This window comes from Rutilus rutilus, assembly GCF_951802725.1.
Source record: "Rutilus rutilus genome assembly, chromosome: 11".
NCBI classification, from domain to species: Eukaryota; Metazoa; Chordata; class Actinopteri; order Cypriniformes; family Leuciscidae; genus Rutilus; species Rutilus rutilus.
Genome location: NC_140216.1, coordinates 39,491,272 through 39,609,487, shown reverse-complemented (window position 1 = coordinate 39,609,487; position 118,216 = coordinate 39,491,272). Strand labels below are relative to the sequence as shown.

Genomic DNA, 118,216 nt, shown 5'->3' with positions numbered 1-118,216 from the left:
TTTTCTACACCCCCCCCCCCCAAATCCATCCGTTTCTCTTGAGCAATTAAAATATCGTGATAATACCGTATACCGTGATAAAAGCTCAATCAATTAATCGCAGCATGAAAATTTGATACCAGCACATGCCTAATACACACTCACTCTCTCATCGATAAACACAAGCTGTGTTTTAAGTGTAAGAAGTGTTCCCGCTTCTCAGCGCCCACGCTTGCTAGTAAACACTGCACGCCCTGTGTCACATACACATATATGGCTCCCTTCTATAATACACTCCCCGGTCCCCGTGGTAAGAGTGTTATGTGTGAGTCGACCAGCCGCTACTCTCAGTGCGCCGCCACATATAAGTGCTGTAAGCACAGTACAGATGTATCAACCCGATCGCGTTTCTGGATCCCTGACACACAGCGACCAGAGCCCAGATACCATTCTACCCCTAGCCATACATGCAGAAGCATGGGAAATTATCCCAGGCGTGTCAGAATGGGTGTTGAACATTATAAAGCGAGGCTATTCGCTGCAGTTCGCTCGCAGACCGCCGTGCTTTCGAGCCAGGGTCGTAATCTACTTTACGCCGAGATAGCAAAACTGTTGAAAAAAGGGGCCATAGAAACTGTCCCTCTGACACAGAGCGAGTCGGGTTTCTACAGCCGGTACTTCCTAGTACCCAAAAAGGATGGCGGTCTCAGACCCATCCTAGATCTTAGGCGTTTGAACAAAGCTCTTATGAAGAGATCGTTCAAAATGCTCACGACCAGACAAATCCTCATGCAAATTCGCCCGAGGGACTGGTTTATTTCAGTGGATCTGAAGGACCCTTATTTTCAAATACAAATAGCGCCATCACAGACCTTTCTTGAGATTCGCCTTCGAGGGCCAGGCCTATCAGTACATCGTCTTTGTGTTCGGCCTGTCTTTGGCACCCCGTACATTTACGAAGTGCTCGCTCCCCTAAAACAACGGGGTATGCGAGTTCTGAACTACTTGGACGACTGGCTAATTCTAGCGCAGTCAGAGGTGGAACTGATAACGCACAGGATGTTATTTCTCAGCCATCCAGAAGGCTTGGGTCTCAAAGTCAATTGGACCAAGAGTTCGCTGTCTCCCAGCCAGAAAATATCCTTTCTGGGAACAGATTTAGACTCAGTGTCAATGACAGCGCGGCTTACGTCACAGCGCTCTCTGCGAATACAACGCCTGGCAGCGTCATTCAAAGTTTGCAATGTCGCCTCGCTCAAAAGTTTTCAGAGGATGCTAGGCCTTATGGCCTCAGCCTCTGCCTCAGCAGTGCTTCGGCTGGGCTTGCTTTTCATGCGCCCTCTTCAGTACTGGCTGAAGACGCGCGTCCCGCGTCGGGGGATGGGCCTCAGGTCATGCACGCCTCAAGATAACCTAGAACTGCGTTGCAGCTCTGAAGCCCTGGAAGGCAACCGACTGGTATCAGTCAGGCGTAGATCTGGGCGCGGTCTTGAAACTGAAAGTAGTCTCGACAGATGCCTCCAACTCAGGTTGGGGCGCCCTCTATGAGGGTAGGCCGATTTTTGGCCGGTGGTCAAGCCAAGAGAAGTGCTTACACATAATTTGTCTGGAGATGAAAGCGGTCGAGAACGCTGTGGGATATTTTCTTCCCCTCTTAAAGGGCCACCCTGTCTTAGTCCGCACGGACAACATGTCAGTGGTATCCTACATAAACCGCCAGGGCGGTCTCAGATCACAAACCCTTCACACGCTGGCAGAACGCCTCCTCGTGTGGTCTCAGCACAACCTGCGCTCGCTGAGTGCGGCGCATGTGGCGGGCTGTCTGAACGTGGGTCGTGCTGTCCAGGGACAATGTTCCCCCAGGGGTATGGTCCCTTCACCCTCAGGTTGTCCAGTTACTGTGGGACACCTTTGGCAGAGCCGAATTCGACGTATTTGCGTCGCCAGGCAACACTCATTGCCCAATATTTTTTATGAAGAACAGAGATGCGCTGGCCCAGCTGTCCGCTCTATGCGTTTCCCCCAGTTGCGTTGTTTCCACAGGTAATCAAACGAATCAGGGAGAACAAATGCTCTGTGCTCCTCGTAGCGCCGCTTTGGAGGAACCAAGTTTGGTTCCCGGAGCTGATGCAGCAAGGAGGTTGCACCCTCCTCGACCCCCTTTGGTTCCTGCGTGGGACCTTTCCACGGTCCTGGAGGCCATGAAAGGTAACCCCTTCGAACCACTACAGTCTGTGGACCTTCGGTACCTCTCTCTTAACACCGGTTTTTAATACCTGCTATTTGACAGTACAGGCTGACTTAGGTCTATCCTGTTTTATGCTAAGCGTTTATTTATTCTACAGCTCAGGCTGACTGAGGTCGACTCTGGCTGTTACACTGTGTTAACACCTGTTTATTCTACAGTTCAGGCTGACTGATGTCTATCCTGACTGTTATGCTGTGTTATGCACCTGCTTTATTCTACAGTTCAGACTTACTGTTGTCTATCCTGACTGTTATACTGTTTTAAGCACCTATTTATTCTACAGTTCAGGTTGACTGAGGTCTGTCCTGACTGTTAAAAGGTGTTATACACACTTTTTTCTACAGATCAGGCTGTATGGAATCCATCCTGACTGTTATACTGTGTCAAGTACACCATCACTTTGTTATTCTCATTAGGCCCACTCTTCGTCGGCCTTTGATTTTACCCACTTATCAGGGCACATGCCCTTGTGACAATGATGTGGACGATTCTTAGCACGCACAGCATTTTACATTGGGTTCCCGAAGCGTAAGCTAGCTTACGCAATACGAGAGTACTCTCGTAAGAGAACGTCTTGGTTACTAACGTAACCTCGGTTCTCTCCAGATGAGGGAACGAGTGTTGCGTAACCCTGCCGTGCTTGTGACATGATCTGGTTTTGCTTCATCAATGAAAAACCATCCTATCGGGCCTGGCTTATAAAGGCATAGGCCACGCCCATTCTGGCGGGCCGTGACGATTGGTGCTTACGTCATGAGCGGCCTCTCGATAGGTTGCAGCAGTTGCCGCAGAGCGACTAATAGGCGTGCAAGCTGCCTCACCTAGGTCTGCTCTGTGCAGCAAATGTGTTTTAAATTAATGCAAAATTAAGGATAATTTTTGGCTTCAGTATTCCCATAACGTAAGCTAGCTTACGCAACACTCGTTCCCTCATCTAGAGAGAACCGAGGTTACGTTAATAACCGAGACATTTTGTACCATTGGCAATAAAGCATCTGTCAATTGAACCAGAACCGAAATTGCAATATGGCTTAGTGCACTTAGCTTATCAATAGACTGTAATTTAATTAAATTAGTATATTCAATATATTTATGGCACCCTATTGATAATTATTTTTTTTGCCCCAGTAAAAAGTGTTTTTATTGTTGTTTGTGTTTTATATGTTCCTCAGAGAGACACCATCTCCACTACATGATTACATCCCTGACCAAAGGACACTCGTTTAATTTCAGTTATCTGGGTCTGTGTGATAATGGAAAGATCTCTCATTACTGTAAGGAAGTTGAAGCCTGGACAAGAAAGATTCTGACTGTAGATGACATGCCTGAAACTTCTCCAGAATCAAATGATAATAGAGACTGGTACAAAAATCAGCTGTACAAACTGTCAAACTGCACAGACTCACAGCAGTGTTCTGGTGAGATTCATGCTTTACTCTTATTAATTATCAGACATTATATTTACTATAAGTTTCTCATGAGTGTTGTTCTGTGATTGTAGATCATGTTTTTCAGAGAATAATTGGCTGTGAACTGGAGAAACTTCCTGATGGATCACTGACTGTCTTTGATGAATATGGATTTGATGGAGAAGATTTTATATCCTTTAATTATGATACTAAGAAGTGGATTGATAAAAGCCCCAAAGCCAAAGAAACTAAAAAGAAATGGGATCATCAATTTGGATACAACCATTTCCTCAAGCGTTACCTCAAGAACTGCATGGTCTGGATCTCCACGTTTAACAACACAAATAAGAGTTTTTTTAATCAGATCACTTTATTTATATAGTTATTTATTTATAAAGCGCTTTATACAATACAGAATGTTTCAAAGCAGCTTTACAGAGATAACAGAAAAATAATGCAACAAAGTTTGTTTTTAGAAGAAAATAGCATCACAGTCCATCTTAAGTAAGTTCAGTGATTCATTTTTGCTGTAAAAAAGTTATTAATTTAGTTAAATATATATATATGCAGATGTCAGTCACTGAGCACCACAAACACCTTTTACAGTTCCTCCTGAACCAAAACAATGAGCTTATGCTGCGTTCACCACACAACTACTGTCATTGGAAGAGAATTTAATGCATTATTATTTTCTTCTTGAGGTAAACCCGATGTTCATGTCTCTGTGAGTAAATCTCCTGCTGATGAAAGTAAACTGGTTCTGGTCTGTCTGGCCACTGGTTTCTACCTCAGAGATGTTCAGATGAACATTAGATTGAACAGAACTAATCTTGAGGATCAAACATCTTCTGGAATCAGACCAAATACTGATGAAACCTTTCAGAGATGAGAATCAGTGTGAAGATCAACAGAAACCATGAAGGATCTTACGACTGTCTGGTCACTCACAGCAGTCTGACTGAACCAGTTACAGTAAACTGGGGTAAATATCATCATAAATTCAGTCACTCTCACACACTGTAAATTTATGGTAAAAGAAAACGGCAGCTGTGGTTGCCAGAAATTAACTGTAAAAATCATGGTAGCAACATTTTAGGTTTTAAAGACTTAACTTAAATTTACAGTAAAAAAAACATATTTCATTATCTGATATAATAACATCCTATTGAGGTACCAATATCTGTTTGTATCATTGTAATACACTGACAACCACCAATCACAGTGGAGATGAGTCACATGATGAATTAAAGTTCATCATAAGCAGCTCTTCCATGCAATAAACATTATTTTAACAATATTAAATGTAACATAAAACCCTAATGTACACAACTGATTAGAAAAAACTAAGGTTAAAAACTTAACTGTATTTTACTGTAAAATATATCACTGTAAAATCTATCACAGTTATTATTCGTATATAGAATTGAAACTTTCTGTTAACCAATTAACAGTTTTTTATCATTTTTACCGTTAAAATCTTTTACAGTGTTGTAACAGGAGGACATGATAATGCTGATATGAATTAATGTTGCCGGCCACAAACAATTAAAGTGCCTCAACTCAGTTCAATAGTGTGTGATGATTATATAACACATTTATTGAAAAATATATTAGTTTGTTTTTAATCATTGTTATTTTTATTTTCACTCTGCAGACAGAACTTGTATTGACTGTGAAACATGGATTGTTACAGCAGGAATTGCAGTTTTAGTTGTAGTTGTAGTTCTAGTTCTCGCTCTATTTGTCTTCATCTTCAAAAGGAAAAGAAGAAATGGTGAGTTATAAATATTCTGCATGATCATTGTAGCTTTAAATCTTTGGTTTGGTTATATATCATTGTTTAAAGACATTGTGAAATGTATGGACAGTTGGCAGTATATGACGGTAGAAATATGTGAACAGTGATTTTTTTCATGATTCAGATATCATTTGACGACAGACTAAGGTAAAGTTATTTATAATATTATTATTTATGTTATACTGTATCTTTAGGTCGGGTGAGAAATTCTTCCTCTTACGGCGCAGTGAGTGATCAGATACAGATGGCCAGTCCAGCTGATGAGATTCGATCATGAGCTCAATACTGATTGATCCACAGACACTGAGACGTGAACAGGTTTACAGGCATTAATGAAATGTTTTTCATGTTCGTTCATTCTGAATACACACACTGTATTCTCATTATCCAGCTCTGTTCTGCAAAAAAGGCTGTTTGTTTTCTGTGTTTTTCCATCAGCATTTTCTAACCCGAGTCAGCTCTGATTCATTAACAATATGACAGTTCCTGTTTATGCTCTTTATGTTCGGTAGAAATATGACACAATTCACATTTGAGAGTCTCTTGAAACATTTCAATGGGTCGAGATCACATGATAATTGTTACATGAGTGTTATCAGTGTTACATAAATGGACAAATGGTCAGTAGTGAATTGTGAATTGGTGTTTTAGTGAAACATCTGAGAGTTTAAAAAGCTTCTGTTTTCTGTGATCTGATCAAAAGTGAAACAGAAAACACATTTGAAACGCTTGTTCAAACCAGTTAAACACAGATCAGTGTCACAGTGTTACACTCAACAGAAGCCAAACTAACAGTGAATTATTAACAGATTTAACATAAAACTCAAACTCATCACCTTTAAGAACTAAGAGTATTATAAATCGCAAAGCCAAGCCATTTTTTATCTCATTATTTTTTACCTTGTAGTAAATCATAATGTGGGGAAAAACTAATCAACAGAGATGGTCACAAGTCTCTGAGCTAGAGTCCAAGTCAAGTCTCAAGTCTCTTGTGGTTATAATAAGAGTTGCATCACGTACATCGACCCATCCAGGCTGCTTAGAACACTGCATAGCTATATATAAGGAATTCAAAGCATGTAATATGTTATTATGACTCCATTATCTATTAGCATACGGTATCAGCTTTGATTTTGGTATATAATCAGTGTAAACAGGCTATTGCAAAATGACAAAAACACCAAGAATGCTTTACTTTTAAAGTTAAAGGAGTCATAACCTAGTATTACTTTGGATACCTACTGCTGTATTAGTCTTTCAGGCCCTTCTAAAAAAGAAAAGTGGAAAAAAAATAAACACAGAGCTCCTCAGACCCTTATTTCTGAAGGCATTATTGTCTCGCGAGATCTGATGTGATATTTTGGCTGTCGTGGACGGTCATTTTAATAATGCAAATGAGGGGCGCGTTGATTGGTTGCAGGAAGGAGGGGGGTTGACACCGCAGGTAACGCTTTAGCATATCATTCCAAAATGACATCATGGCGCAAGTTGTGAATGAACCCGACCTGGCCGCGACCGGCTTCCCGGCCAGTGTATAAGCGTTAGGCAATCAATATACAATAGCCGAGTTCATGATGATCTCAGTAATTTGTTTTTTGCAAAGTATCAGCCATTCCCCATGTTTACCTCGAAGCTAATACTCCTGCCAGTGTTGTGCCTGAACGCGTTCATTGAACGATAGTTCATGAACTCGTTCATATTTTGGGCGAACGTGAACTGAACGTACCGCATTACTGCCTGATGAACGTTACTGTGAACTCGATCTCGTTCATCAAAATGAACAAATCTTTTTTCGAGTCATTTCGTTCATTTAAGGGGCTTTAAATGTTACTATTAACTGGCAAATTCCCCGAACACATCAACCTACGCAATCTTGATAATATTCTGAATTAAGAAATCATTATAATGCAGTCAAAAATTGTTTACAGGGAACATAAATAATTACTTCACCTCGAGTCTTTCGTTTATTTGTTTAGTGACAGACGCAATAGCATACAATAGCCGCATTAGCAGTTAGATGCTGTTTGTTACACACAGTAGAGCAATAAAAACACAGTCTTACCGTTTCAATTGCAGGCAATTTTGTTGGAATGGCGCTTTTCCCGAGCTTCGATGCCAACTTCGCCTGATATTGCCCCAAATTTGTGAAGGATTCCGGCGTACAATGTTTAGCACAGCACAAACACCTAACAATAAGCCAGTGGGAAGGGTTGAAGGAACCGCGTCATTAAAAATGAATTTAATCCACTGGTCCCTGATAGCTAGGTCCGTTCTTGGTAGAGAAAACACATTTACATGTTGATTCTGGCAGTCAACCACAGAGCAACTCACGTGTGCACTACGTTTCTGCATCTTTCGCAACTGAATATGAGGGGGAGAGGGGAAGGGCGGGCTTCCTGCTGCGGTGTCCATATATGGTATATCCTGCCCCGTCTTGACGTCAAGACGGGGCAGAAATCAAAATCTCGTTTTTTAGTGCGCGTGCACGTGGGCTATTTTACAAACCCTGAGGTAAACAAACGCTTCACTTTTAAATATCGGCTTCCCGGCCAGTGTATAATCATTATGCAATCATAACATACATTGATTCTCGTGGAAAAGTGAAAATTGCAGGTTATGACTCCTTTAATATCTGTATTTTGCCTTGTAGCATGAACACACAGTACAGTACAGACCAAAAATTGAGGTTCTGAAGAAAAAGGACTCCCTTGTCTGTCGCTGAATTATAATGAAAGGCCTTGGCTCCTATTGTGCTGGCTCTGTGGGGCCATAAGACCAAATATAGAAAATGTTATACCTTACAGTACTAAAATTGACATACTCCCATTTAGTGCAAAACTGCAAAACATCACATTGTAGCTAAATGCAAAACACTATTCCAACAAACCAAATTATGTGAAATATACTATCCACAAAAGTGTATATTTCATAAGGAAGACAGTCGGAGTTAACCTCCCGCAACGTTAGGTCGTAGCTAAAGCAAGAAGCAAGCTAACGGTAGATGGTCAGTGCTGAGCTAAACATGTTTACTGACCTATCAGGGTGCGTTTTCAGATGCCTGATAAAATTAGATGTGGTTGAGCCAGAATCTTTTTCTTGATACCGTTTATTTTGCATTGAGCGCTTCTTTTGTTTGGGTTTTTAAACCGGACTAACGGGGAATAACAGCGAGCTAATCAGACGTTTCCTAAAAATTAACATTGTTCACAAGTCCCGCAGCTCGAGTCCGAGTCGAGTCTGAAGTATTTCGAGGACGAGTCTCAAGTCGAGTCTGAAGTCACTGTGTGTGCGACTTAAGTCGCACTCGAGTCCGAGTCTCAACCTCGAGTCCCCATCTCTGCTAATCAATAATTAGAATTACATCTAAAACTTATTGCTATTACTAGATAATATGCTAAATTAAAATGCTATTTGTCACGGATAGTTCTGAGACTAGGTGAGATCCAATCGCAGCTTTATTGGAGAATCCAGAATCATAGTCATGCCAGGCAAAGGGTTAAAAACACTTGCAAACAATCGACAGACAAACAAAAGACAAGGGCTAGTGCTCAGAAATGACAATTTCTGGCCATTACATTCAGCTGTTACCAGGCAATATTATCATACATCATTATGTAACCCCATGTAAAACTCTCTGATAAAATGACACTTTTAATACTATGGCAAAGATGGGCTGAAAGTCATTTTACACAGTTACCAGTGAGTAACTGAATATTTTCAGCACTGGGATCAGACAAAAAACTGGAATCAAGGTCCTTCCTTTCAAATTATGTTTTTAAATACTGTCATGTCACTCGTTTTCTTTTCAGTTTTTGAGTCTGTGTAAAACATGTTGTTATGAGTGTGGACAAGCATATTTGTCTTTGTCTTTTTTTAATAGTATTCTTTGTAACGTTTACTTTATTATGCTGCTGCATCATGATTAGAGATTAAGATGTCCTTATAGTGTTCCTGTAATTTGGTTAATCATGATTATTAGCAAGCACAAGATCACATCTTTGATTCCCAGGGAACATGTGTTGATCAAATGTAAAGCTGTAAAAGTGTCTGTCAGATGCGTACTGTAAATGTGCCTCTTTGGACAACGTGTTAAATGTGCAATATTAAGAAATAAATGAGTCTTGAGTGTGAGTGTTAATGTACTGTACTAGACCTCTTAACAGAGTGATTGCTATCAGGAAATGAGGAGACTTTTAACCAGCATAACAAAAAATGTTTCTGCAGAGAATCACCTACAGCACCTTTAATTGCTTACATTTACAAAATGAGCCAACGATAGCACAAATAAGACTTTTTAATGAAAATAAAGGTCCATGTTTAAAAAAAAATGTTCATGAAATTAAATATGTTTAATGAAATTAGAAAACATTTAAGAGATTGTTGTTTAGGCTAATTTAGCTTGTTCTCATATTCATATATTTTGTTCTATAATGTCACAAGTAATAATCTCAAGGTTTACTGTATTTTACACGATTCTTTGGCTCTTTTGTATTGTGGGTTTGGTGCTACTGACAAAAGACCATAGACAGTGCAAAAGACAAACATCGTCACTTGTGGTCTACGTTTTGCCTTCTGCTTCCTGAAGACGCACATGACATAGCCTAGTTACATAGTCCGTCTCCTAAAAAGATGGTTAACACACCCTTGTTTAAAACAATTTTCTTTATTGAGGCATTCGTTATTTCTGACCTTCATCTAAGCGATGGGCTTCAAGGTAAGAGTTCTTTTTACTTTGATCCTGATGACTAAGGCTATAACTTTTAAGACTAGTCTAAGCTGTTAATGCAACCAGCCATGGGTTATTTAAAAGAGTTTTTCGTTTTACATACAGGGGTCAGAGTCAAGTCAAGTCATCTTCATTTATATAGCGCTTTTAACAATGTAGATGGTTTCAAAGCAGCTTTACAGATATAAGAGTGTTGTCCCTTTGTTGTGAGACTTCAAGGAAAGAGCCGTCGAGTTTTTGCAATGCATTTACCTCAAGTCAACTTCCCCCCACAGGAAGGGCATCGAGCAGCGCTGTCTGTATAAATGTCCTGACAACAGGGGCGCAACTACCCCCCCCCCCCCCCCAAAAAAAAACAAATAAATAAATAACTGTGCCATGTAATGAGTGAGGAACGAGTGATAGTTAACAGATGAAGTACAAAATAAGTACAAAATTGTCATTTATTAATAAAATTGAACTATATTTCACAGTGATGAATCCACTGCTGAGTGGACCTCTGTCCCTCTAGGGGGGTTCGGGGGGCATGCCACTCCCACCCACCCCCCAGTAAGAAAATGTTGTGCTTTTTAATGTCGAATTCATCAATCTGGTGCACTTTGAGAGTTCAAACCCATATTCAGTGTGCAAATTAAACAAAGAAAAATGTAAACCTTTTTTAGTAACAGTGTCTGTCTACATTACACATAATAATAGTTATAATATTAATCCCATGATAGTAATAGCCATATATTTTTAAACTAATGCACTGAAAAATAAAGGAAACCTTCATAATTAGTTTTGTACTAATTTCTATACTTCACATTAAAGATGTGATTGGGCCAGCCCAGTGTCAATCAAGAAAAGAACCAAGCTGATCTACGTGTTTAATGAAAAATGTTTAAAAAAAAAACCTAACGCTGACTTTTTTTCTTTTTTGACCAACGCATTACAACGGCACTAACCCAGCGTCACCAATTAAGCAAAACAAAACAAAAAAACGAATGGGCCGCCGCAAGTTTTATGGGCCGTTAAGACAAAGACAAAAAAAATAGCCTATTAGATGTATCGGCCCAAAAAGCACGTCGGCCCGCCGGGAATCTAGCCTGCATGCGTGGACGTCACACTTTACCTGTTGCCTTTGACCATCCACTTATTTACCTGCTGGCGCATCAATTGACATGCCATCTCCTTTTTGAAGGGGCGTGTCTGCTGTGAGACTTCAGTGTAAACGCCCACTGCTGTGATTGGCTAACAGCTTTGCATATGAAATATGACAGCTCCAGTGCGCACTGTTTGATTGACAGCTCAATTCATTTATTCAAAGTTTTAATTTAAGTGAACTTAAAACAATCCTCAGGCTACATCAAAGAAGACAGCTCCAACAGGCTTGGAGTTGGAGTTCTCTTACGAGAGGTTCTCTCGTATTGCGTAAGTAGCTTACGCTGCGGGAAAGTCTCCTTTCTCGAGATACTGAAGCCAAAAAATGTTCCTTAATTTTTTATAATCTTGTCAACGCAGTGCGGCAGCCTGCAGACCTAGGGCAGGCGACTCGCGTGCCCATTGGCTGCCCTGCGGCAACTGCAGCAGCCTATCGCTGAGCCCTTGGCGTGACGTCACGACCAATGAGCGCGCTTGCTGCGCTTAATGCGTCACAGCCCGTCATTAGGGGTGTGGCTTAGCGTATATAAGCGAGGCTCAGAGGCTGCTTCACTGATTTCTGTCTCTTCAGCGAAGCTCTTCGCATCGCTGTCTCTGAGGAAGCCGCCGTCGAAGCAAGCGACCAGCACGCCGAGGATCTCAGCCTGAGGACGCCGGCCGCTTTCGCCGCCTTCAGCCTTCCCTGCCTGCTGTGCTGTCCGGCACTATATCCTTTTCCGCTCTGTGTTTGTGTGTTTGTGTGTTCGCCCCGCGACACACTTGCATCTAAAAGAGCGCGAGGCGTTGTTTCAAATGCCTCGCTCATCCTGTGGCTCGTGCAGAGCCGCGCTCAGCGACGGAGACCGCCACGTGGTGTGCGCTCTCTGCCTGGGCTTCGACCACGCAGCCCACGCTCTCACCGAGGGCGGCTGCGAACAGTGTGAGGAATTACCGATGTCGACCCTACGGGCTCGACTCGCTAAGTTCGAGGATCCTCCACCTTCTCCGGCCGCCTCTTCCGGGCCGCGTAAGAAGAAACGCCGCTCTCAAAGGCCGCCTGAACCGGACGCTACAGCTGAGTGCTCGCCGGAACCTCTCCCGCGAGCCTCGCTCTCTCCTTCTCCCCCGCCTTTCACCGACGCGCAGTGGCCGGCTTCTGCCCGCACTGCCGTCGCCCTGGGAGATGACGCAGATGACGCCGCTGACAGCTGCTCTCTGCTTGCGTCTGACAGCGAGGAATGGTCGGGCTCTCACCGCTCCGCCTCCTCGACTTTAGAGTCTGGCAGATCCCTGCACCTCTTCCTGCCCCGCCGCTCGAGCCCAGCCACAGGACGCTCTCAAACTCAGCCTCCTGTGCGCAGCTCCACACAGCGCTCGTCTCGGCCACCCAACACTTCGCAGCGACGACAGGGCAGCCGCCCTAGATCGCGCTCGACCAGCCGTCACAGACCGCCGCCCCCCCGGGGTCCGCGGCCCAAGATTACGTTGAAGTCTGAGGCCGCGAAGTCCTCCTAGCATCTACAAGGAGGAAGAGATGGTTGAGTCCCGCTACGGCCGGACCGCCATCAAAGCGCCCAGCTCTGTCAGTCCCCTCTATTCAGGCTACTGCAGCAGCTTACACCGCAGCCAACGAGCCAGTAATACCACTCGCTCGCCTGCACACAAACGCCGTTTTCACGGCGACCCAGATAAATCTCAAAAAGAGTATAAGTTCGGGTTTTCCGGCTCCGGCAGAAGGTGTCTTAAGTGTAGAAAATGTGCCCACTCCCATGTGCTCACTGCTTCACACAAACACGGTCCCCATGGTAACGCGCCCAGAGCGCGCTCTCATAAAGCGAACACACGCCGCTCGAGTTTTAAGTGTAGTAAATGTGCCCACAGCTCTGTGCTCACACCTACCCGCTGCTCGCTCTGCCATTCAGTTACCTCGAATTACTACGGCTCAGGCCGAGGGGATATTAAGTGTAGAAAAAGTGCCCACTCCCGTGTGTTCACTGCTTCACACAAACACGGTTCCCATGGCAACGCGCTCAGAGCGCTCACTCATAAAGCGGAAACACGCCGCTCGAGTACTAAGTGTAGTAAATGTGCCCACAACTCTGTGCTCACACCTACCCGCTGCTCGCTCTGCCATACGGTTACCCCGGGTTACAGACCCTCTAAAGCTCCCAAACACTGGGCGTGTTATAAGTGTAAACCCTGCGCCCGCTCACGAGCACGCGCACTCACTTTCAGACACTATAACCCCCACGCCGCTCTCGCGCCAGGGGTGTTTGACAGCAAAACGCGCTCCATCCTCCGGGACCGAGCTACTGAACGCTGTACAACTGGCCAATACTGTTTATCAGCCCCCGTGTTCGAGCACCGGCGGCGCGTGCGCCGCCCCATCCTCTCTGATACAGGTTCCCCATCCCGCGCAGCGCGGCGATCTGAACCCAGAGACCATTCGACCCCTAGCTATGCATGCAAAAGCATGGGAAGCTATTCAGGGCGCGTCAGAATGGGTGTTGAACACTATAAAACACGGCTATTCGCTTCAATTCGCTCGTCGCCCCCCGCGCTTTCTAGCGCAGACGGAGACGAAAGTGAGTTTGGAAGCAGCGCACCTGCTTCAAGCAGAAATAGCAAAGCTGCTGCGCAAGGGGGCCATAGAACAGGTTCATCCTTCCCTGAGCGAGTCGGGCTTTTACAGCCGTTACTTCCTCGTTCCCAAGAAGGACGGAGCGTTAAGACCTATTTTAGATCTGAGACATCTGAACAAAGCCCTCATGAGACAGCCGTTCAAGATGATTACGACCAGACAGATCCTTGCGCAGATCCGCCCAGGAGACTGGTTTATCTCTCTCGATCTGAAAGACGCGTATTTCCAGATCCAGATAACTCCCCGTCACAGGCCATTCTTGAGATTCGCCTTCGACGGTCGAGTATATCAATACACAGTCCTGCCGTTCGGCCTGTCTTTAGCACCCCGTACATTTACGAAATGCATGGACACGGCTCTCGCTCCCCTGAGAAGACAGGGTATGCGAATACTGAACTATCTGGACGATTGGCTTGTTCTAGCGCAGTCAGAGACAGAACTTGTGTCTCACAGAACAGCGCTTCTCAGCCATCTGGAAGATCTGGGTCTCTCGGTCAATTGGACCAAGAGCTCGCTCTCGCCCCGTCAGTCAATTTCCTTTCTTGGAATAGAACTGGACTCGGTGGCTATGACGGCCAGATTGTCGGAGCAGCGCGCGCGCTGTGTCCGTCTCCTCGCCGCATCCTTCAAAAAAGGCAGCCGGGTTCCGCTGAAAGCATTCCAGCGCATCCTGGGGCATATGGCCTCAGCTGCGGCAGTGCTTCAGCTGGGCTTACTGCGCATGCGCCCGCTTCAACGCTGGCTGAGAGCGCGCGTGCCCCATCGAGCCTGGGTGGCCGGCGGCTCGCTAATCAGAGTGACTCAGGGCTGCGTTTCAGCCCTACAGCCCTGGCTAGCAGCCGAATGGTATCACACAGGAGTGATTATGGGAGTGATCTCACACCAGAAAGTTGTCTCGACAGACGCTTCCAACCTAGGTTGGGGAGCGCTCTTCGAAGGCAGACCGGTCTGTGGCCGCTGGTCAGACCAGGAGAATCTCCTACACATAAACTGTCTAGAGATGCTCGCGGTCGAGAAAGCGCTCAAACACTTCCTCCCATTCCTCCATGGTCACCATGTTCTAGTCCGCACGGACAATACATCGGTGGTGGCCTATGTGAATCGCCAGGGCGGTGTCAGATCAAAGACGCTCTGCGCCCTGGCGGAACGCCTCCTCGTGTGGGCTCAGCACTCTCTGCGCTCACTGAGAGCAGCGCATGTGCCTGGCCACCTGAACGAGGGCCCCGACAGACTGTCCAGGGACAACGTTCCCCCTGGGGAGTGGTCTCTACACCCCCAAACAGTCCAGTCACTGTGGCACCGTTTCGACAAAGCGGAAGTCGACCTTTTTGCGTCAAAAGACAACGCTCACTGCCCAGAGTTCTTCTCCAAGAACGAGGACGCGCTGGCCCAGACCTGGCCCAGCGGCCCGCTATACGCTTTTCCCCCGGTCTCTCTGCTGCCTCAGGTCATCAAGAGAGTCAGGGAAGCGCGCCACACAGTGCTCCTCATAGCCCCGTACTGGGAGAACCAAGCTTGGTTCCCGGAACTGATACAATTGGCAGATTCAGTCCCTTGGCCGATTCCGGTGCGGAGAGACCTTCTCTCTCAAGCCCGCGGCTCGATCTGGCATCCCCATCCAGAGCACTGGTCTCTGCATGCGTGGAGCCTCAACGATTACACACTGATCTGCCAGAAGGGGTCATGAACACTATCATACAATCCAGAGCTCCCTCTACGAGGCGGCTCTACACGTCTAAATGGTCGGTGTTTAACAGATGGTGCACTGCCAAGGGGCTCGATCCACAGACATGTGGGGTATCGCAAGTATTGTGCTTCCTTCAAGAGCTGTTGGACGCGGGCAGGTCCCCCTCCACGCTCAAAGTTTATGTCGCGGCCATTTCAGCGTTCTCTGTCTCAGAGCTGGGCCGCGCATTAGGAAGGAACGAGTTCGTCATCCGCTTCCTTAGAGGAGCTAGGAGGATGAACCCCCCGCGACCCCCCTCGGTTCCTATGTGGGATCTTTCACTGGTCTTGGAAGCCCTGAAAGCGCATCCCTTTGAACCCGTGGAAACTGTGGATATGAAATACCTCACGCTCAAAACCGTTTTTCTGTTAGCGCTGTCTTCAGTCAAACGAGTGGGAGACCTTCACGCGTTATCTGTTAACATTAGCTGTTAGCGGGATGCCAGATCGTGCCTCGAGTTCGGACCCAATGACTCTAAAGTCATTCTCAGACCGAGGCATGGATACGTTCCCAAAATTTTGGGCACTCCCTTCAGAGCGCAGGTCATTTCTCTCTCAGCCCTGCCGAATTCTGGCAGCGAGGCAGATAGTAATCTCCTCTGCCCGGTCAGAGCATTGAGAAACTATATTTTGCGCTCCGCCGCCTTCAGGCGCTCGGAGCAGCTGTTTGTTTCATTTGGTGGGCGCACCAAGGGTCTCGCCGCCTCGAAACACACCCTGTCCAGATGGATAGTGGACGCTATTGCTGCTGCTTATGCGTCTAAAGACCTGCAGTGCCCACTGGGCATTCGAGCGCACTCCACCAGAGGCATGGCCTCATCGTGGGCGTGGTCCAGCGGGATTCCCATTCATGACATTTGTGCAGCGGCAGGCTGGGCCTCCCCCTCCACATTTGTTAGGTTTTACAACCTGGAAGTTCCCGCTTTGCAGGCGAAAGTGTTATCAGTCTAAGTCTCGCGTAGCCAGCCCACTGTCTGTGCGCGGGCTACGTTGCGTGATTTAGCTCTACTGGTTGAGCTGCACTACGTAGGGAGTGTCAGTTTGGACCGGCTGTGCCGCTCCGCGCCCCATAGTATGTGCTTGTGTACTGCGCTAGCCCTCTGTTGGCCGCCCGGCTCCGCTATCACGTTCCCCGGGCTCTCCCTGGGACTCATGGCGCGAGCACGGCGGGTTACGCAATACTCGTTCCCTCTCTAGAGAGAACAGAGGTTACGTTTAGTAACCGAGTACGTTCTCTTACGAGAGGTTCTCTCGTATTGCGTAAGTAGCTTACGCTGCGGGAACTCCCTTGTCAACGCCGTGCGCGTGCCCAGCATCCACTGAGAAATGCATAAAAGTGGATGCTGGGCACGCGCACGGCGTTGACAAGGGAGTTCCCGCAGCGTAAGCTACTTACGCAATACGAGAGAACCTCTCGTAAGAGAACGTACTCGGTTACTAAACGTAACCTCTGTTCTCTCTAGAGAGGGAACGAGTATTGCGTAACCCGCCGTGCTCGCGCCACGAGCTCATTCGCTTCATGCGACAGAAACCAGTGAAGCAGCCTCTGAGCCTCGCTTATATACGCTAAGCCACACCCCTAATGACGGGCTGTGACGCATTAAGCGCGCCAAGCGCGCTCATTGGTCGTAACGTCACGCCAAGGGCTCAGCGATAGGCTGCTGCAGTTGCCGCAGGGCAGCCAATGGGCACGCGAGTCACCTGCCCTAGGTCTGCAGGCTGCCGCACTGCGTTGACAAGATTATTAAAAATTAAGGATAATTTTTTGGCTTCAGTATCTCGAGAAAGGAGACTTTCCCGCAGCGTAAGCTACTTACGCAATACTCGTTCCCTCTCTAGAGAGAACAGAGGTTACGTTTAGTAACCGAGTACGTTTTCTCTCACAATTCTGAGTTTTCCCCCTCAGAATTGGAATTCATAATTCATAATTCACAATTGAGAGTTTATATCTATAATTCAGAGAAACTAATTCAGAATTGAGATATATATAACTCGCAATTGCGAAAGAAAAAAAGTCAGAATTGTGAGATTAAAAAGTCGCAATTATCTTTTAAATTGTTTTGACAGAGCACAGAGTTTATCGTGGATGATTGTGCTACAAATATTTAGTAAAGTTTTGTTCAGGCATCAACAGAAAACAACACTAAACGATTGATCTTGAGAATAAACATATATCGCTTAAAAAAAAAAGAAAAACAGGAGATCGACATGCTTGTGGTTTATCCACGATGTGCACAAATTTGAACAAAGTCAAAACGTTAGGAGAAGCTCAAATTTAACCCTCAGGTTTCGGATCAATGATTTCAGCCCTCAAAACCATTTTGACCGAAAACGGCTGTTTTGGCCGCAGATTTTCAGTAATTTCTGTGCATCAAATGACCTAAGCAAAATTCATGTGTTCACAGTAAAAGAATAATAACTTTGGCTTTTGGCTTCAGGCTACTTTTAGAAGAACTTCAGACACTCCTTATTCCCCTGTGATGGAATGTGAAAGGAGGGGCGATGTCGATGGTCTACATATGGGCCCTGATATGAAATATAATGTATAGGATTTTGCAATGTCAAAGATCAAACTTGGACAATGTTCATATTATTCCCCAGATAAAAGGTTTAACATAAATATTACAAAAATATGCAAATATCATAGGTCAAATTGATCTCCAAAGAATATGATAGGTCAAAGGTAAGGGGTAATACAACGGTCAAGGTCAATGGTGGGGGAGGGGTGACATGGGAGGCCTGGGGTCAAAGGTCACCATCCATAATTTTGGCATTCTACCCCGTGTAATTACTACTAACATTGTGTAACAGCTTGTAGAAATTGTGAAAAAAACAACAACAATAGAGCTAATCTAAGCATTCAGAATAACAGAGATTAAACACTGTGTTTAATCAAACTGACCATAAGATAAAGTAATGCTATAGCACCACACATGATAAACACATTTGGACAGCTTTATTAGTTTATTAATAGGAGTTTTCAACTCTGGACCTTGAGATCTACTTTCCTGCAGAGTTTAGCTCCAACCTTGATCAAACTCACCTGCCTGTATCTTTCTAGTAATCCTGAAGATCTTGATTAGCTTATAGGTGCATGATTAGGGTTGGCGCTAAACTCTGCAATGCATTGGACCTTGAGGGCCAGATTTGAGAACTACTGGAAAGTGTAACAAATTCCCTCATTTAATAATAAATAATAATAACTGACTGAGACGAAAACACAGAAAGAGCTTTTTGTCTGCGAATTTACACTTTCGCTGTGCTTAATGCTATCCTATGACACTATTTTCTTTTAACAAGTTTTTTTACCCATAAAATCTTTAAGATGTTAAACTTATTTGGCTTTCTGTCCATTGATGAAGGGCTCGATGAAGCAGCTTCAACTCGATCTCCTATGCGGAAGGAATGGGAAGAGAAATGTTTGGTTGGGATGCCTAAACTGTTGAGGATGGATTTGAGGTTCTTTTGAAACCAATGTCTGGAGGCAGGGAGGTTTTTATCATCAATAAAAAGAGGGTCGAGAGCAGAGGTCATTTTTTTTAGATTTCCTCTGGTGAAGAAAAAGGGCAATGGACTGGTATGGTTGAATGGGGATTCAAAACTGAATAGCCGTGTTTCAATTGATCGTTTTTTCTTTGTTTGATGTTGAAGCGTATGGTGTCATGGTTTATTATTTAAAGGTCAGAAAATATAGGATGGATAGCTGGGATGAAGTTTGAGTTGGTGGTGAATTCTGAGACTCTGATGAAACAAAGAAAGCCAAATTGAACATGGCATCTAGCGTTTTTGATTGTTGGGGGAAGATAGACCTGAGCAGAGAGTGGTTTGGCAGATGGTAAGAATGTTTGATGGTTAAAGATTGTTTAGAGTCTGGACGAGGGGGTATACCTTTTTTTAAACCTTTGATGAGGAGGGATATCTGATATCGACTTAAATGAATCTCATCAGCTGAACTGGTCATCTCTCATCGGAAATCGGATTTGAAATGTTGGGGAACTGTTGGCCGTGGATGAGCTTGAAAAAGAAATGAATTCAATTGATATGGAAGTATGTGATGAAGGAGGATATTGAGAGGAGGGAAAACTCTGGAAAAAATATGTTGTGAGCTCTGTGGAAGTTTTTGAAGGAGCCCCAAGCTGTCCATGCTGGAACAGCTGATGCTAGAGAGGTAAACGGCTGCTTATTTACTCTGGCTGTTGATTGAAAGATTAGATGGGCTCCTAACTTATGATTAGGAACTTAATTTAGAGCTGCTTTACAGCCAAAAATGAACTCTGTTTGCATCATTGAATAATTTTCCTGTTATCACTGTAAAGCTGCTTTGAAGCCATCTGTATTGTATAAAGCGCTATAGAAATAAAAGTGACTTGATTAAAAAATTGCACCCTGATTTTTCAAGTGGTGCTAACTGCAGAGTCAACATGGGGTGGAGGGAAAGAGTTGAGGTTAGGGTTAGGGTGTGTCCTAAATTGCATCCGCTCCTCCTCGCTGGACCTCTAGCAAGGGGGATCTAGAAGTAAGCTCCACCCATTTGCTCTGCAGTGAGCAACCTTTCTGATAGAGTGTGGCCGTTTAATAATGACTAGAAAATATATTAATATACATACTGTAAAACATCTCTAAAAAGTTATGTTTTGCGCCACTGCTTTGGCAAAGCATCTGTCAATTGAACTAGAACGGAAATAGCAAAATTGCTTAGTGCACTTATCAAATTGCAAAATTAAATAATTCATTTCTGTCACCATACGTGACAAGACTTTTTGTCCCAATAAAAATGTATTTTATTGTTGTTTGTGTTTTATGTTCCTCAGAGAGACATGAATTCTACTACAGGTTTATAGTCCTGACCATAGGAGAACAATTCCCCACATTCAGAGGTGTGGGTGTTGCTGATGACAGACAGATCGCTCAACGCAGTGGGGAATTTGAAGAATGGATAATAGCAAATCTGATTACATTTGATGGGACCAAACCTCCTGAAGAACCATATTATTCTAGAGACTGGTACAAAGATCTGCTGTACACACTGTCAAACTGCACACAGTGTTCTGGTGAGTTTAGTGCTTTTCACTTATGAACTATCAGACGTGTTATGAAATTGGATATTTTTATTTCTCATGAGTGTTGTTCTGTGATTGTAGAGCTTCATGTTCTTCAGAGAATAACTGGCTGTGAACTGGAGAAACTTCCTGATGGATCAGTGAATCTGACTGTGTTTGATGAATATGGATTTGATGGAGAAGATCTTTTATCCTTTAATAATGACACTGTGCAGTGGATTGATAAAACCCCCAAAGCCAAAGAAATCAAAAAGGAATGGGATCGTCAACCTGAACGCAAGGAAGACCTCAAGCATTACTTCAAGACCTGCACTGACTGGATCTCCACATATGACAACACAAATAAGAGTAAGTTTTAATCAGATCCCATTAGTTATCTCCTGTCTGTGTGTGTGTGTGTGTGTGTGTGTGTGTGTGTGTGTGTGTGTGTGTGTGTGTGTGTGTGTGTGTGTGTGTTGTGTTTATGACAAAATAACTCCAAGAGGTTCACTGTAAAAAATGATCGTGATTTTAACAGTTAAAGACTGTAAAAATGCTACAGTAGAAAACTGTTAATTGGTTAACAGAAAGTTTCCGTACTATATACGGTAAATAACTGTGATAGATCTAATGGTACATTTAATGTAATTTTACTGTTAACTTTAAAATACCGTTAAATTTACAGTTTTTGGAAGTAAAAACGAACAAGTCATTGTATAATTTACAGTGAAAAAACGTAAATTGACATTCCCACAATTCCATGCGTGACACTTCACAGTTGATGTATTTTTGTTGAAATAACTATGTTTCATCATAGTTTTCTTAGTTTTTTTTTATAATCAGTTATGTACATTAGGGTTTTATATTACATTTAATGTTGGTAAATTAATGTTTATTGTATTTTTAAAATTTCATGTGTGTTACCATGATGGTGTTTAATGTTTGTGTGAATGACACTGTGCACCTTCTAAATATTTTTAATCTTTACTTTGTTGTGGAAGAACTAGCCTACATGTAATGAGCATTGATTAATCATGTAACTCTCATTGCTGCTGAGATTGTTGGTTTGTCAGTGTAATACTATGGTACAAAATAGAGATTAATACTTCAATAGGTCGGTAAATTAACATTATATCATATTACTTAAATCCAATGTTAAATATACATGTTTAAAATGTTAAATTTACATGTAACTCCGTAAGTATGTTTACGTTTTGATGTGTTTTTTACAGTATTGTTCTGGTAACCACAGCTGCCAGTTTTTTTCCGTAAAACAACGGGATTTTTTTTACAGTGTTGTTTCTAATTCTGTCTCAATAAAGCAGCAATTTATCGTCTTGCGGTGACAAACAAATACTAGAGAGTTTAAAATGTAAAACTGTAGAGGGGGTTCAGAAATGTTAGTGAAAAACTGCCATTTGAATCTTTTATTTAACTTGTTTGTATATAAAAGTGACATCCTTCACAGCAAAAACAGATCTTAGAAATGGTATATGGTTAAGTTTTGCTTCATACATGTAGGGGACTTCTCTACACTTATATATGTAATTGTGTGTTTGCATCATAAAGTCTGATGCTTCATGTTTATTAGTGCAGATCCAGTGTGGCGTGACAGAGTTCAGTTATAGATGTGTCTCTCAAATCAATGGATGTTCATCTGGATTGCAGTTTGCTTTTCACATTGGATTATCAGATATCATGTCAGCTTACTAAATTATTAGATATAAATATACAAGTAAAACATGGAAAACTGCCTACTCACTTGGCCTATGTTGTTGTTGTTTTTTTGACCAACTTTCTTCTGTGGATCTGTTACGGTTCTGGTGTGAGGAAGATAGCACACAACGACGAAGACGACCTTGGAATAATATTTTAATAGTTAAACTGGAAAAAGTCTTAAGAGTGTCACAACCACAAAACAAATAGAAACGAGAACTGACAAAGACAGAGGGAGAACACAGGGAATTATACAGGTGACAGGGAGGAACTGATTAACCTGATTAACAAGATAATTTAGGACACACAGCTGACCAAAGACAGAATCTGAGACAGAATCATTTTTTTTATGAATGTTTGTTTGTTAATTGTGTTATTGTCTACTACAGTTTCTCCAGATGTTCATTTCTCCGCAAGTAAATCTCCTGCTGATGAAAGTAAACTGGTTCTGGTCTGTCTGGCCACTGGTTTCTACCCCAGAGATGTTCAGATGAACATTAGATTGAACAGAATTAATCTTGAGGATCAAACATCTTCTGGAATCAGACCAAATACTGATGAAACCTTTCAGATGAGAATCAGTGTGAAGATCGACAGAAACCATGAAGGATCTTACGACTGTCTGGTCACTCACAGCAGTCTGACTGAACCAGTTACAGTAGACTGGGGTAAATATGATCATTAATACAGTCACTCGCAAGGAGAACATGATCATGCTGGAATAGATTAAAGTTGCCACCCACAAACTATTACAGTGTCTCTATTCAGTTTAACAGTTTATGATGTTGATATAAAACATTTATTTAAAAATAATTACAATGAGTTTGTTTTTATTTATTTTATGCTATTTTTTTTTCATTCTGCAGATGGAAAATGTTCCAACTGTGAACCAGAATCTCAATGGCCTGTTATAGCAGTAATAGCTGGAGTTTTGGGTCTAGTTCTTGTTCTCATTGGGATTTGCTGGTACAAAGAGAGAAGGTCAAATGGTGAGTTATAAATATCCAGCATGATCAAGTTTTTATTTTTTTATTTTTTTATTTTTTTTATTTCCTTTGTTTAAAGACATTTTTAAAACGTATGAGCTAGAAATGAAAAGTTTGCCAGTATACAACAGTAGAAATGTGTGAACATGGTGATAAAGATTTTGATCATTTTGAAACAAATGAGGAGTGTGAATAAATGTAAATATATTTAAATGTTTACAAGAACATAATATCTACATTATACTGTATCTTTAGGTCGGGTGAGAAAATTTCCCTTTTACCGCTCATTTGATCAGATACAGATGGCCAGAAGGAGATTTGATCATGAGCTCAATACTGATGGATCCACGACTGGGACTTGAACAGGTTTACAGGCATTAATGAAATATTTGTATAAATTTTTTTGTTCATTTTGAATGGACCCTGTATTATACTTTTCCAGTTTTTTTTTTCTGCAAAAAGTGCATTTTGTTTTCTGTTCTTGATTTTTTTTTTTTTTTTTTTCATCAGAATTTTCCAATCTCGTTTAACTCTGCTTTATTAACAATACATTTTGACAGTTATTATTCATGATGTTCTTTATGCTCTGTAGAAATATGATGCTGCTTTTCACATTTGAGAGTCTCTTGAAACATGTCAAAGGGTCGAGATCACGTAATATATGTTACATGATATTCAGTAGGGATGGCTGACACGAAACAGTCGTTCCAAAGCTTTGCGAGATCCCGAAGCGCAGATGTTTCGTAAAAATATGGAAGCATATGGGTAGCAATATTCAATTTGAAATGCAATATGCAAAATGACAATGCAATATGTAAAATGGCAATGCATTTCTGTAATTAAATTTAAATTTTCCCATCATTTGTGCAACGTTTGGTGCAAAATGAAAATGAAAATTCAATTATAAAATTTACATTTGCCATTTCATACACTAGTTTTAATATGTAAATTGAATACATATTTTAACGCTTTATAAGTTGCAAAATTAAAATTAAAATGTATTACAGAAATGATTATATATGTTTAACATGTTCAAGCAAAAACTGTAGCAAAATTGTAATTTAAATGTTATTTTTTCTTAATTGCATTTACACTCACAGTTAAGACACTTGCGATTGCATTTCCATTAAGTGTCACGCAATGAATGTAGCAAAATTCAATGTGCAACTTGAAAATGCATTCTGAGCCGATCACGTGCCCGTCCTGCGTGAAGTTGGCCCCGCCCCCAACACAAAATAGGCTCAATCGTTTTTACTTCGTTTGTGCTGTAATTTTTGTTTGTTTGTGCTGCTTCTGTTTTTTGGATAGTAAAATAATATTTATAGGTAATTCAGTCACCCAGGCCGCCACATGCTCCAAATAAAATAGATCTTGTTCGGTTTGTGCCGGTTTTGTTTGTGCTGCTTCAGTTTTTGAAATATTAGACCGAATTATAGACGATGATGTCACCTGCTCAACGTTCACCCAAAATTCTCATATGTTTGTGCTAATTTTCGCCGATAAACGTTTATTTTGTGCTGCTTCGGTTTCTTAAATATTAAAATAATATTTATTGGTCATTCTGAGGTCACTCAGCTCCCCGACCTGCTCCACATTCACCCAAAATAGTCTCGTTTGTTTGTGCCGGTTAAAGTTTTGTTTGTGCTGCTTCGTTGTTAGACACTGAATTATAGACGATGACGTCACCAGCCCTCGACCTGCTCCACATTCACCCAAAAAAGGCTAGGTCGATGAATTTGACCCGTCAGATTCCGTGACCCTGTGTATTAATACCTTCAATATGCTTTATAAAATAGAAAGGGGATTCGCATGTCTGCCTCATATTTTATGATTATACAGCTGCAAACAGAGTTGGTCACACATCACATTCGTCACTTTATTGAACATTACAGTCAGTTATTATAAAGCGGTCACGTTTTTCGGTAGCTATTAATACCGAATACCAATGGAGCTTTGTCATATTATGTGATCACAGAGTAATAGGCCTATGCATTTGTAAGGAAAAACTATAGGATCTCATTATTGGGTATTAAAATTAATAGTAGGCTAATAAGAATAAAGATAAGCATGTATCAGACAATGATATTTTATACAAAATGAAACCATCAACACAGTCCAGCATCAGACAACAGCAGCTCAGCAATGTTGACGCCTGATAAGGCAGAACATTCTCCCAGACCCAGATGGTCCAACATCGTACTGGTTCTATCACCTGCAGACGCGTAATAATCTTCGGAAACACTACAATTTCTCTGTTCACGCTCCACTTCATCTGCTAGTGAATGTAACACTCATATCAGCTCTGCCGCCGCCGTGTTTCCTTCCAACACCTCAAAATACGCACCATAGCGTGTGTTTACCTGTTGCCGAGCAACGCAGTTGATTGACAGGGCGGGGCGGACACGTGATCGGCTCAGAATGCATTTTCAAGTTGCACATTGAATTTTGCTACATTCATTGCGTGACACTTAATGGAAATGCAATCGCAAGTGTCTTAACTGTGAGTGTAAATGCAATTAAGAAAAAATAACATTTAAATTACAATTTTGCTACAGTTTTTGCTTGAACATTTTAAACTTATCTAATCATTTATGTAATACATTTTAATTTTAATTTTGCAACTTATAAAGCGTTAAAATAAGTATTCAATTTGCATATTAAAACTAGTGTATGGAATGGCAAATGTAAATTATATAATTGAATTTTCATTTTCATTTTGCACCAAACGTTGCACAAATGTATTGGAAAATTTAAATTTAAATAAAGAAATGCATTGCAATTTTACATATTGCATTGTCATTTTGCATATTACATTTCAAATTGAAATTTGCTACCCATATGCTTCCATATTATAACACTGATCCGAAGCGTGATTCAAAACACCCATGTCACGTGACTATGGCCAAACGAAGCCTCGAAGTGTTTCATCAGGTGTGGTCCGCCGAATCAGCGTTTGATTGACAGGGTCGGGAATAGACCACACAATCGCACTTCTGTAGAAATCAACGCATATTGACCTCGTGGGTTTTTGTGAGAGGAGTTTGATTTTGAGATAGCGGATTTTTGACGATATAGTGACATAGTGCGATTTGATTAGTTATAGGCTATTTAGGCTTACATTTTTCACGAGTTCACATCTACATATAATTAATACAATAAGTTTATGCGTATTTGGGGGAGGGCTCCGAGCTCGGAGTTAGGCCCGAACCCAAAGTAGGGGAGTGCGGGGCACAACCTAACGCAGGGTTAGTTGTAACACTTTTGTTTTAAATACTTCCGCATATGCTTGGATGACGAAACTTTGTTTATTTACTAGTTGCCATATCAACACTATATAGAAAAAAAAATCCGCCAAAATTATTTTTTTTTTTTTGGAAGATATCCATAGACATTTATTAAACCATAGCAAAAGTAAATTTCTTATACTTAAGTTAATTTTTCATCTCTATTTTTTGTGTTTATTTAAAATAAGACAAATCTGATATTATTTTAATCTCCAAGATGTTATTTAACAGTTGAGATAGTTATTTAATGCTTCTCTAACTAGCAGAAGACACTAGCAGGGTTTAAATCCCAGTTGTGCAGGTGGGGGAATGTTGTAACACTGCGTTACAATGTGCCCCTATTAGAAATATGCTATTATATTCTATACTTTTATTAATTTTATTGAGAAAACGTGAGAAAAAGGTGAATAAAGACTGAGAGTCAATGTTCAGAAATGACTAATTATTTATTTGTTTTGAACTATGTTGTATAGCTGTGTTTTCCTGTGTTCGTAGTCAAAACTCAAAAATGAGTTTATATTTCATTATTAAAAATTGCCATTATTTTATATGAAAAAGTTTTTTAATTGTATTTTATTTAGAAAATATTTTAGTTTGTTTTGTATATATTTTTTATTAGATCAGATAACATTTTAAGCTGCCATATGTTATGTTACAATGTGCCCCTCACATGTTACAATGTACCCCACCTATGGGGCATGTTGTCACATTTCACTTCCATTCTTTCGGGATATATCAAGAAAAAAGTATATACTGTATTAATAAAACAAAACCACATAATTGTACTAGACATGTGGGAAATTAATGTGGGAAAAAAATAAATACTCTGAACCATAAGTAGATTTACACAAACTGAGAAAGTCAAAAAGCGTTAGGTTGTGCCCCGCTCTCCCCTACTCCCCCCAGTTGGTAAGTGTAGATGGAACTGGAAGTGAGAAGATGGGGTGGAGGAGGGATGCTGACAGACTTTCAATGAACAGAGATGGTCTGCTGTGAATTTATACTCTGTCATTGAGTTGATTACTGATTAATCTCCAGCTGTGCATAATTTGGTTAATTATCTGAACCTGCTCCTCCTGAACTTTGTTAATAAAACATCATAAATTTACACAACACATTGACTGATAGGCTAGAGACAGACATAGTATACATATAGTGACACATTATATAGGCTACATAGATATAAATATAGACAGCTAGATTAATAGATACATATATAGATAGATTATAGATACATATATAAATACATAGATTATAGATAGATAGCCTACATATATAGATACATAGATAGATTATATCTAGATACATATCTAGATACATAGATAGATTATTGATAATTCTAATTGCTGTTTTCATTTTTATTCAGAGCCAGAAATGTCAACATCAGACCTTTCATCATCATCATCATCACCATCACCATCATCAACATCAACATCACCATCACCATCACCATCACCATCACCATCACCATCAACACCAGTAGAAACACAGGACAGTTTATGGGAACTTTTTGATACTCGTATCCATCAAACCCAGATGATACACAATGCTACAGCTGATGCTACAGTGGAAGTGAAAAAAATACCTCAACGATGTGTTTTTGCCCAGAACTCATAATCCCCTAACTTACTGGAAAGAGAGAGCAGTAATCTTTCCTCATTTTTATGTCCTTGCTAAAAAATATCTTTGCATGCCAGCAACAAGTGTCCCTTGTGAGAGGATTTTTTCAAAGGCTGGAGAAATTATCTGTAAAAAAAGAGGTAGGCTAAGTCCTTCTACAGCAGAGAAATTAATATTTTTTAATAAAAATCTCTAAAAAAGTGAGACATTGTGGCTTGATTTCTTTTATTAATATTCATTTTGCAGGACCAAAATAACATTATGCACAGTGAGGAGCCTATAGGTTACAAGCTTCACATATTAGAAAAATACAATAATAAAAAAAACACCACATTTTTTAATGGCTCGTTGTCAAGGTTGTTTCAGATCAACACCTGCAAGTGACCACTAGGTGTCACCGTTGAGACGGGTGTCGGATTGTTTCAAAGCCTCGACACAATATGGCACATTTGCTTCAACTGTTTCATTGCTTCACGAAGCCTCGATCTGCCCATCACTAATATTCAGTTCTCTAATAGTTCCAGTCAAATGGACAGTGAATTGTGAATTGGTGTTTTAGTGAAACATCTGAGAGTTTAAAAAGCTTCTGTTTTCTGTGATCTGATCAAAAGTGAAACAGAAAACACATTTGAAACGCTTGTTCAAACCAGTTACTGTAATCATTGTTATTTTGTATTTCTCACTAGAGTCTCTCTTCTTTCACATCAATACATTCTCTACTGTAAGTGTTATTATAGTGTAAGAGTTATTCATCTACTGTAAGTGTCATTATCGTAATAGTGTTTAAACGTTTAGCAGTTATGGATAAAGTCTACAGACTGGTTTTATGTAATGATCTTTTCAAATTATGTTTTTAAATACTGTCAGGTCACTCATTTTCTTTTTTCAGTTTTTGAGTCTGTGTAAAACATGTTTTTATGAGTGTGGAAAAGGATATTTGTCTTTTTCTTTTTTTTTATAGTATTCTTTGTAACGTTTACTTTATTATGCTTTTGCATCATGATTAGATTAAGATGAGTTTTGAGTGTTTATGTACTGGATATGGTGAAATATGATGCTTATGAAGATATCAGACATTTCTTTCAGCTCATATAGAAAATCATGTTAGATAGAATATATAATATGTAATAACTGTAGGTTTTGAGACTATGATGCCCAGAAATGCTGTCTATTTAATTCAGTGTGTTCACTTCATGCTTTTAACTGCCACAGCTTTAATAGTGTTTGTGCATCTTTGACTATCTGGAGATTAAATATTAATCCTGCTGTATTTGACAATCTCAGGTGAAGCTGTTTAATAAACTACTGTGAAAATATTGGCTGATGACTTTTACACACGTGTCTTTATCAGAGACTGATATTGATTCATTTAGATTTAGATTTCATTCAATTCAACTTTGTTAAAGAGTTGAAGGATCTAATTCTTCGGCACACCAATATATACAAGTTCAGCGATCAGCAACATTTATTAAATACATTTTTTTAATTGTTTAAATTTATTTAGAAACTATAAATTAAGTCATAAATCTTACTGATTATTTGTTAAGTGAAAGTGTTGGTATTTTTATAGACCATATACACACTGAAGCTGAATATCTGACTCGCTGCTTCTTAGTGCTTTAAATCAACATGAAATAATTTTTGACTGTTTTTCAACTTTTTTTAACTCTTAATTCATGATCATAAATTATATTTCAATCACATGACATATTTAGAGAAACTTCACCATCCACACAATAGTGATGATAAAACTAAATCATAAAGTGAAAATAACAGAAGTCAAATCACTCATTTGTATTTGTGTCACATGACAGAGGCCCGTCTGACGAGGTCGACTCTGATTGGATGAGACTCGCGAAGAGGCGTGTCCAGTTCTGTGTGCATGTTTTTTTTTTGTTTTTTTTTTTTTACAATTTGTGCAAATTTCAGTAATAATTTTATTAAATTTCAGTCCACACATAAATTTGTCAAATGACTTAAGAAGACCTTATGGCACAGAATGTCATAGGGAGTATTTATTGAGTATAGATTTATTTATTAATTGTCCTGTTTGGACTGTGATATAATGTTTTGTTGTATATGTTAACAGTTAAAACTGTGAAAACTGTGTTTTAAGATAGTTTTAAAAAGATTATACTGTTAACAACGAATTTAAATTATTTTCACGGCTGGACTTTTCCTCAACACGTGACGTCAGGAATGAAAACGAAAGTGTGATTCCTCCAGCAGCCAGTGAGGGGCGACAGTGAGCTGATACACCTGACGCTCAATACAACCCGGAAGAGAAGAGATAAACATTCACTTCAGTGTTTAGTCTGTTCAAGACGCTCGTCTGAAATATAATGGATTTATATAATTGGACTCTATTTTTTAAATGTTCTGTATAGACATAAGAATGTTTTTGCTTATTTTTGTATTGTTTCTCTCTTTATTTAGCGATGGGCTGGAAGATAAGAACACGGTTTATTAGTTTCAGTAGACTAGATGCGACCTACAAATTGCAGTCACTCACAAACATACTATAGTATGTTTTCAAGTTTTAAGTTTGTTTTATCCACCATTTGTTTTTTTATACTGTATGTTCCTCAGAGAAACACTTCCTCCACTACAAGTTTACAGTCCTGACCAAATCAGACTCATTCCCAGAGTTCAGTGCTGTGTGTGTTTATGATGACAGACGGATCAAACACTTCAGTAATGAAGAACGAGTCTGGATTCTGACTGATAAAGACTGGACTGAAGCTCCTGAAGATCCTCCTGAGTCTAGAAACTGGTTCATACCAGATCAGATCAGGACTCTGTCAAACTGCACAGACTCACAGTGTTCTGGTGAGATTCATGCTTTACTCTTATTAATTATCAGACATTATATTTACTGTGAGTTTCTCATGAGTGTTGTTCTGTGATTGTAGATCATGTTCTTCAGAGAATAATTGGCTGTGAACTGGAGAAACTTCCTGATGGATCAGTGAATCTGACTGTCTTTGATGAATATGGATTTGATGGAGAAGATCTTATATCCTTTAATTATGACACTATGCAGTGGATTGATAAAAACCCCAAAGCCAAAGAAACTAAAGAGAAATGGGATCGTAAAACTGGACGCAACCAGTTCCTGCAGTATTTCCTCAAGACCTGCACTGACTGGATCTCAACGTCTCACAACACATATACAGTAAGAGTAAGTTCTGATCAGATCAGTTTAATTAACTGTGTGTGTGTGTGTGTGTGTGTGTGTGTGTGTGTGTGTGTGTGTGTGTCTATATGAGTTGAAGATCCTTAAGGAAATGTTCTTGATGCAGCAGATCATGTTCATCTGGTCTACAGGAGTTGATGTTTATCAGTTAATGTTAAGACTTAAACAGAGAATTATAAAGACAAACCTTTGGTTAAAAGGCTAATTCACCTTGTCATCATTTTGTTACCCTTGTTGTTTCCCTTATGTGGAACACAAAAGATGAATTTATAATGATGAATTTTATTGATAAAATGAAAAATGCAATTTCTTCTCACCACACAGAAACCATCGAGACAGAATCAGTTTCATCATGATTTTATTCTTCTTTCTGCTCCAGGTTCTCCAGATGTTCATGTCTCTGTGAGTAAATCTCCTGATGATGAAAATAAACTGGTTCTGGTCTGTCTGGCCACTGGTTTCTACCCCAGAGATGTTCAGATGAACATTAGATTGAACAGAATTAATCTTGAGGATCAAACATCTTCTGGAATCAGACCAAATGATGATGAAACCTTTCAGATGAGAATCAGTGTGAAGATCGACAGAAACCATGAAGGATCTTACGACTGTCTGGTCACTCACAGCAGTCTGACAGAACCAGTTACTGTAAACTGGGGTAAATATGATCATAAATACACTCTTGAGTGAATATGAATGATCTTTATACAGTAATGGTGCTTCTGCATCAGTCATATTGTATCAGGAGAACATGATGATGCTGAAATAGATTCATGTTTCTGATCACAAACAATTAAGTTGAAGTGCCTCGATTCAGTTCAACAGGTGATAAGCATTCATAATGTTTCTGGTTATATATAATTATACTGTATATATTCTTCACTCTGCAGATGAAACAGGTTTTGACTGTGAAACAGAACGTTTCTGGCTTTATATGACAGGAGGAGCGGCAGCATTTCTTCTTCTACTTCTAGTTCTCATTTGTTGGTGGATCAACAAAAAGAAAGTGTCAAACGGTGAGTTCAACATATTCAACATGATTGTTACAGTTTTAAATCTGTTGTTTGTAAATATTCTTGTCTTAAAGATATTTTTTGAGCTGGATAGTTTGAACTTATCCCCGCCCCGATAGAAAATAAACCAAGAGGAATTAAACGGTTTTCAATTTGGTTGATTCTGAAAATACAGTATTCTTAAGTTCAGCAAGAAATGTAGTTTAAGACTTTAATTTTTGTTCATTCATCCATTTTTAATTGGTGACAACTTTTAGTTTTAGTACGAATACTTAATCATGACAGTCACTTTTTATGTTCCTTTATATTTAGATTAAATAGGAACATTTTAAAATTTCTTGAATATTTCAAAAGATCGAGAACATAATATGTATTACATGTATCATGATTCTCTGTTGTTGTTTCAGGAGGGGGAATCAGATACGAAATGATGAAACTGAGAAGGAGGTTGACCGGCCCAAGAGTGATCAGGAACTCCGCAAATCGGTTACCGGAATACTTCCTGCTATTTTATTTTACTTTAATCTTTTTGTATATAATGTCACAAGATTATATATTTTTATTATGTTGTTTCATTATGTGTATCATTTGTTTATAAAGTTTTGGTTCTAAAAATAGCATAAATCATAAAAGGCTGATTTTGGGATGTTGTATGTGGTCTAGGAGATTGGAAAGGCATAATCCCACACTGTAAAAAAAAACCCCTAATTTTACAGAAAACAACAGATTTCTTTGAAGGTCATTTTCTTCTATTTTAAATTGTACTCAAAACTGTAAAACTACAAACAATATCTCTAAATTAACAACTCGACTGTTATTTGAAATAATATGACATTGACAAGTTACAGTAATTCACATTTTTATACAGAAATATTACTGTATTTTTTTATTCACTATTTCTTCTGTTTTCTTAAATAACAAACGTAAACTTACAAAAAAAAAATCTTTAACAGTAACAAAACAGTTAAATGATAAACCTATGAAATGACTGCCAGACAAAAACCTTGAAATTAAAGTAAAATATCCTAATTTAAATAAAGCGTAAATACAGTTATTTTACAGGTACAGGATCAACCTCTCTTCTCTGGTTACTAGTGCAATACATCATTTACTGTAAGAGTTATTATTGTGATTGTGTAACTTTCAGCGGCCATGGTTAAACTCTTCAGGCTGAATTTGTGTAACGACCAAGATCATTTCTTTCAAAAGATATTTTAAATCCTGTCAGGAGACTTTGTGTGTGTTTGTAATATTTACTTTATTATTGTGTGTTTTAAATCCTGTCAGGAGACTTTGTGTGTGTTTGTAATATTTACTTTATTATTATGTGTTTTAAATCCTGTCAGGAGACTTTGTGTGTGTTTGTAATATTTACTTTATTATTGTGTGTTTTAAATCCTGTCAGGAGACTTTGTGTGTGTTTGTAATATTTACTTTATTATTGTGTGTTTTAAATCCTGTCAGGAGACTTTGTGTGTGTTTGTAATATTTACTTTATTATTGTGTGTTTTAAATCCTGTCAGGAGACTTTGTGTGTGTTTGTAATATTTACTTTATTATTGTGTGTTTTAAATCCTGTCAGGAGACTTTGTGTGTGTTTGTAATATTTACTTTATTATTGTGTGTTTTAAATCCTGTCAGGGGACTTTGTGTGTGTTTGTAATATTTACTTTATTATTGTGTGTTTTAAATCCTGTCAGGGGACTTTGTGTGTGTTTGTAATATTTACTTTATTATTGTGTGTTTTAAATCCTGTCAGGAGACTTTGTGTGTGTTTGTAATATTTACTTTATTATTGTGTGTTTTAAATCCTGTCAGGAGACTTTGTGTGTGTTTGTAATATTTACTTTATTATTGTGTGTTTTAAATCCTGTCAGGAGACTTTGTGTGTGTTTGTAATATTTACTTTATTATTGTGTGTTTTAAATCCTGTCAGGAGACTTTGTGTGTGTTTGTAATATTTACTTTATTATTATGTGTTTTAAATCCTGTCAGGAGACTTTGTGTGTGTTTGTAATATTTACTTTATTATTATGTGTTTTAAATCCTGTCAGGGGACTTTGTGTGTGTTTGTAATATTTACTTTATTAATATTATGTGTTTTAAATCCTGTCAGGGGACTTTGTGTGTGTTTGTAATATTAACTTCATTATGCTGTGTCATGATTGGCTGAGCTACAGGAACACTATAGAGATACAGATATTCCCGGCGTTCCTAGTGTTCCTGTAATTGGACTAATCATTATCAGGTCACGGGTTTGATTCCCAGGGAACATGTGCTGATCAAATGTCCAGATGCTTTATGGTGTGTAAGACTCTGAAGTGTCTGACAGATGCTACTGTATATGTGCCTCTTTGGACAACATGTGTTAAATATGCAATATTAATAAATAAATGAGTCTTTTAACTGTGAGACTAGATGTACAGCATCACATGTTAGATAGAAAATAACTAGGCAACTCACTGAGATTTGATATGTTGGCAATCCATGTGGTTTGATTGCCAGGAATCAAATGTAGAGAGCTTGAATGCAATGCAAGTTGTTTTTGATGCATAATGTGTTGTATTCAGTGTGCACTAGTCTTGAGTAACTGTGAGTGTGTGTTCATGTATTAGACAACATGATGTTTAGGTTTGACTGATATCTGGCAGTTATCTCAGCTAATATGAATACAGCATGTGTCCGATAGCCAAAGGAGATCAAATATTCTTTCAACAACAACAAAAAAATATACAAGAATAAGAAGTTTTACAGTTTTTTTTGTCAAGAATAATAAAAAAAAAAGTCTTGAGAGTTTTTTTCTTTGATGCATCTTTTACTAATCAAACACTAAATCTGTGCAGAGCTCGTAAAATATGATCAGCTTCATGTGTGTCTGTTTCTGATCAAATCCAGCAGAGCGTTTGTTAAAACATGGATATGAAATAACCAAAGATAATCTGCATTAATCAGATGAAATATTAATTCTGCTGTACTTGACACTCTCAGGTAAAGCGTTTTACACACATTAAGCAGAAACCTAGGAGAGAGTCTGATTAATTTAGATGAATGTTGATATCAGTTAATGAGGGTTTAATTCTTCAGCACACCAAAAATATCCAAGTTCAGGAATCTGAAAGTGACGTTTATAACAGGTTTTTACACAGTGTATAATTGTTGAGTAACTTTGTTTAAAAACTGTCATAAAATCATGGACTATTTGTGAGATGAATGTTATTGTGTTTTCATAGACCACACAGAAGCTGAGTGTTGTTAACACACTTGTTCAAACTGCTTTAAATCAACATGAAATCAAATCTGACTCTGTTTGCCTTTTTAAGTCGTGTTCCTGCTGGTTCTATTGTGAACGGGAAAAAGGAGTGTGTGTGTGTGTGTGTGTGTGTGTGTGTGTGTGGGTGTGTGGGTGGGTGGGTGGGGTGGGGGGGCAAACAAATTTGTACCAACTTTGAATATGTGCAGTTTGAATTCAGTTTCAGTTTGTTCCTCGCATTAACCTGTCATGACTGTAGAAGACTTGTATATGTGTGAATATAGCACACAAGTCATATGAATAGCTGGTCCGAAATGCAGCAGAAGTATTTGCTCCATTCTGCATTTACTTATTAAACATTAAAAAAAAAAAAAAAAAAAAAAATGGTGCTGATTTCTTCTAAGGCCCTAAATGCTGTAGCTCTTCAGTACTTGAGCAAGATCCTATTGCATCACATGCCTTCATGTTGTTCTCCACATTCTGGCCACTCGTTGAAGTTGACAGTCATTGAGCTGAACTGAACTGTGTGAATGATGACACTATAGTCTTATTAGAGCTGTATTAGAGTACAGTGAGATTGTGTTTAATATTATGAAGCTGCTTTGAAACGGAGCTTGATTTGATGAGCTCAGGAATGCAGACAGGCACGTTTTGTGATTCCATCAAGCGAGTGTTTTCTCATTTCCTCATTTTCTCATTTCCTGAACGCACAGAATATAAACATCTTCTGTACACAGACACAAGTGACATGATGTGAAGGTGAAGTATAGTAAGCCATACCGAGAGTTTATCCTCTGCGTTTAACACATCCAAGTTAGAGCACACACATTAGGAGCAGCGAGTAGTGAACACACACACACAAGAATGATTTTATTTAGTTTTTTATTGTTTTGCTCTTTTCTAAGCGATGCACAGCAAGGTAAGAAACAAGCTTTTTTTCTGTCCGTATACAGCACTTCCTTCTGTTCGACAGACACCAGTTACATCAACAATTTGAGTTTGTTTTCTGGTTATATTTAAGATGTTGTGTTTTATAGCATACATAATTTCACCTATATCGTTTTGCATAATGTGTTGTCCTTTATTGTGTTGTAATCCTACTTTGCTCAGCTTTGCTGTCTTTGTTCTGAACAAATACATTTTAGTTGCTTCATGTTTCCATTGTTGCTTGTGTTTCATATATTCCTCAGAGAAACACTTCCTCCACTACAAGTTTACAGTCCTGACCAAATCAGACTCATTCCCAGAGTTCAGTGCAGTGGGTGTTTATGATGACAGACGGATCAAACACTTCAGTAATGAAGAACGAGTCTGGATTCTGACTGATAAAGACTGGACTGAAGCTCCTGAAGATCCTCCTGATTCTAGAGACTGGTTCATACATCAGATCAGGACTCTGTCAAACTGCACAGACTCACTGTGTTCTGGTGAGATTCATGCTTTACTCTTATTACAGTTTTTTTGGATTGCTTACACACTAAAATTAAAAGTAGTACACTATTAGCAAAACCTTACACTCAAGAAGCAAAACATCAGCCCATATTTGCACAACTACAAGCACATTGTCAACCTCACACTTGTTGCAAAACTCTACACACAGTGATTTGCAAAACACTAAGCACACTTAACATTACACACAAAAATCTGTCATGAAGTCACTTCCTTGCAATACCAAAGCACTGACTGTCAAATTACCGCACCGTCCAACCAATTGGTTCAACACAGTCATCAGATGTGCAAACACTTGTTTGCTTAATTGTAGACACACCAATTAGGTGTATAAGCACTATAAAAAGCAGCAGTCATTCAAGACGTTTCTTTCCAAGGTGTCTTGCTAATGACAGCATTGCCTGCGATGTTGATGAAATTATCTGGCCAGATCCAGCTAGGCGAAGAGACAATGTCTAGGTTTTTTTTTTTTTTTTTTTTTTTTTTTACAGTAAACTTACAGTACAATACGTAAAGTGACATTTTGTTACAGTATTATGAATCTCCAGGTCAACATTTTGGGCGTGTTGAGAAATAAATGAGTTTCTTCAGTCTGCAACATTGGTCTTGTGTAGTGTTTGGTGAATTTACATTATATTTGTACTTTGTTGATGGTACCCATACACAAAAGAAATATATTTACAGTTTTTCTCAGTCGCTTTGGTGCATTTCTTAGATCAAAAGTGCAATTCTTGATACTACTTGTACAAATTCCAAATCATCTAGTCACTTGTGCACATCAATAAAGCAATTTCTTATTCCTTTGAACAAATTGCAATTGCTTTTGTACATATTGCAATTGATAATGTACAAGTGTCAGCTTTTTTCCACATTTTCAATTGCTCATGTCATGTTGATCAAAATATAGTAGATGGTTCTCTGTTGAATAGTCTTACCCCTCAAAATATCTAGGCATTAGTTCCTTGCATAAGCCATTACATGCAAAATTGTTTAACTATTTGTCATAAACTGTCAAGCATAGTTTTACACATTTCTATTAGACCTTTTGTACAAAAACGATGATTTGATGACTCGTGCAGGTGAAATTGACCCTCACTCAAGGAATGTAAAGTGTTAGTTCAACCAACAATCAACCAGTTGTCAAAATTGCTCAAAGGTGCATCTTCTGCAGAAACAGCACTAGAACAGTGGTGCGGGCAAAGTTATGCCTTAGGGGGGTTTCCTGTGTTTCTTTCTAATTTAGTTTTTATTTTCCTTTGTGCCCCTTGTCTTTTTCTTACTGTAAATTATTTTGTTGTTTTCTTTCATAAAGTAGAACTAGTAAAAGCTGTGAAAAACTAAATCTCTTTTGTCTCTTTCAATCAATAACCCACATACATTAATATGTAAATAGTACGTTTGAAATTGATATATGCCATAGAAGTGCAGCCTTGTGCATTTTCAATACAGTAACTGTCATCCAAACTGTAGCCTAAGTTTACATCTGGTAATAGTGTCAAAGTACACAGTTACATTGACAACATGCCTAAACATTTTGACGAGCTTGTTCATGAACAATGACTAAATGACTTATCATTCTGATGACACTGACATGATCATTGGCATGAATATTTACTTTTGAGAGATGTACTAAGGATTTTTAGTGACTGACTAGCTTTAGAAACATATCTATTGTATATTGCAGTTTGTACAAATTGTTCTGAGAAATGCACTTATTATTTTGCACATGTTAGGGATGATGTGAAAAACGCACCAAAGCGACTGAGAAAAACTGTAAAATATATTTTCAGAGTATATTTTGGAATATATGCAAACATTTGAAATTGGCCCAATAAATATATTTCACACTTACTGTAACATCATATCTTTTTTGTTATATTTCAGAATATTTTTCAATGTATTTTTTTTCTGTATGGGTCCCCAAAAGAGTCAAAAATATATGTGGCATATATTCCAAATACATTGAAATATATTCTGAAATATAACAAAAATATATGATGTTAAGTGTGAAATATATTTATTGGGCCAATTTCAAATATTTGCATATATTCCAAAATATACTCTGAAAATATATTTCTTTTGTATATCTAATCATAGGGAAGTAGAAGTGCTAAAAGTGTTTTAGGTTTATCACAGCAGAGTGTAACTCGTGCAAACAGAGTATAGTAATGTGAAACGTGGGTGTTTCATATGGTAACAAAGTGTGGTTTTTAAACAGAAGTGTATAGTTTTTACAAGAGTGTTTAATTACCCAGGTGAAAAAAAAGTGCACTAAAATACATTTTATTTAAGTGCACTTAGTACACTTCCATAATACACTTTCATAATGTACTTAAAGTGCTCTATTTTCGACACACTTATTTTGCACTTAATATACTAAAAGTTTATCTTTAGTACTGCTTAATGTAAACTTAAAATCATCTTAGTGTACTCAATTGTGCTTTTTTGAGACACACTGAAGATGAATTTAAGTGTATTTTTAATATACTATTTCATATTTAAAAAAAGTATTTTGTTACCACTTTAAGCATAATTGAAATCATCTTTAAATACAATAATAGCCTATTTAAATTATAATAATAATAATATTAAATTATATACAAATTATACTTAGAATGTATTCCTAGATTAAAAAAGTGCACTAAAATACATTTTATTACACTTCCATAATACACTTCCATAATGTACTTAAAGTGCTCTATTTTCGACACACTTATTTTGCACTTAATATACTAAAAGCTTACCTTTAGTACTGCTTAATATAAACTTAAGATCATCTTAGTGTACTCAATTGTGCTTTTTTGAGACACACTGAAGATAAACTAAAGTGTATTTTTAATATACTATTTCATATTTTCAACAAATGTATTTCGTTACCAGTTTTAGTATAATTGAAACCATCTTTAAATACAATAATAAACTATTTAAATTATAATAATAATAATAATAATATGTAATTATATACAAATTATACTTATAATGTATTCCTAGATTAAAAAAGTACACTAAAATACATTTTATTTAAGTGCACTTAATACACTTCCATAATGTTTTTAAAGTGCTCTATTTTCACGCACTTATTTTGTACTTAATATACTAAAAATTGTTCTTTAGTACTTCTTACAGTTTTTCTCAATTGTTTACACACATTTTCTGGTACTTGAGACACAATGACCACAACATGTAACTCATTCACCACCACCCTGAACCAATTCTGCTAAACTACAAGCACAATTCCTGCTTTACACTTAAATTGCAGTTCTAAAACACACTTTTTTCAAAACACTACACACAATTCTCTGCTTTTGGCACAATTTTCATGCAGAAAATCTTTTGTTTTCACAAGGAACACACTGCCATTCAAATATGCACACTGACTCATCACATGGGCAAACACCCGTCACACAGTTTTACAATTAGCAATCAGAGCTTTAGCATAAAAGGGCCACAGGTGAGCTCCTCAATGAAGCAATGGATGCCAACATTGGAATTATTTTTTTTTTTTTTTTTTTTTACTGTAACTGTATACAGTCAATTCTTCTGTTGTTTTGTATGTAGACCACTGTATGTACTACTTTGTGTTGGTTGGGATGTACACTGTGTACATTGTTTTTGTGGGAAAAATAAAATATATTTGTTACTGTGTATAACACTGAGTATACCGAGTATAAAAACAATATATTCAAATATTTTACAACACACTTATGTATGTACTGTCTGTCTGTAGTAAATGTAACACTGAAAAAAAAAAAAAAATCATTATGATGAATGGAGAGGAAGTGTTTTCCATTCATCATAGTGTTTTACATTGAGCACATCAGTGTTCAACTGGTTCTTATAAATGTCTATTCATATGATGGTTTGTGTGTGTCATTTGAAAACAAAATACCATTTTGAGAAGAAATCACATTGTTTTGAATGTAAAGTTTCATTTTGCAGGAGAATTGAGGGGTTTTGCCCATTGTGTGAGTGTTTTTTGATTTGTGTGTAGAGTTCTGAGAATATGAGGCATGCTTTCAGAAAATGTGTGTAAACAATCGAGAAAAACTGTAATATAAACTTAAGATCATCTTAGTGTACTCAACTGTGCTATTTTGAGACACACTGAAGATGAACTTAAATATGCTTTTAACATACTATTTCAGCTTTAATTTTATCTTTAGATTAAATCTTTTTTAAATACACTTATAAATTATTTAAAATATAAGAATATATCAACTGTGCTATTTTTATACAAACTTAAGATGAACTTAAACATGATTTTAAAATATTATATCAGCTTTAATTTTTTCCCCCTTAGAGCAATAGAACCCATCTTTAAAACATTTTTAAATACACCTTTAAATTCTTTAAAATATAAGAATATACAATCATATTATATTTATGGAAACTAATTTATTGTAAAAATGTATTTTAACTATGTCAAAAGTACTTTTATAAAACATTTAAATGTTAATGTTTTTTTTTTAGTCAAGTACACTATTACTGTGTTATCAGAAGCATTTTCTGCCTCATTTATGCTGAAGTTATACTGTTAAAATGTAAATGTTAAAATTGTCCACCATTGATGAAGGCGTTTAATACAATAATCATTTTAAAGTTAGATGTAATGCATTTGATAAAAATAACCGGTAAATGTAATTCATGTAAATGAAAACACCTTTAGTTTAAAAGGATACAGGAGGAATGGTATGTGTACAAACAAAAAACATCTCTTTCTTAAAAAACACTTAATTTTTTTTAAACATTATTAAAGTCCAAACAGACTGTTGGGAAACAAAATAACACAAGTGGCAAGCTTAAACTAAAAGCATTAAAGGAGTTCACCCAAAAATCAAAATGATCTGTTTTTACTCACCTACGTGTTGTTCTAACCCCGTATGGCTTCCATTTATAATTGCATGACAAAATATTATATTTATGATGTAATCTGAGCGCTGGATAAGTCTTCCATTGACTTCCAAGGGGCTTAAACTTGCTCGATCAGAAAACATATAGACATTGTTTAAAATAGTCCAAGTGACTTCAGTGGCTCAACCATCGAGAATACTTTTTCTGCGCCAAACACAAACAAAAATAACGAATTTATTCCAATATCCATTTACTCGTGTTGTGCTTGAAAGTTGTTTACGTAGTCTATCTGCGCAGCGCTTCTGGGTTCTACGTCACCACACAGGCTCACTATTGGCCAACGCAGGTCATGTGTGTGACGCCTGGTGACGTAGAATCCAGAAGCTCGCGCAGATACACTACGTAAACAACTTTCAAGCACAACACGAGTATGGATATTGGAATAAATTAGTTATTTTTGTTTGTTTTTGGCACAAAAAAAACTATTCTCGTCGCTTGATAAATGGATGGTTGAGCCACTGGAGTCACTTAGACAATTTCAAACAATGTCTTAATACGATTTCTGATAGAGCAAGTTTAAGCCCCTTGGAAGTCAATGGAAGACTTATCCAGCGCTCAGATTCCATCATAAATATAATATTTTGTGATGCGATGGTTAATGGAAGTCTTAAGGGTTTAGAACAACACGCGGGCGACTAAATACAAAGAACTTTTCGATTTTTGGGTGAACTAACCCTTTAATAAAATGATTAAACTACAGATTACTGTACGTATCTTAAATGAACAAAACACAAATTTATATGCACTAAAAATACATTTAAAATATCAATGGTATTTAGTATACTTTCTTAATTACACTTAAGTACTACTTTAGTATTTTCACTAGGTGAAAATAAAGTGTAGGCTACTTGAGTGCACTAAAAAAAACACTTAATTAGAAGAAAGTGATTTGTAGTACATTCTTATTTTTTGTGCTAAAAACAACTGTAAAAATAATACATTATAAATAAACTAATTAAAAGTATGTTTTAATTTAAATAGTAATTAAGTGTAATTAATAAAGTATACTAAAAGCCTTATTTTTTTAAAATGTATTTTTAGTGCATTAAAAAAAATATACTTTTGAAAAAATAGACAGAAGAGTTTTTTAGTGTATTTCTTACAAGTACATTTTAACACATTAAAAATAGTTCATTGCTAGTGTACTTTGATAGCTATGTAAAAGTACACTAAAAATGAACTATTTTTAATGCGTTAAAAATGTACTTGTAAGAAATACACTAAAAAAACTCTTCTGTCTATTTTTTCAAAAGTATATATTTTTTTATGCACTAAAAATACATTTAAAATATAAATGGTATTTAGTATACTTTTTTTAATTACACTTTAGTACTACTTAAGTAAAAATATACTTTTAATTAGTGTATTAATAGTGTATTATTTTTACAGTTGTTTTTAGCACCAAAAATATGAATGTACTACAAATGTACTTTCTTGTACTTAAGTGTATTTTTAGTGCACTAAAGTACACTTTTTTTCACCTGGGTATGCAAAGGATCTTTAGTGTTTTGCTTATTGGGTGTGTGGTTGTGCTAACTGTGTGTAGTGTTTTGAAAACACGGGCCCTGTTTTGAAAATCGTGCTTAAGCAATCCAAAAAAACTGTAATTATCAGACATTATATTTACTGTGAGTTTCTCATGAGTGTTGTTCTGTGATTGTAGATCATGTTCTTCAGAGAATTATTGGCTGTGAACTGGAGAAACTTCCTGATGGATCAGTGAATCTGACTGTCTTTGATGAATATGGATTTGATGGAGAAGACTTTATTGTCTTTAATTTATCCACTATGCAGTGGACTGATAAAAACCCCAAAGCCAAAGAAACTAAAGAGAAATGGGATCGTCACACTGAACGAAACCAGTTCCTCAAGCATTTCCTCAAGACCTGCACTGACTGGATCTCAGCGTTTCACAACACAAAACAGAGCAAGTTCTGATCAGATCTTTAATTAGCTCCAGTCTCTCTCTCTCTCTCTCTCTCTCTCTCTCTCTCTCTCTCTCTCTGTGACCCTGCTATTCCCTACACACACACACACACACACACACACACACACACACACACACACTCACATATATATATATATATAAAAAACAACTGTAAAAATAATAGGCTACATTATAAATAAACTAATTTACCCCTTCATACATGCAGGGGATTTCTCTACTTATATATGTAATTGTGTGTTTGCATCAGAAAGTCAGATGCTTCGTGTTTATTAGTGCAGATCCAGTGTGTGGCGTAACAGAGTTCAGTTATAGATGTGTCTCTCAAATCAATGCATGTTCTTCTGGATTGCAGGAGTTTGATTTTCACATTGCATTACTGTGTCAGCTTACTAAAGTATTAGATCCACCAACTAATTAGCAGATTTCATTAAAGAGAAAATTGAAAAGACTTAGGCTGAATCCCAATTCTCTGTCTTACCCCTTCCCCTTACCCCTTCCCCTTAGTTTTGCTCGTTCACGTGAGAGTAAGGGCTATCCCAATTCTCATTTTGATCAAGGGGTAGGGCTAAGGGGAAGGGGTAGATACCCCTTAAAACCAAGAATTTTCGCGAGCTTACTTGAAACCAAGGGGTACCCAGAATGCACTGCGCAACCGGCAACAAAGGCGGGCATACCATCAAGAAAGTCTCATTTTCGGCTTAAATGATTGATTGAAAAATTATGACAGTCGTGTTTTGTACTCTACACAGTCATGTACATATATATTTGCAACCATGTTGTTAACTGAAACGTTTTTAAACGTTTTTAAAAATCGCTGGTCTGCTACGCTAGGCTATGCTAACGATACATTGCTGGTTTGCACAATCAGTCCCGCATTTCTCTGACTAATGTCCGGGATTCGGCTTTTGTTTTCTACAGTCGCCATTCATTATGTGTAACGTTTCATTATTTGACACTGACACGTATGTGCCAGCTTTGCAGGTCATGTATTCAGCTTCAAACGGATCCCGACTGATACGAAAACACAGGAATTTAAGCAATGCTAAAACGCACATAAACCGATCACTTGTTTAGCGTTCATGTACGTTAAACACTACATTCAGATTCACCGATTTGAATGAATTCAGTCCGGTTGAAACAACACTCTCTGTGCATAATGAATAGCGACGGCAGAAAGCAAAAGCCGAATCCCGGACATTTTTGGGTGATCCCGAAATCCAGGCGACATGTCCAGGAAAAAGATACGTGCTTAACATATTGTAACGCGTTGTGTTAGGAGGGAAACAAAATAAGGATAGCTCGCAGCTGAAGTATTAGGCCAGACAGACTCACGGAGGCGATTATTCACTCGCAATTTATTGACAAATCAAACTCCTGCAACTGTCTGCCACACGCTCCACCTTGACTTCCACAGCGTCACTCAATAAAACAAAGCAAGAATAATGAGCATCAACACAGAAATGACCCACATACATGGGGTTGTTCGAGTCGCACGGCACAATACCATTACAGCCCGTTCAACAGAGAGCGTGCAGCTCTTAAAGGGGCCATACTTATTTCCACTCGTTACAATATACTGTCCTGTATCACACAGGGACGCCGGAGTATGATGTATGATGACGTAACCAAGTGGCGTCTCATTTCATAGGGGTATGTTTTCAACCCTAGCGCTTACCACTCGGTTTCGAGGGACAAGGGCTAGGGGTAAGACGAAGGGGTAGGGGTAGGGCAGTGGTTCCCAATCCTGGTCCTGGGGACCCACAGCTCTGCACATTTTATATGTCTCCTTTATCTGACACACCCAGTTCAGTTCATAGAGCTCTTTCCTAACGAGATGATGATCTGAATCAGGTGTGTTAAATGAGGGAGACATACAAACTGTGCAGAGCTGTGGGTCCCCAGGACCAGGATTGGGAACCACTGGGGTAGGGGAAGGGGAAGGGGTAAGACAGAGAATTGGGATTCAGCCTTATTCTCATTATGTCTTTCGAAACCCTTATAACTTGCCGTCTTCTGTGGAACAAAACCCATAATTTCTTCCCAGCTCAGAAACAGGAGAGAGAAAACAAAATTTGTTGAAAATGTTTGTTTGTTAATTGCATTATTATTTTCTGCTTCAGCTCCACCAGATGTTCACGCTTTTGTGCCGAAACTTTCTGCTGATGAAAGTGAACTGGTTCTGAGCTGTCTGGCCACTGGTTTCTACCCCAGAGATGTTCAGATGAACATTAGAAGGAACAAATACATTGTTGAGGATCAAACATCTTCTGGAATCAGACCAAATACTGATGAAACCTTTCAGATGAGAATCAGTGTGAAGATCGACAGAAACCATGAAGGATCTTACGACTGTCTGGTCAATCACAGCAGTCTGACTCAATCACGACCGGTTTTAACAGTGTGGAGTAAATATCAACATTTTGTTGTGATTATGATTTAAATATCCATTATGCACTAATTCTGCTTCTACAATTAGCTTATAACATGAAGATTGAATACAAATCAGTATCTGTGGGAAGAGGAGTAGTGTTGATGTTTTTAATGTAATTAAAGGGGCCATAAAATGTATTTTCAGATTATTGTTTCTGGAGTTTAGCTTATGAAGTTAGCATGCATTAAAAATTCCAAATATTTGCAAATATTTCCAACTTTTGGAAGGATATCCTGATGTTTCAGAAGGATAGAAAACTGGGCAGTTAGCTTTTTTATTGTAGAGTAACATCTTCTATGTTTAAATATAATTAATAATAAATAAAGGACATTTTGCTTTTCCATTTCATGAGCCCTTAAAGGTTCTCTAAGCGATGTTGGGTGACGTCACTTCTTGTTGACGTTCGAAGTATTGTCAAACAAAACGGAGGCTAGCTCGACCCTCCCTCCCTTTTCCCTCTTATTTGCTATTTGTTCATCGGAACGTCGTCTCTTTGGTCTTGTGTCGGCCATATCAAAATTCAAGAGAATAAAATTCTAGCGTCAGTCGTTGTCGTTGTCTAGGACATCTCTCCTCTAGCTAACTTCCCTCTTCATGCTTCTCTCTCCTCGACCCCCTCCACCCCCCTTCATGTGCACATGCACTAACCCCCCACTCCCCCCTTCATGTGCACATGCACTAACCCCCCACTCCCCCCTTCATGTGCACATGCACTAACCCCCCACACCCCCCTTCATGTGAACATGCACTAACCCCCCACACCCCCCTTCATGTGCACATACACTAACCCCCCACACCCCCCTTCATGTGCACGGGCACTAACCCCCCGCCCCCAAACCATTCTTGTCGGTTATTGGCTGGAACACTGTTTGTTATGTTTCGTGGTCCAGGCTGGGCCAGTTTGTTTTTGTCGTGTTTGTGGAGCTTGTGGTGTCTACAGAGACCGCATTTTTCACAGTGTGTTCAGGGGACAGGCAGCTAGCGGATAGTGAGGAGATGTTTGCTGTATGTGACAAAAAATGTTTCAGCTTAAAAAGCGTGTGACATCGCTTAGAGCACCTTTAAAATAACGTAGTGTAATTGCCCAGACAATTAAGGTTAAACTCTGTTCAACAGTTTAAAAGCATTTATGAAGCATTATGTTTTTCTTCATTCTGCAGATGGAAGATATTTTGACAGTGAAACAGAATCTCGATGTCTTGCTATAGCAGGAATTGAAGCAGCTGTAGTCCTTCTAGCTGTACTGCTGTACTCGTGTTCTGGTACTGCATCTACAAAAAAAATGGTGAGTTATAATTATTCAACATGATCATTGCTTTAAATCTCTTGTTTTAAATCTCTTGCTCACAAAATATCCTTTTTATTATAAAAAAACATCAACAGTTTGACAGTATAGCATAACAGAAATAATGTGAACAATGTGAAAGCGATGTTTATTATGGTGATTGATTATTTTCACATTTTAATATGATAACAGACTACAAGGTAGCATTTTCCCATACTTTTTATCAAACAAATGTGACATCATTGAAACCTCATTGAAACCTTGTTTCGTGTCCGGAGCGAGAGGTTTGATCCCGGCACTTCGGTCTAGTTTGGTTTCGGTTCTTTCGGGATTCGGACACTCATGCTCCGCGTGTTTGTTTTCTGTTGTGAACACAGGATGAGCTTTCGCTCGTTCTCATGCGCTCTGTCTTGTCGTGTGAGCGTGCGGTTTCGAGTTTGCTCGGACAGAACACTCTTTTGTCAGTGTGTGTTGTTGTGTTTTGTATAGCACGTGGTTCGTGTTTAGCCTACATCTGCCACGTGCTTTCATGTCATGTTTTGTGTGAACACGTGACTTATGATTTGTTGTATTGGCCATGTGCTTGTTTTAGTCATGTTTGGTGTGAGCATATTGCTTGTCACGTATGTTTCCTTGTGCTCTCCTGTTTGTCTAGCCCTGCCCATCTTGTTACCTGATTATTGATTCATTTTCCCCACCTGTCCTCCCTCATCACCTGCTTTGTTTGCTCCCTGTTTATTCTCCTTGTGTTTGCAGTCCTGTGCTGGTTCGTCATCGTTTGTTATCTTCGTTTTTCCCTTGTATGTTCCTCCTGAGTGAAGTGAAGTGACCCCCCTCGGGGTAGTTTTTGTTTGTACTGTTTTATTTTTTATTATTAATAAAAGCTCTTCATTCCTGTGATTGAGTCCTCACTTCTTCCATCACACACAACCCTGACAAGCTTGGCATAAACATTTACAAGAACATATTTATGTACTTGAGATGAATTTTTATAGTGTATATTCTGCTGTATCTTTCCTAGGTCAGAAGAGAAATGGTGCTAATGGAGTGAAGTTGGAGTGATTGAGCAGGTTTACAGATCCCAAGTTCAGCGAGTGAGTTTTATAAACATTTCAAAGCATCAAGATCGCATCAGTGGTGTGAACAAAAGTGTTTCTTAGGAGACTCATTTGAAATGCATGTTACTAGCAGCTGCAAATAGGGCCTAAAAGATCAAAGTCACAGTGTTACACTTTTTTTTTTTTTTTTGTGTTTTTTTTTTAGTAGGCCTACTCGTAACATTTACTTCATTATACTGCATCATGATTAGCTGAGCTACAGGAACACTGTAATGATACAAGTATCCTGTAACCTGGATAATCATCATCATGGTGTGAGAAAACCCAAAGTCATGGATTTGATTCCCAGGGATCAAATGTATAGATTGAATGCAATGTAAGTCTTTGTGATTAAAGTGTCTGATACATGCACAAGGGCTCGAATTTCGGCGCGGGATTGCGGGTATTGCGCATAATTTTAATCATTCCCGCAGGTCTGCATAATGCGGGAAATTCTCGCAAACATTGATTCACTTTAGCATGTAGGCTGTATTAGTAAATTAATCCACACAGATTATAAAATTAAATCAGTCATTTTAAAACTGCCTGCGAGACGCAATTTCACAAACAGCATGAGTGATTCAGCGGTGCTGCGTCTTATCTCTCGTCTCTCAAAATGGGTTGCACAAGGCAATCGTTAAGCGCGCTGCAGGCGGCGATAATACAATAATAATACAAAAATAACCCCCCCCCCCCCCATAAGAATCACCTAAGGGGGGATTTTCCCCCCATTTTCCAAAATGAAATTCAGGCCCTGCATGCATAAATGTGCCTTTGGATAATGAGTTGTTAAATGTACAATATAAGTAATAAATGAGTCTTGAGTGTGAGTGTGTGTTAATTGGACTGTGCAACATGATGTTTAGGTTTGAAGATTTCTCTCAGCTCATATGAATACAGCATGTGTTCGATAGTCAGAGAAAACAACTTTCAAAAAGATTTGCAGACAATTGGAATGATTTGCAGTTTTCACAAATTATTCAGAAGATGCTCTTCTGTTTGTTTCTTTCTTTGTTATTCTGTTATTAAAGCACTTTTATGCAAAAAAAAGATTTGATTATATAACTAGATCTGGATATGGAAGGATATATCCTTGTCCACCATTGTGCTGAACAACATTAAATAAAAGGTTCTGATAAAAGACCAAAACAGATAAACATTCAACAGCATGCTGTACATCCGCCATACAAGAAAAAGCACGTATTTAGATGCTTACATCAGCTCCATTTAGACGCAGGAGTCATAAACCTTCCCAGAGAGACATAGGGTTTAAGTTTTGCTTTGAAAAGCGATTATATAGTTACTGTTCTAATGAAAAGTGTTATATAGCAAAAGCCCAGTCGGCCCATTATGCCCACATCTGACACTTTCAGTCACAGCTTTAGATGAAATCAACTGAAGAGAAAAGAAGACATTAAATCTCTCCAGATCTCAGCAGAAGAGGATTAAACAACTCCACAAACAGCATTACCAGCTTCACTTATTACTAACCAGTTTGACTTTAATTCTGGCATTTGTCAACAAAGTGCATCATCAGTGAATAAATGAGGCATTTGAATGAATGAGGGATTTATATAACGCTTTCATATGTACTAGTACTACTGTACACCTAAAGCACTTTACAATCATATCAGGGGATCTCTCCTCAACCACCACCAGTGTGCAGCATCCTCACTTGGATGATTTATATTATATTACCGGGAAGCAGGCACAATTGGCACCTGTCCCTGCTTCCCAAATTAGGATAAGTCTATGGTGACAATGGGGTGATGTCATGATGATATTTCTTTGTTCTCTAACGTTGGTCGAATCATTGTACTGTTAATGTATTATGTCTAGTATGTTCATTGTATTTATTATATTTTGTATTCTATGTGGAACTTTTATGGCGGCCTTCTTGGCCAGGGCTCCTTCACAAAAGAGACTTGTTCTCAAAGGATTTCCCTGGTTAAATAAGGGTTAAATAAAAATAAATAAAATATTCAAGTTATAGCAATATCTTCAGTATTACTCAGAAGTCTAGTTTCATATATAATTCTTTTGAAGTGATGGTGCTTTCTGTAAGTGATAAATCCCGTTTAACATTTGTGCTGGCTACTGTATACTGGACACCAGGACACCATATAGATTTTATCAAAGAATTTGCTGATTTTCTATCAGAGTTAGTACTGGCTGCAGATAAAGTCCTAATTGTTGTTGATTTTAATATCCATGTAGATAATGAAAAAGACGCATTGGGATTAGCATTTACAGACATTCTAAACTCTATTGGAGTTAGACAACACGTATCAAGACCTACTCACTATAGTAATCATACTCTAGATCTAATATTTTCACATGGAATCAATGTTGAAATTCTGCAGCAGAGCGATGACATCTCAGATCATTATTTAATCTCATGTATACTTAAGGAAACTAGTTAAGGAAACATACACAATTTTGAGGCTTGAATTGAGGAACTGATAAGCCTGATAAATTTAAGGAAAAAGGGCTACCTATTTATTTTAGGAGAATTAGCTCAATTAGGTGGTTTTATTTAGAGACACCATTGTTTGTTCCCAGCATGCTTTGCACATGGCTGGAAATGGAGAGTAAATCTTGAAATTAAGTGTTATTTCATGTGTTTTTGAGTAAAGGGAAACATCTGTTAATGTTTAATGTTCAGTTATGTTTGACATTTGAAAGAGTTTCTATTATGTTAAAGTTTTGATCATTACCATTGTGCAGAAGAGTAGGGCTTATGTTAGGTTGTGAATATCTGCATTGATTAAAACTCTGAAGCATGCTGTTTTGTTCATTGAGCAATAACTCTGCTAATGATAATGAAGTAACAAGTTTGTTTATGTGCTGTGCTATAGCAGCATACAGTCTTTTAATAATACAATATAACTCCAGTCAAATATAAACAGGTAATTTCCATTCACTTGAATTCACACAATTTTGAGAGTAAAAAAATACTTAAAATAAAAAAGCATATTTCACTAAAAATATTAAATTCATCATGTCATAGAGCTAAATAAATTAGGGGATTTTACATGATTTATTCAGGTAGATTCCATGATAGAAATCAAGCCTTTACTCAAACATATTATGTGTAATATTGTTACCATCATTTTTTAAAGTAAATAACAGTAAAAAATAATACAAAATACAGTGTATGATTCAGGCATTACAGGTCAGAGGTCAGATTGGATCTGAACATTCAGAATATTTATCCAGTTCATCTGGTTGAAAATTTGCTGGTTTGACTTTGGATGAAGGATTGAATCACTCAGTAAAGTTACACAAACACATGTGTGTGTGATGATCACTGTGGGTTTGTGTCTGTTGATTCTGTTGAATGCGATTGTGTCTGTAGAGGCTCTTTATTCTCCATCAGCTGATCCAGAGAAGGTCAGACTAACATCTAACACCTGTAAGTAAAACACAGACAGTCAAACGTGTGCAACATTATTGCATTATCCACTTTAGAACAACTAAAAGTACAAAAAAAAAATACTTTGATGATTAATTGAAAGATTATAATATAATATAATATTTAAATTGTTAAAGCTGTTTTTAAACATTCAGATTTTGCTTCTAAGTCACCATGATTGATGACCCTTGACCCTTATCTATAACCCTGTATGACTGTCCTCTTTCTGTATCACTGGGTCAGGTTTATTTATGATGAAGAACTATAGTGATGAATATTAACAATTATATTTTATTGCAATTGACATTCTCTCAAAATACATAATTTAGGGATAAAAAAAACAATGATAAAAGCAAAATATTGAATTGTTTAAAATAAAAAGAAACTTGAAGATATTTAATTGTTGCTATAAACTATTATAAAATTAAATAAATGAATCAAACTCTTATTAACCTGTTAACCGTTGCCAGTGCGCCCGCGCACTGAAGCGTTATTTATTTATTTAATTCAAAATTACTATCAGATTTAATGTTATACCTTGACAAACTATACATAATTAAAAAGATATAATACTCAAGTTTCAGTATTTGACCACTATTGTATTCTGAGAAACTCATAGTGACAGTTATGTCTTAATTTGTGTCAGGAGTTATGAAATGAAAAAATGAGTCGATACCTTTAATATGAATTATGCGCGTCAGCCGTTTTCATTCATAAAAAACTCCGTGCTGTCGTCATGACAGCGATACACAAAACAACGTCCCTCAGGGCTTTAGCTCAAAAATGTGCAGATTTGGAGAAATATTGATAGATTCTCATAGATTTACATCAGATTTCTATAGACAGGAATAATATTTATTGAATTTATACCCAAATGCGTCGATGTAATCATTATGAGCGTTTGCATACTCTGTTAATGTGTTTTCAATTCATACCAATAGCCTGAGGGCGCCCTCGCCGCCCTGTGCACAGTATTAGAACATGAAGAAGAGCCATAATCATGTGACAATCCAGGAAGCCTCGAACACACACACAGCTAACAACAGATCGCGCTGTAACTATGGCTGTAACATGCAGATACAGACATTTTGAAGACAATAAACATGTTTGCTATGATATTTGAGTTACCTGTGTTTTTCAATCCATGCCAGGTATTTCCATAATAATAGATTATATTTATAATGTAATGCTAATCTATATAGAATCGTTGTGCAGAACACTATCCAATAGTATATTTTCTGTCTGATTTTTTATCTGAAGCCAAATTAGATCACAGAAAATTATTTAAAATACTCGATTTGCTTTATAAAGTAAGTTTATAAGCACAAACATGGTTTTAATCTCATAAATTGTCGTGTATTGATGGTGTGCTAAGCTAACATGCTAGCTAGCCCTAGGTGCACCTGCCACGTCTAGAAGTTATATTTTTATTATTTTTTTAATGCTTACTGAAATGTTTCTTTATTCAAGAAATGCATTAGATACAGTTTAAAATGTAAGGGTGAACTTTGAGAAAATAAATTAGTGACTGAAACCATATGAATAGCCTGTGAATAGCCAGTCGTTAGTAACTAAAATGCAGACAAAAGAAATGCATATTTACAGCCATAACCAGGCTGGAGAGGTGTGAATGTGTGCAGGGGGAGACTGAGACTGAATGGGGCTCGTTTGCACCACAAAACAATAAAGAAAATATACTGGATAGATGGTTAGAAGATGGCAATAAACATCAGTAGCATTTTAGCATCAAATCAAAATAGTCACATGACATGGTCTTGAAAAACATTTCACTAAATACAGAGTTTTGGACTTATTATCTTAAGATTTTAAACATAAAATGTTTAGACATGTGGCATTAGCTGTAGTGCATTTCTAGATTGCTCCAGTGCCAACTTAAATTTTATTTTCATGAGGATATTTCATAAAAAATAATTTCTAATAACTTTACAAAACTTTGAAGCTATTTATAACAATTTTTGTCATTATGACAATAATTAATTCTACATTTACAATAAACTACCAGGTGTCAGCTTTCAAATGAGATCATACTTGTGCTTTTAGTACAAAGGGTTCATGAACTGTATCTGTTTCAGTTTGGGTATGTCATTTCTTGGGATTTTTCAAAAGTGGGGTTGCAGCTTAACAGGTTAAACATGTTTATAGTGTGTAATTCACCATCACAAGGAAAGTAAACTAAGAAGAAACTAAATTCACTTTCAGTTAAAATATGAACAGTTTTAATCATCATTACTCACAGAAGCGTCTCCAGTTTATAATGTGGATCCTCCTTCAGATCAGAGAGCAGCTTCACATCTGAGTCTCCTAGTTTATTCCATGTCAGATCCAGTATTCTCAGGTGTGAGGGGTTTGATCTTAGAGCTGAAGTCAGAGCAGCACAACCTTCATCTGTAACACCACAATCATACAACCTGTAGAGAACAATGACACTCTTCAGTCTCTCAGTTTAAGAAACACTGATATAAATGATAATATATATATATGAATTTCTCCTCAACAGATTTATATATGAAAGAAGTTGTCACCTCTTCACGACATCCAATCATGTTTTTGACTATAACGTTATATCATGTTAAAATGAACTCAGAAGCATTTGGAAAGAATCCACTGAAGATTAAACATCATTTTCAGTGACTTGATGGTAAACTTTTTTTATATATTTTATTTTTTGTATATCATTGATTATTCACCACAGCAGAAAAACAGTCAACATTGAGACTTATATAAAATCTTACTTGAGTATTTCTAGTTTACAGTGAGGATTCTGCAGTAGATCAGAAAGCTGCTTGACTCCTGAATCTCCTACTATATTTCCAGTCAGATTCAGTTTTCTCAGGTGTGAGGGGTTTGATCTCAGAGCTGAAGTCAGAGCAGCACAACCTTCATCTGTAACACCACAAAATCTCAACCTGTAGAGAACAATGACACTCTTTAGTCTCTCAGTTCAGGAAACACTGATATAAATTATATTATATATATGAATTTATCCTTTCACAGTATTCTCATAAATTGAATGGCAGTGATGAGGGTGATGAGGAGGTGCAGTTGTGTGTGATTAGAACTCAGGTGAGGGAGTGCGCTGTGATTGGCTGGTGTGAGAGCCTGGCAGATCTGACACAATCATTATTTACCATGTGAACAGTGCAAAAATATACTCTAGTCATGCCAACCCGTCTCTACAGGCCACCCTGGTGGACATGGGTAGTGCAGTAACGGAAAGAAAAGGAGAAGTTGTTTTTTAGTCGATATATAGACATTTCAGAGCACACGTGAGCTGAAGCGCGTTGGAAACTAACACCAACTTGATCGAAATAAAAAGGGGAAACCCCCAATTTGGTGTTTTGTTTGTTGAGCAGTTGGAGCAGTGATTGATCGCACGGATTCCGTATTTCTCCCGAGTGCCAGAGATTTCTGTGTGGAACGATCATACATTCCACAGTGACGGTGATTGTTTGTTCAATGGAATCACTACATGTTATTTGAACTTATTACTAAAGCTCATGTTATTATTGAGGAGAATGTAATCAATACTTCTGACTCTGTGATAAAATAATATCAGAGGGGAGAATGAAGAGTCGTGAGTTCACGTGAGATGATCGCTGCATGAGCTTTCTAGTGCGGTGCAGCATGTACAGAGTGAGTGTCATTTTATTTCATTTTTTTTACTGTCAATGCTTATATTCACTCAAAGAAGGTTTTTGGCTAGCTGTGCACTGTTTGGAATATCAATGTTCATCCAAGTTTATTGATGATCTGTTGTAAGAGATGGGAATGAATATAGTAATGTTAATTGAAGAGTGTTAAGTGTGTTTATTTCTGTCTTACAAGTGTGTGAGTGGCTCATGAGAATGTGTCTTTATTCATGTTTCTGTTTTGTTCTTTATCCAGAAAGCATAAAAAGCCACTACCGCTGTTTATTTGGGGTATAAGTGCTCACATAAACAGTTTTGGGTATTCTGTTTTATTTCTGGGAACGTTACAATTATTTGCATAAAGCTGAAAAGGGAAAATTAACTCAAACTGAGTATTGTGAAAGAGAACTAAGTGAGGGGAAGATACTGAAGTGTGACTATTATCTTTTATTTTGGTTAGTTTCTTTGTACATTGTGATTCACACCGTATGGGGCAAACTCTATTTGAAAGTGTTCCCTTTTGTTCTTTTCTTGTTGTTACTCGCTGTATAAATTTTGTTTATATACCTGCCCACAAACCGAGACCCCATACATTAACCCCGCGTCTTTCTCATAAGTGGTTGGAAATAAAGAATCCTTTTTTTAGATGTTTATTTTGTTTGAGTTTTGTATAGTGAACACATTTTCGCGGCCACAACCATATGAGACATTTTATACAATCTTACCTCAGTATCTCCAGTTTACAGTAAGGATCCTGCAGTAGATCAGAAAGCTGCTTAACTCCAGAATCTCCAACTTTATTAAATGACAGATCCAGTTCTCTCAGCTGTGAGGGGTTTGATCTTAGAGCTGAAGTCAGAGCAGCACAACCTTCATCTGTAACACCACAATCATACAACCTGTAGAGAACAATGACACTCTTCTGTCTCTCAGTTCAGGAAACACTGATATAAATTATATGATATATGAATTTCTCCTCAACAGATTTATATATGAAAGAAGTTGTCACCTCTTCACAACATCTAATCATGTTTTTGACTTGTAAAACTATCAAAAGTAAAATGACCTCAGGAGCTTTGGAAAGAATCCACTGAAGATTAAACATCCTTTTCAGTTACTTGATGGTAAACTTTTTTGTATATGTTATTTTTGTATATCATTGATTATTCACCACAGGAGAGAAACAGATGACATTGAGACTTTTATAAAATCTTACTCGAGTTTCTCCAGTTTACAGTGAGGATCCTGCAGTAGATCAGAAATCTGCTTAACTCCAGAATCTCCTACTTTATTTCCAGTCAGACTCAGTTTTCTCAAGTGTGAGGGGTTTGATCTCAGAGCTAAAGTCAGAGCAGCACAACCTTCATCTGTAACACCACAATCCCACAACCTGTAGAGAACAATGACACACTTCAGTCTCTCAGTTCAGGAAACACTGATATAAATTATATTATATATATATAAATTTATCCTTTCACAGTATTCTCATAAATTGAAACTCTTAAATATGATCACGTTTTATCAATGTAATGATTGTTGTCAGAGTGACTTACTGAACTGATCTGGATTCTTTAACCACAGGCATCAGCTTCTGAAGAACTTCATCTGCTGTATTTTGTGCTCCAATAAACAGTTTTAGATTAAAAACATCCATCTTCTGCTCTGATGTCAGCAACACATAAACCAGAGCTGACCACTGTGAAGAGGAGAGTTTGGTTCCTCCTATTTTTCCAGATTTCAGATAATCTTGGATCTCCTGCATCAGAGAATCATCACCCAGTTCATTCAGACAGTGGAACAGATTGATGGATCTCTCTGAAGAGCGATTCTCCATGATCTTCTGTTTGATGTACTGAACTGTTCTCTCTTTGTTGTAGGAGCAGCTTCCAGTCTGTGTCAGTAGTTCTCGTAAGAGAGTTTGATTGGACTTCAATGAGAAACCCAGAAGGAAACGCAGAAAAAGGTCCAGATGTCCATTCTTACTCTGTAAAGCCTCATCCACAGCTCTCTGATGCAGCTTAGATAATGAATTATATTTCTTCTGGATTTTGGAAAAGAAACTTTGTTTGGTTTTGTCAAACACATTTCTGTTCTCATTTGTAAAGTGGATGTGTGCATATAGAGCTGCTAGATGTTCCTGGATGCTCAGATGAACGAAGCAGAAGACTTTCCCCTGATACAAGCCCAACTCCTCTCTGAAGATCTGAGTGCACAATCCTGAGAACACTGATGCTTCTGTCACATCAATGCCACACTCTCTCAGGTCTTCCTCATAGAAGATCAGGTTGCCTTTCACAAGCTGCTGGAAAGCCAGTTTCCCCAGTTTGAGAATCATGTCTTCATTTTTTACTCTCTTCTCATAGTCCTTCTCATGTTTGATGTTGGTCTGAATGATCAGGAAGTGTGTGTACATCTGAGTGAGAGTCTTGGGAATCTCTCCTCTCTCTGCTTCACTCAACATCTCCTCTAGAACAGTGGCTGAGATCCAGCAGAAGACTGGGATGTGGCACATGATGTGGAGGCTCCTCGAGGACTTCAGGTGTGTGATGACTGTATTGGCCAGACCCTGATCACTGATTATCTTCCTGAAGTATTCCTCCTTCTGTGGGTCATTGAAGCCTCGTACCTCTGTCACTCGATGGACAAACTCAGAGGGGACGAGATCCGCTGCTGCTGGTCTGGAGGTGATCCAAATGAGAGCAGAGGGAAGCAGATTCCCCTCAATGAGGTTCATCAGCAGCTCGTCCACTGAGGCTGATTCAGATATATTACACAGTTTCACTTCACTCTTAAAGTTCAGAGTCAGACGACACTCATCCAGACCATCAAAGATGAACAACACTTTATATTCATCACTGGATATTTCCATTTCTTTTGTTTCAGGGAAAAAGACATGAAGAAGATCTGAAAGACTGAGTGTTTTGTCCTTCATCAAGTTGAGCTCTCTGAAAGGAAGTGGAAATATGAGCTGGACGTCCAGATTCTCCTTCCCTTCAGCCCAGTCCACAATGAACTTCTGCACAGAGACTGTTTTTCCAATGCCAGCGACTCCCTTTGTCAGCACAGTTCTGATGGGTTTGTCTTGTCCAGGTAAAGATCTAAAGATGTCATTGCATTTGATTGGTGTGTCCTCTGTTGCTGCTCTCCTGGATTGTGTCTCAATCTGTCTCACCTCATGCTCATTATTGATCTCTCCACTTTCACTCTCTGTGATGTAGAGCTCTGTGTAGATCTCATTTACCCCTTTTCCACCAACAAGAACCGGGTGCTGGTTCAGAGCTAGAGCTATTGCCAGTTCGGAGTTGGTTCGACTGACGAGCTTACTAAGAACCGGTTTGCGTTTCCACCGGCCAGAGAGCCACAACAGAGCTATATCTTACGTCACTGCATACGTATCATGTTGCTCAGCAACGCGCGTGCGGCAGCGCCAAACACAAACACACCAGACTTGTTCGAGTCATGCATCGGCTTCTCGCAGAACGATCAGCACATGAAATCAAAGCACTGCGAAAGCGATCAAAAAGCACAAGGAGTCGTATGATCTCCAAACACTCCCGCAGCTCTGATCGGTCCACGCTGCTCCGATGCATCTCGAACAAGGCATCAACAATAATAGACGTTGCGTTACTATGGATGCTCATGGGTTTGCGAAAATAAATCGGCATCCAAACACGGCGAATCCAACGCGTTCGTGCAGCTCGCCGTAACTTACATAGACGGATATGATAATCGAGCTGCTATTAGCTCGACTAGCTGCTATTTAAAAATGGCGGTCACAAGTTTCTCTTCAGTCTTGTTGGCCACGGTAACCCCGCCCCCAGCCTCTGACGCAAGCGGTTCTTCCTTGGCTCCGTTCTAGACCCTGCAATGATTTGGTGCTACTTAAGAACCAGTTTTACTGGTTCGGAGCTGGTGCTTTGGCGGTGGAAAAACAAAGAACCGATTTGAAACTAGGCTCTGGCTCCGAACCAGCACCAGCTCTGCCTTGGTGGAAAAGGGGTAATTCAGGAGTGTTGGATTTCCCTGCTTTGCTGTTCCCTCGTACAGACACTGAAACTTCTTCAGCAGGTTTGATTTGAATTTGCTTTGGACCAGTTGAGAATCATGAAAGAATAAATTATTAGATTACAATAAATTAGTAAAAGTGATAGTAAAATATCTTTATGTCTAGACAGAAATGTTGTACCTCAGATTAGATGACATGTGTCTTCCCCTAAATGTTCCTCGAGTGTCCATAGACTGTTTACTAATTATGGACAAACACAGAGAGAACAGAGAAAATACAACAGAGTCGAGAAAATAGGGACAAGAATTCATGTATTATTCATATAGAGCCTCAATGCTCCTGTGAACACTTTAAGATAACTCTGTATTTTAGCACAAGTACATTTTGCAGCTGAATATTAGTATAAAAAATAAATAACTTTTAAAATGTTATTAGAAAGACTGTCACAAACTGCTCCGAGACATGAAAGTTAAGATCCAAACGCAGCTTTATTATGGGCAATCCAAAGGCGTAATCCAAAGTACAGGCAATGGGTCAAAACACAGGAAGGCAGTCCAAACAAACAAAACAGGCAGGGGTCAGAGGCAAGAGAGTAATCCACGGAACAGGCAAAAAAATCCAAAAACCAAGAAACAGGAAACCCGGGAAAAAGCTCAGAGATACAGTGTGACACTAAAACAAAACTTTGCAGTGAGTGAATGAGTGAACATGGAATAAATAGGCTGAAACTAACAAGGTAATGAGATACAGGTGAATGCAATCAGTGATGATGAGTCCGGGCAGTGAGTTCTAGGAAATGTAGTTTGTGAGTGGTACTTGATAGTCTGGTGTGGAGTGCTCTCTGGTGGCTCTCAAGGGCACTCCAGCTGGTGGCCGTTACATAGCCCCCCCTCAAAGGAGCGGCTTCCAGATGCTCTAAAAACAGACACCGGCTCAGGAACAGACACTGGCTCAGGAACAGGAACAGACGTGTCAGCGGCCATCTCTGCTGAGGGCTCAGTTTCAGGCGTGGCGGCGGCCATCTCTGCTGAGGGCTCAGGTTCAGGCATGTCAGCGGCCATCTCTGCTGAGGGCTCAGGTTCAGGCATGGCGGCAGACATTTTGTCTGGAGACACTGGTTCGGCGGATGTGATGTGAACAGTCTCTGGATCGGCGGACTTGACGTGAACAGTCTCTGGCTTGTCAGGACTGACGTGAAGCTCTGGCTCGGCAGGGCTGACATGAAGAGACTCAGGCTCGGCAGGGCTGATGTGAAACTTAGGCTCGGCAGGGCTGATGTGAAACTTAGGCTCGGCAGCGGCCATGGTGGGATGAGGCTCTGATGTGACTGCGCTGGTGAGCGGTGTTAGCACTGGATTTGTCAACACTAGAGTGGGCATGACGTGAAGTGGCTCAGGCTTAGAGGATACCGTGGGCTTGCAAGGCTCCTCATCCGTAAAGCCCATAGTAAATGAGCCACTCAGCAAAAGGGCAAGGTCAATATATTGAGCTAGAGTCCAGTGAGGGGTATTGTCAGGCATGAGGTGGTTAAGAAGGTCATTCAGTCCATGGTGAAAAATGTCCTTTAAAACAGCATCATTAAAGTCAACCCCATGGCTAAGCTCACAAAACTCTTTGATAAAATCCTCAATCGGACGGTTACCTTGGCGGAGATGTTTTCTGTCATGAACTGCTCCAAGACATGAAAGTTAAGATTCAAACGCAGCTTTATTATGGGCAATCCAAAGGCGTAATCCAAAGTACAGGCAATGGGTCAAAACACAGGTAGGCAGTCCACACAAACAAACAAACAAAACAGGCAGGAGTCCGAGGCGAGTGAGTAATCCAAACAGGCAAAAAATCCAAAAACCAAGAAACAGGAAACCAGGGAAAGTAGCAATGTGACACTAAAACAAAACTTCGCAGTGAGTGAACATGGAATAAATAGGCTGAAACTAACAAGGTAATGAGATACAGGTGAATGCAATCAGTGATGATGAGTCCGGCAGTGAGTTCTAGGAAATGTAGTTTGCGAGTGAAACTTGATAGTCTGGTCTGGAGTGCCCTCTGGTGGCTCTAAATGGCACTCCAGCTGGTGACCGTTACAAAGACGATGGTCAGAAACATTTAGGTTGAGTGTTTAAGTTGTAAAGGGGAATTAATAAAATGGTCAGAAAGGGCCCTGTCTGTATTTAATGTTTTAATCATTGTGAAGACACAAAAGAGATCGTTCTGACACTGAAAACAGTGGCAACGAACACTCATGAGTTCAACGCATGAGTTCAAAACACAGCATTCCAGCACCAATGAACACAAAACTAATGAAATTAATACTCTGGTATAGTCAACTGGCGATGTTTCTTGTGTATTAGGAACATCTGTGCTGTGAGATGTTTAAAAAAGTGGTGGTGACAATCAACTAAGTCTGTAACGATTCCTCGAATAAAGTCGAGTACTCGATTTTAAAAAATACACGATTGCAATTTACCCGTGTCGAGTAACCGTCAAAATACCGTAAGTGGTGCATATACAGACATGAATGCATGAACCGCAATATTACACCATTTCCTAAGGCTACATGATCTATTTAAAACAATTTACAATCATAAAATAGCAGAGTGCTATCATGAAATCGCAAATGCTGTGATATGCGCAAAAAATATATGCACTGTTTTTAGTTTTTTTACAGAGAAGCACAACGCTTTAATTATTTATATGTGTGCAGATTGTTAAAGTACCTCAGCTCCGTTCATAGTTAACGCTGCTCCACACATACCCAGTCTCCTCATGTGCTATTTGTTTAGGTTTCCGATAATGTAGGCTACATTTGGGAATGCAAAACCTCGGACGCGTTTCATATCACTGTCATCGTTTATATGCGCTTCAGTGTCTCGGGTTTCTCAAACTCCATCTCTGTGTGCTGTGAGATTTTGTGGCTTATAACATTCATCTGCACGCAGTTCGCGCGTTTCACAAGATTCGTAACGCAACTCATTTGTAAAACGCCAACACTGGAGAAAAATACATAAACTTCTTTCTGAAATGCGAATTGTTGTTCATCGCGATTTCAAAATAAAATTTTAACCCTTGCACTGAGTTTGCATGTTTTGCAATGCACAAGCTATTGTTAAAAAATAAATACAGCAGCTGTTGCATCTCTACCATACAGAAGAGACCAAATATTAAAGATTAAGTTGACATTTGAATTAAATTTTGTTTGGCCAATAAACAAGGATCTGATCATCCCTTAGTCTAACCAAGCCATTGGCACTCTCTGCATGCATTTTTTTTTTTTTTCGTAATGTACATAGCCTAAGTTATGTTTATATTAGTTTATATAATTTATTTTACATGGTGTACTTTAACAGCGTTGTTCAATAAAGCCCATATGATTACTTTGATACTTTATTTGAACAAATAATTATTGCTTGTTAGTATGTATTTAGGTAACACTTTACAATACGGTTCATTAGCATTAGTTAAGGATCTGATCATCCCTTAGTCTAACCAAGCCATTGGCGCTCTCTGCATGCATTTTTTTTTTTCGTAATGTACATAGCCTAAGTTATGTTTATATTAGTTTATATAATTTATTTTACATGGTGTACTTTAACAGCGTTGTTCAATAAAGCCCATATGATTACTTTGATACTTTATTTGAACAAATAATTATTGCTTGTTAGTATGTATTTAGGTAACACTTTACAATACGGTTCATTAGCATTAGTTATTGTAACCAACATGAGCTAACAATGAACAATACATTTGTAACTGTATTTATTCATCTTTGTTAATGTTAGTTTCATTGTTTGTTCATGTTAGTTCACAGTAATGTTAACAAATATAACATCTGATTTGATTTAAATGATGTATTAGTAAATGTTGAAATTAATATTAACTGAGATTAATAATGCTGTAGAAGTATTGTTCATTCTTAGTATGTTAACTAAGGTAGTTAACTAATGAACCATATTGTAAAGTGTTACCTATCTGTATTTTAAGTAATTTAAAAGGCTGTTGTTCACTTTTTATAAAAAAAATGTTATCCGATTACTCGATTAATCGATGGAATAATCAGTAGAATACTTGATTACTAAAATAATCGATAGCTACAGCCCTAATATCGACCCTGACAAAGACTGGTGGGCACATGTCCCAAATGTCCAACTCGCAAATTACACCTATGTTTGTTGCACTATATGCCAAAGTTTGCATGCATGTAACTCAAGAAGATCTATCTACCTATGAAATGTTGTACCTCAGATCAGTTGATGTGTGTTTTCCCTCAAATTTCATTAGCTCTGTCATAGATGCTCCACTCTTCATGGACACACAGCTGGACTCCGGTGAGTTTGATTTCTCCCTGTGGTTTTGACTTCAATAGAATAGAAACGAAAAAACAGAGATAAGAATTCTTAATTATATTACAGTGCATGAAGATAAACCTCACACAGAGAATCAATCCATCCATCTATCTTTTACAATTTTTGCTTTTTAATCTGTTGTTGTGTTTGTGTTTCCCAATAAGTGATATAGTTGTGTTTAGTTTGGTTGAGTTTGTCAGTATTGTTCTGGTCCAGATTATCAGTGTTTTGTGGGTCAGTAGATGTTAGTGAAACATCAGGACTGAAGCTCTGGATCAGCTGTGAGAGGAGACCTGATCCTGTGCTCGGCTCCTGCTATTGCAGCGCTTTATAATAGTGTGAGTCACTGAGTTATACATGCTCACATAATATCATCTCCTATTTCTGTATTTTGATAATAAGTGGATATTTGCCCAAAGATGCCATACATGCATTATTTGTGTGTGTCTGTGGTCTCTCTGTCTGTCTAAACAAAAATGTTGTACCTCAGATCAGTTGATGTGTGTTTTCCCTCAAATCTCATTGGTGCCATCATAGACGCGTCACTCTTCATGGACACACAGCTGGACTCCGGTGACATTGATCTTTCACCCTCACATTGACTTTAATTGAACAACAGAATAGAAATAACAGAGTTGTTCTTCACCAGAACCAATATGGTTGATTTTACATGAAAATAAATTCCACATGAGAACGTTGTCTTTTAACTTTTTTCCCGCCAACTTTTTGTTTTTAAAGTTACCACCCACCGCCAGCGATTTTGACCATTGTCACAACATAGCCCCAGAAAATATTTTTGTATGAATATCTAAACATGCAATATATCAAAAGAAAGAACAGACCCTCTCCCTTTAAACAACAACAAAAACTGTTTTATTCTAGCTTTCACGTTTTTTTTTTAATCAACACCTAAGTAGCATTAGACAGTTTTGATTTATATGCTGTTTAAAGGTGCAATGTGTGATATTTATGAGGATCTATGGACAGAAATGCAATATAAGATCCACAACTATGTTTTCAGTGGTGTATAAAGACCTTACTTAATGAACTGTTATGTTTTTATTACCTTAGAATGAGTCATTTATATCTATATAACCCCCTTTTATGAAGGTCGACATATTGTGACGTCATGTTTCTACCGTAGCCGACAGCGAACAGACAGCGCTACAGAGCGCGTTTCGTCACTAACTTGAATGAGAAGCAGCAGAAAAACACGCAGCAGAATTTCTCGAAAATGAATGACCACAGTTATTGTTTAGGACAAGAGCCTATACGGAGGGTAAATCTGCTTCAAGTGATGAAGCCAGAAAAATAAGGGAGAAACGAAACGTAACGTTAGGCAAAAATCACGGGTCAACATCGGTGTGGCTTTTCACCGATGGAAGGGTCTTATGAGGGAAAAAGGCTTTCAAAGCGACGCCGAAGTTGCCTGTTTTCTGCTGGAAAGGTAAGGTATTCCAACTTTAACAATGCAAATGAAAACTGTTGTTTCATAATGTTAGCTAGAAGCTAGCCATAGACACCGTGAGAAGTGACTTTTCCCTTGTCAGTGGTGTAAAATATCTAGTTAGATTGTTTCATGTAACTTAGTTCTTCTCCCTCGCTGTGTTATGGCTTTGCTATGTGGGGATAAATGTGCTGGGTATGTTCGTGAGACAATCAGCTGATTAGTACTATTGACCGTAAAACACTAACGTTAGCCTACAGCATAACAGCTCATATTAGCCAGCTAAACTTTTACTACCCTGATAGAAAAAATGTGTAGTTGGATAGTTTCATGTGCTTCTTCTCCCTCGCTGTGTTGTGGGTTTGCTATGTGGGGAGAAATGTGCTGGTTACGTTCGTGAGACAATCAGCTGATTAGTATTATTATATTCCATATTAAAACCCTTGATCCTCACCTGACTATGGCTTTGTAAAAACATGCTGTCTGAACGACGCCTCGGACATCGTAACGTTAGCTATTTCCCCTTACCAAGCTGCTTTGATGCTCTTATCCATAGCTCTTGTTATATCTTATACTAACTAGCATGGAAACAAGCTATGGTAAAGTAAGTGAATAAAAGACTAACACAATGATGAACAAGTAAAAATAACAATCGCAATAACATGTGGTTTTACTGAATAATTAAGTAAATATAATTTAATATAAAATATAATATAAAGAAACCCCATTGCTTGACTTGCTACTCTCTGCTGACTCAGACGACGACATCTTTTATCCTACGTCGACCACCGTAGCTTCTCCTTCGAGTTTGCAAATTAGGGATAAGCCGTGAGTGACTGGCTGTTTGCAATTCGCAAACCTCACCACTAGATGCCGCTAAAAATTACACACTGCACCTTTAATGTTGATGATCGTGTTATTTTACATAAGCATATGATTACATTTGAGATCGTTCGTTTTTGCACCTTTGTCGCATATACTTTTATCAGGAGATTTAATACTCTTTCAGAAGATGTGTAATAGCACCCACTACCGCATAACAGTGAAAACACGGAAAGCCGGAAAATTCAGTCAATGGCAGGTAAAGAGTTAAAGGAGACCTATAATGCAAAATTCACCTTTACATGGTGTTTGAACATAAATGTGTGTCAGCAGTGTGTGTACACACATAGGAGGACTTACCATTAGGTAAAAGTAAGCGACTGCTTTGAGCTCCCAAAAGTCAAAGACCCCCTAAAAATGCTTTTTACATACAAGATGCGTAATAATACTGTTATAACCTGTTTAAATGAGAGTATCGTAACTGCACCGGGGTGACAATTATGATATGGCAAGTCTAAGTCACATCACACCGCTCAGACAGTTCCATGTGTCATAGCTGTTTCGGGGTATAAAACAAGAATAAAAGCCATTATAACGTACATGAAAATGTAAATGTGTGCAATTATATAGGGCCCCATTCCTGTGTTTTACCTAAGTCCACCCCTGTGTACACAACCACCCTATAATGGTACAAATCTACCTCACTCCTCTTTTTTTGAATCTCCATAAATCATAATCTGTGTCTCAGAAAAGGCCATTTGCAGATGCTATTTTTCTCCCTTACTTTTTGTGACGTCAAAAAATGTCACTGAGGGCGGGGTTTGTCAGCATTAGTGGGCGGGGCCATTATAACGTACATGAAAATGTAGAAAGATTGGACACTGCTGTGCATCAGCAAGCATCATAACAGAGAAAGAATACTCAAGGATTATACAGGTAAATGTGTGCAATTATATAGGGCCCCATTCCTATATTTTACCTAAATCTGCCCTTGTGTACACAACCACCGTATAATGGTAAAAATCCACCCACTCCTCTTATTTGAATCTCCATAAATCATAATCTGTGCCTCAGAAAAGGCCATTTGCAGATGCTACTTTTTGTGACATCACAAAATGCCTAGGCCCCGCCCACTAATGCTGATAGACCCCGCCCTCAGTGACCTGAACACAGTCCGCCATTTTCTACGTGCTGGAGCAGCTGTAGTGATGAGAAAAATGCCCCAGTTCCCTACTAAGAAAGCCAGGTGTGATGTTGTTGGATGTAAGAGTGAGCATCAGACTCTTCATTTACTCCCGGCAACTGAGCCACTGAAGACTGAAGACACAGTGGATTCATTTTGTTCATGATGGGAATCTGCCCCTCAAGTTACCTAAAATCATTAATGCCTGCGCTAATCATATTACACCAGACTGCTTTGTGAACAAGGGTTAATACAAAGCAGTTTTTTATTTATTTTATTTTCAGGGCCTATGTGGTTCAATTCAATAAATGTATCTTGTTTTCCTCTATTAAAATAAATGCATAGAACAGACATCCCAACCTGCAAAAAGTCATTTCAGCTCAGATCAGTAGATGTGTGTTTTCCCTCAAATCTCATTGGCTCTATCATAGACTGGTCACTCTTCATGGACACACAGCTGGACTCCGGTGAGATTGATCTTTCACCCTCACATTGACTTTAACCCATTTAATCCCAAATTTTTCTCAGACACAAAAATATCCAAATCATGTGTCATTAGTATCCCTTTGAAACAATCAATCATCATTTTTTTAAATTTTCATGGAAAAGTATGTGAAAAAGTGTGTTTTATGATCGGTCACAATTGTGACCGGTGGGATACTGTGTTGTATCAACCATTGGACAGACTGAATATAGGTCTATTTGACCTGTGCGTGTGTTTGTGTGTTTGTTTGTGTGTGTGTGTGTGTGTTTGTGTTTGTGTGTGTGTGTGTGTGTGTGTGTGTGTGTGTGTGTGTGTGTGTGTTTGTGTGTGTTTTTGTGTTTTTGTGTGTGTGAGTGTGTGTGTGCGTGTGCATAAGAGTGTATAAAATCCTTATAAAATCCTTGAGGCCACGAGATACTATCTTGAGGCAACGAGAAACTATCTTGAGGCCACGGGATAGTGTCTGTAGGCCACGGGATAGTGTCTGGAGGCCACGGGATAGTGTCTGGAGGCCTCGGGATAGTGTCTGGAGGCCACGGGATATTGTCTGCAGGCCACGGGATAGTGTCTGGAGGCCACGGTATAGTGTCTGGACGCCACGGGATAGTGTCTGGAGGCCACGGGATAGTGTCTCGAGGCCACGGGATAGTGTCTTGAGGCCTCGGGATAGTGTCTGGAGGCCACGGTATAGTGTCTGGAGCCCACGGGATAGTGTCTGGAGGCCTCGGGATAGTGTCTGGAGGCCTCGGGATAGTGTCTCGAGGCCACGGGATAGTGTCTCGAGGCCACGGGATAGTGTCTCGAGGCCACGGGATAGTGTCTCGAGGCCACGGGATAGTGTCTGGAGGCCACGGGATAGTGTATCGAGGCCACGGGATAGTGTCTGGAGGCCTCGGGATAGTGTCTGGAGGCCACGGGATAGTGTCTGGAGGCCACGGGATAGTGTCTGGAGGCCACGGGATAGTGTCTGGAGGCCACGGGATAGTGTCTGGAGGCCACGGGATAGTGTATCGAAGCCACGGGATAGTATCTTGAGGCCACGGGATAGTGTCTGGAGGCCACGGGATGGTATCCTGAGGTCACGAGATGGTATCTCGAGGCCACGGGATACTATCTCGAGGCCACGGGATAGTGTCTCGAGGCCACGGGATAGTGTCTGGAGGCCACGGGATAGTGTCTCGAGGCCACGAGATAGTGTCTGGAGGCCACGGGATAGTGTCTGGAGGCCACGGGATAGTGTCTGCAGGCCACGGGATAGTGTCTGGAGGCCTCGGGATAGTGTCTGGAGGCCACGGGATAGTGTCTGGAGGCCACGGGATAGTGTCTTGAGGCCACGGGATAGTGTCTGGAGGCCACGGGATTGTGTCTGGAGGCCACGGGATAGTGTATCGAGGCCACGGGATAGTGTCTGGAGGCCTCGGGATAGTGTCTCGAGGCCACGGGATAGTGTCTCGAGGCCACGGGATAGTGTCTCGAGGCCACGGGATAGTGTCTGGAGGCCACTGGAGGCCACGGGATAGTGTCTGGAGGCCACGGGATAGTGTATCGAGGCCACGGGATAGTGTCTGGAGGCCACGGGATGGTATCCTGAGGTCACGAGATGGTATCTCGAGGCCACGGGATACTATCTCGAGGCCACGCGATAGTATCTCGAGGCCACGGGATAGTGTCTCGAGGCCACGGGATAGTGTCTCGAGGCCACGGGATAGTGTCTCGAGGCCACGGGATAGTGTCTGGAGGCCACGGGATAGTGTCTGGAGGCCTCGGGATAGTGTCTGGAAGCCACGGGATAGTGTCTGGAGGCCACGGGATAGTGTCTGCAGGCCACGGGATAGTGTCTGGAGGCCACGGGATAGTGTCTGGAGGCCACGGGATAGTGTCTGGAGGCCACGGGATAGTGTCTGGAGGCCTCGGGATAGTGTCTGGAGGCCACGGGATAGTGTCTCGAGGCCACGGGATAGTGTCTCGAGGCCACGGGATAGCGGGATAGTGTCTCGAGGTCACGGGATAGTGTCTGTGTGTAAAATTAGGTAGAAAGTTAGGTAGCAGCAGAAAGTAAGGTTGAACAGTTAGCCTTTGTGTATTAGCATGTAGATACAATGGGTTATCCCACCGGTCACTATTGTTGCCGTTGACATGTTTGTGAGTTCTATGACCACATTAAATAAAGTTGAGTAATTGCAAATGCATATATCAATACTAGACACCTTAAACATGATGTGTACCAAAAATCTATGTCCTATCTTTATGTTAACATACTTTAATAACCTTTTCTTTGGGAGCTTTCTTGCTGCCATCCTCTTCTCTTGGCGCAAACAGGAAGTAAACAGCTCTGGTCATGTGACAATTTACAGTAAACATGCGACACTGCACATATTTCATTGAGACCCTTTATTATTTCAATATCTGCTGGAAATGCATTGATAGATCATTCAGTAACATTTTTATAGCCTTAGAAATGAAACATTTTTTTACGGTCACTATTGTGACCGGTGGGATTAAATGGGTTAATAGAACAACAGAATAGAAATAATAGAGTTGTTCTCTACTAGAACCAATATGGTTGATTTTACATGAAAATAAATTCCACATGAGAACGTTGTCTTTTAACTCTTTCCCCGCTGGCATTTTTTTAAAAAGTTGCCAGCCACTGCCAGCGTTTTTGACCATTTGCACAAAATTGGCTGCTGCTGTCTTTTACTTTTGTTTTATGTTTGTTTATTTTATTATTAAAGTTTTGTGTTAAATGTTTGCCAGTTCCCGCCTCCTTCTTCCCATAACATTGAACATTGCTACAATGTGTATTTACATTATCAGTTATATCGCTTCTCCTGATTTGTGATTGCCGTAGGATCGGCATGAGCTGTAAAGGCCACGCCCTCTTCTGGAAAGGGGGCGTGGAGCAGAAGCTCATTTGCATTTAAAGACACATACACGAAAACTTGGTGTTTTTGCTCACACCCAAATAGGGGCAAATTGGACAAGCTATAATAAATGACCTACACTGTTAAAAATTTATTGTAATTTTACAGGAAATTCCTGGCAACTAATTGCAGTAAATTTACAGCAAGTAATATACAGGATTATTACTGTTTATAATTACAATAAAGTAATGTATTTATACAGCAGTGCTACTGTGATTATAGTAGCATTATTACAGTAAAATGCTGTAATTTATTTCAATTTACTGTATATTTACTGCAACTCAGTTGCCAGGAATTTCCTGTATTTTCACAGGACAGAATTTTATATTGTAATTCAATGTACTATATCCTGTTATTTGTAAATATCACAAAACAATGCTGTAATTATCCGTATTAGGCAATTAAAAACACAACAATGATTTCTTTTAAATCTTTTATTGAAAACTGTTTTCTTAGGAGGGTGTAAACCGGTGCGTTGAGCCCGTATCTCTTCTCTGCTTTGCAGCCTGTCTGGGAGTTGATTCCACAAAAAGTTCTGAAAACCGAGAGAGGAAAAAAAGTTTTAAGTTTTCATATCTGTTAAATAATGACAAATACTGTGTAAAAAACAAAAGTAACCTATTCCTACTTTGTCATAAAAGAAAATTACTTTGATGTATTTATTTAATATTAACAACATAACATTTAGAATTACATTGGCTTTTACATTGTTTTTTGTAAATATATAATGTCATTGTATGCATGCATGCACTGTATATCGAATGACGCTTTGGACAAAAGCATCTGCTAAATACCTTAACCACACTTCAAAATGTTTTATTTAATTAATTAATGAAAGTCGTAATGTTAAAGGGATAGTTCACACAAAAATGAAAATGCTGTCATTATTTACTCTTCCTCAAGTTGTTCCAAACCTGTATGACTTTCTCTCTTCTGCTTAACACAAAAGAAGATATTTTGAAGAAAGTCGGTAACCAAACGACTGATGGACCCCATTTACTTCCATAGTAGGACAAAAAAAAAAATACTATGGAAGTCAATGGGGACCAGCAACTGTTTAATTACCAACCTTCTTTAAAATATCTTCTTTTGTGTTCAGCAGAAGAGAGAAAGTCATACAGGTTTGGAACAACTTGAGGAAGAGTAAATAATGACAGCATTTTTATTTTTGGGTGAACTATCCCTTTAAACTGCTGTCCGTCAGACTCTTCTGTTTACACATAAATGTCCTGCATGGGAATACCAACTCTAGGTAGAACAAACACTTAACAGTAATAGCTGGGCCTCCATCCAACTTTTTAATGCACATTTTAACCATTTGAAAAAGAAATCCTGACCTGAAACGGATAAAATTCACAATATATTTACAATCGGAGTTATATTAATAAACACTCTGATGCTTTCGAGCTTTATAATGGCAGTGGATTGCAACATCAGTTTGAAGTTCAAAAAAGTCCATCTATCCATCATAAAAGTGCTTCACACAGTTCTGAGGGATTAATAAAGGCCTTCTGAAGCAAAGCAATGAGTTTGTTAAGTTTTAAATATTAATATTTTTCTTACATGAAGTAAAATTACTAGCTTCCGGCCAAAAGAACAATAACATACAGATTTTACTCTAAAGCGCAACTTATGCAACGTACTGCTGATATTTACACTACGCCATGACGCACTACGCTACTTCTGACGTCATAAGTTGTGTAAGTTGCACTTTGAATGCAAGTAGACTGCGTATGGTCGTAAGCTAGAATTTTACTTTGTGACGTGTTAAATATGGATATTTTTCTTACACAAACTCTTCGCTTCAGGAGGCCTATTTTAACCGCTCAGAGCCGCGTGGAGCACTTTTATGATGGATAAATGCACTTGTTTGAGCTTCAAACTGATCCACTGCCATTATAAAGCTGGGAAGTGTCAGTTTTTTTTTTTGTGTGGTTTTTTTTTTTTGTATAACTCAGATTGTATTTGTCTGAAAGAATGGCTTGGAGGTAAGTAAATCATGGGGTAATTTTCATTTAGGGAAGAATATACCTTTTACAATTAAGCAGGGTGTGCTTGGTAGGGTCTCTCTCTAGATATCAGCAGCTGTGGCAGAGGGCTAGGGAATAAAAAATGTAAACATTACCAAATGTATTAGGCTACCAATTACACAACAAATACCAATTACAAATCTATTATTATTTTAATATTCCATACAGTCTGCCAGGCAGCCACATATAATTTGAGACAAACAAAATGTTTAACTTGATTTTAATACTCCTGATAATTTGCTGCCTTCTCTGAAGACAAAGAGAGCAGTGAAAGCCTTTCAACAGAACCCAGGATCCGAAAACATATTTAATGACGATGCTGGTTGGTTTAAGTTGCGCACGCGCAGTTTATTTTAGATAAAGACAGCTTACATGACTGCTTTTTCACCCTGGACTGGTTGGCCAAGCACAAAGTAAAGTTATAACATCTGAACATACCAGATGCTATATTCAGCTTTTATCACAGTTAACGTTATAGCTAACTTACAGAATTAAATGAAGATACCAACATTGTCATTTAATTAAAGCCCATATTTCAATCTCGTTATTTGAAATATTAATTAAATTAAAATCCTGGTATCTTAATTTAATTCTCCAAGTAACGTTATTCAGTGACCGTAAAATCTGCAAGCTACGTTTATGTTAAAGTTAGTGTGCAAACCACCACGACTTCAAGACCCCCGGTTAGACAGCAAAACAGAAGTCCTAATAACGTTACAACAGCCTGTCCGGTAGCAAGTGTAATCAATGCAATGATAACCTGAGCTAAGGAAGCTTACCGGGCAAACGTTAATGCTTATTTTTACAGTCTGGGCTAACGTCATTTGAGCTATCGTCATTGTGGTGGTTTTCCATTAACGTTACATTACAAGCTCAGCTCGACTCGATTCTACTCACCATGTTTGTTTTTCCATCGTGAATATCTAGTGTCTTGTACCTGATGTGGTAACTTACCTTTTTCCTTATGGATTGTGTGTAAGACGCCGCCACTTTACCGTTGTCAGTTCAGGTTGTTTACTATACCGGGAGTGAGCGAGTCGAGTCGGGGCGAGTTGAGCCAACATTCTAGGGATCTAACGTGTCTAGCTAATGTCACTAAAATATACCAAACGAAAAATTGAGAATATCTCGTACCTTTACACCTGCATGTGGTCCTTTTCCGTATGGATTGAGTAAGAAGACGCCACTTCACCGCGGTCAGTTCAGGTTGTTTTTTTAGTCGACTCGGGGCGAACGTCACTGAAGCTAATGTCACTGAAATATACCAAATGAAACAATCAGCAGCACTCACTCATATCAACGGTATTAATATATCCATATACTTATATGATATATTTCATGTTAACGTTTCATACCTGAGATGTGTTCTTCTTCCAAAAATGTTTGATTCTCTGGTACCGTTGGCCGCCATGGCCGCGCAATTTCAAAATTCAAACAGCAGCTATCCCACAATGCTATGCGGTGGCTGTAAAATAATGCTTCTACAGTGTAGTTACAATAAAATTACAGGACTGTCCATAAATTTCCCATCATGCATCTGCATTTACAATAAAAAAATGAATACAATATGTTGTTGTAAAATTTATTGTAAAAATTACATCAATTGCTAACAGTGTATGAGGTAGTTTGAGCTGAGATTTCACAGGCAAAAGTCCCTTTAAGATAGTGTGATGAAACTGTCCAAGGATAATGTCAAATATCATCTAGCTGTCTACTGTATCTGTGTGGTTTTGGACAGTGTTTAAAGACCCTGAGTGGCTCCAACTACTGTATATCCGGCACCAGAATATGATAGAGACAACAGATCACTATACCAACCCTGGCAAACACACACAACACCCTGTTATGTGCAGAAAATGAGTCTTCTATAACATTAAGATCATATGAAGATTGAAGTACCTGAATCCTGGAGAAGAATCTCCATGTCTGAATGTGTGTGTGTCGTCCATGATTCATTCAGTCTTCATGGAGCTGCTCGAGTAAGAGATCAGAAACACTCATTCACACACACTCAAACACAATACATTACATTTGACACTTTCTTCAGTGTGTTTATGGAGACAAAACAAATCAGATTTATGATTTCTAACAATTAATTATTAGACATTATCAACATTTCATTCCTGGTTTAATGTGATTTCCAATCACGTTAATGAATGTTCAGAACTGGTATAATCTGAATCAGCAGATTCTCTTCTTCAGTCAGATATGTAACGTTTGCACCAGTATTTCATCTGTGTGTGTTTAAAACAGAAGTATCTCGGCTGAACAGACTGGGAAGTTTGTAACACTAGAGTTTATTGTTCTTCCACTGAAGCCTCAAATATTGTACAAATGGGACAGTTTACTGTAAACCCACATTTAATACATCTGTGAAACTGACTAACATACACAGATATTTGTTCAAGATTTTTTCCAATTGTTTTAAAATAAAATGTTTCCTTTGTTTAGTAATAAAACTTACATTACCTAAATGCTGTTTAAAAAATAAAAATGTTCAAATCAAAATGCATATAATTAAATGAATAGATAAGAAATCCGGTGAGTTTGTTAAAGTATATATTTCAGTTTTCAGTTAATTTGATTAACAAAATAAAGACATGTCCTGATTTTCAATAACTATTTTTTCGACCCACAGCGTCTGATGTTCCTGTGAGTGAAGGAGGTTTAACAACAGCACTCTTTATACTTCACAATTTCAAGCTCACATTTATTTACTCAGAAATTGTATAACATATAACAAAGTTTGAGACATAAACATTACCAATGGTAAAGTAAAATTTGTTTGCAATTCAAATATGTAAACTACCCATCATTTGTCAGTTACCTTATTTTTTTGTTGTGGCTTGTCGAAAGTTGTGATGATTCACCAATCTGATAATTAATGTAAATTTTTAATTATTGACCTTTATGTCCAACTCCACCCAAAACTTTGATAAGATTAAGAAATGTATGTTTCTTGAAGTTCTTCATGTTTAAGTTAAATACTTAAAGAAAGTATCTCCTGGTTTGTGAAGTGAATGAGGAAGTAAAGCAGCTCACCTGACTAATTTTCACTCACCTGGATTAAACTGTTGGGTTACTGGTTCCCGACATGTTCATGGTTTCTCATCAACTGTTTCCCCACAACGTCAATTCCTGTAGAGGCAACTAGAAATATTACTATTAACACTTTGATGCTTGGCTTTTCTGTGGTAAAGAATTTTATTCCATCCTGTTGTAAAATAGCCACGGTAAAACTCTGAAAATACTTTCAGTTCTGGAGGCAAAAGTTACTAAACCAGTTTGAAGAGGAAAAAAGAGGAGAGAGAGAGAGAGAGAGAGAGAGAGAGAGAGAGAGAGAGACCTCACCTTTAGATCAGTAATAATTTGAGGGCTTGATGAGATTTTTAATCTCATGAATATTAATTTTGCAAAAATAAGACTATTTTGGATCCAGAGATTATAGTATTTACTCATTTCAGCGAATTTGCAAAGCGAAATAAAATGGACCGAAAATTGCCTGTTGAATATTATAGGTTGTATTTTTAAACAGTTTGAATATTTTGGAAGTGAAATATGAAATATGAAAGGTGAATGTGGATTATTAAATTTTTAATAATGAAAATGTGTTTGAAATGTTTTTAATTGAAATATTCGCAGCTTAAATATTCAACCATGTTGAATTTCAGCCCATAAAAATGCAAGCCCTAAAAATACAATGCATTAAAATGCAAGCATGGTTAATGCAACGCCTATTTTTTTTCAAGTAGTGCAATTCAACAGGCTTTTTGTTTCAAAAACATTTGACATTATATTACTTCCATACATTTAGCAATAATTTGAAGAATGTTGTTTTGTTCATTGAGTAATATCTCTGCTAGTGCAGTGACAAGTTTGTTTCTGTGCTGTGCTATAGCAGCATACAGTCTTTTAATAATACAATATCCCTCAAAAGTCAAATATAAACAGGTAATTTCCATTCACTTGAATTAACACAATTTTGAGAGTAAAAAATACTTAAAAATAAAAAAGCATATTTCACTAAAAATATTAAATTCATCATGTCATAGACTAAATAAAATAGGGGATTTTACATGATTTATTCAGGTAGATCCCATGAAAGAAATCAAGCCTTTAATCAAAAACATTATGTGTAATATTGTTACCAGTTAATAGTTAAAAGTAAAAATATATAAAACAGTTAAAAGTAAATAGCAGTAAAAAAAATGTTTTACAGTGTTTGATTCAGGCATTACATGTCAGAGGTCAGATTGGATCTGAACATTCAGAATATGTATCCAGTTCATCTGGTCAAAGATTTCCTGGTTTGACTTTAGATGAAGGATTGGATCATTCAGTAAAGTTACACAAACACATGTGTGTGTGTGATGATCACTGTGGGTTTGTGTCTGTTGATTCTGTTGAATGTGATTGTGTCTGTAGAGGCTCTTTATTCTCCATCAGCTGATCCAGAGAAGGTGACACAAACATCTAGAATCTGCAACTAAAACACAGACAATCAAATGTGTGCGACATTATTGCATTATCCACTTTAGAACAACTAAAAGAAACTACTTAGATGATTAAGTGAGAGATTATAATATAATACTGAGATACACGATTGTTAAAGCTGTTTTTAAACATTCAGATATTGCTTCTAAGTCACCATGAATGATGACCGTTGACCCTTATCTATAATCCTGTATGACTGTCCTCTTTCTGTGTCACTGGGTCAGGTTTATTTATGATAAAGAAACGTCCCGGGTTATGTATGTAACCCTAGTTCCCCGAAGGGACGGACGCTGCGTGTAATCGCAGTGGGAACGCCTCCAGCGGAGTGCGTCTGAAGCATGAATGAAATCAGTCCAATGACGAGACTGAGCGTCACAGCGAGTGACGTCATCGACCAGGAAACTATAAAACACTCCTGAATACACAAGCAAAACAGCTTCTAATGTTACTGAAGCAGGCGATCCAAGGGGATGCCGGGAGCATGGCAGGACACGCAGCGTCCGTCCCTTCAGGGAACTAGGGTTACATACGTAACCCGGGACGTTCCCCTTCAGGGACTACCGCTGCGTGTAATCGCAGTGGGAACGCAATACCCACGTCCCCATGCGAGCAAGTCTCCGTCGTGTGTAATCAAAGCGCACAGGCTGACGAAAGAACTTGCGCCCCAGGAGTGGAGCTAAAATCAAGACTATAAAATCTGACAAATGTGTGCGGTGAGGACCAGCCTGCCGCATCACAAACGTCCTGAAGAGAAGCTCTTGAAAGGAGAGCTTTAGAAGCAGTCATACTCCTAGTGGAGTGAGCCCGTACAGCCAAAGGTGAAGGCTGACCGGCTGACTCATAAGCAAGCGAGATGGCCTCGACCACCCACTTGCTCATCCTTTGCTTAGATGCCGGGCACCCCTTGTTGGGCGGCCCAAAACAAACAAACAGCTGTTCAGATTTCCTCCACAGGGCAGCTCTGTGGACATAAGCATCTAGAGCCCGCACTGGGCAGAGCAAATTAAGTTTCTCCTGGTCCGACGTCAGAAACGGAGGAGGACAAAAAGCCTGCAGTATGACAGGTCTAACTACAGTAGTTGGAACCTTTGGAACATAACCTGGCCTAGGATAGAGGAAAACCTTAGCCATGCCAGGTGAGAATTCCAGGCACGAGGGAGCAACCGAGAGTGCTTGAATGTCTCCAATCCTTTTGAGAGACGAAATAGCAAGCAGAAAGATAGTTTTGAGAGTAAGGAACTTCTCGGAAACCTCTTCAAGGGGCTCGAAAGGAGCAAGGGAGAGACCCTCTAGGACGATGGCCAAGTCCCATGATGGCACCCTCGTGCGTACTGCTGGCTTCAGCCTCAAAGTGCCACGAAGGAAGCGAGATATAAGTGGGTGTCTCCCAAGAGAAACTCCACTCGAAGGAGCGTGGTAAGCAGCCAGGGCCGCCACGTACACCTTCAGTGTGGAGTGGGATAACCCCGTGGAGAGACGGTCCTGCAGGAACTCCAGCACTGTACCAACCGGGCAGTTAACTGGGTCCTGTTGGCGCTCTCCACACCAAGAGGTGAAAAGTTTCCACCTCGCGGCATATAACTTCCTCGTAGCGGGAGCCCTCAGTCGAGAGACCGGATTCTATGAGCTGAGCCCCCTCAGAGGCCAAGCCCACAGTCTCCATAACTCTGGGCGGGGGTGAAGGATCGACACTCGCCTGAGATAATAGGTCCCTCCTGATCGGAATCTCCAGAGGAGAGCTGTCGAGGAGGGACACAAGGTCCGAAAACCATACTCGGGCCGGCCAGAACGGGGCTATCAGGTGTAGGCTGACTCCGTCCTGGCGAACCCTTTCCAGAACTCCTGGGAGCAGAGCGATCGGGGGAAAAGCATACAGGCGTAACCTCGGCCACGCCTGTACCATAGCGTCCAACCCCAGCGGGCTGGACGGCTGAGAGAGAACCACAGAGGACAGTGTGATGTCTCTCAGGAAGCAAATAGGTCTACCTCGGCACGACCGAAATGTTCCCAAAGGAGCTCCACCACATCGGGGTGAAGTCTCCATTCCCCGGGCCTCGGCCCCTGCCTCGACAAGATGTCTGCCCCCCGATTCAGATACCCCGGGAGATAAATCGCTGTCAAAGACAAAAGTTTCCCCTGGGACAATAGAAGGATCTGACAAGCTAGCTTGAATAATGGGCGCGACTGCAGACCCCCCTGATGGTTTATGTAGGAGACCACCAATGTGTTGTCTGAGCGGACAAGCACATGGTGGCCCCTCAGGTCTGGGGGGAAATGTTTCAGAGCCCGAAACACCGCCAACATTTCTAGACAGTTTATGTGCCACGAGAACTGATGGTCCTGCCACAGACCCTGAGCTGGGCGACCACTCATGATCGCCCCCCAGCCTGTGAGGGAGGCATCCGTCGTTAGCGTTACGCGACGACAAGGAGCTCCCAGCACGGGACCTTGGGACAAGAACCGAGGATCTTTCCACATAACCAGGGCGCGAAGACACCTTCGCGAACTCATGATCGTGCGGAGGGGATTTCCCCTCAGGGAGAATCCCTTTGTTCTGAGCCACCACTGAAGCGGTCTCATGTGCAATAGGCCAAAAGGAATAACGTTGGACGCTGCTGCAATGAGACCTAACAGTCTCTGGAACTGTTTCACAGTGAGTAACTGGCCTAGCTTGATCTGACTTACTGCAACGAGAATCGAAGCAATACGAGCAGGGGAAAGTTGTGCCTGCATCGTCTTCGAATCCCACACCACACCGAGAAAAATGGATCTCTGTACTGGAGAAAGCACACTCTTCTTGGCATTGAGCCTAAACCACAATTTCTTGATGTAAGCGAGAACGACATCTCGATGCCGAACCGCCTGAGACTGTGATTGAGCTAAAATCAACCAATCGTCGATGTAATTCAGAATGCGGATGCCTTGTAAACACAGAGGAGCTAGAGCCGGATCCATACATTTCGTGAACGTTCGGGATGACAGTGCTAGGCCGAACGGAAGAACCCGATACTGGTACGCTTCGCCCCCGAAAGCGAACCTCAGGAACTTCCAATGTTGAGGAAGAATAGACACATGGAAGTAGACGTCCTTCAGATCTATCGCGACAAACCAGTCCTTGGACCTGATTTGTGACATGATCTGTTTGAGAGTGAGCATCTTGAACTTGAGCTTTCCTACAGTGCGATTTAAAAGACGCAGATCTAAAATCGGACGCAACCCCCCGTCTTTCTTTGGAACAATGAAGTATCGGCTGTAATAACCTGACCCCCTGCTGGGAGGAGGAACCCGTTCTATAGCTCCTTTTTGAAGAAGAGTCATAACCTCCTGTTCCATTACCAGAGCCTGCTCGGGGCCCACCACAGTGGGAAGAACCCCTCTGAACCGAGGCGGACGAGACCTGAATTGTATAGCGTAACCTCTTTCGATTGTGTGCAGGACCCACTGAGACACATTGGGAAGATTTTTCCACTCCACTAGAAAATCTACTACGGGTACCACGAGACGCGACGCTCTGTTTCTGCTGCGCTCTCTGCTTTGATGAACTACTCGGCGGCTGGGACTGCCCTCGCTCAGCAGTCCCAGAAACTTTTATTTTGAGGGGGATAAATTTATGAAATGCAGCTGCCTGCTTCTTTTCTTCCTGAAACCTCTCAGTGACAGAATGTAGCGCATCACCGAAGAGGCCAGCAGGAGACACAGGGGCATTTAAAAGGAGAGATTTATCTTTCTCTTTCATAGACGTTTGATTAAACCATAAATGCCTCTCCGTGGCCACCAGGTCTGCCATAGGCAAGGCAAGGCAAGGCAAGTTTATTTATATAGCACATTTCATACACAGTGGCAATTCAAAGTGCTTTACATAGAAGAAATTAAAATAATAAAAAGAATAAGAATAATTAAAACAGTTTATACAGATAAAAATAAAATACAGTACAGTACAAACAGTCGGACGAACATTGGCACAGTGCTCATTCATTAAATGCATAGCTAAACAGATGTGTTTTGAGTCTGGATTTGAATGTGATTACTGTAGGAGCACGTCTGATCTCCTCTGGAAGCTGGTTCCAGCTGCGGCTGGCATAATAGCTAAAAGCGGACTCGCCATGCTTAGAGTGAACCCTTGGTATTTCTAGCTGATATGATCCTAATGATCTGAGTGATCTGTTGGGTTTATATTCAGTGAGCATATCTGCAATGTATTGAGGTCCTAGGCCATTGAATGATTTATATACCAGTAATAATACTTTAAAATCAATCCTAAATCTAACTGGGAGCCAGTGTAAAGACCTGAGGAATGGTGTGATGTGTTCATATTTTCTGGTTCTGCTCAGAATCCTAGCGGCAGCGTTCTGTATTAGCTGCAACTGTCTTATGGTCTTTTTGGGAAGGCCAGTGAGGAGTCCATTACAGTAATCCACCCTGCTGGTGATGAAAGCATGAACAAGTTTCTCTAAGTCTTGTCTGGAAACAAAGCATCTAATTCTTGCAATATTTTTTAGATGATAGTATGCTGATTTAGTTATTGCTTTGATATGACTACTGAAACTAAGGTCTGACTCTAGTGTCACACCAAGATTCCTGACTTGATTTTTAGTTGTTTGACCCCTAGAGTGAAGGTATGCATTCACCTTGAGAACTTCATCTTTGTTTCCAAACGCAATGACTTCAGTTTTGTCTTTGTTTAATTGAAGAAAGTTTTGACACATCCAACTGTTGACTTCATCAATGCATTGGCACAGGGAGTCAATGGGGCTGTAATCGTTAGGCGATAGGGCTAAGTAAATCTGTGTGTCGTCTGCATAGCTGTGGTAAGCAATTTGGTTCTTTCTCATTATTTGGCTCATTGGAAGCATGTACAGGTTGAACAGGAGTGGCGCAAGAATTGAGCCTTGAGGGACTCCGCATGTCATGGATGTCCACTCAGACTTATGGTCTCCTATACTCACATAATAACCTCTCCCATCTAAGTATGACCTGAACCATTTTAGGACTATCCCAGAAAGCCCCACCCAGTTTTCCAGCCTGTCAAGAAGTATGTTATGATCGACAGTGTCAAATGCAGCACTGAGGTCGAGTAGTACCAGCACCGATAATTTGCCTGAATCAGTATTTAAGCGAATATCATTTATTATCTTTATGAGCGCTGTCTCTGTGCTGTGGTGCGGTCGGAAACCAGATTGAAAATTGTCAAAGTATCCATTCAAGCTCAAGAATTTGTTCAGCTGATTGAAGACAACTTTTTCAATGATCTTGCCTATGAAAGGAAGATTTGAGATCGGTCTATAGTTGCTTAATATGGTCTTATCCAGATTGCTCTTTTTCAGGAGGGGCTTGACAACTGCAGTTTTCAGGGAGTTTGGAAAACTCACAGAGAGAAGTGAGGCATTTACCACTTCTAGAAGATCTGCTTCTAAACTGTTTAACACACTTTTGAAAAATGATGTGGGAAGTGTGTCAAGAGCACATGTTGATGTTTTAAGGTGCTGTACGGTTTCTTCCAAAATTGTGCCATCGATTTCTTTGAAGTCAGACATAGTAGCTACTTTCTCAGGTGGTCTGATCTGTCTGACCCCAGGGCAACTCAAGGATGTGCTGATCACCTTTCTGATATTGTTGATTTTCTCAGAGAAGAAAGAAGCAAACTCACTGCACTTGCTGTCTGAGAGCATTTCACTGGGAATCTGGTTTGGCGGGTTTGTCAGTCTCTCTACAGTAGCAAAAAGAGTGCGTGTGTTGTTTAAATTGCTGTTTATAATATTTGAGAAGAAAGTCTGTCTAGCTTTGCCTAGTTCCATATTGAAAGCATGAAGGCTGTCTTTGTAGATGTTATAATGGACTACAAGTTTAGTCTTCCGCCACATGCGCTCTGATTTTCTGCATTGTCTTTTCATATGTTGCACTGCTGTTGAGTTTCTCCAAGGTGCTTTTTGTCTGCCACTCTTCTTCCTGACTTTAACAGGAACAATATCATCAATTACACCTTTAACTTTTGAGTTAAAAGAATCAAGGAGAAAATCAACAGAGTCTGCAGATATGCTTGGTGTTAAGGATATAGCCTTCATAAATAGTACACTAGTGTTCTCATTTAAGCATCTCTTCTTGACAGACACAGATCTAGCTTCAGTGGCAGGAGAGATCAATATATCAAAGAAAATACAGAAATGATCAGACAGTGCTACATCCTTAATAACAATCGATGAAATGTTTAGACCCTTACTGATAAGTAAATCTAGAGTGTGTCCACGATTGTGTGTGGGTCCATGAACATGCTGAGTCAGATCAAAAGTTTTTAAAACAGTATTGATTTCTTTTGCCATTTTGGTTTCTGCACTATCTATGTGGATGTTTAAATCTCCAGCAATGGCAAAACAGTCAAACTCTGATGTAATTATCGATACTAGTTCTGTAAAGTCCTCAGCAAAGGTTGGAGAGTATTTTGGTGGCCTGTAAATAATGATAAGTAAAATGCGTGGAGCACCTTTTAACACAATACCCAGATATTCGAAAGACAAGTAATTCCCAAATGATTTTTGCTTACATTGATAGATATCTTTAAAAAGAGCAGCTAGACCCCCACCTCTCTTAACAGCTCTGCAGACACTCATAAAAGTAAAGTTAGGAGGGGCTGTTTCATTGAGGATTGTTGCACTGTAGCTGTCTTCTAGCCAGGTTTCATTTAGAAGAATAAAATCCAGATTGTTTGTGGTTATTAAGTCGTTGACTAGAAGTGATTTATTTTTAAGTGAGCGGATGTTTAAGAGTCCTAACTTCACAGTCTTACTTTTCCCCACAGCAATCTTAGTTTGACGTGTAAGAGGCACCAGATTAGTTAGGTTTGCTGTACGGCTATTGAAGGCCTTAGACTTTCTATCTTGTAATAGAACAGCAATAGAGGAAGATACAGGCACACTGGGTTCCCGCTTGTTCTGTAAACATTTGAGAAAGTTTCTGTTTTCAAAACGGGGACCCGACACATATCACTGAGAGCTGGTATCAGTTGTTTTTGGTTCACCTCGAGCAGAAGGAGGAGGGTGTGGGCCCTGACGTTGTGTTAGAGACCGAAGAGTTCTCACAGGAGGGATAGGGCGAGCTGGGCCTATCCATAGACCGGCCGATGGATTTAGCGGTCTCCTTGGTGGCCCGGAGAGTTAAATCAGCTGTCTGTCTGAGCTCATTTATAGTTTGAGCTGAAATTTCTCCCCCCTCACTCACTTCCTTGAGCAGATCGGCCTGATATGCCTGCATGATAGCCATCGTATGCAAGCACGCAGCCGCCTGACCCGCCGCTGAGTATGCCTTTCCCACCAGCGCGGACGTATTTTTTAATGGTCTGGTGGGAAGGGCCGGTGCTTTAAGCGACGATGCCGATTCGGGAGAGAGATAGCTCGCAAGCGTCTCCTCCGCCCTCGGCATCGTCACATAACCTAATGCTTTAGCTCCCATAATATTACCGTAAACGTTAGATTGGTAGGTATAAATTGTACTAGAAACCGGTCTAGCCCAGGTCTTCGACACCTCAGTGTGAAGATCTGGGAAGAACGGTAAGCACCGGCGAGAAGGCTGAGAATGTGACGGCAGAAATCTCTCATCAAGTTTGCTTTTATGTTTAGACTCCTGCCTATCAACTGGCCAATCAATGCTGAGCTTCTCAACAGCACGAGATAAAACATTCATAAGCTCATCTTCAGCAGGTTGCTGGAATGACGAGTCTCCAGTCTCATCTGTTGCAAGACTTTCAACATCCAGCTCCTCAGAACTGGATAGCTGAAGGACTTGAACATCACGTGCCTCATCCGGGTCGGAAGTAACCGCAGAGCGTGCTTCCAGAGCCTGGATAGAGGCACTGGGTCTCACCGGTGAAGGTTGAGATAGGGCGGGGCCCATCTCAAACCCCGCGGTGAGATCCATTTGCGAACCCCACGACAGACGCCGCCGCTCTGCCTCGACAGAAGCGGGACCCGGGCCGTGGTGAGCGCGCAGCGAACCGCCCTCCTCAAAGAGCGATCGCCACCAGCGCAGCGTTCTTAATGGAAAGTGCTCGCAATGCTCACAATAAACCCCCTCAAGAACTGACTGGGCATGCTGCACTCCTAAACAAGCAACACACAGTTGATGTGAATCCCCACCTGTGATATAACGAGTACAGGGGGGAACACACTGCCTATATTGTTGCTCGCTCGTCATTTTAACTTCACTCATATTGTTTTTTTTTTATATATGAAAAGCCTAGTCACACTAAAAAACAGACAAACACACAATATTTCTTTGCTGATTCAAACACACACAGAGAGCTGCTGAAGTAACAAAAAGCTGTTTTGCTTGTGTATTCAGGGGTGCTTTATAGTTTCCTGGTCAATGACGTCACTCGCTGTGACGCTCAGTCTCGTCATTGGACTGATTTTTCTGGAGGCATTTCCACTGCGATTACACGCAGCGGTAGTCCCTGAAGGGGAACTATAGTGATAAATATTTACCATTATCTTTTATTGCAATTTATAGTCTCTAAAAATACATAATTTAGGGACAAAAAAAAACAATGATAAAAGCAAAGTATTGAATTGTTTGAAATAAAAAGAAACTTAAAGATATTTAATTGTTGCTATAAACTATTATAAGATAAATTAATTAATCAAACTCTTATTAAACATGTTTATAGTGTCTAATTCACCATCACAAGGAAACTAAACAAAATTTCAATTATAAAAACTTTCAATTAAAATATGAACAGTTGTAATAATCACTTCTTACTCAACGTCTCCAGTTTATAATGTGGATCTTTCCTCAGATCAAAGAGCGGGTTCACATCTGAGTTGCTTAGATTATTCCATGACAGATCCAGTATTCTCAGGTGTGAGGGGTTTGATCTCAGAGCTGAAGTCAGAGCAGCACAACCTTCATCTGTAACACCACAATACTCCAACCTGTAGAGAACAATGATACTCTTCAGTCTCTCAGTTCAGGAAACACTGATATAAATGATATGATATATATGAATTTCTCCTCAACAGATTTATATATGAAAGCAGTTGTCACCTCTTCACGGCATCCAATCATGTTTTTGACTTGTAAAACTATCAAAAGTAAAATGACCTCAGAAGCTTTGGAAAGAATCCACTGAAGATTAAACATCATTTTCAGCTAATTGATAGTACACTTTTTTGTATATATTATTTTTGTAAATCATTGATTATTCACCACAGGAGAAAACCAGACGACATTGAGACTTTTATAAAATCTTACTCGAGTATCTCCAGTTTACAGTGAGGATCCTGCAGTAGATCTGAAAGCTGCTTGACTCCAGAATCTCCGACTTTATTATCAGACAGATCCAGTTCTCTCAGGTGTGAGGGGTTTGATCTCAGAGCTGAAGTCAGAGCAGCACAACCTTCATCTGTAACACCACAATTCCTCAACCTGTAGAGAACAATGACACTCTTCAGTCTCTCAGTTCAGGATCTACAGCTCAGATAAGCAGGAACTTCACAATCAGAGACTTAATCCACGGCACCATTAACAGGTCCAGTCTAATGGTGCGTTCACACCGGATGCGAATAGCGCGTCAGGCGCGAGTAATTTCAATGTTAAGTCAATGCAAAGACGCGTTACGCGCGTAAAAAATCCCTGCGGGGTGAATGAGGTGTAGAGCGCGGCGGGTAGACGCGAATACGCCTCATTCGCATGTCAAGTTTGCGCGAATTGAGCGTCTGGCGTGTTAAAGTAACACTAAGTAACTTTTCAACCTTCATAATATATTTCCAAAATCCTTGTGATGGTACATCGTGATGGTACATCGGGGCAGGCAGCAAACGTTCATACAAGTGTCCTTGGAAACGGGCTAGGATCGAGAAACCAGGAATTCTAGGAAATAACCAGGAGATTGCTCAGAGTTGTATTCCGTGGCAGAAACAAGACTTCGCAGGGAACAAAGAGAAGCAAGGTCTAGATAAAGGAAGCTGAGTGAGAACAGGTGGCAGTGATAATGAGGATCAAACAGGGATGGTAGGTGATGAGTGTGATGGGACCTAGAACTCAGGGGAGAGTGATCTAGAGGGACCAGGAGGAGGCGTTGTGGAGCGCACCGTGACAATATGTTACATGAACTTACCATAGTAATAACAGGTAAATTATGCATAATTGCACGTAATTATCCCTCAACCAAATCCTAATCCTACCCTTATCCTATACTAAGTACATGTGGTTGCTTAATATTACTCAGTACTTAAAATATATAATTACACTGTAACAATGACACCTTAAAATAAAGTGTAACCAAATATATATTTTTTTATGCAAGTACCCAAAATCATCAACATATCTGTAAATGAACAAGGTTGTCACATCTTTACATCATCCAGTCATGTTTAATCATTAATATTGTAAAATGATGTCAGACACATTGGAAAGAATCTAATGAAAATAAAAGCAACATTCCCATTAGTAATTTCACAGTAGATTTTTTGTATGGCAATCTGTTACGGAAGCAGACTCAAGAGAAGGAGATTGAAGTTAATAGGGAGTGGATGAACTGAAAGCAGAAAAGTGGAAAGTGCAATGATACTTTGGAGAGCGGGATGCTTGCAGTGAATAGTGTGTTTCTTCTGACGGGTGTGATGACTGGGAGATGATGCAGTCAATGCTGGAACTCTGAACAACACTAGACTTGGAGACACAGAGGAGAATGGAGACTGGAGAAGGGTCGCTGGAGATATCAGGTAGTAGTCACTAGGGATGGCTGACACGAAACAGTTGTTCCGAAGCTTTGCGAGATCCCGAAGCGCAGATGTTTCAAAACACTGATCCGAAGCGGGATTCAAAACACCCATGTCACGTGACTATGGCCAAACGAAGCCTCGAAGTGTTTCACTAAGTGTTTCATCAGGTGTGGCCCACCGAATCAGCGTTTGATTGACACGGTCTGGAACAGACCACACAATCGCACATCTGTATAAAAGTGAAATCAACGCATATTGACCTCGTGGGTTTTTGTGAGATGAGTTTGATTTTGAGATAGCGGATTTTTCATGATATAGTGACATTTATAGTGCGATTTGTTTAGTTATATTTAGGCTTACATTTAAATTTAAACATTGACTGATAGGCTAGAGACAGACAGAGTATACATATATACATATATATATATATATATATATATATATATATATATATATATATATATATATATATATATATATATATATATACACACACACACAGATAGATTAATAGATACAGTATATACGTAGCCTAGATAGATAGATAAGATAGATCAATGGGATTTTTATGATGTTTAATATAAATTTTTAGGAAAACTGTAAGTCAAATCAGTTAGAAAAGATATAGCACACTAAGTCAGAACATTCTGAAGGTCTGAACATCAGGCCCACCATCATCAACATCAACACAGGACAGTTTATGGGAACATTTTTTGATAATCGTATCCGTGAAACCCAGATGATACACAATGCTACAGCTGATACCACAGTGGAAGTGAAAAAATACCTCAACGATGCATTTTTGCCCAGAACTCATGATCCCCTAACTTACTGGAAAGAGAGCGCAGTAATCTTTCCTCATTTGTATGTCCTTGCTAAAAAAATATATTTGCATGCCAGCAACAAGTGTCCCTTGTGAGAGGATCTTTTCAAAGGCTGGAGAAATTATCTGTAAAAAAAAGTAGGCTAAGTCCTTCTACAGCAGAGAAATTTATATTTTTCAATAAAAATCTATAAAAAAGTAAGACATTGTGGCTTGATTTCTTTTATTAATATTAATTTTTCATGACCAAAATAACATTATGCACAGTGAGAAGCCACAGGTTACAAGCTTCACATAATAAAAAATACAATAATAAAAAAAACACCACATTTTTGAATGGCTTGTTGTCAAGGTTGTTTCAGATCAACACCTGCAAGTGACCACTAGGTGTCACCGTTGAGATGGGTGTCGGATTGTTTCAAAGCCTCGACACAATATGGCACATTTGCTTCAACTGTTTCAGTGTTTCAGGATGCCTCGATCTGCCCATCACTAGTAGTCGCTAAGGCAGGGTAAGTAGTCCTCTTCATACAAACGAGACCGGACAATGAACTGTGAAGTGTGTGTCTAAATAGTGGCAGTGATGAGGGTGATGATGAGGTGCAGGTGTGTGTGATTAGAACTCAGGTGAGGGAGTGCACTGTGATTGGCTGGAGTGAGAGCCTGGCAGATCTGTAACACAATCATTATTTACCATATGAGACATTTTATAAAATCTTACCAGAGTTTCTCCAGTTTACAGCGAGGATCCTGCAGTAGATCAGAAAGCTGCTTGACTCCAGAATCTCCTACTTTATTCAATGTCAGATCCAGTCCTCTCAGGTGTGAGGGGTTTGATCTCAGAGCTGAAGTCAGAGCAGCACGACCTTCATCTGTAACACCACAATCCCATAACCTGTAGAGAACAATGACACTCTTCAGTCTCTCAGTTCAGGATCTACAGCTCAGATAAGCAGGAACTTCACAATCAGAGACTTAATCCACGGCACCATTTGATAAAAAAAATTGCAAGAATATTCGGTAATACTTTATTTAACAGTGTCCTTGTTACATATTGTCACCTTCCTAAAATAATTGCCTAAGTCATTTTTCAGGTTTCTCAGAAAACACAAAAAAGAGGAGATCCCATCTTGAAAAGCTTGTAAAATTGCCTTTTAAAATTTTTAAATTGCTTGTAAAATCTTTTGACTTAGGCCAAATAAAACGGCCTAAGTCACACTCTTGACATAGGCCATTACACTGCAGGGGTAGAACTGCATGATCTGTTCAACTGAGGATGTGGGGATTTTACCAGAGGTGGCCAGCATCATGAGGAGATGACTAATATGCAAAAAAATCATTTTTGTCAAAAAATGACTTAGGCAATTATTTTAGGAAGGTGACGATATGTTACATGAACTTACCATAGTAATAACAGGTAAATTATGCATAATTACACATAACTATCCCTCAACCAAATCCTAATCCTACCCTTATCCTATACTAAGTACATGTAGTTGCTTAATATTACTCAGTACTTAAATATATAATTACACTGTAACAATGACACCTTAAAATAAAGTGTAACCGAATATTATTTTTTATGCAATACCCAAAATCATCAACATATCTGTATATGAACACGGTTGTCACATCTTTACATCATCCAGTCATGTTTAATCATTAATATTGTAAAATGATGTCAGACACATTGGAAAGAATCTAATGAAAATAAAAGCAACATTCCCATTAGTAATTTCACAGTAGATTTTTTTGTATGGCAATCTGTTACGGAAGCAGACTCAAGAGAAGGAGACTGAAGTTAATAGGGAGTTTATTGAGACAACAACTGAGCAGATGAACTGAAAGCAGGAAAGTGGAAAGTGCAATGATACTTTGGAGAGCGGGATGCTGGCAGTGAATAGCATGTTTCTTCTGACGGGTGTGATGACTGGTAGATGATGCAGTGAAGGCTGGAACTCTGAACAACACTAGACTTGGAGACACGGAGGAGAATGGAGACGAGACTGGAGAAGGATCGCTGGAGATATCAGGTAGTAGTCACTGAGGCAGGGTAAGTAGTCCTCTTCATACAAACCAGACTGGACAATGAACTGTGGTGAAGTGTGTGTCTAAATAGTGGAAGTGATGAGGGTGATGATGAGGTGCAGGTGTGTGTGATTAGAACTCAGGTGAGGGAGTGCGCTGTGATTGGCTGGAGTGAGAGCCAGGCAGATCTGTAACACAATCATTATTTACCATATGAGACATTTATACAATCTTACCTCAGCATCTCCAGTTTACAGCGAGGATCCTTCAGTAGATCAGAAAGCTGCTCGACTCCAGAATCTCCTACTTTATTCCATGACAGATTCAGTTCTCTCAGGTGTGAGGGGTTTGATCTCAGAGCTGAAGTCAGAGCAGCACAACCTTTATATCTAACACCACAACCACTCAACCTGTAGAGAACAATGACACTCTTCAGTCTCTCAGTTCAGGAAACACTGATATAAATGATATGATATATATATGAATTTCTCCTTTTACAGTATTCCTTAGGTACTAAAACACGTGCTAAACTCATAAATATGATCATGTTTTATCAGTGTAATGATTGTTGTCAGAGTGACTTACTGAACTGATCTGGATACTTTAACCACAGGAATCAGCTTCTGAAGAACTTTATCTGTAGTATTTCGTGCTCCAATAAACTGATTTAGATAAAAAACATCCATCTTCTGCTCTGATGTCAGCAACACATAAACCAGAGCTGACCACTGTGAAGAGGAGAGTTTGGTTCTTCCTATTTCTCCAGATGTCAGATAACGTTGAATCTCCTGCATCAGAGAATCATCACCCAGTTCATTCAGACAGTGGAACAGATTGATGGATCTCTCTGGAGAGCGATTCTTCCTGATCTTCTGTTTGATCTTCTGAACTGTTTCCTCTTTGTTGTAGGAGCAGCTTCCAGTCTGTGTCAGTAGTTCTCGTAAGAGAGTCTGATTGGACTCCAATGAGAGACCCAGAAGGAAACGCAGGAAAAGGTCCAGATGTCCATTCTTACTCTGTAAAGCCTCATCCACAGCTCTCTGATGCAGCTTAGATAATGAGTGATATTTCTTCTGGTTTAAGATTTTAGAAAATAAACGTTGTCTGGTTTTGTCAAACACATTTCTGTTCTCATTTGTAAAGTAAATGTGTGCATATAGAGCTGCTAGATGTTCCTGGATGCTCAGATGAACAAAGCAGAAGACTTTCCCCTGATACAAGCCCAACTCCTCTCTGAAGATCTGAGTGCACAATCCTGAGTACACTGATGCTTCTGTCACATCAATGCCACACTCTCTCAGGTCTTCCTCATAGAAGATCAGGTTGCCTTTCACAAGCTGCTGGAAAGCCAGTTTCCCCAGTTTGAGAATCATGTCTTCAGCTTTCACTCTCTTCTTATAGTCCTTCTCATGTTTGATGTTGGTCTGAATGATCAGGAATTGTGTGTACATCTGAGTGAGAGTCTTGGGAATCTCTCCTCTCTCTGCTTCACTCAACATCTCCTCTAGAACAGTGGCTGAGATCCAGCAGAACACTGGGATGTGGCACATGATGTGGAGGCTCCTCGAGGACTTCAGGTGTGTGATGATTGTATTGGCCAGACTCTGATCACTGATTCTCTTCCTGAAGTATTCCTCCTTCTGTGGCTCACTGAAGCCTCGTACCTCTGTCACTCGATGGACACACTCAGAGGGGACGAGATCCGCTGCTGCTGGTCTGGAGGTGATCCAGATGAGAGCACAGGGAAGCAGATTCCCCTCAATGAGGTTCATCAGCAGCTTGTCCACTGAGGCTGGTTCAGATATATCACACAGTTTCACTTCACTCTTAAAGTTCAGAGACAGACGACACTCATCCAGACCATCAAAGATGAACAACACTTTATATTTATCACTGGATATTTCTCTTTCTTTTGTTTCAGGGAAAAAGACATGAAGAAGATCTGAAAGACTGAGTGTTTTGTCCTTCATCAAGTTGATCTTTCTGAAAGGAAGTGGAAATATGAGCTGGACGTCCTGATTCTCTTTCCCTTCAGCCCAGTCCACAATGAACTTCTGCACAGAGACTGTTTTTCCAATGCCAGCGACTCCCTTTGTCAGCACAGTTCTGATGGGTTTGTCTTGTCCAGGTAAAGGTCTAAAGATGTCATTGCATTTGATTGGTGTGTCCTCTGTTTCTGCTCTCCTGGATTGTGTCTCAATCTGTCTCACCTCATGCTCATTATTGATCTCTCCACTTTCACTCTCTGTGATGTAGAGCTCTGTGAAGATCTCATTCAGGAGTGTTTGGTTTCCCTGCTTTGCTGTTCCTTCACACAGACACTGAAACTTCTTCAGCAGGTTTGATTTGAATGTGCTTTGGACCAGTTGAGAATCATGAATGAAAGAATAATTAGAAGAAATGAAAGAAAGAAAAGAAGAAATTAGTAAAAGTGATAGTAAAATATCTTTATGTCTAGACAGAAATGTTGTACCTCAGATTAGATGATATATGTCTTCCCCTAAATGTTCCTTGAGTGTCCGTAGACTGTTCACTAATTATAGACAAACACGGAGAGAACAGAGACAATACAACAGAGTCGAGAAAACAGAGACAAGAATTTATATAGTGTTCATATAGAGCCAGATAGAGCGGTGCCAATGAACTCCTCAACGCTCCTGTTAACACTTTAACCCCCTGGGGTCGACAATCGAGTCGGCGCGATAGGCTCGCTTTTTTTTTTATCAGTTCAAACAAGATTAATTTTGCTCTGTTGACTTTGATATTACAAACAAGTTTCATACATCAATCGATTCTGTTAAATGTGTATTATTTTTGTGTATACTCACAATAAAAACAAAGTGTTGTGCTTTTTGCCAAATAAAGAAAAATAAACATGATGTGAGTTCTGCTTTTTCTCTGTCAGTGTAGTCCATTCTGAAACGCATCCGAAAATGAACTGTAACTCAGCGAATACTCAGTCAAACAGGCATACAGACGCACAGGCATGAAGCTTGAATTCTCTTCTTTTAAATGAAGTAATTTATATAAAAAACAAATATTCTCATCTTGTGAAATCTGTATTAAAAGAGAGCGATTCCAGTTGAGCTAATTAGAGCTCATTCAAATGTAATGTGACCCCGCCCACGGAGAGCACGTGCTATTCAAACGCAAATGTCTGAGGCAAACCTGTGAACGCCCCCCATATCAGCTCGAGAAAACACAAGTTTAATCAGATCATTGTAGCCTACTTATTCACTGTATATACAGTGCTATGCATAAGTTTAGACACCCATACTAAAGTTGACTAAAAAGAGGAATAAAAAGTCATCTTTTGGAAACTGAACTTAATGCCTTAATTTAAAAAAATTAGGAAAAATCCAACCTTTAAGGACACCAATTTTCTTTGTGAATGAATAATGCATCGTAAATAAATAAATGTTCTTCCTTAAAATACAGGGTGCATAAGTTTGGACACCCCTATGTAAAATTCCCATAGAGGCAGGCAGATTTTTATTTTTAAGTATTAAAAAAAAAAAAATTAGGATACTATGCATCCTGATAAAGTTCCCTTGGCCTTTGGAATTAAAATGGGGTACTTTCCATAAAATCATCTCTCAATGCAAATCAAACTAGCTATTAGGCTAACTGAAATAAAACCATGCCAATCTCTAGGTATGGTGAAGGCTATGTGATGATGTGGGGCTATTTTAATTTGCCTTATTAGGCTATAAACAGAATTTCACATTAGTTTATTCACATTTATTGTTAATGTAAACCAGGGGCGTCGCTAGACACCTTTTACTGGGGCACGTGCCCCAGTATAAATCTGCTGTGCCCCAGTAAATCTGAAGTTTGAGTTTAACAAATTATTTTATTTGTCAGAGTATTTAATAGAAATTATATTATAGGGTAATAGAAATTCTCTATTTGCAACGCAGTAATAAACAATCAACGCTTGTAAAAGCAACGCAGTTTACATTGTAAACGTGTTGCTCGTTGGCATATTTTAACTCGACAATTCAATAATCTAACAAAGTGTGTAAAATGAAACGTTAGCTTAGTTTACCATGGTAAAGTTCGTTACCGCCATGTTGACGACGAGTAACGTTAGGCTAACGTTAACGTTATGCTAACGTTAACGTTATAACATAGGTTAAACTGGGCACAATCCTGTCAACACACACAGAATGTTTTTTTGTTTTTTTTACCTTGCTTGCTGATCTCTCTCTCTCGGTGAAGTGAATTCCGTCTCTTCCCCGGGCCAGACACGAACGTCGCGAACCAACAAAAGACAGACCCCATTACCTACACTGGATGCTCTGACGCGACACGACAAATCCCAGACAGTGTAAAGCCTGTTTTATGCTTCTGCGTTGAATCGACGGCGTACCCCCACAGACCCTTCTGCGTCGACGCGAACACCTCTCCGCCCCCTCCGCCGTAGCTCGACGTGCACCTCCAAAAAATTGTAACTACGCGTCGAGGCGACGCAGACCACAAGGGCTGTGATTGGTCAGATAATACATCATTTGCGGAGTATAATGCTTTAACATGCTATATAAAAATCTCTGTGTGGTATTTTGAGCTAAAACTCCACAAACACACTCTGGGGACATCAGACTTATTTTACATCTTGTGAAAAGGGCATTATACCACCCCTTTAAAGGTGCACTAAGTAACTTTTTTACCTTAACCGAACAGCTTCGGAGTCATTGGAATAGTTATATGACTTGTTTCGGGTTGAATGGTGGTCGTCGCGCATCCCCCGAGCGCCTGTGAGCGGAAAAACCACCCTCGCAACTTTGGGCCAGCGGGTCGCGTCAGGAAGTATCGCGATGTAACAAATTGCTTTACGGCACTGCACACAAAGCTAGGAAAGCTTTGTCTGAGGACGAAAGAAAGGAAACGGCAGACTGACCGAGCAAGGAGTCAGACTCGAGTAAATATCGTTCATGTTGATGGACTAGTAGACATCTTCAGATGTTATCTGTGCCTGTTCGATGTCCGACGCTTTGTAACGCGTTCTGTCAGGAGGAGAAATAGGGATAGCTCACAGATGAAGTTATTACCGAGAGCCAGACAGACTCACGGAGGCGATTGGCATCTCACAACTTGCACTTTATTCCCCAGTCGAACTCGTGTAACTGTCTGTCACCCGTTCTACCATCCACATCTTTACTTGATAAACAAAAGTAGGATAAGAATGAGCATCAAACTGAAATAACCCGCATACGGGTGTTCGAGGTGCACATGATACAACACAGACTGCCGACGACAGTTCAACAGGGCGCGCGCAGCTCTTATGGTGCGTTCACACCGAACGCGAATAGCGCGTCAGGCGCGAGTGATTTCAATGTTAAGTCAATGCAAAGACGCGTTACGCGCGTAAAAAATTCCTGCGGCACGAATGAGGCGTTTAGCGCGGCGCGGTAGACGCGAATTCGCCTCGTTCGCGCGAATGACGCGAATTGAGCGTCTGGCGCGTTAAGCGCGTTACGCGCGAATGATTTTATTAGTGCTATTTGTGCATTCACGCGTTTGACGCGAATTCGCGTCTGCCGCCCGAGTTGAAAAATCTGAACTTCTGCGTCAATTCGCGCCGCGTTAACCAATCAGGAGCCTGCTTGCATGCTGCTGTCACGTGGTGAAGTGACAGTTTATAATGTTATTTTATGTTTGGCCTCAATAAATTATTTTGTAATATGACTAAAAATGCACAATAAAGCAAATAAAAACATAAAACTCGATTTCAATATATGAGAGATACTCATTTTGTATTGAATGCTATTTATTCCATATCTATTCTAGATTATATGAAACATTATTAATCTAATGTAAAGACAACAAACACAATTTAGTGTATAAAAAAAAATCACAGGACAGGTTTCATTTTTGAAGGCTGCAGCTCCATTTATTATCAAAACAAAAATAAATCACAGATTAGGTGCGGGCGAGGGTGAACCTCGCGCCGGGCTGTACAGCGCGGGCTCGTCAGACAGCGACCACCACTCGAGGCCGAGGCTTATACGGCCTACGCTTTCCTCGTCAGCGTCCTCACCGTTAGGTCCACCAAACCTACCTCCTGGAGCAAATTGTGAAACCCCTGAAACCCTCCGGAGGGTTTGGTGGACCCGAGAACAGCGACGATGTCCACTACGCTGCTGTTTCTGCTCTCCAGAGCATATACGAGCGGTGACTCTCTCGATTAATGCTAATGCTCGATAAACATCTAAAAAAAGATGGCCGCCAACAGGTTTCGAAACTTTCGCCTCTGACGCGCGTAAATTTCGATTCAAACTTTTGATTTTACGCGCGTCAATTTCGCTCGACACGCGAATGCACACAACGTGGTCAAGCGTATAACTAGACGCGGCAGGCGTGAATTTTGACGCATTTTCGCGTCCGGTGTGAACGCACAGTTAAAGGGGCCACACCTTATTTCCACTCATTACAGCTTCCATCCTATTGAACAGGTACCGGTATAGAGGGCGGAAGGGATCAGGCCGTGAGTGCAGAGACGGCTCTGCGCGAGTGCTATTTACGACAGTAACGTTAAATACAAGTACTCCACAGCGACTCTAGGGGTCGCTGTTTGACAAAAACGGAAAGCTGCCTAGTGTGCCTTTAAACCCTGGCAAACACACACAGCACCCTGTTATGTGCAGAAAATGAGTCTTATATAACATTAAGATCATATGAAGATTGAAGTACCTGAATCCTGGAGAAGAATCTCCATGTCTGAATGTGTGTGTGTCGTCCATGATTCATTCAGTCTTCATGGAGCTCCTCGAGTAAGAGATCAAAAACACTCATTCACACAAACTCAAATACAATACATTTCATTTGTCATTTCCTTCAGTGTGTTTATGGAGACCAAATAAATCAGATTTATGATTTATAATCATTAATTATTAGACATTATCAACATTTCATTCCTGGTTTAATGTGATTTTCAATCATGTTAATGAATGTTCAGAACTGGTATCATCTGAATCAGCAGATTCTCTTCTTCAGTCAGATCTGTAACGTTTGCACCAGTATTTCATCTGTGTGTGTTTAAAACAGAAATATCTTGGCTGAACAGACTGGGAAGTTTGTAACACTAGTTTAATGTTCTTCCACTGAAGCCTCAAATATTGTACAAATGGGACAGTTTACTGTAAGCCCACATTTAATACATCTGTGAAACTGACTAACATACACAGATATTTGTTCAAGATCTTTTACAACTATATAAACATTAAATGTTTCCTATTCGTTTAAGTTTAATTAAATGTTCAATAAAAATGACATTATTTATAAAGGGAGATTGTAACAACAGCACTCTTTGTCATTGACATTCACTTACACAGAAAATGATATCAAAGTTTAAGAAACACAGCACACAAAAAAAGAAAAGAAAAAAAAACGGTTAAAACAAACTCTACAGATGTTAAAGAAAAAAATGTTACAACACTGTGGTTTCTAGAAACTTTGGCTTTTGGTAATGAACCGAAAATTAGACCTAGCCTACATAAAAAGTGTAAAAGTGTATTTTAACATAGGGTCTAGGCTATATGTCTATGTCCAATAATTGATAAGTAAAAATTTTTTTAAAATGCATATTAAGAATTTCATGTGTAATGTAGCCTACTTTAATATTTCATGGTTACTTACGTTATTGAGGATGTACGTTAAGCAGGGGCGGCTGGCCAATAGAGGGCACTAGGGCGCCGCCCCCCATGAGCAAATACCATAGACTGTAGGCAAATACATGTAAATACATATGTAAATGACCGCAAAAATATGTATGTGTGTGTGTCCCTTTAAACGTGTTGTGTGCGCGCACGCACGCTCTCTACGTAACGTAAGCTGTAACTCAGGGAGAAGAAAGAGGTGCGGACGAGGAGCACATTGTGGTGTTTACAAAAGTTTGAAATATATATTGTAAAAAGGTGTATGCACTTTTCGTTTTGGTTCTTTTAGTACCCTTTGGCAAGCGGAGCGAGGTATGTGTCTTTATTGTGTGTTTGCATGTTGTATTTTAAAGTAATATATAATTTCGTATGGCACGTGTTATTTGTCGAGCTCTTTTGGTTAATTTCTCATGTATGTAATAATTTATTTGCCTTTTGGGTATCTGTAGATGTGTATTTGTTTAAGTAATCTGTTATTTGTACATACGTTTTTTATTTATGAGTATATTGTTTCTTTATGTAGTTTCACGGTGCTACAACACAACGTTTATCGAAGTCACGGTTGATGGCGCTCAAAGCGAGCGGAATAAAGAAGATTAAGCACCCGTCGAAACTCTCTGTCTCGTTTGTCGACGCCGAGGGGCTGCTACAGTGAAACTCGACGCTTATCGGGACTCTGCATCGCTTCGCTGCTGCCCTGTTCGAGAGAGTTCATCACAACGCCGCACTAGGATCAGCACGGCGCTGCGGACGTCTGCGCAGTCACAGCGGATCGTGACGTCATTATAACTGCTTAAAGGGAAAGATCGCAAGGTGGTAGCAAGGCACCGTTTAACATTACAGATGAGATTGAGACTGTGAGTAAATCGTATTCCCACGTGAGCTGCATCCATTCATTGGAACTCTGTAAGTTGACATGTTCAAATGGAAAGGAGAATTGTTTTTTTTGAACTATTAAATTGAAGGATACAACTACAAGAGACATTTAAATTGAATAAGTCAAATCACAAAAAAAATATTCAAGTTTACTTGATTATTTAAAGACTATAAACTTGTGTGTTAAATTTGAACGTTTGATTGTTGAAGATTTATCTAGGACATTTAAAAAGTCATACACAAAGAGTACAGTTAACTTTATTACTGTTTGTAAACACTGAAATTTCTGATCTATTACAAGGGAAATATTTAAATGTTAAAAAGTGTTTACAGATATGCATTTGTGTTGATTCTCGTTGCTAATATTTTGAGTGCTTACATTTAAAGGTCTGATGGAAATGGTATCACTTATAGCTTAAGTTGCCCAGTTTAAAGAAGCAAACAACATTAAAGAGGCCATGGAAAACCCACCTGAAAAGGAAGTTGAATCAGTTGAGGAGATGCCACTTCCAGCTGAAGAAATAAGTAACCCACCAGTGCAACAGATCAGAGCAAGCTCACGTGAAAGAAGCTTCACAGAGAAAGGTCGAGAGATGCATGAGCTCGAAGCAAAGAAACAGGAAAGGTCCTTCCATAAGACATATGAGTCCTGGAAGCAGGCTGCAAGAGAGGCTAGATCAAATTTGAAAACATTCTGTACACGTGAAGACCTGGAGCAAATACAGCAGGACATTCAAGGCAGACATGATTCAGTCTATCAGCGTTATGAACCGATTCTGCGTAACCACACTACTACTCCAGACATTGTGAAACGTATGGATGCCTGCGCTGCACTAACTGCAGAGATCACTGATCTTGTCAGTAAACGACTGGAAACTTTTAATGAAAGTTATAACGAAGAACTTGTGAAGGAAAGAGTAAGGCAGGTGCTGAACAAGGATGAATATGGATCCGTTTTTGGATGTACAGTAACAAACACAGTCGTTTCAGAGTCATCACTGGGATCCGATAACCAATCAAAGACTTCTAAAGTCTCAAGTAAGCGTGCTGATGCACAGGCAGAATTTGCAGCGAAACTAGAACAAGCTAAAGCTTTACAAGAAATTCACAATCAACAAGCTAAGCTTGATAAGATGGAGCATGACTGGAAGCTTTGTGAATCGAGAATGTTAGCGGAGATAAAGCAGAAGGAGGCTGAAATGCAGTTAAGGCTAGTTGAGGAAAAGAAGCGGCTACAACAGCTACAAGTTGACAAAGACGTTAAAGTAGCAGCAGCTCGTGTCAAAGTGTATGACGATTTGGAAGGCAACCTTCATTGCTGTAAAGATGACGAAGGCCCTAGCATTCACACTGGCTGCCAAAGGACAGAGCTTACATCTCAACTGAACCCAGAAGCACAGTTGTTCCTACCTCAGCAAGCATCATGTGAAGGATATGAAGTTACATCACCTCAGGAAACTGCAGATCTAGCTCAAGCAATAGCAAACTCACTAAGCACACATCGGCTGCCAGTTCCAGAACCCACTGTCTTTGTTGGTGACCCTTTAAAATTCATAGATTGGAAGATGTCATTCATGGCCCTCATCGATCGAAAACCTCTTCCTTCTGGTGAAAAAATGTTCTATCTGAAGAATTACCTTGCTGGGGAAGCTCGCAAAGCGGTGGAGGGATATTTCTACAGAAATTCTGAGGATGCGTATCAAGGTGCCTGGAAAGTGTTACAGGAAAGGTACGGGAACTCGTTCGTCATCCAAAGAGCGTTTCGAGACAAGCTGATGAGATGGCCCAAAATTGGAGCAAATGACCCACTGGCATTACGAGATTTCACAGATTTCCTACAAGGTTGTGTCGAGGCAATTCCTCACGTAAAAGGATTAGCCATCCTAAATGATTCTGAAGAAAACCACAAGCTGTTAAAGAAACTCCCCGAATGGATTGTGAGAAAGTGGAACCGAATCGTGGTGGAAGAGCTAGACACATCAGGTGACTATCCAAGTTTCAAATGCTTCACAGAATTTCTGCAAAAGGAAGCAAAAATAGCTTGTAACCTTATAACCTCTGCGCTATTTGTGAATCAAAGGAACACAGATGAAAGGTTCCCCAAACGTGCTAAGGCTCTCAGTACAAAGGTTCAGGTGAACGACTCCAGCTCAAAAAGACCAGAGACGTACATCTCTAAGCCAAAGACATCGTGCCTTTTCTGCAAGGATGAAAAACATCACATTGCTCAATGCTCTACATTTGCTGGAAAGACTATTGAAGAAAAGAAAGCCTTCATTCATGAAACCCACCTCTGTTTCGGATGTCTCAGAAAGGGACACATGAGTAAAGACTGTAGAAGAAGACATACATGTGGTACGTGTGGTCGAAGTCATCCTACCTGCTTACATGAAGAAAGGGATAAAGCTCCTTCAAAGGACCCTAAAGGGGCATCTACGAATGTTCAAGCAAATGAGGAAGTTCATAAAGTCATGACCCACGCACTCACTCAATGTTCTCCTGCTACTTCCAGCATTGTGCCAGTTTTCATCTCTACAGTGGACGAACCCCAAAGAGAAGTACTAACTTATGCTCTACTTGACACCCAGAGCGACTCAAGTTTCATCTTGGAAGATCTTCTTGAAAGTTTGAATGTTGTCTCACAACCTGTGCAATTGAGGCTCAGCACCATGACAGCTGCTGACACGATCACTGCCAGTAAGAGAGTCCGTGGACTTAAAGTAAGAGGACTACAATCTGCAAGTTCTATACCACTACAGCAAGCATACACAAGAGACTTCATTCCAGTGGACAAGTCGTATATACCCACCAAGCACACAGCGCTTCAGTGGAGTCACCTCAGACACTTAGCAAGTCAGCTATCACCACTTTTGAACTGTGAAGTCGGACTTTTAATTGGATTTGACTGCCCATCTGCTCTAGCTCCCTTGGAAGCCATTATAGGTGGTGAAAATGAGCCTTTCGCGCAAAGAACTGTGCTTGGGTGGAGTATTATAGGCCTGTCTAATCCACACCTTGACCGACAAGGAAATCAGAGTTTTGTCCACCGTGTTGCAGTAAAGGAAATACCTGTCCCATCGCCCAATGATATCCTGAAAATTCTTGAGTCAGATTTCAATGAGAAAGCTTATGAGGATAAATGTGTGTCACAAGAGGATGTTCGTTTCATACAGCACCTCAGTGCCAATATTCATCAGAAGGATAATGGACATTACGAGCTTCCTCTCCCATTTAAGTGCAGCAGCCGACCCTCACTACCCAACAACAAAGGGCTAGTAACTGCTCGACTACAACACCTAAAGAAACGGCTCAAGTCCAATAAACAGTATTATGATCACTATAAGGCTTTCATGGAAGAGATGATTATCAAGGGTGATGCAGAACAAGCTCCAGCTATATTAAATGGAGAGACAGTGTGGTACATCCCACACCATGGGGTGTACCACCCTCAGAAACCAAACAAGCTGAGGGTGGTATTCGATTGTTCAGCAAAGTTTCGTGGTATATCTCTAAATGACACACTTCTGACTGGGCCTGATCTAACCAATTCCTTGGTGGGAGTGCTGTGCCGTTTTAGAAAGGAGCCAGTAGCAGTTACCTGTGACATAGAGAAGATGTTTCACCAGTTTCTCGTCCCACCTGATGAACGCAATTACCTGAGATTCTTATGGTGGGAGGGTGGAGACTTGGAGAAAGAGCCTCAAGAATATCGCATGGCAGTCCACCTCTTTGGTGCCACGTCTTCACCTGGGTGTGCCAATTTTGGCCTAAAGTACCTGGCACAGCAGCACAAGGTTAACTATCCTTCAGCCTCAGCATTCATTGAGAAGAACTTTTATGTGGATGATGGGTTAACCAGTGTTCCCTCAACCAGTGAAGCCAAAGAACTAATAATGCAAGCTCAAAGAGTGTGTAAACATGGAGGTTTACGGCTTCACAAATTTAACTCAAATAAGGAAGACGTTCTGAGTTGTTTAAACCCGTCAGAAAAGGCAACTACATCAAAGCCTCTTGACTTTAATCTTGAAGCAGCACCAGCTGGACGCGTACTCGGCATTCAATGGTCAACAAAGGATGACACATTCAGTTTCAGCATTGACCTTAAGGATCAACCATTGACTCGCCGTGGTATTCTGTCTGTTATAGCCTCTCTATATGACCCTCTTGGGTTTGTCGCCCCATTTATTCTACAGGGAAAGTGTATCCTACAAGAACTGTGTCGTAGAGGTACTGAATGGGACAACGAACTTCCTGATGACTTGCGTTCTCAATGGGTGGGTTGGAAAAACGATGTTCTGAAACTCAAGGAAGTATTGATACCAAGATGTTATCACCCACATACCTTCAGTGACATAGTCAGAACAGAGTTACACCACTTCTCTGATGCGAGTAATGTAGGATATGGTGCTTGTTCCTACCTCCGCTTCAAAAATGACAAGAGTGAAGTCCACTGCAGTCTTGTGATGGCTAAAGCCAGGGTCTCACCTACAAAGGTCATAAGCATTCCCAGGTTAGAACTCTCAGCCGCTGTCATATCTGCCAGAATGAGTGTCATGCTGAAAAATGAGCTGGAAATGAAGATTGACCAAGAGTTCTTCTGGACAGACTCGCAGGTCGTTTTAGCCTACATTAACAACGAAGCCCGTAGGTTTCATGTTTTTGTCGCAAATCGAGTGCAGCTGATACGAGATGTCACAGATCCTAGTCATTGGTGTTACGTAAATACAACAGATAATCCTGCTGATTATGCATCTAGAGGGCTTAATGCGTCTGCCATCTCTACATCAATGTGGTTATCAGGACCCAAATTCCTGTGGGAACAGGAAGTAAATGCAACACCATACACACCTGTGAACCTGCTTGTCGGTGATCCTGAAGTTAAATTAGTCCAAACCTTTGTGACCTCAGTCAGAGACGGAGCAGACATCCTCAGTCGCTTAAGTCGATTCTCTTCTTGGTCTATGCTTCTAAGGGTGGTTGCAAGAATAAACAGATTGGGCCACAAACAGATGTACAACGGTGATCATGTGACAGTTGAAGAACGTGAGAGAGCTGCTAAGGTGGTCATCAAGCTTGTACAGCAGCAAGCATTCTCAAAAGAAATGCAAATAATTGAAAGAGGAGAAGCTCTACCAAATTCAAGCGCACTGTACCCTCTGGATCCTATTTTGGTGTTGGTGGGAGGCTAAAACACTCATCTCTCAGTCAAGATCTAAAACATCCTGTAATACTTCCAAAAGGTAACCACATCACTAAACTAATTCTGTCATATTACCACACCAAAGTTCGTCACCAGGGAAGAAGCCAAACTCAAATGGAGTTAAGAATGAATGGATTCTGGATCATTGGAGGCAGTAAGTCCGTCGCCAAGTTCATACACAAGTGTGTGCAATGTCGGAAACTCAGACGACCAGCTGAAGAACAGCGTATGGCAGAACTTCCCAGAGAACGTGTTGAGGTTTCCGCTCCATTCACGTACTGTGGTATGGACTGTTTCGGGCCATTTATTGTGAAGAGAGCTCGTAAGGAGCTTAAGAGATATGGCCTATTATTCACTTGTCTATCATCTCGTGCAGTCCATATTGAAATGATTGAGGACCTATCTACAGACTCCTTTATCAATGCCCTAAGGTGCTTTATCAGCCTCAGAGGAGCAGTTCGCAAACTTCAGTGTGACCACGGCACTAACTTTGTTGGAGCTAAAAATGAATTCGCAAAATCACTGGAAAAGATTGACACCAACGCCTTAGAGATCTTTCTTACAGAAAGGCAATGCGAGTTTGTCTTTAATGCTCCTTCTGCAAGCCATGCTGGAGGTGTCTGGGAGCGCCAGATACGAACTGTGCGAAATGTACTCAATGCCACACTTGCTTTATGCCCAGGCAGGCTTGATGACGCATCACTCAGAACGCTGTTTTATGAAGCAATGGCCATTGTAAACAGCCGCCCTCTAACGGTAGATGGGATTAATGATCCAAATTCACTCGAACCATTGACCCCAAACCATCTGATAATGATGAAGTCTGATGTTGCTCTTCCACCTCCAGGAGAGTTTGTAAAACAAGATGTGTATGCCACTAAAAGATGGCGCAGAGTTCAATACCTAATCGAACAATTTTGGAGTCGTTGGAAGAAGGAATACCTTCTCAACATTGCAGCACGTCAGAAATGGCATATTCCTCGCCGTAACCTTCAAGTGAATGATGTTGTAATCATCAAAGACGATATGCTTCCCAGAGGTCAGTGGCAATTAGGCCGAGTGGTGGAAACCAGTGAAGGAAGTGATGGTCTTGTAAGGCGAGTCAAGTTGCAGTTAGGGGAGCGAAAACAAAATCAATGCTCCAAGCCCACAGTCATTGAAAGGCCCATCCAAAAATTGGTGGTACTTATTGAAAATGAGTAATCAACGACTGCTTTGTGATTCCATTGCATCAGACCATGTAATTAAGTTCTATAAAACCTAACATTTTAGACTTCGCATGCATATAAACTGTTTGAAGGCGGTCATATTGATGTTCAGAAATCATGTTCTGATTCATTCACAGTTTGTCCTGTTCTTTCATCATTGCATAATTGGTGGGAGTGTAAATGACCGCAAAAATATGTATGTGTGTGTGTCCCTTTAAACGTGTTGTGTGCGCGCACGCACGCTCTCTACGTAACGTAAGCTGTAACTCAGGGAGAAGAAAGAGGTGCGGACGAGGAGCACATTGTGGTGTTTACAAAAGTTTGAAATATATATTGTAAAAAGGTGGATGCACTTTTCGTTTTGGTTCTTTTAGTACCCTTTGGCAAGCGGAGCGAGGTATGTGTCTTTATTGTGTGTTTGCATGTTGTATTTTAAAGTAATATATAATTTCGTATGGCACGTGTTATTTGTCGAGCTCTTTTGGTTAATTTCTCATGTATGTAATAATTTATTTGCCTTTTGGGTATCTGTAGATGTGTATTTGTAGTAAGTAATCTGTTATTTGTACATACGTTTTTTATTTATGAGTATATTGTTTCTTTATGTAGTTTCACGGTGCTACAACACAACGTTTATCGAAGTCACGGTTGATGGCGCTCAAAGCGAGCGGAATAAAGAAGATTAAGCACCCGTCGAAACTCTCTGTCTCGTTTGTCGACGCCGAGGGGCTGCTACAACATAAATAAATCATATATACAAATTATCAATATTTGTGTGTTTGAGATAGTAAATGCACCTAGTATATGTGAAAAATATGATAGAAATTCAAAATGTCTGTTTTTTCTACACGTCCCGTCTAGATTTGTACACGTGATCAGCTCTGGGGCGCTGGAGAAAGCGCCCCAGAAAGGCGGGTCTTTGGAGCAGCTTAGCCAATTGCTGATTTTAGATATAAATGTTTGACATAAACTGTAGCCAATCAGCGAGCTAAAATCTAGTCAGCTATGGGCGCTTCGCCTAGCGCCCCAAACTGCGCGCGGCCGCGAGGCGCGAGCAATGGGCGCGAGCCACTACTAAAGTATCGAGTTTCATTCTATAGGGCGCCATTTTTACTGTATGATAAATTACAACGGCGAACAAAATGACTCCAGACGACTCTAACTCGATTCAATCTCTTGTCCAATATCCGTTTGAAAGACGAAGCTTAGTAAATAAACTCCGTGTGAAAGAGCTGGGCCCAGATCAACCAGATATTTCGATCAGACAACAGGCAAGTGATAAAGGAAAGCAGTACGTGCGAGGCTTCTCACGCAGCTGGTATACCAGAAAGGCTTGGTTGGCTGGATGTTCTCATGTTAATGCCTTATTTTGCTTTCCGTGCATACTTTTCAAAAATACGGGGACAGATCCAGCATGGACAGTTACCGGAATGAGGGATATGAAGCACTTGTCAGAGAAAGTAACGAAACACGAGAACACCAAGGTACACATGGATAATTCCGTCAAGCTAGCTGTACTGGGAAGGGTTAACATCGCGACGCAGCTTGATGAAGGCCACAGGGTTGTGGTGAGGAAACACAACGAGGAGGTGGATAAAAACCGGCACATCTTATCAAAAATAATCGACTGTGTGAAGTTTTGTGGGGCTTTTGAGCTGGCCTTGCGTGGGCATGACGAGACTGACACCTCGAACAATCCCGGCATTTTCAGGGGACTGGTGGACTTCGTTGCCTCACTCGACAGCGTGCTGGAGGAGCACCTCAAGACAGCCACCGTTTTTAAAGGTAGCAGCTACGTCAAAGACGATTCAAAATGAGTTATTAGACTGCATGCTGTCAGTGCTGAAGGATAACATTCTGGAGGAAGTCAAGAGCGCAGATTTCATCTACATACAAGCTGATGAGACAACTGACATTTCCACCCACTGTCAGCTGGTGCTTGTGCTACGTTATTTAGACGGCAAAAACAACATACAAGAGCGGTTTTATGAGTTTATTTCGATCCAGAATGCCACGGCAGACACCATCGCTTCAGCGCTTCTGGAGAGGCTAAGCGTCATACTCCCAGATGGACAAAAAGCCAAACTTATCGGCCAAGCTTACGACGGAGCTAATGTAATGAGGGAAGCCACCGGCGGAGTGCAGCGCAAGGTGATGGATGTCCATGTAAACGCTCATTACGTCCACTGTTACGCGCATCAGTTAAATCTCATCATGCAGCAGGCAACGTCACACATCCCCAAAATCTGCACTTTTTTTTCCGATCTTGCAGGATTTTCTGCTTTCTTCTCCAGGTCACCCAAGCGAACCACCGTACTTGACCAAGTGGTTGCCCATAGACTTCCCAGAGCCTCTACAACACGTTGGAACTTCCACAGTCGCGCTGTAAACACCGTGTACGAACAAAGAGATGACCTCCTAAAGTGTTTTCAGACCATCAGAGATAATGGAAACTTTGATCCCCTAACTGTCAGAGAGGCTGGGGGCTTTGTGAGGATGCTTGAAGACGAGGCTTTCTGTTTTTTTCTGGCACTGTTCCACAAAATCATGCCACATGTGGACATGCTGTTCAACCAGCTGCAGAAAAGGAACATCGACGCAGTTTTCATCAAATCACTTGTCCAGAAGTTTACAGACAGCGTGCAAACGATCAGGTAAATAACTTTATTTACGATTGGCTGATAAAACTTTTGTTAGAAATGTGATTTGCTTATTTCCAGATTTGTGTCTAAATGTGCCTAGTCATCCAACTGGATGATTATCATAAGCCCATTACAATTATATGCATTTCAGTATTTTAAAAGCAAAGAGACTATTAGATTTGGATAATAATGAAGGTAAAGTAGTTATCAAAAACAGTTTCTAACAACAGGCTTATTCTAGAAGATTGTTATTAAATATTAACTTCTTGTCATTTAGAGACTATAATTTACACAGGACACATCAGAATGCATCCAGCTTAGAAATATAATAGAACAATGATAACAATGTAATATTATGTACATCACAGATGACTAGCTGATAGGCATAGTCCTTATGTGTGTGTATATGAGACAGTGGATGTGCACTTGTGGGAGTTAAGAAGTCTGATGACAGGTTAACAACTTAAACTCTATTTTTGGACCAGGGCCTCTATTCCCTCTTTGTGTGGTGATGGTGCATCGGACCAGCAGCAGCCTATAAAGCGAGGAAGGATACTGGGAACAGGAGAACAACAGAGGCTGGCTACAGAGGTAAGTTGAGATGTAACAGTCAGTGTTTCCTCTACAAAGATTTTTATGTCTGTGGTGGTATGTAGCTATGTAATAAAATAAATAAAACAAACCTTAGGATGGCATATTCCCACATCTGACTGATCGATTGATGGACCAGGTGGTCTAGAATTTATATTCTTGTTAGTTCAGTAGATTCTGGTTTATGACAAAGCAGTCACAAGCAGCAAAATAATAGCAGTTTTCATTGAAAAGAAATTCAGTGTGTAAAGAATTGTCACATGTGACAGAAAAAAAAAGTGGTTTATATATTTAAATTAAACCTTGTTTTGTAATGGAAACCAATAGGGAACTAGTGAGGAGAAGTAAACGTAGTGTAAAGTGCAATTAGAAATAATGGTGTTAAAACCTTTAAAGGGATAGTTCACCCAAAAATGAAAATTGTGTCATCATTTATTCACCTTCAAGTTGTTTCAAACCTGTATGAATTTCTTTCTTCGGCTGAACACAAAGAAAGATATTTTGAAGAATGTCAGTAATCGGACTGTTGATGGACCCCATTGGCTTCCATAGTTGAAAAAAAAAAAATACTATGGAAGTCAATGGGGTCCATCAACTGTCTGGTTGACGACATTCTTCAAAATATATATTTTTTGTGTTCAGCAGAAGAAAGAAATTCATACAGGTTTGAAACAACTTGAGGGTGAGTAAATGACACAATTTTCATTTTTGGGTGAACTATCCCTTTAATAATCATACTTGACTCGTTCAGTCAGAATCACTTTCATTAAAATGGCTTTATTGGAAATTTTATGCTGATGAATCTTTTACAGGTATGTGATACCATCCTGACCCATGCCAAGGAGCGGTTCTCCTTCACCCAGCACCTCATCAGCGCAACACTGTTGCATGGAGAGCTCTTCCCACAACACTGTGTGAAGTTCCCTGACACAGCGCTTGAAACAACAGTGGAGGCATACCCTATGCTGAACAAGGCCAAGCTCAAAACAGAACTGTCCCTTATCTATGAGAACGACGAGTTCAATGCTTGCAGTGTTGCAGTACCTCTGTACCAGTTTTTCATGGAGAACAACCTTCAGAGCACTTTCACAGAGACTGTCAGTCTTCTCAAGATCCTCATCACCACACCCATGACTACAGCTGAGTCTGAGAGGTGCTTCTCTACTTTAAAGAGGATCAAGACTTTCCTGAGAAACACCATGACGCAGGATCGCCTGAATGCTCTGGCGATGCTCTCCATGGAGAAGAAACTTATCAGGGACATTCCTGACTTCAACAAAAGGGTCATTGAGAGGTTTGCCACTCAGAAAGAGAGAAGAGCAAAATTCCTGTACAAATGAGATCACACACACACACACACACACACACACACTCACACTGTTTCTTTGTACATAGTAATTTTATAAATATAAATTGTCTTATAGGGATACTCCACTGAAAAATGAAAATTCTGTCATCATATACTCACCCTCAAGTTGTTTCAATCCTTTATGAATTTCTTTCTTCTGCTAAACAGAAAGTAAGATATTTAGAAGAATGTCAGTAACCAGACAGTTTTAGATACCATTGACTTCCATAGTATATATTTTTTTCTTTCTATGGAAGTCAATGGTATCTAAAACTGTCTGGTTACTGACATTCTTCTAAATATCTTACTTTCTGTTCAGCAGAAGAAAGAAATTCATAAAGGTTTGAAACAACATGAGGGTGAGTATCCCTTTAAAGGGATAGTTCACCCCAAAATGGTTCGGTACGTTTTCGATACAGCAAAAAGAAAGAAATGCCAGAGAAATTTCCTTTTTTATTACCGGTATTCTTTTTTCAAAAAGAAAAATGGTTTTACCATTTGTGGGTGAACTATCCCTTTAATACTATGTCATTTACTGTACATTTTGTGGAACATTTGTTTAAAATCACAAAAAATTGTTGCAGGTAATAGTTGTATTTAATCAGCTAATTAATCACTAAGTATTTTGTTTGAGTTAAATTTCAAATGCAAATAGAAAGTTTGTGCAATATGTTTGTTTTTGTGCAAAAATGCCTCAACCTTTTAATATTGGCATTAAATAATTACTTTTCACAGAGCACTGGTATCCTGGGTGGTTATTAATTATAATAGGATTTTTTTATTTATATAGCCTTTCCAACAAGGTCGCTTTACAATATAGGCCTAGGTTAAGGAATTGAACTAAATAAACCTCAACATCAAAGATAGACATACCAAGGGCAGATATAAATATACAGAGGTCAGTTACAAAGTTAGGTTAAAGATTCAAGCAAGTAACATAAACATTCATAATAAGGTAAAATGTAAAGATTCTGAGCTAAAGAGTAATATTCAGACAAAAAAAAAAAAAAGTTTACCAACTGAAAATTGGTCTATAAGACCTGGTGTCCCATGGTTACCAAGGCCAAGCTGTTTAAAATAACCGAATATGACACAGCCCCACCTAACATATTTTTCACCAGCCGCCACTAACGTTAAGTTAATTTTCATCATGCGCCACACCGGAACACTGAGCCTACTCTAAATATGAAGTTATTAAACTCGAGTTTTCCATCAACAGCACGTTAAATAAATCTTGCATAATACAAACATCACTTGATTGGATGATCCGTTGTTCTTATTTAAAGATTCTTAAACCCGGGTGTAAAATGGCGCTTGTAGATAAAACACACTGGAATGTACTTTCACTTTCACAAAGCCCCTGCCCCTTTTGCCTCAAAATGTATGCCTATAGCTGCATTGGTCTGATGAAATAGTCATACAGACGTCTTTGTAGTATATTTTGTATCCCTCTCTCTCTCTTCACTAGACACAGTAGCCTAGACACAGTGAAAACTACAAGAAATAAAACATATACTCAAAATATGCATTTCTCAGTCCTTCACAAGTCTCTCGAGCCAATGTCCGATGAAATGCACGTGAATGTTGCAACAGAAATACGACAAATACAATCAACATCATGAATAGCACATCACATTACATGTTAAGTAATATAAAACAACACTAAACATTCTGAAATATATAAAAGGCAAATTACCGTGTGCGCTTCTCAAACCATGCAGATTAGGCAATTCCTTCTCAGACTAGGCCTTCATGTCGTTTCTCTACATCCATATTTGTTCTGACCCAAAAATGACGCAGACCAGCTCAAAACTGAACCGGGTCATGTGACACATCACGTTTTCTTTGTAAATCTTAGGCTACTTAAAGAACCGGGTCATTCTATGAAAATGTCCATTTTCCTGTCCCTAACCTTTACAGAAATATTACACTTTAAAAACACTTTAGGGTTACAATTTCTTTACATTTTAAAATAAAACAATATGTTATTTGAACAATTACACCTTCTTGAGCCATCAATGTGGCAATATTTTTATTATATAGAATTCCAAGCACCACAGAAGTGCTCGTCCCCACAGTCATGCACAGAGGGAAAATGCTTTATTTTGAGGTCAATGACAGATTTTTACACCATTTAAAATACAATAATGTATACATAACTATCAAATACATTATGTAAATGATATATATTTAACTGGCAAATAAATATTATAAAATGTATAATGAAAGCAGTGGTCCCCTGGAGTTGTCACTGGTGTTACCGTTAAACAAAAATCTCTTATTTTGAAATAAAAATCACACTGACTATACGTTAAACCGGAATATTAGCAATAACCGATTGCACATGTTGCCAATTGACCATGATTGGCAACATGTGGTTTGTTACCTTGCAGCAGACATTTTGTAAAATGAATTTTTCATGAAAATTGTCACTGGTGTTACTGTCACTGGTGTCACCTTTCTTATGGGTAACACCAGTGACTCCCATTTATAGATAAACTTTATTCAAAGCTATTCATTTAGATTATATGCCAAATGTAACAATTTAGTCTCATCTACTTAATGATGGTTGAAAAATAATGATCTTTGGTCTTACGTGTGTCATTGGAGATTCATTGTGTCACTGGTGTTACTGTCTTTTTTTTTCTGTCACATTAAATACAATGTCACATGTGACATAATAATAATTTTACATCCATTTAATTCTGCTACACTCAAAAGTTAAGATTTAAATGATTGTATCATTACTTATTAAATATTTTCATTGTTATAGCAAATACATGGCAACATCATTCAAGCACACTTTTAACAAACCTGCTTAAAATAAATAAAACATAATCTCCTTATTTGTTGCATTATTATAATTTATTTGGTAACTCAGTCTACATGTGCTGAAAAAATAAATATATGTACAAAAAATATTAAAAATCATTAAGCTGTCATTTATGCATATTCATAAAGTCAAAGAGTAGTCTAATAATGTGGTGTAGTTTAAATGTTAGAAAAATAAATACATTTTAAGACATCTTGCCATACCAGAAGTGGACGTTTCTGTAGAATGACCCAGCCCCTAACTTTAAACACCTCAAAGGGCATACATTATAAATATCGGCTTCTAAATATCACAATTGTTTTAAATTGAATGATCTCAAATTGGCATTAATTTTTTAACAAAAAACATAAATACACATCTCAACAAAAACATGTCCTTTGGCAGTCACACTCCCACCAAATTACTATCATTTATGATGAACTTGTAACCTTGCAAAAATTTGAATAAATTTAGTCATTTCACAAACCAAATTTCAGGACCAAATAGAATGTTCTCTGACTCTTGGCATCAAGTCTAATATTTACACTCTTAATACTTCAGACTCTCAACTTAAAGAAATTAGTTCCATTGCATAAGATTTAATTGTTTTCTACAAGTACCACTAATTTGTGAATAGGACGTTCAAGAATGGATGGATTAGTAAGTCGCTGACCCTCTTTCTCTAACTTTCTATTTCCTATTTGTATTGTGGTTTTTTGCACCAGGCCATCTTCATCTTCACAAACATCAAGCACTCTTCCAAGTTTCCATTCACTGCGCGGAACCCCTTCCTCCTTGACGATGACGATATCCCCAATCTTCACATTGCGTCTTGGAGTATGCCACCGTTGTCTGAGAGTGATGTTTGTCAGAAATTCCTTCCTCCATCTACTCCAAAATTGCTCTGTCAGATATTGTACTCTGCGCCACCTTCTTCCGCACAGGAACAGAGGTTTTCATGGTGAGTAAATGGTTTGGGGTAAGTGGCTCTAGCCCCTTGGGATCATTGATTGTATCTGTGGTGAGTGGGCGGCTATTAATGATCGACATGGCTTCATAGAAGAAAGTTCTCATGGAAGCATCATCAATCTTCCCGAGCTCTGCGAAAGAACCCAGCTTAGAACGCTCCTAACTGTTCTGATCTGCCTTTCCCAAACCCCTCCCATGTGACTGGCATCAGGTACGTTCATTATGAAGTCGCATTGCTCCTGGGATAGGTAAGCAGTCAATCTGTCCTTGTCCAATTCTTTCAAAGCTTTTGTCAGCTCATTTTTCGCCCCAACAAAATTTGTCCCATTGATCCGATCTGATCTCTCTTACAGCTCCTCGGGTAGCTATAAAACAGCACAGGGCATTTATGAAGGCATCAGTTGTGAGATCTTCCAGCATCTCTATGTGGATTGCTCTTGAGGAGAAACAGGTAATTATGAGACCATATCTCTTATGCTCTTTACGACCTTGCTTGATGAGAAATGGTCCGAAACAATCCATCCCACAATAAAAGAATGGTGGAGAGGTATCAACACGGCTAGCTGGTAGATCCGCCATTTTTGCATCTCTGTTGACCTGCGGTTTCGCCTGCACGTAACACATTGCTTAATGGGATTTGCCACAACTTTGCTGCCACCAACAACCCAGTAAACGTTCGCTCTCAATTCATTGAGGGTCTGTCCTCTGCCTTGGTGCTGAGTTTTTTCATGGCAGTAATCCAAGATAAGACGTGTGACTACACTATCTCTCAGGAGGATTGCTGGGTGTTTCGAGTCAAGAGGTAAGGAAGCTTTCATCAATCGCCCTCCCACCCTCAGAACACCATCATGCAGTACTGGGTCAAGTTGGAACTATGGATGACAATCTGACAATTTGCCATGACTCAGTTTTTGCACCTCATCTTTGAAGGCATCCTTTTGTGCCAATCTTACAAGCACGATACTAGCCTTTCTCATGTCTTCAACATTTATGGGTTGAACGGTTTTGTATCTTGCTAATTGCTGGATACGAGCAACAACTTTCAATGCTGTGTGCCATTTTGAAAACCGCTTAAACCTCTCCAAAAAATTATCATCTACTACCTTTGTTTGTAGTACTTGTGTCGTTCTGATTTCAGGATCACCAACAAGCAGCTCTGGAGTTGTCTTTGGTGTGATAATATCCTTTTCCCAAAGAAACTTGGGTCCCGTTAGCCAATTTGAGTGAATCAGATCTGACACCTTGAGGCCCCTGGAGGCATGATCCGCTGGTTTTTGATCCGAGTTTATATAATGCCACTGTGCAGGGTCAGTTGTTTCACGAATTCTTTGAACTCGATTTGCCACAAACACGTGAAACCTACGTGCTTCATTGTTAATGTAGCCTAAGACTACATTTGAGTCTGTCCAGAAACATTCTTGATTAAATTTGAGCTCCAGCTCCTCCTTTAACATGCTACTGACCGCTGAAGAGATCACCACAGCTGTCAACTCAAGCCTTGGTATGATCACAACTTTTGTGGGCAGGGGCGGAGTGGGACCAAAAATCGACCGGGAAATTTTGTAGACCCCTGGCCCTCGTGGTAAAAAATAAATAAATAAATAAATTTGCTAAAAAATATAGTGGTGAATTAGAGAATATTAAATTATTTTTTTTTTTTCCCATTTGCTCAAATAGCAAAAGAAAAACTCCTCTATAGTTTTTTCACACCTTTCAAAAAGAGGAAAAAAATAGCGAGAGATGGATAAAGGCAGTTAGAACTCAGAAGAGAGAAATATATGTCAATTTGTCATCACTCCCATAGACGCTGTATTAGAAACCCTCACAGCAGCATTAACTAGTTTGTCATTTTATAAAAAGGTATTATAATATAAAGTATAGAGTTATAAATGTAAATACATATTTTTAAAAATTGAAAATATAAAAAACTTTCCAGGATTTATGCTGATGACCATTAAAACGCATCATCATCACCCTGTTGAAAAGGGTCAATTTTCACGGTGTCACGACACTTTGCTCGTTAGCTTAAAATAATTCATATACACTAAACATAGCAGCAGCAGCCAAGGGAAGTTACTCATTTTAAAACTAGGAAATCTGCCAACCACTGAAGGACAAATTCAAGAGTTACTCAATAGTAAACTATTCATTTGTCTCATATTTACCACAGCTTCTTTCAAATTTCACAAGCTTTTGGCTGGCTGGCTGGTAGCTGGTGCTAATTCCCATCTGTGCCTAGCTTTGACGACATGTGCTTCAGTTTACTTCATCTGTAGTATCTTTGCTCGTTGATGCCCGGAACATGTCTGATATTTTAGAGCATTTCACTGCCTCCTCCTCCATCATTTTTTTCCTTTTGAGTCTGACCCTCTGCGCCACCTTTCAGTTTTCTTTTTTTTTAATTTTCATTTAAAAAATTGAAGGTGATAATTAAAAATATCACTAATAATTTAAATAATTTTATTAAGAAAATTGTGGTTCAGTGTTTTTTTTTTTAAATATTGAGAACATATCACTTATAACACCAAGAGGGGTTATTTTAAAGGGGTGGTATAATGTAGCCTGGCTCCGCCCTCCTGCGTACTTGTGCTCAATTAGATTTCCCTTCAGTACTACGTCTGGGATTGTGGTGTATTCTTTGGTTTTCTCCGGCTAAAGTTTTGGCGGTCCAATCAGCGAACAGAGGGAGTGGCTAAGAACGATGACGTTGAGGTCGTGCACTAGTTTGAGTTGTAGGGTCACGTCATGACCAGAGGTTAGCGATTGGTTATGGTAGATCCAGAGTGACTCTGGGCAGATCCAATAGTTTTAAAATTCAACAAGGAAGTTAACGCTTGTCAATGGAGAGAGGCTGGTAGAACCAGGCTAGGTATAATGCCCTTTTCACAAGATGTAAAATAAATCTCTAATGTCACCAGTGTGTGTGTGCGAAGTTTTAGCTCAAAACACCCCACAGATATTTTTATATAGCATGTTAAAGGGATACTCCACTTTTTTCGGAAATAAGCTCATTTTACAACTCCCCCAGAGTTAAACAGTTGAGTTTTACCGTTTTAGAATCCATTCAGCCGAACTCCGGGTCTGACGGTACCACTTTTAGCATAGCTTAGCACAGATCATTGATTCTGATGAGTCCAGTAGCATTTCTTTCAAAATGACCAAAGAGTTTCAATATTTTTCCTATTTAAAACTTGACTCTTTAAACCGTGTACTAAGATCGACGGAAAATGAAAAGTTGCGATTTTCTAAGCCTATATGGCTAGGAACTACTCTCATTCCAGCGTAATAATCAAGGAACTGTGCGGCTGTACCATGGGTGCAGCAGGCGTAATGATATGACGCAGCGCCTGAAAATAGTCCCCAGCTCGGTAACTTCTTCCAACGTGACCGGGACTAAGTTTGTCTAACCTATTAGACCTATTTTCAGGCGCTGCGTCATATCATTACGCCTGCTGCACTCATGGTACGGCCGCACAGTTCCTTGATTATTACGCCGGAATGAGAGTAGTTCCTAGCCATATAGGCTTAGAAAATCGCAACTTTTCATTTTCTGTCGATCTTAGTACACGGTTTAACTACAGAAGAGTCAAGTTTTAAATAGGAAAAATATTGAAACTCTTTGGTCATTTTGAAAGAAATGCTACTGGACTCATCAGAATCAATGATCTGTGCTAAGCTATG

The 118,216-nt window shown here is 39.6% G+C and overlaps 7 protein-coding genes across 17 annotated transcripts; 5 read left to right on the top strand and 2 right to left on the bottom strand.

Moving 5' to 3' along the window:
* Nucleotides 1-10,014: 10,014 nt before the first annotated feature.
* Nucleotides 10,015-34,959, top strand: LOC311300260 (patr class I histocompatibility antigen, A-5 alpha chain-like). 3 transcript variants are annotated; one of them, XM_084424432.1, is made up of 7 exons: nucleotides 10,015-10,148; nucleotides 20,457-20,696; nucleotides 20,787-21,053; nucleotides 22,790-23,068; nucleotides 23,267-23,389; nucleotides 23,642-23,752; nucleotides 28,037-29,530. In XM_084424432.1, the coding sequence occupies exons 1-6, from the start codon at nucleotides 10,064-10,066 to the stop codon at nucleotides 23,746-23,748; spliced, it is 1,101 nt and encodes a 366-aa protein (XP_084280558.1). In that variant the 5' UTR covers nucleotides 10,015-10,063; the 3' UTR covers nucleotides 23,749-23,752; nucleotides 28,037-29,530. The 3 variants fall into 3 exon arrangements, with proteins under 3 accessions (XP_084280558.1, XP_084280557.1, XP_084280559.1); XM_084424431.1 differs by lacking the exons at nucleotides 23,267-23,389; nucleotides 23,642-23,752; nucleotides 28,037-29,530 and adding exons at nucleotides 32,377-32,502; nucleotides 32,907-34,959; XM_084424433.1 differs by lacking the exon at nucleotides 28,037-29,530 and having other exon boundaries at nucleotides 23,642-23,902.
* Nucleotides 34,960-36,456: 1,497 nt separating this feature from the next.
* On the top strand, nucleotides 36,457-49,700 carry LOC311300266 (patr class I histocompatibility antigen, A-5 alpha chain-like). 2 transcript variants are annotated; one of them, XM_084424440.1, is made up of 7 exons: nucleotides 36,457-36,668; nucleotides 36,940-37,176; nucleotides 43,773-44,036; nucleotides 46,178-46,462; nucleotides 47,649-47,773; nucleotides 48,795-48,867; nucleotides 49,037-49,700. In XM_084424440.1, the coding sequence occupies exons 1-6, from the start codon at nucleotides 36,614-36,616 to the stop codon at nucleotides 48,822-48,824; spliced, it is 996 nt and encodes a 331-aa protein (XP_084280566.1). In that variant the 5' UTR covers nucleotides 36,457-36,613; the 3' UTR covers nucleotides 48,825-48,867; nucleotides 49,037-49,700. The 2 variants fall into 2 exon arrangements, with proteins under 2 accessions (XP_084280566.1, XP_084280565.1); XM_084424439.1 differs by having other exon boundaries at nucleotides 48,795-49,700.
* Nucleotides 49,701-50,721: 1,021 nt separating this feature from the next.
* On the bottom strand, nucleotides 50,722-60,181 carry LOC311300255 (protein NLRC3-like). The gene is made up of 8 exons (XM_084424421.1): nucleotides 60,122-60,181; nucleotides 59,941-60,019; nucleotides 57,489-59,173; nucleotides 57,152-57,325; nucleotides 56,661-56,834; nucleotides 55,039-55,212; nucleotides 54,541-54,714; nucleotides 50,722-52,283 (listed from the first exon to the last, which is right to left on the bottom strand). The coding sequence occupies exons 1-8, from the start codon at nucleotides 60,169-60,171 to the stop codon at nucleotides 52,277-52,279; spliced, it is 2,517 nt and encodes an 838-aa protein (XP_084280547.1). The 5' UTR covers nucleotides 60,172-60,181; the 3' UTR covers nucleotides 50,722-52,276.
* A 7,252-nt stretch (nucleotides 60,182-67,433) lies between these two features.
* On the bottom strand, nucleotides 67,434-112,552 carry LOC311300254 (NLR family CARD domain-containing protein 3-like). Of its 8 annotated transcripts, none has more exons than XR_014629251.1 (13): nucleotides 112,451-112,552; nucleotides 97,925-97,999; nucleotides 93,705-93,764; nucleotides 91,817-93,586; nucleotides 91,468-91,641; nucleotides 89,925-90,098; nucleotides 86,909-87,082; nucleotides 86,417-86,589; nucleotides 76,236-77,660; nucleotides 74,530-75,145; nucleotides 74,309-74,428; nucleotides 73,176-73,242; nucleotides 71,572-71,679 (listed from the first exon to the last, which is right to left on the bottom strand). XR_014629251.1 is itself a non-coding variant. In XM_084424420.1 (9 exons), the coding sequence occupies exons 2-9, from the start codon at nucleotides 97,972-97,974 to the stop codon at nucleotides 77,617-77,619; spliced, it is 2,619 nt and encodes an 872-aa protein (XP_084280546.1). In that variant the 5' UTR covers nucleotides 97,975-97,999; nucleotides 112,451-112,552; the 3' UTR covers nucleotides 73,915-77,616. The 8 variants fall into 8 exon arrangements, 1 of the variants encoding a protein (XP_084280546.1); XR_014629253.1 differs by having other exon boundaries at nucleotides 71,596-71,679; nucleotides 74,309-74,639; nucleotides 75,074-75,145; XR_014629250.1 differs by having other exon boundaries at nucleotides 74,309-75,145.
* Nucleotides 98,117-104,954, top strand: LOC311300167 (uncharacterized protein; the record flags this gene model as incomplete). Its single annotated transcript, XM_084424300.1, has 2 exons — nucleotides 98,117-99,201; nucleotides 99,413-104,954. Exon 2 carries the CDS (start codon nucleotides 100,224-100,226, stop codon nucleotides 104,952-104,954), a length of 4,731 nt encoding a protein of 1,576 aa, XP_084280426.1. The 5' UTR covers nucleotides 98,117-99,201; nucleotides 99,413-100,223.
* On the top strand, nucleotides 104,966-106,861 carry LOC311300264 (uncharacterized protein). Its single transcript, XM_084424437.1, has 2 exons — nucleotides 104,966-106,570; nucleotides 106,783-106,861. Exon 1 carries the CDS (start codon nucleotides 105,080-105,082, stop codon nucleotides 106,166-106,168), a length of 1,089 nt encoding a protein of 362 aa, XP_084280563.1. The 5' UTR covers nucleotides 104,966-105,079; the 3' UTR covers nucleotides 106,169-106,570; nucleotides 106,783-106,861.
* Nucleotides 109,369-110,872, top strand: LOC311300272 (zinc finger MYM-type protein 1-like). The gene is made up of 2 exons (XM_084424452.1): nucleotides 109,369-109,406; nucleotides 110,219-110,872. Exon 2 carries the CDS (start codon nucleotides 110,369-110,371, stop codon nucleotides 110,744-110,746), a length of 378 nt encoding a protein of 125 aa, XP_084280578.1. The 5' UTR covers nucleotides 109,369-109,406; nucleotides 110,219-110,368; the 3' UTR covers nucleotides 110,747-110,872.
* Nucleotides 112,553-118,216: the final 5,664 nt, after the last annotated feature.

What these genes read in the sequence shown, in the direction of transcription:
- LOC311300260 (XM_084424431.1), top strand. Translation starts at nt 10,064, where the DNA reads ATGGTTAACACACCCTTGTTTAAAACAATTTTCTTTATTGAGGCATTC. An exon ending in ATATGACAACACAAATAAGA is followed by an intron (nt 21,054 to 22,789) that starts GTAAGTTTTAAT and finishes TGTCTACTACAG; the next exon opens with TTTCTCCAGATGTTCATTTC. An exon ending in CAAAAAGAAAGTGTCAAACG is followed by an intron (nt 32,503 to 32,906) that starts GTGAGTTCAACA and finishes TTGTTGTTTCAG; the next exon opens with GAGGGGGAATCAGATACGAA.
- LOC311300266 (XM_084424440.1), top strand. Translation starts at nt 36,614, where the DNA reads ATGATTTTATTTAGTTTTTTATTGTTTTGCTCTTTTCTAAGCGATGCA. An exon ending in TCTAAGCGATGCACAGCAAG is followed by an intron (nt 36,669 to 36,939) that starts GTAAGAAACAAG and finishes TATATTCCTCAG; the next exon opens with AGAAACACTTCCTCCACTAC. An exon ending in GTTTCACAACACAAAACAGA is followed by an intron (nt 44,037 to 46,177) that starts GCAAGTTCTGAT and finishes TTTCTGCTTCAG; the next exon opens with CTCCACCAGATGTTCACGCT.
- LOC311300255 (XM_084424421.1), bottom strand. Translation starts at nt 60,171, where the DNA reads ATGGACACTCGAGGAACATTTAGGGGAAGACACATGTCATCTAATCTG. An exon ending in CACATGTCATCTAATCTGAG is followed by an intron (nt 60,020 to 60,121) that starts GTACAACATTTC and finishes ACTGGTCCAAAG; the next exon opens with CAAATTCAAATCAAACCTGC. An exon ending in TGTAAACTGGAGATACTGAG is followed by an intron (nt 55,213 to 56,660) that starts GTAAGATTGTAT and finishes TGTTCTCTACAG; the next exon opens with GTTGAGATTTTGTGGTGTTA.
- LOC311300254 (XM_084424420.1), bottom strand. Translation starts at nt 97,974, where the DNA reads ATGGACGACACACACACATTCAGACATGGAGATTCTTCTCCAGGATTC. An exon ending in TGTAAACTGGAGAAACTCTG is followed by an intron (nt 87,083 to 89,924) that starts GTAAGATTTTAT and finishes TGTTCTCTACAG; the next exon opens with GTTGAGGAATTGTGGTGTTA. An exon ending in TTATAAACTGGAGACGTTGA is followed by an intron (nt 77,661 to 86,416) that starts GTAAGAAGTGAT and finishes TCTGTGTTTTAG; the next exon opens with TTGCAGATTCTAGATGTTTG.
- LOC311300264 (XM_084424437.1), top strand. Translation starts at nt 105,080, where the DNA reads ATGGAGTTAAGAATGAATGGATTCTGGATCATTGGAGGCAGTAAGTCC.
- LOC311300272 (XM_084424452.1), top strand. Translation starts at nt 110,369, where the DNA reads ATGCTGAACAAGGCCAAGCTCAAAACAGAACTGTCCCTTATCTATGAG.